At 35.6% G+C, this 144,179-nt stretch overlaps 2 protein-coding genes across 3 annotated transcripts; both read left to right on the forward strand.

Annotated features, from left to right (window-relative positions):
* Positions 1 to 13,853: 13,853 nt before the first annotated feature.
* On the forward strand, positions 13,854 to 42,711 carry LOC120419690 (chondroitin sulfate synthase 1). 2 transcript variants are annotated; one of them, XM_039582478.2, is made up of 9 exons: positions 13,854 to 14,655; positions 29,377 to 29,870; positions 38,779 to 38,967; positions 39,442 to 39,756; positions 39,817 to 39,929; positions 39,989 to 40,301; positions 40,372 to 40,517; positions 40,580 to 40,922; positions 41,624 to 42,711. In XM_039582478.2, the coding sequence occupies exons 2-9, from the start codon at positions 29,735 to 29,737 to the stop codon at positions 42,694 to 42,696; spliced, it is 2,628 nt and encodes an 875-aa protein (XP_039438412.1). In that variant the 5' UTR covers positions 13,854 to 14,655; positions 29,377 to 29,734; the 3' UTR covers positions 42,697 to 42,711. The 2 variants fall into 2 exon arrangements, with proteins under 2 accessions (XP_039438412.1, XP_039438411.1); XM_039582477.2 differs by having other exon boundaries at positions 13,856 to 14,655; positions 40,360 to 40,517.
* Positions 42,712 to 50,249: 7,538 nt separating this feature from the next.
* On the forward strand, positions 50,250 to 89,089 carry LOC120419684 (cathepsin B-like). Its single transcript, XM_039582471.2, has 3 exons — positions 50,250 to 50,265; positions 50,553 to 50,739; positions 88,120 to 89,089. Exons 1-3 carry the CDS (start codon positions 50,250 to 50,252, stop codon positions 89,087 to 89,089), a joined length of 1,173 nt encoding a protein of 390 aa, XP_039438405.2.
* The last annotated feature ends 55,090 nt before the right edge of the window (positions 89,090 to 144,179 follow it).

A 144,179-nucleotide genomic window follows, 5' to 3' on the forward strand; every position in this document is an offset into this window, starting at 1 on the left:
ACATAAGATCAAAATAAACTCGCTGCTTGCGCAGAACGTTGAAGCACGTGGTTCAACGAAGAAACGCGCAGAAGAAAGCGTTGAAAATTCAAATCTCATCCGCCTTAAGTTTCTGTTTTCTTTTCATTTCCGTTGGCACTCGCCACCAAGAATCGAAGTTTATCTGTTCCGTTTTAACTTATGTTTTGGGAAACAGAAAATCAGCTGATGAGAGTTTAAGATTTGACGTATCTTTTACAGTCTGATTCGTCATATGGTTACAGGAAGGATTGGATGAAAAATGTTGAAATAGGGGAGATTAAATATGCGTTTTTGTGGTTTATCAACATCCCGTGTGGTTTTGGTTTTGAGTTGATGTTGAGCTGACAGCGGTCGTTTGGTTTCAAATGTATTAGATTATGTTATGAAGATTGATGTATCTACCAAAATCAATTAATAATTTATTAGCACTTTTCAACAAATGACTAACTTTAAAGTATCAAAATCAAATCAAATCAAAATCAAATTATTCACTCTACAGCATTGCCTTGGCGTTCCCGATTGCGAGAATCCTACTCGAAACTAGGTGTTCGAAGGCTTGATTGTTGAGGCAATTACAAACCTCTTTTTACACCTAAGCTTCCATCCAACCCGGGATTCGAACTGACGACCTTTGAATTGTGAGTCCAACTGCCTACCAGCGACTCCACCGAGGCAGGACCCAGAGAGACGACTCATACTCCTGGACTGAGCTAACGACCTAATCTTTTGGTTAGATCGGGGCCAACATTTACTTCCCTGTCCGACGGAAGGCATGATCCACCACGGTTCCACGGTTAAAGTATATTGGCATCAATTTTTTCCGGATTTTCAATTTATCGAGAAACGGAAAAATATTTTTTAAATCCCGGGAATTCCCGAGATCCCGGAAATTTAAAAAAAGGTCAGAAATCTATGTTTTCATTATATTTGTTATGTTTTTCAAGCATAAAATCATTGAATAAACTCAATACTATTAGAACAATTCTCAACGAAATCGGTCCTTTTTAATTTTAATCTATGTATTTTTTAATCCGACTTAAACTTTTTTGTAGGTATGGATAGGACTACACTGAAAAATAAAGATGCATGGTATAATTTTTTTCAATGACTTTTAATTTCACTTTTTGTCACTAAAATTTAATTTGCCAAAAATCACTATTAATAGTTTTTAATTTATTTTTGATATATTTAAGGGGACATCAAATGTCAACTTTTCTGAAATTTCTAGAATGTAAAAAAAATCTTATCCCATTTTAAACGGTAAGGTTAAATTTTTTGAATATTTTTGCCTTTCTTACAAAAGAAAGGTTTAAGGTTTGCTTTTGGAAAAACGCTTTTTCAGAAATCTAAAAAAAATCGTGCACGGCGAGGATTCGTCCCAGGAAAAAATCCTATTACTAAATTGATGGTTTAGATGCGCTCTTTCGATTGAATTTTGGCCCGAAACCCGGAACTCAAAGTCTGATTTTTGAGAGCTCTTTTTCTGAAATACATGAGCGATGTCTGTATCCACTCTTAAAAATTTGTGTCTTCCATCACTGGAAAACCGCTCGTAAAACCCACAATTTTTATAAATCAGATCTGTAGCCGTGGGGTCGGAGACGAACATTTTATTTTTCGATTCACAATTTTCGACCAGTAAATGTGGTCAAAGCCATTTTTAGAGGTATTTTTTGGACTATTTTACAGATAACACTATCAAATTAAACGAATTCAGTTTCAAACAAAAAGCCTTTCGAAAATATGCGCCATAAACTGCTTGGGCCCAAAATTTGAAGCTTTTCCAAAATGTATTTCCAGAGGTATAGCCATTTAAGTGTTTTTCGTCTTATTTTTATCCTATTTTTTCCAATTAAATTTTTGGATTTATACAAAATCATATACTGAACATAAAATTCGAAGTCCCGGCTCGTTCTCGCTCGAAAGCTTCAACGCCAGCGCTTCAACGCCAGCGCTTCAACGCCAGCGCTTCAACGCCAGCGCTTCAACGCCAGCGCTTCAACGCCAGCGCTTCAACGCCAGCGCTTCAACGCCAGCGCTTCAACGCCAGCGCTTCAACGCCAGCGCTTCAACGCCAGCGCTTCAACGCCAGCGCTTCAACGCCAGCGCTTCAACGCCAGCGCTTCAACGCCAGCGCTTCAACGCCAGCGCTTCAACGCCAGCGCTTTTACGCTTGCGCGTTTTACGCTGCGCGTGAAAGTGTTCTTTCTGGCTTCTCATAATAGATCGACAAAGTGCAATAGCGATACATATTTTTTTAAGTTAATCATAGACTAACAATAAAGACTGAGTACCCTTTATTTTGTTTTCTAATAATTTCAATCCAATATGTTTTTCTTAATTAAATTTAAATATCTTGCGACAAATAATGTAACTCTGAAATTAAAAAAAACATTGCATTTGAGGTTTAGCCTCAAAAGATTCGAAGCTTTAGGTAAAATTCTCACTGAGTGGTATCATTATGTTTCTGAAAAATTAATTACACCAATATATTTCTCGGAGTTTCATCATTTTGTAAGAAAGGCTCTATTTCACCTCTGGTGATATTAAATCGGGTTTTATTTTCTAAAAGATCAGAAAATTTCACGAATGTTTCACTTTTTAAAGTTGGAAATCGGACCAACAGTTTGAGATATTGGTGATTAAAAAATGAGGGCTTATTGGCCAACACTGAGAAAATCTCATTTTCCTGTTTTTAAATCTTTGCATGGCTATATCTCAGCAGTTAAGGGTGGTACAGTCATCCCTCATATTCGGAACAGTTTACAGATCGGCCAATGTTCAACAAATCATATAAAATCGTTAATTGAACATAACGATTTGCTTTTACCTTCATGTGAAAGCTTTTCTTGCGATCTTTCGATTGATGTATAGACCGGCTGTACATTTTTATGTTTTATATCAAGTTTTCGAAGAAAAACATTGACCCTTGAAATCCACAAATTCGGAACACTTTTTTCTTACGATGTAAACAAACTTTTTTTTCTTTCCAGGAGTACATATTTCTTACAAAATAATGACTTTGCACTTTGAAACCAATAAAACTCATGCTTAGTAATGTTTTATGAATGGTCTGATAACTTTTGTGTGAAAATATCAGTTAAATTCAGGTGTTCCACAATTGTGGGAGGCACAATAACATCCCACAATCGTGGAACAGGCAATTTGGAGGCGGTGTTTTGGTGCTCTGGATAAAATAGTCTGGAAATGCAGTTTTTGTTTAAAACGTATTACTTTTACTGGTGAAATAGCAAAAGAGTGTCCAAATAAAGGCCCTTTAAATAGGGTATTTTAACCATTAGTGGACCCCCTAGTAGAGCCGAAGCACATTTTTCACAAATTTTCAGTATTTTAAGCACTTTTTCATAACCCTTTGTACAAAACAATGAAATCTGAAGTCTTTTGAACAATTTTGACTATTTGTTTCATCAGTTATTTGATTTTGAGCAGAAAAATAGCCATTTGAAAAAAAAGTTTTTTTGCCTTGTTATGGACCCCCTTTTCCTATAGTGGACCCGGGTCCATAATCCGATTGTGGACCCGGGTCCACTATAGGCAAACTGTTATTTTTATACCAAATTTAACCGATATTTGATTTTTTGATGCATGGTGTAGGTCTAATGATAGATATAATGAATAAAAGATGGATTTTGCTCACTTTTCATTATAAACAAATATGTTTTGTGAACAAATTTGGCTTTTAACAACAAAAAACCTAACAGACATTTAAACACATTTATTTCCGAAAAAGATCAGAGAATACGTTTCAAAACCCACTATAAACATAAAAATAATTTTAAAAAAGTAATCTTGATGCAAATTTTTCCATATTAATTAAAGAAATGGTTGACCGAAACTAAATAATAGATTTGTTTACAGTTGCTGGTAAAACCACGCATGTTTATTTAAAAAAATGTTTTGTTATTTAGTTATTATTATAAAATATCATTTTAAACTGCAATTATGATGCTTCAGTTAAGTACAATTAACTATAGTTTTGATTAATTTTAATTTTTTACGGCTTCAGCATTTTTGGTACTTTTAACATGAAAACAGCTATATTTATACTCATAATTGAAAAAAATATGCGTTTAGGTTGATAACAACAAGCATTTATTGCATGGTTTAGAGAAACTTTTGCTTAAGTACACAGTTTTCTTCATTTTTGAAGGTTAAATTAACAAGGGTCCACTTTTGGAAAAGTTTGGATTTCGTTGTCCTATATTGGACCCCCCCTAATTTTTGCTCGAAAATGGCAGTTCTTCGCTTTATTTTAGTAAAGATCCTTTAACTTACATTATTTCGACTTGCTGAAGTTAAATAATCAGTCAAAAATTGATTGGATGGTTAATTCAATCATAAAATATAAATGCAGTTTTGTTGTGAAAATGCTAGTGGCCATGGCTGATTTCAGATGTCGAACTCAAAACACTTATTTTGGTGAAAAGGACAATTCAATGTCAGTCAACATTGTTTTGAATGATGCTGAACATGCCAAATAAATGATTTGTAGACAACAACACGCTTGAAATTGTGATTTTATTGAATTTTTCATCAAAAACCCTTCAGAGGGTCCACTATAGGAAAGGGGTCCACTAATGGATAACGTACCCTAGCAGGGCTTGCAGAAAAGTTGCATTTTGCATTCTATTGACAAATTACGACAAAAGTGTTCCGAATTTGTGGGTGTTCCGAATATGTGGGATGACTGTATCAACAAAGTTCAGAAAAGCAAAATATAGAGAATTTGAGCTTTTCAAAAATATTTTTTTCAAAAGTGGGCAAACATGGGCACTTATTTGAAAAAAATTAATAACTGTGACTATTTTCAAAAAAATATGCATGCTGAACAGTTACAGTTGTGATTAACATTTCTTTAGTTGACATTATAGGGAAAGCAACTAATGTTGACATATCTGCACTATAAAGCTCGATTACAGCTTACAGCTGTAAATGATTTTCATTTACCTGTCAACAACTCAAAATAAAAAGGATGATTTAAAATTTACACAAAAACTATTCTAATTATTATTCAAATATCAAACAATGTTGGATTAATAATTACAAATAGAGTTTTATTTTAATACCATTGAATTTAAAATTCTGTGTGGCGTCAAAATTATGAAACTTTTTTTTACAAAATGCTATTTAAATTAAAAGAGTAATTAATAATGTAATAATAATAAAAAATGTATAGTAATTGTTCTATCAAGAAACATTGTATCTTTATGATGAAAAATCGTCAATCTTTTCTTCCCTGAGAGATGCATTTTTTCCAGGGTTATTAATGATCTTCCAGTCTTTTAATTACAAAAAAAATTCAACTCTGCCTCAATTTTAGTTTCTGGAACACTAGATAAAATGGTTGATTGGTAATTGAAAATTAGGTTTTGTTCATTTAAATTATTAGGATTTCTCTTCATTTCAAAATTTTATTATTATGTGTGTGATTGAGTACAGTCCAGACTCGATGATAATTTCGAATATTTTTTGTTTGATTTGTAAACAAACAGTCTTTTCTGCTCATTCTTTATTAAAACATGCGCAGGATAGACTGTGTGTTTACAAATCTTCATTGGCCTATTTACATTGTTTTGCTTGATTTTAATTGGCCTGAAAGGCTTATGGGTTTAGTTTCGAAATGTTATACACACTCAAAATCCGAAAGCCACTGGATTGTTTTTAATTCAGCAAATAGGTAAAAGATAATTCTTGAAATTGTTGATTAGGCCAAAACTATCAATAAAAAATTAAGCAAGATAAATGTATATAAAATAACAAACATGAATTGAAAAAATCATAAAGAGAGCAGCAAAAATTTAAACTATCGAAAAAAAAACATAGAAAATAAACAAAATGGAAAGAAAATAATCTTGTAAGAACGCCAAAACACGCGACTTCCGAAGGTGTTTAAAAAAAGTTTGTCCAAAGGGAACAAAATTAATTTACCACTAATATATAGAAATCATTTCAACAGCCCGAATACAAAAAAAAAATCCTTTCATCAGTAATACAATTTCACAACGCAAAAAATATTTATTAAAAAAGGTAGTAAACACAAATTTAAACAATGCATATTGCATATCACATTACCAATCTGCAACAAAAGTCCCTTCGAAGAAAAAAAACTCCTCGTTCCAAAAGGGACCAACCAGATTGTTGTCAAAGAGTCGTAAAAAAAATGTTTGTCCATGTAGGGCCAAGTTGGTTTATTATCATACACGGCTGCATTTCCGTGTTGTTTCGGTTTTGTTTGCTTTTTTTCCCTTCCTGCCAGAAAACCGGACCGAGTGGCAACAAAGTTTCAACTCCTTCGTAAAGTTTTTAACCGGCCAAAGGGAAGCGCACAAAACATGTGCAGTTTGGCACTTTTCTGCAAGGCTGGTAACAATCCTCATGAGATGAGATGCTACAAACATAGAGAGTGGCGCGCGCGAGATAAATATTGGTGTGACGTGCCGGGAAGTTCTAACGGTCAAGAGAGAAGCTGCTGGCAAACAGAGGAAATGTCAGAAACCGTGATCGTGACTGTCTAGTTAGTATTCTCGATTTCATTGGAAGGTTTTCAAACGAGCACTTACAATGAACTCACTTTCATGAGCGATGAACTCAAATGCATGTAAAATGACACAACCAGGAATCAGGGAGCAGGAAATAGGACGCGAATGTAAAGAAAATGAAGGAATTCGACGATAAATGGGAGAGAATTGAGCGAAAAGAGACCGGAAATGGAATATTTTCCTTCAATTCTCTCTTGTTTTGCACAAACGATGAACGTTCTGACCGAACGATGAACGTTTTGACCGAACGATGATCATTTTGCTTCGTGCGTGTTTGAAAAGATCTGAGTGAAAAAGATAATAAAGTGTGTCGGAAGTGTTGTTTGAAGCAAACCGCCATGTGCTCATTGGGATTGACTTTTTTAAAGTTTAAAATATTTGTAAAAATGGCATTCTAATATATTCCACTCAATTCATGTACCAAACAGCTGTCACTCTAATCGTACATCAATCAGTAATCGAACGTGACTAGACATAAGAAATAAACCATTAAAACTGATTGACCAAAATGGTGCGCGGCGCTAAAACTGTTCCCGAGGCCAAGAAACCGTACACCTAATGGCATTATTATTTCCTCAGCAGTGCTCACCTTTTGCGAATATGACGCGAGTGAAACAATAAAAAATCATCAAACAAAAAATAAGCTGAGAATCTAACTTTCTCACCAAGGTTTCTCTCTCGGAGAATCCATACAAGTTTAACCGGCTAATTCTCTCCACCGGATTTTGACTTAGAACGCTCAAACCTCAAAAGAACATGTGCTGCACATGGATGTTTCTAATCGGCATTTACATCAAATTCCTGTAACTTTACGGTTATCAGTAATCTCAGAGAGTTTTTCGAAGGATGAGCGAACCGGTTCGACTTAAATCCGTCGACTCGCTCTCTCTCTCATCAGTGAGTAGTCTCTCTCTCGCGAGTTGAATCGCGCGAGTCAAATCACGGTTTTCCAAGAGAGTTGGGGTTTTTGTTGATTGTAAATAAAGCACACTGAGAATGTTAAATAAACACAAACACACACACGGTACACGGTAGGAAACATGCTCGAAGAAAGCAGCAGACAGAACGCGCGACGACTTGAAAGCCATAATAATGAAAGCCAAGACCATGCGGCAAGTGTAATGGTCGAAGGTGTCGGGGGGTCCATGAATCTAAAAAATATTAATCTAAATTGATGGAAAACGCTTAAACATTTCAAATTCACAAAAGCGTAAAAAGCAAGGTTGTTAATCGATAAAATTATCGTCGATAATATTAGAGTCTAACGATGATCTATCAAATTGATGAATTCAACCATATCCTGTTAAATTTTCAATGCATTCAATGATAATATTTTTTTTTTGAAGATGTAGTAAAATTCAAAGTATAAATACTCAGATTTGTTCACAAAAGACCGTATTTTTTTCGAAAGTACCCAGTACTCGCTTTGTTCGATACCCATATTGCAAATAAAGATAATTTAAAAAAAAGCTAAAAATACGATATTCTGTTTAAATTTTAGTCAAGGGTTTCCAGAAGCGTTTATTACTTGCCAGTCTGCCAATTAATTACTCAAATTACTGGTCCAAAATGATTAATTACATAAATTACTTAATTACTTTTCACTACGATAAAAATCGTTTGATTCAAATTTAAGTATTCATTTCCACGGTTCTAAACTCAATTATTTATAAACAGCTCATTCGAAAGCTCTTCCAAAAATTATGCTGTTTTTTTATACCAATCTGGATATTGTGAATTTCGCGTATAATTTTTATTGAAAATAGCTATAGGCGATCAAACGTCAAAAATGTCCCACACTGGAGGGCGCTGAAACTTTGGGTGATGTTTACATAATATCCTACAGCGAGTTAATTGGTTTGAAATTTGGAATTGTTTTATTTTATTAAAAAAAATTACATTAGTATTTAATTATACAATTTACAGGTAAAAAATAAGTAGTTCAATTGATATGAACAATAATATTTGTTTTATGGCCAATTTAACCTGTTCATTATCTGATTCGAAATTCCATTATGTTCACGTTTCAATTCAACCGAACCCTTATCAATCTGTTGCAAAAGATGATTATTTAAGTTGACTTACGTTTTTTTTGGAGTCGTGTTTGTCATAAAAGCAAAAAAAAATACTGTGCTGTTTTACTTCAATATATTAATTTTAATATAATTAATAAATAATTTAAAATGGTTTTCACAAGGTAAAAAAATTCTGTGTAAAATCGTATGCAAAAGCATGCACATCACCTTTGTGAGCAAAAGCATGTAATATTGTATGAGAAAACATGTACACAAAAAGCATGTATAAATGAAAAATAAATAAATTTAGCCCAACCCAAAAATAACATCAATCTGGTGAGAGTCAAATCCAGATTACCAAGCCCGCGCCCCAACCATCTTTTTCATACAATATTACATGCTTTTGCTCACAAAGGTGATGTGCATGTTTTTTCATGCGATTTTACCATAGGATTTTTTTGCTGTGTTCATTGAAAAAAAGGCCCACTGATTTTTCGAGCCAAACATAAACTTTGACAAATATTTGCAGCGGCTCTTCATTCAAAATAACGTTTAGTTTTAAAATGTTTTTCAAACATTGGTTTGACATTACTTTGCATGTTTTTTTTCTCAGGCAAATTAAAAATCCGTTGCTGAAAATACAGATAATGTGAAATGTGACATTTACATTGGATTGAATTTCTGCATCTGAATATTAGTCGATTTTAATTTCACTGAGTTTGATTATTAACATTGAAACGTCTGCCTCAGAAATTTTTGGAAATTTTTCGGGAAAATAGCTTAGCTCTTTATAGAGATATATTACACGACTGTCAATTTCTGCAGATTATGAAAAAATATATAAATCATATTTTTATTTTCATTGATTTTTAAATGGCTATCACTTTGAAATTTTGTTTTTATCAATGATAACTAAGTACATTTTGGTTTTAAATATTTGATCCACATAAACTTTAAATAAATTTGACTGCCTATTAGAAGGAAAAGCATAAAAAATTAACAATTCTTATGTACTGCCCCTGATCGCATAAATGTCCCTTATGCATTTTTATCGATTTCGAGTTATTGATGCAGTTTGGTTCAAAATTGTGTGCTCTTTCAAAAGAAAAAAATCATTTTTTTTCGCGAAAACTTAACACGTAGCCTTATGTTTGGAACAAACTTCAAATGCGTTTTTCTCAGCTTGCTGTTTTTGCATATGGGACATTTATGCGAACATGAGCAGTGTAGTTGTTGCAAAAAAAAATATTTTTATAATTATTTAAACAAAAATGAATAGATTTCGGATACACAAAACATTTTTCACTGGGTAATATATCATGGTGTTGCCTTTTGTTGTTAATCAGCTTCGATAAACAACATGATAAAAATAAATTTTAGGAGAGTTTTAGCAGAGAACTATGATGAATAAGGCCTTCTACATACAGAACCAGTCTCTTTTAATCTTTGTGTTTCACTCTTATTTGAAATTAAAAAAATACTGTTATTATAGATTGTATATAAAAAGTAAATAGTTTCGTTGAAGAAGTACAATTTTAAAAAAATCAATTACTTTAATTACTCAAAAATTACTTTAATTACCAATTAATTACTTAAAATTACTCTAATTACCATGAATTAATAAGTAATTAAAGAATTACCTAATTACCAGCAAAAAATCAAAGTAATTTTTAATTACTTGCCAGTCTAAGGCCTTGCTGGAAACCCTTGATTTTAGTATTTAAAAAAAACCTAGTTAAGTGAAAACGCGTAACATATTTCGCTTCGTTTGATACCCTTATTGCAAATTATGACAATTTGAGTATTTTAATGAAAAATACTGTATTTTGTGAAAATTTTAGTATTGAAAAAAAAGGGTTCACAGCAACCAAAGTAGAAGTTGTCTTCTTTTTCCAAAAATGCCAAATTTACGAACCCAATCCTGCATCTGATTGTAAAAATAGTCAAACTTTGTTGTAAATAATGTTCTAGACAGTACTTAAGGGAATGAATCAAAAATCAAATCATTAGTTCTCATAGTTTTGAAAATATTAAAATGTCTGTAACAAAAATCTTGGTGTAAAAGCCCTGGTTTATGTGCACCGTTAAAGTGAAAAAGAATACACAATTTCGCTTCCTTTCACCCATAATGCAAATAATGAAAATTTTAGTACATTCGAAAAAATACGGAATTTTGTGAACTCGATTATCGGAATCCCTTTGGTAAATTTAACTTCGGATAATCGAAACTTTGGACAATCGAATCACGATCGTTGTCTAATTTTTAATTGTTGAGCTTAAAATTACCCCTAAACTCTAAACTACTCTTAAGTGATTTAGAATTTTTAAATCCTATGACTATTCTAAACAATTATTTTTAATAAATGTTGTCAATTCACAAAAAGTAAAAATTTAAAAATCATTTTCCTGTATTGATTAAAAATTTTCGTTTCGTTTCGTTTTTTTCTGGCAATTTTTTTTTTTCACCAAAACTTATTTTTTCGAAAACAAATTATTGCAAAACAACTGCACTAATGTTTTATGCATTTAAAAACTTGTTTGAAAGTTTAGATTCATGACTTTTAAGTTTGTTTTTGCATAAATGTCCCATCTGAAAAAAAGCAATCGGCCGATTGCTTGATTTTGCACATTTTAATATTTTGTAATTTTTTATTTGGCTTGAGCTTAGTGGGGGCCTTCTCTATGGGAGCGTTCTTTTATTACGTAACGCAGTTAGGGGGGGGAGTGTCGGCGTCTGTTACGAAATGTTAAAAAAAACTGGGAGAGGGGCATTATGATGAAAAATTATGTAACGAAACGCAAAATTTTTATATAGCACTCATAAAAATTTGCAAAAAGACTTTGTGTTACGCGTTATAGGGGGGGAGGGTAGGGGGGACCGCTCATCTGTTACGAATTGTTACGAAGGGTTGGGTTTGCGTTACGTAAGAACGCTCCCTATCCCGAGCAGGGGTAAATAACACGAGAATACCAAATTTAGGTATTTCTTGTGCAAATACCAGCGACCAAAATGTGCTCTTGGTTGCCCAGTAATAGATGGTAAAACACCATGAAATCATACCAAAGTCTAGTATGTGGAAGGGCACAACAATACCAAACCATGTTATTCCAAGGGTAAAATAATACCTCAAAATAAAACCATTTCAATACCAAGTTGAGGTCTTCTAGATTTTTGAACATTGCTTGAATACCAAAACTTGGTATTGCCATGGTTTTATTTTTAGGTATTCCCGCGCCCTTGGAAAATCAGATTTTGGTATTCCTGTGGTCTTCCAAATACATGATTTTGGTATGATTTCATGGTATTTTACCATTTATTACTGGGCAACCAAGAGCACATTTTGGTAGTTGGTATTTGCACAAGAAATACCAAAATTTGGTATTTTCATACCATTTTTAGTGCAACAGTTGCAGTTAGTGAAAAAACGGAAATGATCCATGTGCAACAGCCAAATCTACACACCTGATGATTCCATGTTGTTTTTAGTGATATTCTTCACCACATCCAATGCATTTGTCATTGATGAACGGCTTGTGCTTGAAGTTCTTGAAGATTCTGAAAAATATCAAGATTGAAAAATAAGTGTTATTAAAATGAAACTGGATTGAAATTCACCAAAATTCTATAATCTGTCGATTAACTCGTTTTTCAAAAGATTTGGTTATCCCAACTTAGAGAAATTTCAACGTTTAAAAAAAAATCTTTGTGGGTATATAAAAAAAAAATCAGCTTTAACAATTTTGGGTTTCAAGTCATTTTAGCGCAAAATTAATTATCTCATCAAAATTAATAAAAAAATTCTCATTGTTTCAGAGGAATTTGATGAAACCTTTCAATACCAAAATAATAACAAAGTGTGCCATCCTGACTTAGAAAATTTTCCACAATTTCAAGTAATTTCTTTAGGGGGTATATAAAAAATGTTTAAAATCAAGTTTAAAATTTCCGGTTTTCAATGAAAGCATTCGCTTTGAGACATCAATTAGCGCAAAATTAATTATTTTGTCAACATTGGTCAAAATTTTCCCATAGTTTTAGAGGAATTTGATAAAACACTGTAATACCAAAAGAATACCAATTTGTGGTGTTCGACCATTGACAAATTCTGCAATTATGCATTATCAAAACAATACCTTTAATTGGTATGATAGCACATTTTGCTCTTGCATAATCCTTAAGACAAATTTTAAAGGGTCCTGGAATACCAAAATTTGATATTGATACCAGAAAAAGGTATTATTACGCATTTTACTTGTTATTTACCCATGCTCGGGATATTCAATAAAGCCATTTTGTATCCCTGGTCACCCAAACAAGTTTCGATACCATTTTGGTACCAGTCCATATATAAATGGTACGTTAATATTCGAAAATCTGTAACTTTTCCAGGAATTTTCTGACCGATTTGGTGTATTTGGCGAAGTTGTAGATAATGATAAGGACTATTCAGAAAAAATAGACACACACAAAAAAATGCTGATTCAAAAAAAATCACAGGATTTAAATTTTGTAAAGTTTTTATTTTTTTAACTTTAATTTTTTTTGTGTTTTAAAATACAAATATCCACAACATTTAAGCCAAAGAGACTTTTTGAAAAAAGTAGAAATTTGCAATTGAAAAGTTCAAAACAGCAATTTTGATAAAGTGCATCGTTTTCGAGATATGTTTTTTTATTTTAACAAAAAATTGCAGTTTTCTAATATTTTTTGAAAATCGTTCGAAAATTTTCTAAAATATTGAGAATTCCCCTGAGAAGCATAGAAGATTGACCTTTTCGTGCCTGAGCTTAAGCAACTTAAAAAGAAAGAAAGAAACAAGTTTTGGATTCTCAAATTTGACCCAAATATTACTAAATTTAGAAATGCTGGTAGCTAAGAAACTAAAGGAATAATTTTCAACAGTTAAAAATCGTAATATACCTGATCTATTAAAAAAATATATGTTGAAAATTAACAAATCAAGGCTAATAATTGAAAATGGCCAAAAACTTTGGTTTTATAACTGATCTACGCCGCTTATCGTTGGACCCCTCGGCCCCACCAAAAACTCCAACGCGCCGAGCACATTACGTTCTGCTTACATCGCGCGCGTCGTCATACGCTCCGATACGTGTCGTCAGCAATCAAACGGCCTCTAGCAGGGACAGCCAGTAGGAACCTCCTCAATGAACTCTCTCGCACCTAAACCATTCCGTCGCCACCGCCGTATCATTTGAATCAGTTGAGCTCAAGAAACCGGTTTGGAAACACGCACATCGCGCGCGGAATTCCTCCACTCTCTCTCTCTCTTGGTCGACTTAAGTCGACTCTCTCTGGCTTAGTCGCTCTCTCGTCGTTTGACTTGGTTAAGCCGTTCGCGCGAAGATGCTGCAGTACTTGATCTTGAGCCGCCGTGGTCGGAACAGCCCGCGATAGTGTGTTGAGCTGAGCAAAGTCTGTCGGGGCTCATCTCTTCTTCGCTGATCTTCCCGTTGTTCCGTGGCGTCGTCGTCGGAAGGTTTCTAGCGCTGATGCGCTGAGGCTGGTTTCAAGTGAAAACTAAGTGAATAATTGAACGGAATTGAGAGGAAGTGATTGCGGGCAAAGTCGGCTGAGGATTGCTGAACGGCTGAGATTCAGGGGTTGGAATTTGGTGAAGAAGTGGTCGAATATCTCAAGAAAACCCTGAAGCAGGGGAAGAATCCGAATGTCTCTGTGCAATCGGGCGAAGAATCGCGACTAAATATACCGGTTTTTCGACGAGGAAGCAGCAACTAAGTACTGCGTACTGGTGTCGTCCCCCTTATCGAAAGTCGATAATAATCAAACCTCGGTCGGTACCGTGCTCCGAAAATAGTCGACGCGCAGTGATAAGAAGAGTCCGCGTATCAGGTGGAAGTTCGGCCGAAGCAAGGTTGTGGAAGTTAAGCCGGTTAACGCAACGAATCGAGAGCAAACGAGGAAACTAGAGGGAACTTGCGGCTGGACGTGAGTCATGGAAAGTCCGGCGAGTTTGGCCTCGAGTCGAGCGCTGGAGATTTGTAACAGCAGCAACAGCAGCAGCTAGACGATGTGGGAGGTGAGTGAGTGAGCATGGATTGATTGGGGGAGGAATTGATTATTGGGGGATTACCTGGAATTTTGGAGTCTTGATCTGATTATGACCATGGTGGCGCCATGAGGGAAAGTGAATTTTCATGAATCCACGGTAAGAAGTAAGAAGTAAGAAGTAAGAAGTAAGAAGTAAGAAGTAAGAAGTAAGAAGTAAGAAGTAAGAAGTAAGAAGTAAGAAGTAAGAAGTAAGAAGTAAGAAGTAAGAAGTAAGAAGTAAGAAGTAAGAAGTAAGAAGTAAGAAGTAAGAAGTAAGAAGTAAGAAGTAAGAAGTAAGAAGTAAGAAGTAAGAAGTAAGAAGTAAGAAGTAAGAAGTAAGAAGTAAGAAGTAAGAAGTAAGAAGTAAGAAGTAAGAAGTAAGAAGTAAGAAGTAAGAAGTAAGAAGTAAGAAGTAAGAAGTAAGAAGTAAGAAGTAAGAAGTAAGAAGTAAGAAGTAAGAAGTAAGAAGTAAGAAGTAAGAAGTAAGAAGTAAGAAGTAAGAAGTAAGAAGTAAGAAGTAAGAAGTAAGAAGTAAGAAGTAAGAAGTAGTCAGTAGTCAGTAGTCAGTAGTCAGTAGTCAGTAGTCAGTAGTCAGTAGTCAGTAGTCAGTAGTCAGTAGTCAGTAGTCAGTAGTCAGTAGTCAGTAGTCAGTAGTCAGTAGTCAGTAGTCAGTAGTCAGTATTCAGTAGTCAGTAGTCAGTAGTCAGTAGTCAGAAGTTAGAAAAAATAGAAAGGGAAATTAATTAATAAAAAGATAGAAGCAATAAAAATTTAGAAAAAAGTTATTGGAACTTCACATTTTCTCTTTCTTAAACCTCAAAGTCAGTCCAATTCGCGCTGCATCTTTCTCCAATTCGCAAACTTCCCAGTGTTTTGTTTTCTTCTCATTCTCACATGTGAGCATTATTTCACCTTTCCCCTCGCTCACCCAACCTTTTTCCACCAAGACCTAGTCTAAACCACGCTCACCTTGGGGGCTTCCTCTTCTTCGCGCGCTTTCTTCTGCTTAAGTTCGCGCACTTCCGCGCGCGGTGAGAGACGAAAGTGCCGGCAAAAGAAAAAGGGTGAGCAGTGAGAAACTGAGAGTGGGGAGCGCAATTCGCGAATAAAATTTAGTTCAAGCTCAGCAAAAAGAAGAAAAAAAAAAACAAATGAAAACACACACACAGCTTCACTGCGTCAGATGCGTGTTTGAATTTTTTTTCTTGCTCCACGGGAGTTTGCGAGAAGATTTAGCACCAGAAGGACAGTCTAAATTAGTGAAATGATCGTAAGGAAGGAATGGAAATTTATAAGAAAACAGTTTTATAGGCCCTCCATAAAATGGGAACGAGATGTTAGCTATAATGAGCTCATGATCTTGCTGGGAGAAGCGAGCTAAAAAAGTAACACCTGGATATTTGCGAGATTTGAAAGCGGTTCTTGCGTTTGACTAACGGTGCTAATCGATGCTACTAATAGTGAAATTGACTCAGAATTGTTTTATTGACCTAGTTTTGAATGATAAAACATCGTAAAATCATCATAAAATCATTATATGCTGTAAAATTATAACGCAATTTTATTATTTACTGATTAGATTTTTCTCGAGAATAATTCCTCTTCTTTGCCAATTAGCTAATTAGCTGTTAGGAAACAGTCTGTTCAAGGCGAAAATAAATAAAACAAAAACAAAAACAAAAACAAAAACAAAAACAAAAACAAAAACAAAAACAAAAACAAAAACAAAAACAAAAACAAAAACAAAAACAAAAACAAAAACAAAAACAAAAACAAAAACAAAAACAAAAACAAAAACAAAAACAAAAACAAAAACAAAAACAAAAACAAAAACAAAAACAAAAACAAAAACAAAAACAAAAACAAAAACAAAAACAAAAACAAAAACAAAAACAAAAACAAAAACAAAAACAAAAACAAAAACAAAAACAAAAACAAAAACAAAAACAAAAACAAAAACAAAAACAAAAACAAAAACAAAAACAAAAACAAAAACAAAAACAAAAACAAAAACAAAAACAAAAACAAAAACAAAAACAAAAACAAAAACAAAAACAAAAACAAAAACAAAAACAAAAACAAAAACAAAAACAAAAACAAAAACAAAAACAAAAACAAAAACAAAAACAAAAACAAAAACAAAAACAAAAACAAAAACAAAAACAAAAACAAAAACAAAAACAAAAACAAAAACAAAAACAAAAACAAAAACAAAAACAAAAACAAAAACAAAAACAAAAACAAAAACAAAAACAAAAACAAAAACAAAAACAAAAACAAAAACAAAAACAAAAACAAAAACAAAAACAAAAACAAAAACAAAAACAAAAACAAAACAAAAAACCAAAACAAAAACAAAAACAAAAACAAAAACAAAAACAAAAACAAAAACAAAAACAAAAACAAAAACAAAAACAAAAACAAAAACAAAAACAAAAACAAAAACAAAAACAAAAACAAAAACAAAAACAAAAACAAAAACAAAAACAAAAACAAAAACAAAAACAAAAACAAAAACAAAAACAAAAACAAAAACAAAAACAAAAACAAAAACAAAAACAAAAACAAAAACAAAAACAAAAACAAAAACAAAAACAAAAACAAAAACAAAAACAAAAACAAAAACAAAAACAAAAACCCAAATACCCAAATACCCAAATGCCCAAATACCCAAATACCCAAATACCCAAATACCCAAATACCCAAATACCCAAATACCCAAATACCCAAATACCCAAATACCCAAATACCCAAATACCCAAATACCCAAATACCCAAATACCCAAATACCCAAATACCCAAATACCCAAATACCCAAATACCCAAATACCCAAATACCCAAATACCCAAATACCCAAATACCCAAATACCCAAATACCCAAATACCCAAATACCCAAATACCCAAATACCCAAATACCCAAATACCCAAATACCCAAATACCCAAATACCCAAATACCCAAATACCCAAATACCCAAATACCCAAATACCCAAATACCCAAATACCCAAATACCCAAATACCCAAATACCCAAATACCCAAATACCCAAATACCCAAATACCCAAATACCCAAATACCCAAATACCCAAATACCCAAATACCCAAATACCCAAATACCCAAATACCCAAATACCCAAATACCCAAATACCCAAATACCCAAATACCCAAATACCCAAATACCCAAATACCCAAATACCCAAATACCCAAATACCCAAATACCCAAATACCCAAATACCTAAATACCTAAATACCCAAATACCCAAATACCCAAATACCCAAATACCCAAATACCCAAATACCCAAATACCCAAATACCCAAATACCCAAATACCCAAATACCCAAATACCCAAATACCCAAATACCCAAATACCCAAATACCCAAATACCCAAATACCCAAATACCCAAATACCCAAATACCCAAATACCCAAATACCCAAATACCCAAATACCCAAATACCCAAATACCCAAATACCCAAATACCCAAATACCCAAATACCCAAATACCTAAATACCTAAATACCCAAATACCCAAATACCCAAATACCCAAATACCCAAGTACCCAAATACCCAAATACCCAAATACCCAAATACCCAAATACCCAAATACCCAAACACCCAAATACCCAAATACCCAAATACCCAAATACCCAAATACCCAAATACCCAAATACCCAAATACCCAAATACCCAAATACCCAAATACCCAAATACCCAAATACCCAAATACCCAAATACCCAAATACCCAAATACCCAAATACCCAAATACCCAAATACCCAAATACCCAAATACCCAAATACCCAAATACCCAAATACCCAAATACCCAAATACCCAAATACCCAAATACCCAAATACCCAAATACCCAAATACCCAAATACCCAAATACCCAAATACCCAAATACCCAAATACCCAAATACCTAAATACCTAAATACCCAAATACCCAAATACCCAAATACCCAAATACCCAAGTACCCAAATACCCAAATACCCAAATACCCAAATACCCAAATACCCAAATACCCAAACACCCAAATACCCAAATACCCAAATACCCAAATACCCAAATACCCAAATACCCAAATACCCAAATACCCAAATACCCAAATACCCAAATACCCAAATACCCAAATACCCAAGTACCCAAATACCCAAATACCCAAATACCCAAATTCCCAAATACCCAAATACCCAAATACCCAAATACCCAAATACCCAAATACCCAAATACCCAAATACCCAAATACCCAAATACCCAAATACCCAAATACCCAAATACCTAAATACCCAAATACCCAAATACCCAAATACCCAAATACCCAAATACCCAAATACCCAAATACCCAAATACCCAAATACCCAAATACCCAAATACCCAAATACCCAAGTACCCAAGTACCCAAGTACCCAAGTACCCAAATACCCAAATACCCAAATACCCAAATACCCAAATACCCAAATACCCAAATACCCAAATACCCAAATACCCAAATACCCAAATACCCAAATACCCAAATACCCAAATACCCAAATACCCAAATACCCAAATACCCAAATACCCAAATACCCAAATACCCAAATACCCAAATACCCAAATACCCAAATACCCAAATACCCAAATACCCAAATACCTACTATTACAATTATCATGTCCGAAATCTGATCTCTTCGATTCAAAATTCCCAGCAAAAAGAATTATCTGGTTTTGTCTCGTGTTTACACAATCCCTTGAGACATTTTCTATTTCTCTCTCATTCGCTCATTCGCAATCATTCCCCCTCAACGAGGAAAAGAGAAGGCGTGATAGAAAGAGAATGCTCATGCCGAGATCACGAGATAACGGTCGCTATACTTTGTGATATTTCGAGCAGGAATCATCAAATGATAGTTATTTCTATCGCTCATTTACAACACTGGCAAACATTAGTTCTCTTAGCGGGATGACAGCATATTTAGAGCCGTCTTCTGTTTTATCTACGATTGCAGTTGTGATATCGACATTCCTCCCGAATATCATGAAACTCTCACCATTTTACCAATATTTCACGTAAGAGAGAAGAACAGCCCAGTCTCTTCCCGGTTTCTCTCTCAGTGAATGCTGCTTGTATGAGTTATGAAGTTGAAAGAGAGTGATTTAATGCTGACTCTTTTATGAGTTATCGAAACAAATAAATGGGTAATTCTCCGCCAACTCACACAGCAGTTGCCCCGACCCCTCTTCGATTTGCGTGAAACTTTGTCCTAAGGGGTAACTTTTGTCCCTGATCACGAATCCGAGGTCCGTTTTTTGATATCTCGTGACGGAGGGGCGGTACGACCCCTTCCATTTTTGAACATGCGAAAAAAGAGGTGTTTTTCAATAATTTGCAGCCTGAAACGGTGATTAGATAGAAATTTGGTGTCAAAGGGACTTTTATGTAAAATTAGACGCCCGATTTGATGGCGTACTCAGAATTCCGAAAAAACGTATTTTTCATCGAAAAAAACACTAAAAAAGTTTTAAAAATTCTCCCATTTTCCGTTACTCGACTGTAAAAAATTTTGGAACATGTCATTTGAGAAATTTAATGTACTTTTCGAATCTACATTGACCCAGAAGGGTTATTTTTTCATTTAGAACAACATTTTTCATTTTAAAATTTCGTGTTTTTTCTAACTTTTCAGGGTTATTTTTTAGAGTGTAACAATGTTCTACAAAGTTGTAGAGCAGATAATTACAAAAAATTTGATATATAGACATAAGGGGTTTGCTTGTAAACATCATGAGTTATCGCATTTTACGAAAAAAAGTTTTGAAAAAGTTGGTCGTCGTCGATCATGGCCGTTCATGGTCACCCGCGACAGACACGGACGACGAAACAAAGAGAAGCGCAAAAAGTAACTTTTTCAAAAGTTTTTTTTCGTAAAATCGCGATAACTCTTGATGTTTATAAGCAAACCCATTATGTCTATATATTAAAATTTTTGTAATTGTCTGCTCTACAATTTTGTAGAACATTGTAACACTCTAAAAAATAACCCTGCAGTTAGAAAAAACACGTTTTTTGAAAATGAAAAATTTTGTTCTAAATGAAAAAATGACCCTTCTGGGTCAATGTAGATTCGAAAAGTACATTAAATTTCCCATAAAATGACATGTTCCAAAATTTTTTACGGTCGAGTAACGGAAAATGGGAGAATTTTTAAAACTTTTTTAGTGTTTTTTTCGATGAAAAATACGTTTTTTCGGAATTCGGAGTACGCCATCAAATCGGGCGTCTAATTTTACGTAAAAATCCCTTTGACACCAAATTTCTATCTCACCACCGTTTCAGGCTGCAAATTATTGAAAAACACCTCTTTTTTCGCATGTTCAAAAATGGAAGGGGTCGTACCGCCCCTCCGTCACGAGATATCAAAAAACGGACCTCGGATTCGTGATCAGGGACAAAAGTTACCCCTTAGGACAAAGTTTCACGCAAATCGAAGAGGGGTCGGGGCAACTTTTTCCCGATTTCGTGTGAGTTGGTAGAGAATTACCCAAATATCATATTGTACTTTCTCTTTTTTGTAATTTGAGATTTATGATCTAATTTTTTTGTGGATTAAATGCATAATTTAAGATTGTTTTTTCCAAACCAAATTGCAAGCTTACTATTATCAAAGAAAAAACAAAAACTTAAAAACAAATCTTCGACAGTTAAAGACTGGTGCGTTATGGTTCAACTACAAACAGCAATAAAAGAGGTGAAAAAGTGACTCGAAAAAATAAAACAAATGAAAACACGCATTTCGCGAGCTTACATTGTTTGTGGGAGTGTGTGTGAGCATGTGAGAATGTCGGTGGGTTGGCAAAAACCAGTCAGCCGGGGCCCGACTTTCTGCGGCTGGTTTTTCTGCAAATATTTTATCGGTTCATTGAAAAGGAAATGTTTTTTTCGGTGGGTGGTTGTGGTGGAGGAGCTAAAATACGAGGTGCTGCGCGTGTGCGTAATGAGCTCGTCGGCGCTCTCCTCTTTTATTGCCGGCGCAAATGCCTTTTTAATGTCGGATATAGGCTAATAACCAGCAATTTTAAGTCGATTTTGGATTGTTGGGAGAAATTTATGCGTTTTTTTCGGGAGAAATTCCCTGGAATTTATTGTTGGCTTGTTCAGAATGTTTCAAGGTCAGTATAAACTAAACAGTATGTTTTCACAGGCAGGAAACATATTTATTTCACGAGACGAAGCGTAAATAAAATATCTTAAGAATTAGTAAACAAACGGTCGACGAATGACGGCAAGAGGCACAGATACCAAAAGGCTGTGGGTGACCACGTTTTTTTTCAGACATTTTTTGAGAATTATGAGGCCAAGTTTTCGTTTTTTCACTTCTTCACTTCTTCACTTCTTCACTTCTTCACTTCTTCACTTCTTCACTTCTTCACTTCTTCACTTCTTCACTTCTTCACTTCTTCACTTCTTCACTTCTTCACTTCTTCACTTCTTCACTTCTTCACTTCTTCACTTCTTCACTTCTTCACTTCTTCACTTCTTACTTTCACTTAGTTTTGTTCAATCCAATTTTGATGGTTGTTTTAAACTATTTTCCTTTTTTTCATTTCATTTCAATTTCGTATGCCATTCCAAAATGTAATGCCAATTAAATCTCTGCTCTGAAACAGTTTTCAGTTAGTTGCTCCACTGTTGCTTCACTGCTTTTACTTATTTTTTGCCACACTGAGAGTGCTCATCAGCGAAAATTCGCGCAAAAAAATCCTCTCGATTCTCCATCTTTACAGCAAATCTGTTTCTAATGGCCCCCGAGGGCAGCAAACCTCTTAAAAGGCGCTGCTCGATTATGTGGAAAAACTTAAAAATTTACAGCCGAGACATGAAATTGGATCTCGAGCAGCTCAAGAAACCTCATAAATCGTTGTCGTCGTCGTCGTGTAAGAGCCCTCACTTACGTTCCGACCTCCTGGACAGCTAATTGGTGGAAAAATAACCGCTGGATTGTGATACCTTGAGGGCGCTCTTTTATTAGCTTGAAAATGTTTTATAGAATTGTTATATGTTTTAATGGATTCATGACTGTGATTACCAAGCCAAACTATAAGGTGAAATGGACTGTGAATTCATTTGAAAAAATATTTGATACTCAATCAAACAAGTCGTTGTGATTGTTGAAACTGAAGACTAAAATAAAGCGTTTGTCGAAGACCACAAATCGATAAGAGATCATCCTGCAGAGTTACAATCTTTTGCGTTCGGGGTAAAACGGCCTTTCACACATTTTTTTGCCTGTGAAGGACATATTACACTATGACAAACAAACTAAAAAACTCGTACTTTTTGACAGTTTGATTGTGTGCCAGCATTTGTTTGCCGAAACAAGTATGCGAGTTTGACAAACTGTCAAACTCGAAAAAGTGCGAGTTTGTTTGTTTGTCATAGTCTAATACCTACTTAACATTGCTGGATGAAGTCTAATCGATCTACGATCTTCTGTAATATTGCTCTGTTGGTCTTGTAGAATCTGTTTTTCAACCAAAAAATAGGTGTTCAGTTTGTCTTATTTGGAATTAAACTCTTTTAAAATTTGATCTTCAATTTTATAAGAAACAACTGAGTTCTCAATCTCTTCAAAAAGTGTTTAGATTTCCGTGAATCAATGCGCTCCACCACTTCAGATCGTCAAGTGCTACTACACTTGTTGCCCTGCACTTATTGCCATTCATACTTTGTAATTTAGTCAGCACTTAAACACGGTGCAAAATCCACCACCCACGCTCCAAATACCGGAACTTCCTGTCATTAGCAACACTTTAGACCGGTCACGGGGGATTAACTACTCTCTACTCTACACTGCTCTTGAATGAAGATTAGACCGCAGAAACTGTGGCACGCGTTCAGTCGAGAGAGAGAGAGAGAGAGAGAGAGCAGTGTCGCATTTCTAATCTGTTTCCGCTGGCGACGATTCGCGAGCCGTGTTCTATTTTCATAAATTTCAATTAAGGATGGATGCGCGATGCTCAAAAAGTGTCGTCTGTGATGGCGTCGTCGCGACGACCTTTGAATGCGGAGTTAGCTGGCTTAACTCGTCTGGAAGGTGATGGCTGTGAAATGATACGAAACGGTTATCAATTGGGGATTCAAAAAAGGTGACCCCTTTTCAATGTTTAGGGTGCATTCGTTGATAACGCCAGCACGTGGTCATCAATCATTTTCTAAGGCGAATTCAAGGTAGTGCGTTTATTGATAAACAGGGCTTGTTGGTTGTGCGTATGAGGTGATTGTGTGCTGACCTTCGAACAAAAATACAAAAAATACAAAAATACAAAAATACAAAAATACAAAAAAACAAAAATACAAAAATACAAAAATACAAAAATACAAAAATACAAAAATACAAAAATACAAAAATACAAAAATACAAAAATACAAAAATACAAAAATACAAAAATACAAAAATACAAAAATACAAAAATACAAAAATACAAAAATACAAAAATACAAAAATACAAAAATACAAAAATACAAAAATACAAAAATACAAAAATACAAAAATACAAAAATACAAAAATACAAAAATACAAAAATACAAAAATACAAAAATACAAAAATACAAAAATACAAAAATACAAAAATACAAAAATACAAAAATACAAAAATACAAAAATACAAAAATACAAAAATACAAAAATACAAAAATACAAAAATACAAAAATACAAAAATACAAAAATACAAAAATACAAAAATACAAAAATACAAAAATACAAAAATACAAAAATACAAAAATACAAAAATACAAAAATACAAAAATACAAAAATACAAAAATACAAAAATACAAAAATACAAAAATACAAAAATACAAAAATACAAAAATACAAAAATACAAAAATACAAAAATACAAAAATACTAACGACAAACTTTTATTACCCAAGTATCCAAATAACCCCCAAACAGAACTCATGGTACCATCATTGGGTGTGGGGTGAGATTTGGGTTATACAAATTTCTTCAAATTGCCCTGCTGACAATACCAAAAATTAACAAATTTAAAACAAAACTTTTTTAATCAAAATTTCCGAGACAAATGGTAAACGCCAATGGCAAGACCTACATTACCAAAATCGTATGATACTCACTCGATTTCATCACCTTTACCAAAAATAATCATCGAAAAAAAAAACCTTCAAAACTGCCCACCTTCAGCAGTTTTAGTAGGTCGGTCGATAATTTTACTTTGAAAAGAGCAGCAAAAAAGCAGTATTGCAAAAATTACGTCGCTGCGTTTGGCTTCTTCTTCTTTCCTTATATTTCTTTTATTTTTCCTGCCATGTGTGACCGACCGTTCAATAATGACAATCAGTGCTGTTGGGGTTTGCACCACAGGCAACAGGGGCCTGGCCCGGTCTTCCCAGCCCCCCAAGCAACAGCCTGACATGGTCTGACCATGACGTCGCCGTCGTCTGAAATCTGAGCCAAAAGCCCAAGCAAAGTGGCAACAATTCTGCTGCAATGACAGGAAGAGAGACGAAATCGGGAACAGCACAAAAAAATGTGTGCAAAATTAGGTGAGGCCAGCAGAAAATAAAAGAAGCAAAGATAAGTTGTTACAATGTGTGTCTCTCTTTTTTTGGGATTGGCAAGACTTTGACAAACGTTGGAAGAAGGATGACTTCCAAGAATGTGACGGTTTTCTGCGTCATGCATTGTTGGTCACCACTTGGATGCATTGAGGCAAGGTTGGATCTTTGACGTGTTTTGCCTAACGATACTCTTGAATCTTTTGAAAATAATGACCATAACATCGCGAATGTCAAACGAGTTGAATTGTCGAAGATCACAAATCGGTAAAACTAAACCGACCAATGTTATTTACATTTGAAACTATTGAAGAGCAAATTTGTTCAATAGATTAACAATAAGTTGATTAATTAAGCAACCACAGCTTGATTCAATTTGTTACTACTTTCTTACACGGGTATGAATCTTCAAGCAATTTCAATATGGCGACTTGTATCAGAAGAAAGTGAGGCATTTTCGCTAGTTCTCACTGTTCTGTGTTCTGCGTGCACGTCCGCAAATATCGACCACACACATACTAACACAAAGCGCCACCAAGAGGCAAAAGTTAGTTACGAATATTTTTGGCACTTTTGTTAAAAAATATGCGGTTTTGCAAAAACAAATAACAAAACCAACTTTTAAGTGTAGTTCGACTATCAAACTTGTAATTTGTTGCAGATTTGTTGGGATTTTTTTTTAAATAAATTTTTTTTTGCAGCACCCCTTTTGGGCGAACATTTCTGTTGTCACCTTTTGGTTCCCTGGATTTTCCATGGATAGTTTCACAGTGTAATAAACAGGGCAGCTACCACCACGCGGCGCCACCGTTTTGATTGAGAAAATGATACAGGTTTTTCAGACGAGTTTCAATCCCGTGTTTCTTAGCAAGATCTGTTAACATCTGCTTGCAGCAAGTGGTCAAATATTGCAAATAGATAAAGTGTTCAACTTGTCAACACATAACTTCTCAATATCAGCATGACGTAACGACTCGACGGTACCCGCAGTCATACCAGGTGTGATTTGACACTTCCGGTAGCAACCAAAAATTTCATTCATAACCTCTTTTCCCTGTGTCGTACCACTTCTTTTAATTAGGGAGCCTATATTAAGGAACCGAAAACTAAGTTTCAGTGAATAAAAGTTTTGAAGTCGTACGGAGAAACATGAAAAACTTATCATGAAATTTGAACACTTTGTTTGTGGTTCCCAATTTCATGAACGCTTGTTTACGATTTTCGGAACACATTTTTCTTCGTGCGAGAATCTTTATCGACAATTCCGACTCCAGCTGCTGAAGATTTAGTGTCCTCCGATAAAAAAAGATTGAACTCCACAACAACTCCCAAACAAAGTGGTTAAAAATTAGTTGAGCTTTTAAATGATAAGCAACTTTGACCACTGATTCCGGGTCCACAAAAAGAGTTGATTTCAATGACTCTGACTCCTACTCCGAGGTCATGGAAAAAATCAAAAACGTTCTACCAAAGCTGCGGTCAACTTTTTCAGTGACTCCTTCACTTCAGCTATTCAAGCTTATGCTTTTTTAGCGTCTCCAACATCCACTTCGGCTTCTAGAGATTCAGCTATTCTGTCTCCGACTCAATGTCCAGATCAGACTCCACTGAGTGCTCAAATTTTGTCGACTTCGACTCCGGACCCTCAAAAAGTGCCGACTCAGCATCCCACGAGAAAGTCAATAACTTTTAACAGTGACTCCAACTCCAACTAAATTGTATGAAGATTTAGTTACTTCCTTTCATAGACTTTAACTCCAACTTCAACTCCATCTCTCCTCCGACTCTGACTTTGACACAAGCGTCTCAAAAAAAATCGACTTCGGCTCCGGTTTCTCAATATCAGGGCTGTGGAGTCTGGTAGCTTTCGAAGCGACTCCAACTTCGACTTCCGATTCGGTTCCAGCTCTCCAAAAGAACCGATTCCATCCACTTTGACTCGGACCAAGCTCAGACTCCAACAGCAAATTCCATACAAAGTTGTTGAAAATTGGCTGACTATGATTCCAATTCTGGATTCTGAAAATTAAGCGATTCTAACTCCGACTCCAACTCTGACTCCGGCTCCTGTGCCCTGTAGAAAATCAATAACTTTCTGCAAAGATTACAGAGTCGACTAACGGATCAAAGCATTACGCTTCTCTCTGCCAGATTCCCTAGCTCACAGCAATCGCCGCAGCAGGTCTCCCCAGGTCACCTACCTCGCTGGAATCACTGCCTTGAAGAGCTGTACAAATTGGGTTACCGAGTGATGCGATAATGTTTACGTTTTCAAAAGCGTGTGTACTCCTCATCGGCAAATACTGGGCCAACTCCGCGTGACGTGTGGGCTGACGAGAAGTTCAACCAATGCAACTCAATTAGCGAACCTTTCGGTGCGATTACGCGGCGACTTCTTCGGAGGTTCTTCGAAGCGCTGCTTTTTGGAGTATTTACACACTAGTCGGCAAACATATCAGAGTACACGCGGTCCGCTTGAGCGTTCTCAAGAGATTTACGACTCCTGTCAACACAGAACCACGTTTGCAGACCTTGACTTGATTTGGCGCTAAATTTCGCTGTGTACGTCTTTTTTCGACGGCTAATCTCCTTCGACATTGTCTAAAGCCACTTGTCTACGGCTCATCGCTAATCACACCCTAATTCAAGCAGCTAATCCGTGCCGCCGCTGCTGCATCGTAACGCAAACACTCGTGACTCTCACTAAGTGGACAGCACCGGCTTAATCAAATGCAGCCGAATCGATTTGTTTTTCAAAACACCGACTCGGGGTTCAATTTCCAATTGGTCGGCAACACTGATAGTGACAGTCGTCGCTGCTTATGGCGGCAAATATTCCCGCAAATTAATCAAATATGTAAACAGTAAATAACTTGCACTGCTGCACAGGCTAAGTTAAGGTCAATAGGTGCTGTTAAGGGGAAGCTTCACTTTGTACCTATTATTTGTTCGATGACGGAGCGCCATAAGTCGACTTACAATGTCGACTGTCAAATTCTGCGAATCTCGCGTTATCGACGTGACGTGTTGAGCAACCACAGCACAGTTTGGCGACGGAGATTAAGGAACAGATGGCCCCACCACCGTACTAATACACTCAACCCTCAGTGGTTGGTCACTTTTTCGTTTGACACTTTTTTAGTTTTTTACCCCGTTGGTTGGTCAAAGTCAAACTAAAAAGTGACGAACTGTCACTTTTTACACGACGCTCACGCACACTATCAAAACAAACGTTTGGTAGTTAGTGTGAACTACGTGTAAAAAGGGTGTCAAACTAAAAAGGGACCCCGTTCGTTAGACAACAGTTGGTGTCAAACCATCGGGGGTTGAGTGTAACACTGTTTACTAAGTATTGATGGACGGATGGGTTGAAGGTGGCGCCCCACCCCTGCTGATAAGAATTTGACGTGTACCAAAATGTGATGGTGAGATAACGGCAGTTCCGTTTCTATTGCCGATGTGGAACCATGTGTGCAATCAGAGGTTGCTGGCAACACTGCAGCACTGAAAGTAATGAACTCGTAGCCCTTATTTTTTCGCTACCAACAAATACATACGAATGATATGTAAACAACAATTCAGTTTCGATTAAATTTAAAAGATTTATAAACTATTCTAATTGAACAAAGTGTATAACAAATGGCAACATAATACAAAGCTTTGCGGCCTGTGGACTTTGTAGATTTTTTGAAATCAAGTTTTTAAGGTTTGTAAAGACCACGTGGAAAATTGTTTTTTAGTTTTTTTAGACGACCAACCATTTTTTTAAAGGAAATAGTTTAACCACGTGCCAACAAATTTTCCCTACTTACTTTGAATTTCAAATGACACTGATCAGCTTCAGCTCACGTCGCGGTAGCTCTACTGCTGGATTTTGAAGAGAGCCCGCAATTATACCTGCTGCTATTAGCTCGAAGCGTCGTCGTCGGCCTTAGGTCAGAGATCTAGCGCCCATCAACGTGGGTATATTAACTCAACCTGGCAGCCCGCGTCGCAAAACAAAACATAATTATGAAAAATACGTTCTTAATTATAGACAAACTCCCAACCTGTCGTGACGTTTGGCGATCGTACGATCACGTCAAGGTCGTCAATTTAACCCTTTACTGTTCAAATATCTAATCCAACTTCTATTTTCAACTCCTTAGATTTAACATGCCACAACGCATCGCAGCACTTGCTCAACGAAGACAACGCCGAACGTCCTCAGTGCTCCGCTCCTCAGCGACGGCCAACGGTCAGCCGAGCCCGGTGACGGAACTGGCCCGCAAATGGACCTCGCCGAGCGGTTGCTGCTATCGAAAGGAGATTATCAAGATCCGATCCGCACGGTCGGACCCACTCGAAGTGCTATTACTCAGCTTAGTTAGTAAGAAGAAGAAGTGTAACAAAACCAAGTGTTCGAAGAAATTGCCAGTGTGAATGAGCGAAAAGTGAGTGGTTTAGAGTTAGTTAGTTGTTTAAAATTTAAGGAAGAAAAGAGTATACGGGAAAAAACCGGAAAAAATGTCTCAACGAAAGAAGATTCTGTACGGACTGTTCGGGATCATAATCGGGCTGTGCGTGGGGGCGCTGTTCCGGAACTACCGGACGCTGGAGATTGTCAGCATGTGCAACTCGATCAACAGCATGAAGCAGAAGAGTGAGTATTTTATAAACTCATAATAAACTGTTTTTTTTTAAGTGTTTGCCAACTTCACTGAGGTAAGGCAAACGAGAGTCCTTCCAAACGAGTCCAATTGTTCGAAGATCTGGTAACTCTTCCCCTTGATACAGCCACTGAAGTGATGTTTAAATACTTTTTTGAAGCCACAACTTACCTTTCTATATGCAAACTTTGTCCGGATCAAGCATACGTACTTCCCAAAAAAATCTTGAAAATCTGGCAACCCTGATTCAAATTATGACCACTTCAGAGCTATTTTTGATTTTTTAAAGTTGAACTACGACGATTCCATATCAAAACCCAGGGGGATGGCAACCCTATTTCGACCAAAGCAAACTGACAACAGTTGACATTAACACTGGAACGCCCAACGCATGTCCAACTTACACGGACGCCCAAGCCTCCCAAAAAAGTTGGAACGGTAACTTCAACTCGCTGGTTCTCGGGCAGAACTCACCCAATCAAGACGATTCTTTTTTCCAGTGATTTGTTAGGATGTCTAGATGATCCTAGAACTTTGCAGAACTCAATTTGATCAAATCTGTAATTTTTGCGACCAAAAACATCGTTCCAACTTTTTCAAAAAGACTGCCTCCGCGGAATTTTTGGCGAATTTTTTTTTACACGCGAAAAAAAAAGTTGGAACGGTGTTTTTGATCGCAAAAATTACAGATTTGATCAAATTGAGTTCTGCAAAGTTCTAGGATCATCTAGACATCCTAACAAATCACTGGAAAAAAGAATCGTCTTGATTGGGTGAGTTATGCCCGAGAACCAGCGAGTTGAAGTTACCGTTCCAACTTTTTTGGAGCCTTGGGCGTTGGAATGTTAACACGGTTGTCAAATGAGAGCCCACAAAAAAGCACTAGCTTTCAAAGCCCATAACAAATCGATATTTTGATGTCTAATTTTAAAATTTTCGCAATTTAAACGGTAAATTCATGAAAAAATCACTTGAATTGTGATGCTGATGGCAATTTTTAATTATTATCATATTCGAATATTGGCTGAATATTGCTATCGAAAAAAATGTCAAAATTGTCAAAATTGTCAAAATTGTCAAAATTGTCAAAATTGTCAAAATTGTCAAAATTGTCAAAATTGTCAAAATTGTCAAAATTGTCAAAATTGTCAAAATTTTTAAAAATTGTCAAAATTGTCAAAATTGTCAAAATTGTCAAAATTGTCAAAATTGTCAAAATTGTCAAAATTGTCAAAATTGTCAAAATTGTCAAAATTGTCAAAATTGTCAAAATTGTCAAAATTGTCAAAATTGTCAAAATTGTCAAAATTGTCAAAATTGTCAAAATTGTCAAAATTGTCAAAATTGTCAAAATTGTCAAAATTGTCAAAATTGTCAAAATTGTCAAAATTGTCAAAATTGTCAAAATTGTCAAAATTGTCAAAATTGTCAAAATTGTCAAAATTGTCAAAATTGTCAAAATTGTCAAAATTGTCAAAATTGTCAAAATTGTCAAAATTGTCAAAATTGTCAAAATTTTCAAAATTTTCAAAATTTTCAAAATTGTCAAAATTGTCATAATTGTCAAAATTGTCAAAATTGTAAAAATTGTAAAAATTGTCAAAATTGTCAGAATTGTCAAAATTGTCAAAATTGGGTACTAAAGCCCTATGTCAATTTTTATGTACAACGGTAAAAAACACGATTAAAACCCATTTCTGATCACTTTTTTTCATTTTAATGCAAATTTTTTTTTTGACATGACAACATTTTTTCGATGGATCAACTATGGTCCCCTTGGAACGAGCTGTCAAGTAGGAGCTTTTCTGTCAAGAAGAACCGCGAGGTTAATTTTTCAAAATTGATTTAAAAATCCATTTTAAACTCTTTGTGGTCGTACAAATGGTCATTGTACTCAGAAAAATAAGCTTTATCGCTGTAAACAATAATATCACCAATCCAAGCTTCATTTTAGGACCCAATTGTCAAAATTGTCAAAATTGTCAAAATTGTCAAAATTGTCAAAATTGTCAAAATTGTCAAAATTGTCAAAATTGTCAAAATTGTCAAAATTGTCAAAATTGTCAAAATTGTCAAAATTGTCAAAATTGTCAAAATTGTCAAAATTGTCAAAATTGTCAAAATTGTCAAAATTGTCAAAATTGTCAAAATTGTTAAAATTGTCAAAATTGTCAAAATTGTCAAAATTGTCAAAATTGTCAAAATTGTCAAAATTGTCAAAATTGTCAAAATTGTCAAAATTGTCAAAATTTACAAAATTGTCAAAATTGACAAAATTGACAAAATTGACAAAATTGTCAAAATTGTCAAAATTGTCAAAATTGTCAAAATTGTCAAAATTGACAAAATTGTCAAAATTGACAAAATTGTCAAAATTGTCAAAATTGTCAAAATTGTCAAAATTGTCAAAATTGTCAAAATTGTCAAAATTGTCAAAATTGTCAAAATTGTCAAAATTGTCAAAATTGTCAAAATTGTCAAAATTGTCAAAATTGTCAAAATTGTCAAAATTGTCAAAATTGTCAAAATTGTCAAAATTGTCAAAATTGTCAAAATTGTCAAAATTGTCAAAATTGTCAAAATTGCCAAAATTGTCAAAATTGTCAAAATTGTCAAAATTGTAAAAATTGTCAAAATTGTCAAAATTGTCAAAATTGTCAAAATTGGGTACTAAAGCCCTATGTCAATTTTTATGTACAACGGTAAAAAACACGATTAAAAACCATTTCTGATCACTTTTTTTCATTTTAATGCAAATTTTTTTTTTGACATGACAACATTTTTTCGATGGATCAACTATGGTCCCCTTGGAACGAGCTGTCAAGTAGGAGCTTTTCTGTCAAGAAGAACCGCGAGGTTAATTTTTCAAAATTGATTTAAAAATCCATTTTAAACTCTTTGTGGTCGTACAAATGGTCATTGTACTCAGAAAAATAAGCTTTATCGCTGTAAACAATAATATCACCAATCCAAGCTTCATTTTAGGACCCAATTGTCAAAATTGTCAAAATTGTCAAAATTGTCAAAATTGTCAAAATTGTCAAAATTGTCAAAATTGTCAAAATTGTCAAAATTGTCAAAATTGTCAAAATTGTCAAAATTGTCAAAATTGTCAAAATTGTCAAAATTGTCAAAATTGTCAAAATTGTCAAAATTGTCAAAATTGTCAAAATTGTCAAAATTGTCAAAATTGTCAAAATTGTCAAAATTGTCAAAATTGTCAAAATTGTCAAAATTGTCAAAATTGTCAAAATTGTCAAAATTGTCAAAATTGTCAAAATTGTCAAAATTGTCAAAATTGTCAAAATTGTCAAAATTGTCAAAATTGTCAAAATTGTCAAAATTGTCAAAATTGTCAAAATTGTCAAAATTGTCAAAATTGTCAAAATTGTCAAAATTGTCAAAATTGTCAAAATTGTCAAAATTGTCAAAATTGTCAAAATTGTCAAAATTGTCAAAATTGTCAAAATTGTCAAAATTGTCAAAATTGTCAAAATTGACAAAATTGACAAAATTGACAAAATACGTCAACATCACTTCTTCTTTTGACAACAACGTAGGTATTCGATTCAAATTCGAGCCAGGCCTCCACCGCGCCAATTTTGGTCGGACGGGGATCAACCTCAAATGGCACATGAATCAGCGCTAACTAGTGTACACGACAAATTTACTGCTCTGGCCGTCGTCGCCGACGTCGCCGATTTGTGACTTTCGTCTGTTTACATTCCCGTCAATGTTTATCGGAAGTTGCAGTTTTTCCGACTGTGTTCGCTCTCTTCGAGATTATTTTGATTTCTTTGAAGAGCAATTCTTGCTCGTTCTCTGATGTTGCACGATTCTATAAATATTGCGCTTGTAGAATGTAACACATCTTCCGAGGTTAGCCCGTGAAGACCTCCCAGCGACTAGAAGCAGGGTAATTCGATCCCTTGAGAACCAACATGCTTCGAGTGGCTCCGGCGAGATCTTCTCGGAAGCCACAGCAACAACCACGCCACATGTGGCACTCAGAGATCAATCCCGCGCGCGGGGAAGTCAAGTCCCGTCAGTGCGATTGCTCGTAATTAGATCGTCAAACAGCAGAGTACAAACAGTACAACACACACGAAACGCGATTGAAACCTGCACGCCACTTGCACTTTCCGGATCAGTCTTCACAAGGGGGGGGATTAGGCTGGTTCAAAGTGTCCATTTGGTAATGGAAGCTAGGGCCCTGTTAAACTTATTTGCCGAAGATCGCAAATCGATACGGTGTTACCGGTAAATTCTTAAACACTTTTTTTTTCTCTTGCAGTAAAATCTTAAGAGCGAGTCCACAAACAGGGCATAAAAAAACGATTTGCGATCTTCGACAAAGTTGTACAGTAGAATTTCACCTTCAAATTTGAACCAGTCTACGCCGTAGACGTCACATCGTCGTACATCTGTACTGACTGATCTTCAGCGCAAAGCAGCGCAGTGTTATGCGTCGAGCCTGACTTGGTTGAGCCTGATTGGATAATGGAATGCACTTAATAGTGACTCAATCTCAGACTCACACACAATGTATTAGAGGCAAACTTCAGAATTAGTTCCATTCACAGACCCCCGGTCGGCGTCGTCATTTTTTCGAGGTTGCACCCTTTGAGACTTCTCCAGCAAACTTCAGAAGCTGGGTATTTTTAGCTGAAGTATCAACAACCGATGTTCTAGACTTCAAGGGGCTGCTTTGTACACTGGAGAAGAACTAGAGAAGCAACAAAAAGCAGGTCCAGGCCACATGTGCAGCCGGCTTCGGCTTAAATTGACTCCAGTCGATTAACTTATCTATTCCAGTAGTTGCATAATGAATACTGCAGGGGGTCTTCCCTTAAGTCGGCGATGTTGATGTAACTGTCGCTGGAACAGATTTTCTTCTTGGATATTGAGACATTCCCTGCTGAAGTTGTACCTATGCAACGGAACATAAATCAGCTCAAGAGATTTGTTTTAAGAAACAGACAGACAGTTTTTTGTTGTTGAGCAACTGGCGTCTAAGTTAAGTCGATGTGTGGGGTAATTCCTCTCATTAGCGTTACGGTAGACACGTGCCGAAATCAATTATTCCATTGTGCTCTACGCTAACGTAACCTATCCTACACCTGCTTTATTTATATCTGTGAACTGTTTACGTATACTTCCATGCGAGAAACCTCTGCAGTTTACCGGTGATCTTGGAGATATTCAACACTGGGTGGCAACGTTAGTGTGTTTATAAAAACAATCTAGATTTTCTTAAATCTGAGATCTTTGTAACGCAAAAAGCGTAAAAAGTATTCTAAACACTACTTCGACGCTGTCGTGCTATCTTGTCGCACCCGCCATATCGACGTTCCGAGAAAAAACGCGTTTTAATGTTTGACCTTGAATAAACAAAAACTAGAGCACGCAATGTAAACAATAACACACACGTTTTGTTTAGTTGACCATTCTGTGCATTGTCCCGAAGTTTGGTTGAATTTGGTTGCTGGAGTCCCGAGTAATAATTACAAATGTTTACGGTAGTCTAACTTGTACGTGCGTCAAACACGTTCTGACCTGAAATCCCTTTGGCCAGTTGTCGCACTTACATCAATTTTCAGGGAGTGACAAGATAGCACTACATGCTTGAAGCTTCCTTTTATATGTAGAGTGACAACAATGCACGGAGTTTTTTCGGTTTTTATTGAATTTCTCAGGATTGAAATCGAATTTTAGGGATCTGTGAAGGTCAAAAGGTGTGGCATTGTTAGCTGCACAAAATGGCGTTCTTAACTCAAAATGCACGTGCGACAAGTTAGCACGACGGCGAAGACTTGACAAGGTAGTTTTAAAAACTACAGTCTCTCAAATTTCAATCGAAACTCTTGATAATCTCAACTGGCAGGTTGGCAACTGGTAGTCGTCACCCAAACCACACGCAAACCTTCAATTACAATTCATTGCTCTTCCCGAAGGGGGCAAGACATTGAGCTCCCGAAAAAAATAAAATCAAGACTGTTTTACCGCGCGCAACTTGATGAGAAAATTGGCCCCATCAGTCTGACACTCCCGTCTGGCTTAGATATTCCGCCGCCAACTGACCGATCCGACGATGCCCTCCAGCAGTTAAGCTTATTGCCGAATAAATGAAACGTGTCCAAAGGCTCCGTCGGTTTCTTCTCCGCGCAGCTCGAAAATCAAACCAAAAAATATTTCGTCAACAAAAATCTGCATGAAAACCTTAGGGGTTTGCAAAACAGCAACGAAAAACTGCATGAAATCTGCCCAACTGCCTGAAAATCAGCAGTTTTTCCTCACAGCTACTCGAAATCCTTGATGTTTTGTTTCAAAAACATTAGTTTTTAGGCTGGCGCGGAGAAGAACAAGATGCCCCGTCGCCGGCGAGATGGCCATTTTTCTTTGAATCGACAATAGCTCCTTAGAATCGCTTCTCCTCGTGAAGTTGTGTGTTGCTGCTTCTCCCAATGTCTATAGATACGGTTTTACCCCACTTATGATTGCTTAAATTGTAGGTGATGAGAAAATTGCCGACTGTGTTGTTGGTCGCACAAGTATCCACTTCCACGAAGTCTGCTGATGTCTGCCGGGCCCCAAAACTTGAATCTGATCACTGCTCTTCCTGTCGTTTTTTTTCTGCTTCTCAAACATGTGTGTGCCTTAACCGTGAGCATAATTCGCCAAGTGTCTCGTTGGCTTTTGGCTCTCAACGTGAAATTTGCTGAAGATGGGATTCGCTGGAGCCTTTGCGGCAGTTGAATTGTTTAAACCCTAATGGATCGTTGCCAGCGTGGTCAAAATTGGCGGACATTCACAGTGGGTCATTGCTAAATAATTTGCGAACGATGAAAATTATAAAAAGAAAATATTTCAGTGCAATGCAAGAGAAATCAATGTTTTCAAAATAATCACCTTCGAGGTCCAAAGTATAGAACCCAAGTAGCAAGTAAAACATCGCTTTTTATTTTTTTTTTTTGAACAATTGCTGCACAAGCGTTTTTATGCGTTAATTATTGAAAAAGTGTCATAAAATTTGGTCAATTGTTCTCATTTTGATCAAAAAACCATTGTTCAACATGGTTGTGTAACACAAATGCCAAATCTAGCAACAGATTACGAATAGTTCATTTTGAAGTTTATTCTGACTCAAATGGAACATGCTTGTAGAACTCGAAAAGCAAAATGACATTTGCAGACATGATGTTCCATTTCAGTTTGCTAAACATGATAACATAGTAGAATTGACCTCTGGCTTTGGATGGGATTTCACGTAAACAAGTTGTTTATGTGTAGTTCGCGTTCGTGTTTTAAAAACCGAGCAAGAACATGTGGACGAAACAAGCACAGATAGTTCTAAAAATAGAAACAGCTTATGTTCAAGAGAAGTTTTGGCAAACTGTTAGTGAACTTGGTAAAACCTAGATGACCGCAGACTTCTTATTGACGTTTAGGCCTGCTCATCCAACATAACCCCTCGTGGAAAGAAGCAGAAGCGCGCCCGGACTTGACATTTGGAGTGATCTTGGGTTCGATACTTGCCCTGAGCATTCTTCATCGAAAAGGAAAACTGAAAATAAAGCACCGGGAACCAGCGCACTATGGTACATTGGGTGGCCAAGTTTCAAAAAAGTGACCTTCTCCAAATATTTTTTGGTATTTTTTTCTCGAAAGTAAACATTCTAACTAAGAAAAATCCAAATTTTCAAAGCTCTAAGTTTGTTCATTACGGAGATACGCAAGCTGAAAGTCAAAAAATGGAGTAAAAAACAAGCGTTTTTCGTAAAAAAGGCTGATTGTTTAATTTTAACATAGCTCAGCCATTTTAAATGTTTTATTAGGACAAATATACATCGTTGGAAAGGTAATGAGATAAGCTTTGAAACTATTAATAGATAAAATGTTGTTTCCAAACCAATGATGATTGGTATTAACATACACTTTAGACATTTTTTCAAGGGCTCGCGAAAACCAAAATTTGGTATTGATACCATTGAATGGTATTATTTTGCATTTCCCTTGTTATTTACCCATGCTCGGGTCTTGCACTTGTCACGCCGAGAGTCGGAGCCAAATTTCATGATTTATTTTTTTGATGATCGTGATGAACCTCGTTGAAATTTAATGAAACGAGAAGGGGTTTGTTTAAATCGATTGAGTTGGAAATCATGTTTACTAATGGTGTTGATGAAACATTTTTTCAATTGTTACAAGAATAACAAAGGTGTTGACTATTTTTAAGCAGTTTGTTCTTAGTTAAGAATATTCAAATTATGTGTTACTAATATATGTAGTGTTGAAAAGATCTTTAGACACCACATTATTCTTATCCAGTCCAGAATCGACAATATTAAGTTTCGATTATCCGAAGTTTGTATGGGACTTCGGATAATCGAATCATAATTTTTTTTTGTATTTTTTAATTTTCTTACTTTTAACATCAAATTAGAGTTCAATCGAATTTGTACTTGGTGTTCAATCGAGTTCAATCGAATTTATACTTGGTGCGATTAACCGAAGTCCCTTACAAACCTTCGGATAATCAAAACTTCAAATAATAGAGGCTTCGGATAATCGAGTCTGGGCTGTATAACGGTTGACTGTCTCTATTTTGATTTCTGGACCGGCCTCCACATGCGCAGCTGACGCAAATACCCACAAACGCACCCAATTCGATGCAAAGCAGCACGATTACCGCATTATTTGCGTACAGCCGGGCGTAGAAAACAGTTTCACACTCGGGGCTTTCCGCACTTTCCTGATTAACGGGCCAATGAGTAAAAGTTTCTGCAGAAAGCGAAACCCAAACAGAGCAGCAATTTCACCCGGCTGTTGTCTGCGGTTCTAGTTCTGAGGAAATTTTGTGTATTTTAAATACTCATTTGTTATTTTTCTTCTTTTTTCCAGCCGCCCTCGAAATAATCGGCCTGCATCCGTCCGAGATGCCGGACAACTCGCAGCGCAATCTGGTCTTTGTCGGGGTCATGACCGCGAAGGACTTTCTCCAGAGCCGGGCCAAGGCCGTGTACGACACGTGGGGCAAGAACATTCCCGGCCGGATCGCGTTCTTCAGCTCGGAGGAATCGGTCGCCGAGAGTGAGTGGAATTTCAAAGAATTTCATATAATCCCCTCACTTAGTGACTTGATTACTCACTGATTTGCTCATTCACTCACTTTTTTACTAACTTACCTAATCACTTACCGACTCTTTCATTCCACTAACCCGCGGAAATTCAAATTTTTACTCACTCACTCACTAAATCACGCACTTACTCACTCATTAGCTCACTCACTTACTCACTCACTTAATAACCCACTTACTCTCTCACGTATTCGCTCACTCAATCACTGATTCACTCGCTCACTCACACACTCATTTACTCAATCACTCTTTCGTTTAAACTGAAACATTTACTCACTTACTCACTTACTCACTAACTCACTTATTTAGTTACCCACTTCTTCACTCACTTACCTACCCACCAGCTCACTAACTCATTCGCTCACTCACTTGTTCACTCACTCATTTATTCACCTACCCTTTTACTCACTAACTCACTCCCTTGCAGACCTCCCACTGGTAGCGCTCCGCGGCGTTGACGATCGCTACCCGCCGCAGAAGAAGAGCTTCATGATGCTGCACTACATGTACGAGCACTACATCGACCGGTTCGAGTGGTTCGCCCGGGCCGACGACGACGTGTTTGTGCGGACGGACAAGCTGGAGCAGTTCCTGCGGTCCATTGACAGCTCGAAGCCGCAGTTTATCGGCCAAGCTGGCCGCGGCAACAGCGAAGAGTTCGGGCTGCTGTCGCTGGAGTTTGACGAGAACTTTTGCATGGGCGGTCCGGGGGTCATCATGAGCCGGGAAACGCTGCGAAGAGGTGGGAACGAGGGGAATGGGAAGGTTTTTGGGTGGTTACTAATTTTGGTTGTTGTTTTAGTGGCGCCCCACATTCCAACCTGCCTCAAGAATCTGTACAGCACCCACGAGGACGTCGAGGTGGGGCGGTGTGTGCAGAAGTTTGCCGGGATTCCCTGTACCTGGAATTACGAGGTAGGTCTTGAAGACAGTTCTTTGGATTTGGATCATTGACGATCTCTCTCCTCTTACAGATGCAATCCATCCTGCACCACAACTCCAGCGGCAACCGTGCCTTCTCCGGGAACCTCAAGAACAAGGAGGTCCACAGTGCCATCACGCTCCATCCGGTCAAGCGGCCCGCCCTCATGTACCGCCTGCACGCGTACACCCTCGGCCTCAAGGCCCAAGAGTTCCGCCAGCAGTCGCTGCTCCTCCACCGGGACATTGCCCAGATGACGACGCTGCTGCAAATTCCAAAGATCAACAAAAACCTCGCCCCGGGCGTCCCGATCTTCCCCCAGGACGAAACCAGCCCGGCCTACCTCGGCGATCACAACGTGCTAGGTTCGTAGGGTCAGGCTGGGGACGGCTCGAAAGGCAACATTGACTATTTTACTTGCAGGTTCAACGCCAGACCTGAACCGGCACCGACCGGCCCACCTGGGCGAGCTCATCGAGTGGGACTTTATCGCGAAGAGTTTGTACTCGGCGATGCACCCGAACCCGAAGCGGAAGATCGAGTCCTCGCTCAAGGAGGGACTCAACGATGTGGTGAGGGAGGTGAGTTATGTCTGACATTCAAAAAACATCTTCAAAAACTAACTCGCGTTTCTCCTTTCAAGATCATGGAGCACATCAACAACTTCTCGCGGCAGCGGGGTCGCGTCATCGAGTTCCGCGAGCTGCTGTACGGGTACATGCGGGTCAACAGCCTGTACGGGCAGGATCTGATACTGGACCTGCTGTTGGTGTACAAAAAGTACCGCGGGAAGAAGATGACGGTGCCGGTGCGGAGGCACCTGTACATTCAGCGCTCCTTTACGGACATTCGGGTGCGGGAGATTACCGGTGGGGTGGTGCCGGCCCACGCCGTGACGGCGTTAGATCGACGGAGGATAGCGGGAGGTGGTGGTAGCGCGGAGGTGTCCAGGATGATGGGCACGGGGGGGAACACAACGGGATTAGGTGAGTTTGAAAGGAATTAGAGATTTGAAGACTTAGACGGTATTGTTTCGATTCGCAAAACATTTTTTCGTGCACTTCTCTAACACGGACGTGTATTTTAAGAAGTTAGTAAACATATTTCCCAAGCATATACAGTAATTTTGGGTCGCCTTCCACGAAAATTGATAATGTTGGGAACTTCATGATTGCATGGAAACTGAATTCATCTTGAATGTTTTATCAATATCCTTCCATTGGTTATGGATTCCGATGAAAAGAAATTTGTCCTCTATATTTTTCATGAGAATCTCACAGAATGTCAGACTGCTAACCACAATAATTCTCCAGATAGCTTTGGTGAAAAACCCCTTGGAATTGAACATCTCCTTTTGCGATTCTGTTCTTTGGCTCAATGGAGTAACATAATTCAAGAATTAAAAGCGAAACATACTTAGCAAAATGTTACTTGATCCACTTGGTTGATGTCTTCCTCATAAGAGTCGACAGCTTCCTCATAAATAGATGACAGCTTCGGATTACAGAGGTTAATGTTTTGTGCTGCCATCTATTGTTAATTTTGAAAATCAGCTTTTTCGATTTTTAACCCAGAATGTTCCATCAAATTTGTCTAATCTAATCTAATGTCTAATGATTAGATTAGATTAGAATGTTCAAGTAAATTTGTCTAATTATTTGCTTTACTAATTTATCTCCATTTTCAGACCGCATGCGCTCCATCCTCAACAGCGGCTGGGAGCGCCTCTCGGACACGCTCGCCAGCCAGTTCCCCGTAGCCGCCGGATCCGAATTCCGCGGCCCATCGCTCGCCCCCGCCAAAGACCGCATAGTATTCGTGATTCCGCTCGCGGGCCGATCGGAAACGTTTATGCGCTTTTTGCGAAACTTTGAGGAAATCGCGCTGGGCCGAGACGGGCGGACCGACCTGCTGGTGTCGATGTACGTCGATCCGGCGGAATCGCCGCTCGTGACGGGACTGCTGGATCAGCTGCGGGCGCAGTATCCGAGGAATCGCATCAACTACCTGCAGCTGTACGGGAACTTTTCCCGCGGGGTCGCCCTCGATCGTGCCATCAAGAGTCCGTTCTGCAAGCCGGGGGACATTCTGTTCTTCATCGACGTCGACATGATCTTCACCCAGCGCACGCTGGACCGGATACGCACGAACGTGATCCGGAACCGGCAGGTGTACCTGCCGATCGTATTCAGCGAGTACGACCCGCAGCCGGAGGTGGGCGGTCGCGCCAAACTAATCACGACGGAGCACCATCGAAGTTCCTCCAGTTCCTTCCGGAACTTTTCCGCCCCCTATCGGGTGTCCAACTCGAATGGGTACTTCCGCCAGTTCGGGTACGGCCTGGCCGGAATCTACAAGGCGGACATCCTGCGGCCCGACATCGGTGGCTTCAACACCGACATCAACGGGTGGGGCCTCGAGGACGTCAAGTTTCTCGAGAACATTATCGCGGCCAACGTGAAGGGCAGTGCGCGCCTGCTGGACGTGGCCGACGGGAAGGTGGATCCGTTCCAGGATCCGCTGAGTCTGCAGCAGCACCAGCAACTGCCGCAGGAGTTGACGGTGTTCCGGGCGCCGGATCCGTCGCTGGTGCACATCTTCCACCCCATCAGCTGTGATAGAAACCTGGAGGAGGCGCAGTACCGGATGTGCCTCGGGACGAAGGCGAACACGTTGGGGAGCTTCCGGGTGCTGGAGGAACGGTTCGTGAGGGATCGGGAGCTGTTGCTGTACGGGAGGAGGGGGAGGGGTAGGAGGTGAGGGAGATTAAGTTGTGGTGATGAAGGGGTAGGTGATTAAGAAAAAGAAAACTAATAAAGATAAATTGTACAATTGTAGAAAATTTTGCATTTTTATATCACATGTCGAAGAAAAAAAATCCCGGGACAATAAACCATGATCATGCTGTCCAAAATTTGAAGTTGTTTCCAGGAACAATTCTTTTATTTAGATTTGATACCTAAATTCGACGCTGTCGTGCTATCTTGTCGTACGTCGCTTTTCGACGTTCGAGAAAAACACGTTTTAATGTGTGACCTTGAATAAATAAAAACTAAAGCTCGCAATGTAAACAATAACAAACAGGTTTTGTTTGGCTGACCATTCTGTGCATTGTCCCGAAGTTTGGTTGAATTTGGTTGCTGAAGTCCCGAGTTATAATTACACATTTTTACGGTGGTCTAACTTATACGTGCGTTAAACGCGTTCTAACCTGAAATCCCTTTGGCCAGTTGTCACACTTACATCAATTTTCAGGGATTGACAAGATAGCACAACATGATTGAAACTTCTTTTATATGTAGAGTGACAACAATGCACGGAGTTTTTTCGGTTTTTATTCAATATCTCAGGATTGAAATCGAATTTTGGGGATCTGTGAAGGTCAAAAGATGAGGCATTGTTAGCTTCCCCAAATGGCGTTCTCAACTCAATTTGGCCCCAAAATCCACGTGTGACAAGTTAGCACGACGGCGACGAATTGCTGATTGAAATTGAATTTGAGCTGTTCAAATTAGTTCAAAAAAGCTTAAAAATGAGTCCTCTATCTTCGACATATTCATACAATCTCGCCTTCACTCTTCAACGACTGCAGCGCTGCCTCGTGGCAAACACTTGGGCTAAGTCTTGTACTGCCGTCACACGGCAACCAGCATAACGCGCTCGTACCAGCTTAAATTAGCTCTTCTTTCTTGTTTAGTTGACTTTCAGTTTGGTGATTTTGGCTTTGGTAGAATTTCGAGCAGTTCAAAATTTTCTAACTCGAGGAAAACTTTTGAACGAGATATATTATCTATTTCTTCAAGGATTATATTTTGTTTTGCAAAGAACGATTCACGGTCCACTTGACCCATAATTTGAATTATCTGGAAAAAGAAACTCGTTAAAGGAGTTCTCTCTTGATCACACCTGGTCCCTTTCTTTGGAAATAAAAGAAGATTTTCCCGAAGGGGAGTTAAATTTAGTCGCAGCGATTAATTAACGCACAGGTGCGGTACGATGGTTCGCAATTAAACGCACTGGAAATGAGAACCAGCTGGTTCATTTGAACAATTACATTACTGCGGATTGAACAAAAGCGGCTCGATTTTTAATTGTAATGATAAAATCTTAATCTTTCCACACACTACACTTTTGCAAATAATAAACTAGTTGGGGAGAGGGAAGTTAGTAAAGGAATTTAAGCGGAAAAGTAAGGGAAATGTAAGTCATTACAGTGCATTGCACTGTAAATTTTCCATTGTAACATACACCCACAAACACACAGCGATATGCACTCGAGTGTTTGCGTAAATTCTTGATGCGTTTTTAATCCCCTCGCAGCAAAAAAGAGAGCAGATTTAAGGCTTTGGGATGCTGAGTTGCAGTGTGCGTGAGCGCTAGCGAGTGAAGACAAAGGAATCAATATGGCGGCCGGCCGATTGTGCGTAGGTTGACCCTTTTGGGACTGTTTTTCATATTTTTGATGGCTTAAATATGAAAAACAGTCCCAAAAGGGTCAACCTTGTTGAAATCTTTTGTTTGGGAAAATTTTATTTCTCTTTCTCTAAATAAGGCTGGTACAAATTTTAATTTAAGTTTTTGTCTTAAAGATTAAAAGAACTAGTTTAATCAAAACATTTTTTTTAAAATTGATTATTTTTAGAAAAATATAACAAGTTTTTTCAAATGATGTAAAAATTAATTTGCAATCTGGAATTATTCTAGTAAAATTAGAGTTATACCATTTGAACTTTTAAATAGATTAGATTTGATTATAACCCGTATACTTTTAATTTTGAAACTTTTTTTTTAATGACCATGATGAATTATAGCAAAAATTCATACTGCTTAAGTACTTTTAATTTTATGTAAAATGTCATGCATCAAAATGAATAAGATTTTTTTATGGATGCAATTCGAAAAACACTTGTTCATATCCATGATTCTGACAACAATGTGAAAAAATATCATTGGTTTCCCAAAAAAATGCATTTTTTAAGGTATTTGTGAATAAAATGCATCGATTGCACGGTAATGCTTGATGGATCAAAATCAGTTTCTGGAGTCTTTTTGTAAAGGTCATTTGAAAAAAAAAACCTTTTTTATCCGGGATTTCCTGTGCAAAATATCTTCCGGGGAGTTCCTAAAAAATCAATTAATATGAAGATTCCTAATGTTTGAAAAATTAGCAACTGTGAATATCCCAGTTGAACACACTCGAATAAAGCTTATTTATTGCTTATTTAATACTTACTTGTGCTTTGTATGACCAATTGCAATTACTTGACTGTACAGACAAATCCAAAATACAAATAGAAATAAAAATCTAAAGTTTGAAGTTACATTAATGTAATGTCACTTGACAACTTTTTGTGTTGGGAAAATACTTTTAAATGAAGTCATTTATTTATTTCAAAAAACAAATTGATATTTCAATTGAAGAATGATTTCATGAAATGTTCAATCACAAGAGTTTAATTTTTGAGCATTAAAAAGGGGCAAAAATAAAAAAAATATAAAAATTGAAATAACATACCATAGTCAAAAACTTTTTGCGGTACTACATCGAGAATTTACAAATATTCAAAAGATTTTTGAATAAACCCAAACATCCTTACAAAGATTCTAAACGCAGGGAAATGCATTTTTAATTGATTTCAGCTGATTGCACATGAAATTCCATTGAAATTTTTAAGCTTTTCGATTTTTTTGGCTCCTGGAGAGGGGGGTGACAAAAACCCCTCCTCGAACCCGACCAGAGCCGAGGGGCAACAACTTTTAAAAATATTTGCATCGGCCTAACAAAATACAAATAAAGTATGAAAACTGTCTTAAGACTTTGGAACTTTTCCCGAGGCGTTACTGTTATGGCAGCTCTTTTTTTCTTGAAAACAGAGCACTTTATCAAAAAATTATAAGTCATTTTCGATTGCAAACTTGGTTTCAAATTTGGATATCTTTGACTGTATTTTTGATATTTTCAAATTTAATTTCATGAAAAATCTTATTATTGTTATAAGTTGAACATTGTTACATCCAATTTAAAAAAAAATATGCGAAACAGTGAAAAATTAAGACAATTTTTCAATCCCCAGATTTGAACGGGTTATCCTTTTCCAGTAAGTAAGCCAAACATACCTTTAATCCTTGAAAGAAAATCCTTTGCAAATGCCGACTGCAAGCAGAACCGAGGTCGTTGCACTTTTCGATGCACATTGTGCTGCAGTGCAGGAGGGAGCCAGGATCAGGGCGGAAAGACACACACTCATTTATGTTTTTCCCACTTTTTATAAACATTTTTTTCTCGAACTCCCTCCTTGAGGCATACGAAGAGCAACAAATTCATTTGTCCCAAAGATTAAAAATCAGCCCTCCTTTCGCTGGACCCTTGCTTTTGTGCAAAAAATCCAAAGGGGTTTTTATCGGATGTTGGGGATGAGAGGGCTCTTCTAAGGAAAAGAAGGGGTTTTTTGCCAAGTGTTTTGTCAGGCACGGCAAATGAGGGTTACTGGGTAAATAGGGCACTGGGTGGCTTGAACACGTACTGGTTCTAGCCCAGCCAAGCAAACCAACAGCCATTAGTCGAAGCAGCTTTGTTGATATTTACATAAGGTGGAGGAGGGACGCCATCGGAATTCTCGATTTCTCGATCCCCTTGGAAAAAAGGAAACAACTCTGGGTGTTGGGGATTGAACATGCAAGAGTTGTCACACACATTTTTATTTTTCTTATTTTTTTTGATTAAACCGAAGGGAAAAAGCCTTTGGTTCTTTGTCTTTGAGACCAGATTGAGGAAAAGCGTCCAAGTGAAGAGCAGATATTAATTAGAGAAAGCTTGATGGCTTTTTCCATCCCCAATGGGGGAATTGTTTGTTGTTAAAGGTGATATTCTCAAATCCTTGGGAAATAAGAAACTCAAAGTTGTGTAAATACTCTACGATTAAAAATAATATTCTTCAACATGTCTTTTTGAGTTTTATTACATACGGTTGGAGTCTCATCTTTCAACATATTTAATATTTATCTCATTATCTATTTCCCTTCTCAACTCATAAATACAGCTCAGATTAATGATTAAAAGTAAGCTCGACTCCTCACAGCAAATCCTCGTAATACCGTTTAGTGCAAAGGATTTCTCCACCCCCAACATTGCTCACGTGTTCCTATTAACTAATCCCTGATGATGATTCTTTCTGCTCGATAAACAGCCCCAACGATGCAACGTAGAAGGAAGCAGAAAAAAACCTGAGCAAACATATTACTATCATCCCTTAGCCCCTTATTACTGCTCTCCATACATCAGAACATCAGCTCTCATCAGTTTCCTTCTCCCCCAACCCCCTTCGACTCATTAGTAAAGTCTCTTTCTGATGTGCAGATTCATACGATTTGCTGTGTTTAATTTTCCAAGCCACCCTCAACCCCACCCCACCAACTGACCTCTTTCGTGTAACCTACCCAGATTCATGAAGGCGATTCATGAAGAGGTTCTGAAACGAGCGATCAAATTTGTCTTTTTCTTTCCGGGAAGCTTTTTCATTAATTTTTCCCTTGTTGACTCCTGGTGGAACTGACTCAGTACATGGTGTTGAACTGAAAAAAGCCTCAAAATTTGCTTAGAAGGATTTTTAAGGAATGTATATTTTTATTTTAAATTAATAATTGCAGCAAAGGCTGTTGTTGTCTCCACCTTTCCCCCTTAAAAACGGTTTGAAAAATTAGGGGTAAACAAATATTTTTTTCGAAAAACTACCAAATTTCAATGTAACAATCAGCTAAAAACAATTTAAAATGCATTCCTCTGCGTTTAAATCCATTTTAAACATGTTTGATTTAATTTAAAAAAATGAAGTTTTAGTGAATTTTTGATGTACAGCACCGCAAAAAGTATTTTTTTTTCCGGAAAAAAAATCCGTTAAAATTGAGACTTTTTGAAAACTAATGATTTCAAACTGACTGTATTGTTGTACAATACATTTTCCTTCCCTTTTTGTAGAGAATCGCCCAAATGACTTTATATCAGAAATACTTGATTTTGCCAAATTTACCTTTTTTTAAAAGGACCTACTCAAAAAAAAACCTCTAGATATTTTATTTTTTAAATTTTGAACAGAACTACATATACATTAAACTAGAATTGTTACAGCATTTATTAAGAAATGTATGCTATTAATACCTTATTGAAGTTAAAACATGAATCAATTTCAAATGGATTTTTATATATATTTTTTTTTTCATCAACTTTCTTCTAAAATTTTGTCAGATTTCACTGAAATAGTCCGACTAAATTTAATTAATAAATGAAAATTGAATATATGAGATTAAGGGGTTACATACATGTAGAAAATCACAAAATTTCATATTACAGAAAATTGATTAAATCCACTTAAAAGATGATTTTCAATCTCTCCTGAAAGTTTCATGAAGATATTTCATGATTTAACTGAGTAAGAAACGATTTAAGCTCAGAATTTTGCCATGAGCAAAGCCAACTGTCTAACTTTCTGAGCATTTTTCTCTAAATACCAAGTTGATTTACGGGTGCCACGATATCTCGAGATGGGGCGGACCAAATTGGCTGAAATTTTGGGTGAAGACTCCCAAGACATGTCCCGCGTGCATGACGACGCCCGATTTTGAAATTTTGAATTTTCAAAAAATACAAAAATCAAAAACTCGCGATTTTTTTATATGAAAAACAGAAAAATATTTTTATCTTTTTTTTAAAATAAACTTTGCACACGGGACCGGTTTAACGAGTCTTCACCAAAATTTTGAGCCGATTTGGTCGAAGCAATGTTGAGATATCGTGGCACCCGTTTTTTGAAACTGCTAACTTCAAATAGCTATATCTCTGCAATGGTACAACCAAATGTCTTCAAATTTGTTTTGTTAAGAGAAGAAAATGTATACTTTAATGCCCTGAAAACAGATTTTGAAAAAAGTTTAAGTGTGTGCTCAAACCAACCTCTGACATTTTTGCCGATTTACATGTATGTAACCCCTTAAATGATTTGGGCTTTCAAATTTTATTTCAATCTTAAAAATGAGCTCTTTTCTAGTATGTTTCAGATTTTTCTTAGTCCCGTAAAATTCCCTTGAATTTAATTATTTGATTTGACTGTCGTGAAAACTGGAAATTTTTAGCTGAAATTTCCGTAAAATTTTGTGTTTTCGGGTAGTGGTCCCCGTGAAAATTGCATTTTTTTAGCGTGAAAAATCACTAAACCTAGTTATGAGTACTTAAGTAAACATTATTATTCTCTATGTCAAATGTAAACATTCACTGAAGTGAGCAGGATAGCCTGTTTGTATATAGTACGAGATTGTATAGTACGAGATCGATTATTATGAAATAACTAAAATAACACAACTAAAACTGATGTCACAATGAATTATCAGATTTGACGGTAAAAATAATTAAATAAAAAAATTAGATAAGAATATGCTCGAATGATGGTTCCATTTACGCCATGTGTCCCAATTCGCCCCAGAGAACATTACAATTTTGTAGATCAGTTAAATTAATTCTAAATGATTCCTTTAAAAAAAAATGCTAGTAATTTTAAACGTAAAATTTAGGTTTTTCACAGATTTTTGATTCATTTTCAGATTAACAGAAAGATTTTGTTGAGGTTCCGGTTTTTCTGCAAAAATTTGTAATTAACTAGTCAAGGGATAGCTTTAAAATCTCTCAATCTGTTTGAAGGAACATTCAACTATAAAGCTCACTAAGGATGAAAAATTAGGTTGGAGTGTTGTCTTAAATCCCAATTAAATCCTATTAGATAAACTTTCTAGTCCTGCTTAAGTCTACAATTATTTATATATTTATTCATTTAAAATAGTTAAACATATGTTAAATGCATTGGAGCTTAAAACATGCTTTGAGAGTCCACGAGTAAAGTATATCCAGTAGACTGGCTCGTCGTTATATGGTGTTACCGTTGTGGCATTTTACCCTATTACTCACCAAGAGCAACGAGAGATAGAGAGTGAGAGCAAACGGTCATAGTACTCTTCGGAGTGAACTCACTATGATGACCCGTGCCATAATATTCGTTTCTATAGTTTCGATGTTTTTAATAGTATTTTCTATATGTTTTGCGTAATATATGATAGGTTAGTCATTGTATGTTATTCGTTCGTCCTTTAATCAATGGCTAATTGAAGGAAATTGTTTAGGAGCACTAGTTTGAGTAAACTCCACAGTAGGATTAGCAACGGTCATTTTGAATACACCTAACACAATTTGTTAAACACTCCTCACCAATTATGTGTACTGCCGTGCGACTATCGAATGGTATGAATAAAAAGGGTCATAATGAACCTTGATGATCTTTGGGGGAGGTTAGCTACTGGGTCGGGTCGATTCCATCGGTCTTTTCCACCGTGACCGCGAAGCCAATTACACGCGAGTTGACTAACATTCGTCACTAGTTAGTTCATATAAGATCCGGTTGTGCAACTCTATTTAACCGACAAAGGATACGCAGTATCCCCCGTGAGTGGAAAAGACAAGAACCCGAGCAGTGATTAGATTGGAATCAGGTATCTCAAGTCCCGATAACCTCAAAACAGAACCCCAGTAGCGAACCCAACCTAACCCTCCCCCATTGTGCGAAACCCACGTGTAGGACCCAGCAGTTTTAAGCTGAAGAACCGCTATCGTCGGGGAACCGAGTTCTCCCCGGCCAGCCCGGGCTGTAGACACGCCAAACGTCTCAGCCAGAAGACGAGCACGCCCAAAAAGCTCGCCCAGAAGGTCCCGTTGACCACGTGTCCTGACGTGGCACCCGCAGACCGCCGTCCTCGGTCCGCGAGGTAAAGCACCCCCTTTGGTTCCCACCAAGCCCGTGGTGGTCGAACACCCGCCGACGTTCGGTAGCCTGGCTAGGCTCCGTCGGTCCATCCGCACCCGTCCAGAAGCACACCTGTGCACGACTCGGTGAGCCTGACGAGGCTTCGCCGAGATCATCGTCAGCAGCTCGAAGCAGACTGGAGAGCGCGAACCAGCAGCAGCACGCAGTACCGCCGGCCGGCCCAAACCCCCCCACACACACACACATGACACCGTCGTAAGTAATTAAAAAGCAAGTGAAAAATGCAAAGATCGTGTTTCTTTTGAGTCCCTGATCAGCTTCCCCCTGTTGCATCTCGACCCAGAGCCGAGGAGTCCTCTCCGAAAGCTCGCCGCGTTTGGTAAAAGAGGCCAGTGGAGAGCCCACCACCGATCCCCGTGGCTATTAGACCAGGGAGAGGTGGATTTGTCTGGAGGCGTTGACCTCCGAGTTAAAAAACTAACAATGGAAAAAATAAAAAATGATCAAATCAAACCAGAACAAAGTTTTTTTGATGCCTTTTGGGCCTCAAAACAACCTCCTAAAATTGGGTAGCCATTGGTTGCGTCCACACTTTGCGCATTGCATTTCAATTTTGTATGGGAATTAGTATGGGAAAACCATCTTTTTTACATTTTGATTTTTATCATTTTTATTTTCCACTAATATTTTCAAACCAACACAATTACGTTAAAATTCATAAAATTCTCTAAAACTTTCCTGAAGAATGTATTGTGCTATCTTGCTCCTGTCAAAAGATACAGCGTCCTTAAAACTGGTCTAAAACGTGTTTTTGGCTCGGAAATCACGTGTTAGACCAGTTTTGAGCTCGCTGTATCTTCTGTGTTGGTTTGAAAACTTTAGTGGAAAATAAAAATGATAAAAATCAAAATGTAAAAAAGAGAGTTTTCCCATACTAATTCCCATACAAAATTGAAATGCAATGCGCAAAGTGTGGAAGCAACCAATCGCTCCCAAATTTCGGGGAGTTGTTTAGGGGCCTAAAAGCAATCGAAAAAAACATGTTCTGAAAAATCAATCTTCTCGAGCCATCGATATTATCCAGCTCGCATCGACCTCACCAATCTGCCTGAAATTTTCAGGGGTTGTTTGCACATATAAAACTAGCATCTGGCCAAAATATGAGCACTTTAGGACAACGACAAGTGGGGCAAATCGGAACACAATGTTTGAAGGTTCAAAAACTTCAAAATCTTAAAAAGGTAGACACCCTGCTTCTCTGTCAATCTTCATTCCCTAGAAAACTGTTATCCATCTTTACATCACTCAACTATTACGCTGACCATCAAGAACCATACCCTTCCAACACACTGCGCAACAAACCTCCGACAAGTGTGCCCACCAGATGATACCCGGTCTGTTTATGACGAATCCTGCTGGCCTCCCTAATGATAATTGATCCCCTAGCCCTGCCCTTTTCGTTCCGTGTTGGAAGAAGGAAATGAAACCTTCGGTAGCGATATTAAGATTGACCACCCTGCCGCGCAGTGAGTACGAGTTTGTCCCTTCTGGACACTTGCCCAATTGTGGCCATCAAGGAGTGGACGCCGTAAAAGGTCACACAAGGACTCATTAGATTGCTCGGAGCGTTCAATAAACCAGAAGTGACGTGAGCGTTTTGCTTTATGGCACCACCTCCGTCGGTTTCAATCCTGGAAGTTTCTTTTGTGAGTGTCCACAGTCCACAGATGAGATTTATTGCCCACTTGCAAGTGGCCACCGTATACACTAGTTTCTAGTGTCCCAAGTGGCGTGTTCACCTTTCGGACATCGCCATCAAAGACGTGGTCGTTCTTCGAGGCCGTTAAAAAGGTTGGGATGAATGAAAATGAACATAATCATCCAAAATTTGAAAATAGTTGTAAAACGATGTCAGTCCACTCACGGCGTGTTTTCTAGAACAAACTTTTCAGGAAAAAAAAGTCATCGCTACTTTCAAATGTGTCTTATAGGAAATTAACTCAGCTTTCCAATGCTTCTAAAAATGAAATGCTTCATCGGGAAATTTCTGAGATATCTCTTTTTTAAGTTTTTTGGTTTTAAATTCCTTTATTATTTATTGGAAATTTTATACTACCAGTTCAGAAAACTTATCAAATGATGTGTTTCATAGAAACAAGAACCAACTTTGTACAAGGTTGCAAACCGCTAAACATTTTGAAAATGAAGTTTTAACCGAATTTTTGAATATGTGGGATATATTCAGAAATTAAAATCATAAAACAGCGCAAAATTATATTTTTTACAAGAATTATTAGATTATTACATATTTTTGTGTAAAATATCACGTTTCTGCTCTGATTAAGCTTGTTCAACCGAAATTTGGCAGGTTTGTGATTGTTAATGGTATTATTGAATTTTAATGAATAAATTTGATATTATCTTAAACAAACATTAACCAGGAACACAAATACAATTATGATTTAAAATCGAAACTGTACTACATATTACTGTTACAAGCTTCAAAAGTCATATTTTCATATTAAAACAAAAATCAATAAATTATTTTTTTTAAAGATGAGATTGAAGATGAGAGTCTTATAAACTTATAAAATATTGGTAAATCCTTGATCATTTAATACAAAAAACTAAAACAATCATTTCATACTAATGAAAAGTATTTCTCCTAAAGCTTGCAACAGTATGGTTTGCAGTTTAATTTCGAGTGTTAAACATGTTTTGTATCTATGCAACTGGTTAATGTTTGATTAAGGAAATATGATATTTATTCATAAAAATCTTGTAATATCCTATCAATCTCAACCCTGTAAAAAAAACTGTTGTAGCAGTTAATTCCAAGCTGTATCAGAGCAGACCGGTGTTATTTGTACACAACAATTATGTAATAATCTATTTGTTCTTGTGAAAATAATATTTTAATGCGGTTTCATGATTTTAATTTCTGAATAAATCCCACATATTCAAAAATTCGGTTAAAACTTTGCAACCTTCTTCAAAGTTGTTGTTTGTCTTATTTTGCACATTTTGATGAGTAAATGACAAATGAAACACATCATTTGACAATCATTTCCTGGACTGTTATTTAAAAGTTTCCAATAAATGATTAAGGATTTTAAAACAAAAAACTTAAAATATTGCCCAGAAAACACGCCGTGCACTACTAATTAAATTCAATTTTGGGAAAAGATCGAGATTTTACTGTACACACAATCGAGATGTCTCTAACCTTACAATTTCGTAGTCTTTGCCAATCTGACCAAGGAGGGGTTTTGGTTTATGACCGATTGGACCTAGATTTTATGACAAACACTCTCATATTACATTCAGGAAGTCGGCACCTGATGTCCACTAGTCCACACAGTTTGGTGATTGACGTGCAATTGAAAGTAAAACGTCGTCGTCGTCACTGGCTGTTGTTGTCCACGGACTTTTATGAGAACCTTACTATGGAGACGCCTTTCGGCAAGATTTTTGGGTGGTCACTTTTGCGATTGACGTCGTTTCGCAGCTAAATAGACCAACTGGGAGCAATGAAACAAAAAGGAAACAATCATGATGTAAATAAAAGTTGATTTCAATCAGGAAAGTTCTATTCAATTTGAAACAATAACCAAGTTTAATGTTTTATAGTTTTCAAAATAGTGCTTTGCAGCAATTCTCTAAGATTTCGGTCATTCGATTTTTTTTTGCATTTTTTAATTCGGCTGAAACTTTTTTGGTGCCTTCGGTATGCTCAAAGAAGCCATTTTGCATCATTATAATGAGTTCGTCCATATAATTTTCCATACAAATTTGGCAGCTGGGTTATTCCATCTCAACTGTGCACGAAAACCCTTCATTTTTGTACCTCCCCAAAAAATCGACTTTTTGGCGATTTTTGACCAAACCTTCTAGTTTCAAACGGCGATAGCTCAGGAACCACAAATTGTATTGCGCAATTGAAAACTTTAAACGGCCGTATCTCAAAACACCCCAACTTATTTTTTTTATTTGACCTCACCATCGTGTTCCCCGGCCAATTTTACATAAGAATCACTTATCGACAGAAATGAATATGTTTCGTTCCAGAGATATCGAATTTTAAAGTTTTGGGTTTTCGAGATTACCTACATCAGCTTCATTTGCCGCATCTGCTAGAAGCACACAGGCGGGCTGATCAATAACTGCTACCTGGTGTTCTGGGAGATGATTGATTTAATTTATTTTTTAAATTTTACGCAAATATTTATTCAAATGGCTCATAGGGGAAATTCTCGTATGTTTGGCAGCTTAAGTCCTCGCTCCTAGTTTCGTCCAATTTACTCATTTTCACTATTTAAACAACAAATTTTGCAAAACTCGATAGAAACTTGCTTGTTAACTTCTTATTGAGCTATTTATCACTCGATTTCAGTTGAAAACGCTTTTAATCAGCTGTAATTGAATGCCAAAGCGCTGATATGGCAACATTAGAGGAACGCTGGAATTAGATGCTGTTCCCCTACCTTGATCAATCTATTTTTGTGAAAGGAATATTTATTGGGTTATTTTGAATGCACCGTTTTTTACGTGTTGCTAACCGTTTTAGAGTACCTCCTAGGCCATGACTAGGGCCTTTATCATGGGCGGCAGCAAAATAGTGTCACTCAGCAAAAACCCCAAATCCTGCTTTATTATTATTATTATTATAGTTAATTATTGACACTTTACCATAATTTGGCAAATCTGATTTATGGTTCAAAAGATTGATCACATTAAATCAATTTTTATATTGTGAGCCAGCTCCATTTGATTAAAAGATGATTTTGGTCAAGTTACATTTAATCAAAAACAAACTTTATACGTGAGGACAGCAGTTGTAATGTGTTCGAAGGGTGTCGAAATCATCGCATCTAAATTTGGGGAATTAGCCGCTTTGCAGCAGATCAAACTTTGTGATTTTCTTACATTTTTCAGTTTTATACTTTCCAGAAATCCTTTTTCTACTCCTTGTGATCGTCCTTCATTAGAGTACAACGTATCAACAAATTTTATTCATTTTAATTCATATTTTTTACTTATCGTGCACTTATTGTTCAGTGTTACTAACAAGATTAATTGCATTTTCCTGCTCGCTCCGTCGGAATCCAATTCAGCCCTTTACTGTGTGTCGTTATTGCTCTGTCCTGTGGGTTAGCACAGAAATTCACTTCATTCATTTTTTTTTAGCAGATAAACATTCGTGAATCAACTCCAGTTTCCTACAGTGTTATACAGTTAATTTTTGCCCAATTTGGTAAAAATGATTTATGATGAAATATCATTTCAATAAATGGCCAGGTAGTAGTTATTGAGCAGCCCACCTGTGTGCTTCTAGCAGATGCAGCGAATGAAGCTCATGTAGGCAATCTCGAAAACATACAACTTTAAAATTCGATATCTCTGGAACGAAACATATTCATTTCTGTCGATAAGTCATTCTTATGTAAAATTGGCCAGGGAACACGATGGTGAGGTCAAATAAAAAAAAATAAGTTGGGGTGTTTTGAGATACGGCCGTTTAAAGTTTTCAATTGCGCAATACAGGTAGAAAAAATAAATTAATCAAAATGTTGATCACGGAAATGGATTCTACGTCCAATTTCCTTCAAAATTGAGTCTAAGACCGACCTTCTAAGATTTGTGGTTCCTGAGCTATCGCCGTTTGAAACTAGGAGGTTTGGTCAAAAATCGCCAAAAAGTCGATTTTTTGGGGAGGCACAAAAATGGAGGGGGTGGTCCGATTTGGATGAAATTTGGGATTCTTGCATGTTTTGATAGTATCAACAGCTCTGCCAAATTTGAGCAGGATCGGAGAGGGTAATTTTCAAATGCTGTTCCGCTTCAGATGGAATGACTCAGCTGCCAATACAAAAATGATTTATAAAAAAAACGAAAATCTGTATCTTTTGAAGGAATTTTTTGATCGATTTGGCAAAGTTAGATGGTATGGATAAGGACTACACTGAAAAAAAAATAATGCACGGTAATTTTTTTTTGCGATTTACAATTTCATTTTTTGTCACTAAAACTTGATTTGCAAAAAAAAAAACACTATTTTTAATTTTTTTTATTTTCTGATATGTTTTAGGGGACATTAAATACCAACTTTTCAAAAATTTCCAGAATGTGCAAAAAATCTTTGATCAAGTTATGAATATTTAAATCAATACTGGTTTAAAAAAATAGAAATATTGGTCTCAAAATTTGTTCAACTTTATTTTTCGATGTAAAATTGAATTTGCAATCAAAAAGTACGTTAGTAAAATTTTGATAAAGAGCACCGTTTTCAAGTTATAGCCAATTTAGGTAAGTTTTTTGAAAATAGTCGCAGTTATTCTTTTTTTTTAAATTAGTGCTCATATTTGCTCACTTTTGAAAAAAATATTTTTAAAAGCTGAGAAAACTATCTATATTTTTCTTTTTTGAACTTTGTTGATACGACCCTTAGTTGCTGAGATATTGCCATGCAAAGATTAGAAAACAGAAAAATTGATGTTTTCTAAGTCTCACCCAAATAACACATTACTTTCTAATGTCGATATCTCAGCAACGAATGGTCAGATTTTCAATGTTAAAAATTAAAAAATGTGTGAAATTTTTCGATTTTTTCTTAAACAGTATTTTCATTTTTTTAATCCTAATTTGGTGAGATCATTCCTTTTCATTAATCATCATTTACCAGATGATTTTTCCCTTATAAATACGATATTATATTCTATTAATCAAATGATATATCCCTATCACCCTTCCCTTCCTCCAAACCCAATTTTCTCCCCCCCCCCCCTCTCGCCCTCACCCCATAAAAATATTATTATGCCAAATTTACACTAACATACCCAACCACAACTGATCCGGAGCGTTTGGTACGGTATGTCCACGCATCCTTCCTCCCCTGTTGATTCTGTGAAATGTGCTCCGTTCACAGAATCTGTCTCTGCGGTTAATGCAACGCAGTAGGCCTGGCCGCTTTAATTTTTGCTATACATCTTCGGGGTTACTCAAGTGTACTGCAATAATTAATATTGACAAGAAAGAACTTGGGCGTAATCTAACCACAAGTTCTTCCAGGATGCTTTCTTCGGACTGGCTGCGCTTGTGTTCGATTAGATTAGATTAGATTAGATTAACATTGAAAATCGGACCATTAGTTTTGACATATCGTCATTAGAAAGTAGTGAGTTGTTTGGGTGAGATTTAAAAATCATCAATTTTCCTATTTTAAAATCTTTGCATGGCAATATCTCAGCAACTTAGGGTCGTATCAACAAAGTTCAAAAAAGCAAAATATAGAGAATTTTCTCAGCTCTTCAAAAATATTGTTTTCAAAAGTGAGCAAACATGGCCACTAATCTAAAAACATGAACAACTGCGACTATTTTCAAAAAAGTTACCTAAAATGTCCATAACTTGAAAACAGTGCACTTTATCAAAATTTTACTTATGTACTTTTTAATTGCAAATTCGATTATACATCGAAAAATGATGTTGACAAATTTTTGCGACCAATATTTCGATTTTTTCAAAAAATCAGTATTATTTTCAAAACTTCATAACTCGGTCAAAGTTTTGTTGCCCTTTCTGGAAATTTCTGTAAATTTGGCATTTGATGTCCCCTAAAATATAGAGCAATTCCATCTCAAATCAGGAATTTTGCTGGTACTTTTGTACCCGACCCTCTCCCACTTCAATGAAACTTTGTAGACATGTTATCCTAGGCCTATTTAAGCCATTTTTGTGTATACGGAGCCAATTGTACTCGAAAATAACATTTGAGAAGGGCGTAAGTTATTTAGATATTTTTGTATTCTGTAATTTAAAAATGACTGTAACTCAAAGGCGTTGCATCGTACCAAAAAGTGGTCAGAGACAAACTTGTAAGAAATTGGACGGGCTTTCTGAAAAAAATACACTGAAAGAAAAAAACACGCCACTTCTATGCTGCCCATGTTCGCATAAATGTCCCATATGCAAAAACAGCGAGCTGAGAAAAACGCATTTGAAGTTTGTCCCATACATAAGACTATGTGTTAAGTTCTCGCGAAAAAAAAAGGATTTCCTCCTGATTTCTAGAACAAAGTACTGGATGTTATATGCTCTTTTGAAAGAGCACACGATTTTGAACCAAACTGCATCAACAACTTAAAAGTGATGAAAATGCATATGGGACATTTATGCGATCAGGGGCAGTATGGGATTTTTAAATTTTTATGTTTAAAAGTTAAATTTTAAGGTGAAGTCACGATTTTTTTTTCGTTTAAAATTTTTTGAGGAAATAGCCTAAAATGTTACAAAAAGACTCACGAAAAATGCAGGATGGTATGTCTCTCCTAAAAAAATATAAAAATCATTTACTAAAACTGTTTTTTTGAAATGTGGTCTTAACGTCAAAATTTTCAAAAACCGATAGTGGGAATCGATTTTCCAGACAATTTCACATAAAAGTCTCCATATTGACCATTGTCCCAAGTCCAATCCTTGCGAAGTTACAGCGGTTTTAAAAATAAAAATGTTGAAAAAACAGCTTTTTTGGTGGTTTTTCTCATTTTCTATATGACAGACTTGATTTTTCAGTCTCGGAAATATTTTTACCGGAAAGCTCGTCCAATTTCCCATAAGTTTGCCTTTGACAGCTTTTCAATTTGACTCGTTTTAATATTTACGTAGGATGATTTACCTTCCAGATTTCTACCACACTGAAAAAAATATTCTGTGTTCAGTTATGTGCAATGTAATTAAGCTTGTATCTGTAAGCCCATGCATCCAATTGAAAAGCTGTCAAAGGCAAACTTATGGGAAATTGGACGAGCTTTCCGGTAAAAATATTTCCGAGACTGAAAAATCAAGTCTGTTATAAAGAAAATGCAAAAAACCACCAAAAAAGCTGTTTTTTCAACATTTTTATTTTAAAAACGCTGTAACTTCGCAAGGATTGGACTTGGGACAATGGTCAATATGGAGACTGTAATGAAAAATTGTCTGGAGAATCGATTCCCACTATCGGTTTTTGAAAATTTTGACGTTTAGACCACTTTTCAAAAAAACAATTTTAGTAAATGATTTTTGTATTTTTTTAGGAGAGACATACCATCCTGCATTTTTTGTGAGTCTTTTTGTCACATTTTAGGCTATTTCCTCAAAAATTTTGAACGAAAAAAAATCGTGACTTCACCTTAAAAATTAACTTTTAAACATAAAAATTTAAAAAAACCCATAGAAGTGCCGTGTATTTTTCTTTCAGTGTATTTTTTTCAGAAAGCCCGTCCAATTTCCTACAAGTTTGTCGCTGACCACTTTTTGGTACGATGCAACGCCTTCGAGTTACAGTCATTTTTAAATTACAGAATACAAAAATATCTAAATAGCTTACGCCCTTCTCAAATGTTATTTTCGAGTACAATTGGCTCCGTATACACAAAAATGGCTTATATAGGCCTAGGATAACATGTCTACAAAGTTTCATTGAAATCGGAGAGGGTCGGGTACAAAAGTCCCAGCAAAATTCCTGATTTGAGATGGAATTGCTCTATATCAGAAAATAAAAAAATAGTGTTTTTTTTTGCAAATCAAGTTTTAGTGACAAAAAGTGAAATAAAAAATCACAATTTTTTTACCGTGCATCATTTTTTTCAGTGTAGTCCTTATCCATACCTACAACTTTGCCGAAGACACCAAATCTGCCAAATTTGCACACACTAATGACGCAAAATAACTTCTTTGGGTATAACGAAGGCACCAAAAAAGTTTTAGCTGGATTAAAAAAAATTAGAATGACCGAAATCCGAGAGATTTGCTCAGTTGCATTTTTATTTTATTCCAAGGCTGTAATAAGTCAAAAACTTTTTATCAGTTAACAATGTAGTAGCAGACTAAAAAATATTCAATCACAAACCAAATCTAATTCGTTCCCTTCAGATAACATTGTTACTTTCCAAAATTGAAAAAAAACTTCACCGAATTTGAATTTGAACAGATTTTGCATAGCTAATAGACTCCACTTCCCGTCCTGATTCACAACAGTTGAAAAAGTCAGCCAAACTCCCGTCTGTGTCACCCCATGCTGGCATATGCAAAAATTGTGCGAAATCCCTTCGTTTTCGAACCGAAACCAATAAATCTAACCGAGCGACGATGGCAGAACGTTTGCACGGAAAAGTGGTTCTGCTCCAAATAGAGTTCACTCGCCGAAAATATGAATAGGCCGGGCTAGTAATTTATTTGCCAATTTGGTGGCCTCTTAGCACTTCATAAAGGGCTGATTTATGTCCTTTCTCGATTTTTTTTTCTACTGGGGACGAATTTTGAAACGGTTGCGCACGTATGTAACCTAATCCCTTAACCACAAATGTGAGGAGATGATTTCACAAAAAAAAAAAAAAAATCGAAAGAAGATAACGCAAGAAAGACCAATCGTCACCAGGGTGACCAGGACAAATGATGATTGATTAGAGGCTGAACCGTGTTCGGCAGGTTTAATGATGTAATATCACCTGTCAGATCGAAATCGAGAAACATCAACCGGGGTGGACCAATCAAATCTGAAGAGAGAGATAAAGAAACCAGAAAAATAAGGTATCCAATGATGGTCATTAGACGCGTGGAAGGTTGCTCTTCATCGTATTCTTCTTCAACCCAAGTCCTGTTTGATTATCCCTTCACCCCATGGTGATTGATCCTTTTAAATTGATACGCTTCTGTGATTTTCGTGTTTTCGTCGAAAAGTAGAACATGTCAGCAGCAACTCAAAACATGACCAATATGTTTACGTTTTTAAAAACTCCACATTTGAGCTCAAAAATTGGACAGCGGATTAGATTTCCCCTTAACGATAGCGTACCTTAATGTCATCTCATTTGATATCGTGTTGAAGTGATGCCTGGCTGGCCAGTTGGTTGATCAATCTCGGCAGGGGATTTTCACCATATCAGTAGTCGTCACGGGTGGTCCATTTGGTTGATTTGGGATTTTTGGTGTGTTGAAACAAATGAGAGTTAAGATGTGACCAGAAATGTGTGGCTACGCGCCTCTAATTGATTGATATGAATGAAGCAAATTGAGAGTTTTGTTGGAATTTGTTCTTGAACAAAACATAGATGATAGACAATAAAAGATTAAATAGATGTCGTTCGACAAATTTCGTAAACCTACATAACATCTCAAGCTGAAAGGATTTTTTTTCCGTTTGAAAGAAGTGCATCACATTATGTTTGATCTAATAAGATGAGAAAAACTTTATGATGTTTCTGAAATGGGCCGCCACCTCACGCCTCGACCCACCATCGACTTGCGTGGAACTTTGTCTTAAGCGGTAATTTTGGTCCCTGATTATTTTGGAAACTTCGAAAAGATACTTGATTTTTCATAATTTGCTGCCTGAAAAGGTGATAATTTGTAAATTTAGTGTCACCCGATTTGATGGCGTACTTTGGAATAAACGTATTTTTCATAGAAAAAAATACAAACATAGTTAAAAATCCTCTGCCGTTTTTACTCAAGTGTAAAAAATCGAGCAAATTGGATAGAGTGCTTAACCTGATAAACATACGAGAATTTTCCCTACAACCGTGAGCAACAATTCCAAGATCATTTTGAGCAACTCTCTACGAAATCGGCCGTTTTCGACCATTTTTATTATTTAAATTTTTTGATTTGGCTCAAACTTTGTGGGGGCCTTCCCTATGACCAAAGAAGCTATTTTGTGCCATTGGTTCACCCATACAAGTCTCCATACAATTTTGGCTGCTGTCCATACAAAAATGGTATGTAAATATTCAAACAGCTGTAACTTTTGAGTGAATTTTCTGATCAATTTGGTGTCTTCGGCAAAGTTGTAGGTATTGTTGAGGACAATTGAGAAAAAAATAGATACACGGAAAAAAATTTGCAGATTTTTTAAATCATTTTTTTCACTAAAACTCAATTTCCCGAAATATATATATTTTTTTTTTATTTTCGAGATTTTTTGATATGTTTTAGGGGACAAAAATCCGCAACTTTTGAGCCATAGAGAAACATGGTCAAAAAGTCTGCCACCAAGTTATGAATTTTTGAAAAAATAGAGATTTTTGGAAAAAAATTCCAATTTCATGCAAAAAAATTGATGTTATTTTTTAATGCAAAATTGAATTTGCAATCGAAAAGTACTTTACAGATTTTTTGATAAAAGACTCCGTTTTCAAGATATAGCCACCGAAAATTTGATTTTAGCTAAATATTTGCAGTTTTTCAATTTTTAAGAATAGTGACCATGAGCGACCATTTCTATTTTTTTTTTTTGAAAAGTTCAGAAAATTTGCTATAAAATTGTCTAAGAGACATTGAAGATCGGGTTGCTGAGATACAACCGCTTTAAGAAAAAGAAATACGAAAATTGAAGTTTTCTAAGTCTCACTAAAACAACCCACCTTTTTCTAATGTCGATATCTCAGCAACTAATGTTAAAACATGAAACATTCGTGAAATATTCCGATCTTTTCGAAAACAATATTTTGAAAAAAAAATAAATCAAGACTGGGCGTAATATTAAATATTTGGCCCTTTTAAAATTTTAGTCTTGATTTAAAAATTTTAAATACATTTTTTCCGAAAAGATCGGAAAATTTCACGAATGTTTCATATTTTAACATTAAAAATCGGACCATTAGTTGCTGAGATATCGACATTAGAAAATGGTGGGTTGTTTAAGTTGATTAGAAAATTCACTCAAAAGTTACAGTTATTTGAATATTTACATGCCATTTTTGTATCGACAGCAGCCAAAATTGTATGGAGACTTGTATGGGTGAACCAATGACACAAAATAGCTTCTTTGGTCATAGGCAAGGCCCCCACAAAGTTTGAGCCAAATCAAAAAAATACAAATAAAATCCATTTCTGGTTTTGGTAGAGAATTGCTCTTTTGTAGATTTGTTTGAGAGTTTATTCATTTGCTGAAAAAACTTTATTTTGTGTGAGAGTTATTTTCAAAACTGCTCGTCTGAAAAGAGTTCTTCTGATCGCATTTTGTAATACAACAATCGATCAATGATCGATCGATCATATCACAACTTCTGAAAATCGAAAGAAAGTCAAGTCATCAATTCGAAGCTCAAGCGTCAACTTTTATACCAAATTTGACAATCGAGCCCAACTTTTGGAAAAGTAAAAAATAAGTGTTTTTAGCCCTTTCAGAAGGTTAATTTAAAAATCAAACCAATAGTTTACGAGATGTCGCGAGTTGATAAATGTGGACTAATAAGATTACACTAAAAACAATGCACAAATGGTAAACCTGAGGAGGCTGTATCTCAGCAACCATTGCACAGTGGTCCAGATCGTAAAACTAAGTGGCAAATGGATTTTCCGAAAAAAAGGTGAAGCTTTGGAGCTTTGGTGTCTTCAGAAGAGTTGTTGCAAATGGAAAGGGATAACTTTAAGATTTTTTGGAAATTAGGGTGGATTATAAATGATTTTAAAACTCTATCTCTTCAACAATAATATTTTCTGGGTTCTTCTAGAAAATTGTTGGCCTTGCCAATCTAAGCAATTTGGTTGCAGACACCAACATTTAATCTCGCAATCTACGCCTTCAACGACCACATTTGGATTCTTCAAAAATCAGTTTTTGATCATAGCAATTCAGGGTTAAATTTGAGAGAAAAGTTATGTTCGAGACACTTTTAGAGCTGTATTAAACAAACATGAGCAAAAATCGATATTTTGACACTTTGGCTTAATTCAGACGGCAGATTCAGATTCAACGTTCAAAATTACATGGAAAAACAAATAGTTGTACAATTTAAGATTTTCGTTAGGGTTGTCCCATACACTTTCCCTTGAAAATTATACATTTTTATCTGTAGATACTCGAGCTTTTGAAAAATACCCTAAATAAAAATAATATAAAAAATGAAATTACAAGCCATAGTTTCAAAATGTGAAAAAAAATAGATCAATCCTTACATGCTAAAAGTGATTCTAAACACAGAAGAATGCATTTTAAATTGATTCCAGCTGATGGCACTTAAATTTCCATTAAAATTTTGTAGTTTTTTGAAAAAATATTTTTTTCGTTCCCCAGATTTTTCGGGCAAATTTTGAAGGAGGGGGAGACAAAAACATTAAATAAAATTTGAACCGGCCTAATAACTTTCATCGAAATACCAGAGATCCGGCGCTAAATAGTGTATAAATAACACTTAAGTGTTAATAATTTTTCATATTCTAGATTTTAGATGTTTTTTCAATCTTCCGAACTTTAGCCACAAACTTTTTTAGCATAACTTTTAAAGTACTTTTTTAAACTTCATAATATTAACTAGGGTCTTCAAAAAAAAAAAAATCAAACCATCCACATTAACGACCCCCGGGTCTTTTGTGGTCTCTATTGCAAGTTTCTGCTCGAACCTAGGAGTCCGAAGGCTTGAATGGGGAGAGCACCCAAACCTCTTTCTACTCCTAGGAACCTTCCACCCCAGTGTTTGAACAGACGACCTTTGGATTGCGAGTCCAACCGCCGCCAGCGATTCCACCGGAGTAGGCTTGGTTTGGTGTGTTGTTTGTACTTATGGCATGGAGACGACTCCTACACCTGGAATGACTTAACGGCCTAACAACCAAGGCCGGGACCGACATTTTACTTCCTCATCCGATGGAAGGTTGGAGCAGATGGGAATCGAACCCAGAATCATCCGCTTACAAAGCGGACAGCGTAACCATTCGGCCACGCACTGCCACACTAGGGTCTTATGGGACCCCAAGACGGATCGATTGAGACCAATACGGCTGAAATCGGCTCAGCCAGTTCTGAGATAATCAGGTGCAGTTTTTTTGGTGCACGGACTCACATCCAGACACAGGCATACACATTTGTTCTGAATTTGATTCTGAGTCGATAGGTATACGTGAAGGTGGGTCTACTAGGTCGAATTAAGAAGTTCATTTTTTGAGTGATTTCATAGTCTTTCCTCAGTAAGGCAAAAACAAGAACATTCTCAATCTCTATGAATTTTAAAAATATTTTTACCCTTCAAGCTTCAACTCATGATCCGAAACATCTTTTTTTAATATTCTCATTTTTTTCTTTTTTTCTTTTTTAAGCAGATGAAGCTGTTTAACAAATTTCCAGGCAACAGGCAATCATTCTAGTATGAGTCACTGTAATTCTAGCCAACAGCTACATAAATCATCCTTGTGGGCCTGTTGGTTATCGCATCAAATCAAATCAAAACAACAGGCAGGATATTTCTTTGCTATTCGAGTTATGTGAAATGTTGGCTAAAGGCTGAGAATTTTCAATATAGTTTCAGCAGTCAGAATGCTTAATCGCCCTTTTTTCATGTTGCTCTGGATTTTATTTTTTTAAATATACATATAAAAAAGTTTAATCTTGTTTTTTTATAATCCACATTTCAATAAAAAAAATTGTCACATTTTTGCCTGAAAAATATTTTAAACGTTATGTACAAACATATTTTGAATTGTATAAATTGAAAATATATTTTTTAATAAAAATTTTCATATCTAAAATCTTTTATCAACCTTTCCTCGCATTTATAGTAAAGGACTTCCATGCAAAAAAAAACTATTTGCTTGAATTGGTCGCCTACTTGAATAACAAAAGCCAAAAACCAATAAATTTATCCACATAAACACACATTTCAACACCCAAGTATCAAACACGAACAAAAAACTTACCCCCTATCAAAAGCCATCTAACCTTCCACTAAGAAAAAATTGAAAGAAAAACACACACATAATAACAGCACCCATAAATCGTCAAATTTAAATTTGCCACCATATTTGGCACACTGTTTTCTTAAGTGTTTTCCAGCCCCTGACCTCAACAACACATTTCGCCCTCTTCCAAATAACGCGTGATTTTTTTTCATCTTCCAGATATTTTTTTTCAATGGATTGCAATTTTATTGTTTGATTTGTGTATGTGCCGATCAGTACGCGTAAAGTGCCAAACGCTAAAATTAATTATTATTGTTACAAATGTCGCGCGATGCCGAAATCGGTCCTAAATTGATTCAGCGACTGAGGGGAAAAAAGCCGTGGCCATAAATCAAGGTGAACATTTTTAAAATTTGAGGGGGGAGAATAGATTTTAAAGTTTTTTGCTACTTTTGCACGCAAGTGCGTGCGGAGTAGCAAAAAAAGGCACTTTACAATGCGATTAGGCAAGGGGATAAATCGTTTATTGATGTCCTTAACGCAAGTTTTGGCGAGGAAAAGCGAACATATCGGTCGCAATATGGACCTTTTGGCGACGATAATTGGTGGTGGCTGAAGCATGTGTTTAGGAATTGTTAGGAGGGGCTGTTTCGAACTAAAAGGGTTAAAATTTTTGAACAAGCTGCGAACAATGGGTTAGACCATGCCAAATTACTGTTATTTTCTAATTTTAAGTTACTGAGTGTTGCACACTTTTCAAAAACGTTAAGAAAAAACATTTTTGGTATATTTAACCAACTCAAAATCAATTTAGCAAATGTCCTTCAATAAACCACGTTTAAGGTATCCCAACGCTCATCCTGTTGCTTTCCCAGACGTTCCTAATCCTTTTCGACAGTTGCATTAGTGCCAGCTCACTAGACGCAAAGATACTCCCTGTGGTGCACATCGCCTTAATCGCTTTCAATTTCCATTTCCAATTTCTCCCCCACCCCATTCCACCCCGCATCAATTCTGCAAGACGATTGCACCTTAATCGGTTCCTAAATTGCTGCACAGTCACCATGGCCATTGTGCGGATGCAAGTGAAATTCGAAGGCGCCTGCCTGCATCCCAAAATGACCAATCTCGTTAGATGTTCCGGAAAATGCTACTGGATTCCGGTTGCGGACAAAAGAGGCCCAAGTCTCGAGGCTTTTAGTGGTCAATTTTCACACCTCGAACCCTGCTGAAGGGGAGAGAGAGAGGGGGCGTACGAAATTGTGGTGTTGATACGCACCCAGCCGGAAAATATTATAAATGTGGAAAAGATTAGATGTGTTATCCTTCTCGGACCGAATGGATGAAGGAGGATTGGAGCCGATGGAGAAATGTTGGAGAACCGTTGCATGGGAGCAATTTGGACAGTAGCGTGGTTCATGGATTTACAAAAAAGACAAAAGTGTTTGATTTCGAACGCATCAACCGGAATTTTCAAGCATTTTCAGAAGCTATAGCCTTCAAAGTTGAGCTTATTTTGTTTAGGGATTACATACATGAGCAATTCTCTACCAAAACCGGAAATGGATTTTATTTGTATTTTATGATTGGGTTCAAACTTTGTGGGGGCCTTCCCTATGACCAAATAAGCTATTTTTTGTCCCATACAAGTCTCCATACAATTTTGGCAGCTGTCCATACAAAAATGGTACGTACATATTCAAACAGCTGTAACATTTGAGTGAATTTTCTGATCAATTAGGTGTCTTCGACAAAGTTGTAGGTATTGTTGAGGACTATTGAGAAAAAAAAGGTACTCGGAATTTTTTTTTTGCAGATTTTTTAAATCAACTTTTTTTTTCATAAAAACTCAATTTCCCAAAATATGTATTTTTTGATTTTCGAGATTTTTTTATATGTTTTAGGGGACAAAAACCCGCAACTTTTGAGCCATAGAGAAACATGGTCAAAAAATCTGCCGCTGAGTTATAATTTTTTGAAAAAATAGTGATTTTTTGAAAAAATCGAAATTTCATGCAAATACAAATTTGACGTAATTTTTAAATGTAAAATTGAATTTCCAATCGAAAAGTGCTTTACAGAATTTTTGATAAAGGGCTCCGTTTTCAAGATATAGCCTCTGAAAGTTTGATTTTAGCGAAATATTTGCAGTTTTTTGATTTTTAAAAATTGTGACCATGAGTGACCATTTCTAATTTTTTTTTTTGAAGAGTTCAAAAAATTTGCTTTAAATTGCCTAAGAGACATTGAAGATTGGACCTCGGGTTGCTGAGATATAGCCTCTTTAAGGAAAAGAAACACGAAAATTGAAGTTTTCTAAGTTTCACCAAACCAACCCACAATTTTCTAATGTCGATATCTCAGCAATCAATGGTCCGATTTTCAATGTTAAAACATGAAACATTTGTGAAATTTTCCGATCTTTTCGAAAACAATATTTTGAAACTTTTTGAATCAAGACTTATATTTTAAAAGGGCCAAACATTCAATATTTCGCCCTTTTGAAATGTTAGTCTTGATGTCACTAAATTAGCCTGTAATTTTAAATTGACAATATCTCGGAAACTTTGAATCAGATTTTCAATGTTTAAAAATAAAAAAAGCAAAGCAATCCACTTTAACGACCCCCGGGTCTTTTGTGGGCTCTGTTGCAAGTTTCTGCTCATTTCTAGGCGTCCGAAGGTTATGTGTGGTGAGTCACCCATAGCCTCTTTATGATTATTTTTAAAGTATAATTACTACAAAACAAAATTACAAAATATCGTTTTTTTACTGAAACTTTCAAATGAAGCTAAATTTTGTATGCATTTTGATTTTATCAGATTTTTTTAAATGCTCAAATTTTTACAAAATAGCATATTTTGAAAATACTACATTTTTCAGAATTTGCAATATGGGTTTTTGAGATTTTTTAATTCATCTTGTTTTCACAAAATACCGTATTTTAAAAAAGTACTCCGTACCGAATAGTAGCGAATAGTAAGGTGTAAAATAAATATTACATTATTTTATGCAATTTTATGTAATTTTACACCCTGAAATATGTAGCCCATCAGTATGGGAAACCTACTTGACCGAAATGTCATGCCCATATATGCGTTTATCCTTACAGCTTTACATCGGTCTGATGGCCGAGTGGGCTAAGGCGCCAGTCCTTACTGTTGATGCTGGGTTTGAATCCCGTCGGTTGCATTTTTTTTGTGTTTGCAAAAAATGTACATGCAGTGTGTAATATTAGGTGTTTATTTTGACGAAGGTGATGTGCATGCTTTTGCATGTGATTTTACCATCGGATTTTTTGCTGTGTGTATTGCACCAACAGCCTTTTTTTTGTGTTGCAATTGTCATCTTGTAAATATTTGTCGTGCAAGTTGCCAAGTGTTGATGATATTAATTTTTGCTGCTTAGAGGGCATGCGATTCACATGTCAATTTGTGTTGCACAAAAAGGCGAGTCATACATCATTCAACAAGATGTCATGTTTAGTCAAAATCTTTAAGGCCGTTGCAAATGGTTCGGTACGAGACGTCGTGCGGTGCGGTTCGCTCTGAAGCGAGTACTTTTATAGTCTCGAATATCGGTTGTATTAGGCGTGCGATTTACCTAAAAAGTATTCAGGATTGTCCAGAAAGTGTTGTGTGATGTGTGTTGCCTTTAAAATCTGGAAATTTTCTCGGTTTTATTAGAAAATTATCATTTTATTTGAGTTGTGTGATTGGTGTCGGCCATTGTTCGCATTGCGTCGGTTGCGCCGGAGAAAAAATCTTCAGCTTGGTGAAAAAATCACACGAATACAAGGCCAGGCAGTAGTGTATTGGTGTGATGTTGTCTTGTTGGCCACTGGAGGAAAAGAGAAGGATGGCCATGGCGAGTTTTCGCGTGTTAGTGTGTTAGCGAACGGAGAGGAAAAGAAATTCGTGAGTGCAGTCGGCTATCATCGGATGTCATCGCACCGAGCCTCTCATGCCGGCTTGGGGAGAGTTGATGACGCTAGCGATTCGTCATCGTCATCGCGGACCGCTGAGCCAGCTGAGCAAATGAATGAGCGGAGCAACAACATGAGTGTGAAAGAGATGGCCTTTCGAGTTGTGTGCTTTGAAGGAAAGTGGTGTAAACTTGAAGAGGTGGCAGTGTTGTTAGCTAAGCTTAGTTTCTTAAAATTTCTTCTGAATCGCTTTTTTCTGAAGTGGTGGTGAAATTGGTGAAAAAATTTTTCTATCGAGATTGGGATTACCGTTACGGCTGCCGCCCTCTAACTGCACTGGTATTGGTGACGACACCGATGACAGATGTAGATGAAATGAAAGAGAAGGAAAATGCCGCTGCTGTCAAGATGGATGCGTGTTTGGTCAAAGTGATCAGTGCTGCCATTTTTTCGAAAGAGACTAAGTGAGACAAACATAGGTGTCTCAAGTCGTTGCAGTGGACAAAACAATTCCAACGGATGCCTAAGATGATAAACTTGGTGAGGACTTTCCATTATTATAGTATTTATTTCAATAATATTGAATATGCCGATTAATCACATTACACATAAAAGTTTAAACATTAACTAAGTATGCTTTTTGAATCGGTCGTTAATATTAACTTCTAATTCTTACATTCAAATAAAACAAATGAATAAATAAATAATTGATGTTCATTCTGCATCGCTGTAAGAGTTTAAATTCAAGATTTTAATTATGCGTTAAATTACTTTTAACCTCGAATTCCGCTTAAACACATGATAAGTTATAGAAAAATATATAAACATCGCTTTACTCTTACAGTCGATAGCATGAGTTTAACAGCAGACATGTTAAAACTGTGTTTAATCGGCATTGTTTTTACCTGAGGAAATGGTTGTTTTAGTATTACTACAGACAATTTAATCATGCACGGCTTCGTCGCGTTGTATCTGCCGTGGCTTTAAATCGAATATATATAAATCATGCATCTTTTATACTGTACAATCATCTGTATAAGTTTAATAATCAAAAAACTAAATCTACTTGACTCGCCCGCAATACCTTTCGGGGTATATCCTAGGGTTCTACCTCTCCTACTAACATTGAGTCCAAAACCTCCCTACAAACATCTATACCACTAAGGTGACGTAGGGGTCCCTGCGCACTTTAGATAGGTGTTTACTAACATTCCGTCATTTCCCCGAGGATAGCTTGGACCCGGCGTGGACCCCCTTATGCCCTGGGCTGTATTACACACTCATCAAAAGATGAAAACATGGTATCTCCCGTGTTGGATTATTATTCCGGATGAGGGTCTAACACAACCACACCAAACAGTGGGATAAGCGTTGTGGAGCCTTCCGGTGGTGGGGCGTCCTCCAAATGCTAATGCTAATGCTAATCTTTAAGGCCGTTGCAAATATTTTTCAAAGTTTATGTCGCCCCCCCCTTCAAAATTGGTCCGAAAAATCAGGGGGCAAAAAAAATATTTTTTCAAAAAACATCAAAATTTTATAGGAAATAGAAGTCTACCCAACTGAAAACCATTAGAAATGCATTTTCCTGCGTTTAAAATCATATTTAGCATGTTTGTGATCGATCAAAAATATTTTTAATTTTTGTGAAATTCCTATATCCAGCACCGCAAAAAAAAATTTTTCGACGAAAAAAAAATCTCTTCAATACTTGGATATTTTGAAAACTAATTATTGCAAAACAACTGGGCAGGTGTGAAATGCATTTTAAAACATTTTTTTCATTCAAATGTTGAGACCATGGCTTGTTATTTGAATTTTATATATTTTTTATTTTTTTGCCCCCCCTCGACCCCGACCAGAGTCGAGGGACATAAACTTCAAAAAATATTTGCAACGGCCTAAGTGATACGAAATGTACCAGGTTTAGTAGTTATTAAACAGAATTGAACGATATCCAAGACATTCAAAACTAGACTCCTTTTGCATGTCTTGTATATCGTTTCGTGAGACGCCAATACTTACAAATCGTCGCTGTCGTGCTAACTTGTCGTACGTGCATTTTGGGCAAAATTGAGTTAGCAGCTCACAATGCCTCACTATTTGACCTTTACAGATCCCCAAAATTCGATTGTAATCCTGAGATATTCAATAAAAAACCGAAAAAAAAATCTGTGCATTTTGTCATTTTTCATATGAAAGAAGTTTCAATCTTGTCGTGCTATCTTGACAGGGCCTGAAAATTGATGTAAGTGCGACAATTGACCAAAGGGATTGCAGGTCAGAACGTGTTTGACACAGGAACGAGCTCGACTACCGTAAACATTTTCAGTTATAACTCGGTATTCCAGCAACCAAACTTCAGGACGACCACAGAATGATCAACCAAACAAAACGTGTTTGTTATTGTTTACATTGCGTGCTCTCGTTTTTGTTCATTCAAGGTCAAACATTAAAACGCGTTTTTCTCGGAATGTCTAAAAGCGACGTACGACAAGTAAGCACGTCGGCGTCGAATTGTAGGAAAAAATGTATTCACAATAATGAAGTCACGCCACCTCACGGTGCCGCTTCCCCAAGACCGAGATCGGCGTGTCCGATTGAGTGAAGGATCTCGTTCATTTTAATTTCCAAGCATCCGAGCATCCTATACCTAACTTGGTTCAGCGCACACAAAACCTGGCTTGACAATGATTATAGTTGAATTTGAGGCAAATCTCGGCGCACCATTCTGTGAGTGTGGGAGAGAGAAAGTGTTGCACAACAATGGCCGATCCAAGCTTGGCCACAACACACTCCGTCCCGGAAGATGAAATGAAGCGAAGCCCGGGGATTTGAATATTGGAACGAGGATTCCTCCAGGTTGGTCAACGTGTGCTGAGCACACATGTGCGGTTGACAGGTTTTAGATTATATTATGATGACGGTGTGGTGGAATTGGGAGATTTTTGAGCAGTTTTTTTTTTGTTGATTTGAAATTTAGCTGTAGATTGTTAATGGATTTCTCAACATATGATATTTTTTTTAAGGCATCAAAATTTCAGATTCCGTCACCGCAAAAACTAGAACTCCCACTCCAGCAACCCTAAAAGCCTGGACCGGTGACGATACGAGAGACAACGCTCTCCACGGGGATAAGTTTTATGATAATTAAGGCAAACAACGAGGTTCAACAGTGTCCGGCCTTAGACGGTGGAAAACGGGATGGGGAGCTCGAGTTTGACGCGAATGGACAGCCCGGACAGGACACTATCTCGGCAGGTTCGGACGGAACAGACGCACATGTCACGGTCAGTTTCGTGTGCCATTTTGAACGAGGAAAGAGGGACTTTGGAGAAGATCCCAGCACTGCTAGAAGTTCGTAATGACAGTGAAGTGTATAATCTTATGTTTGATTAAGTTTTGAAACAGATAGTAATCTGGATTACGACATGTTGCCGTAATGATGGTGAAGTTTTTGTCGGATGGAGTCCGTGCAGGGATATTGTGTGTTACGGAATTTGACAGTTTGGTACAACAGGTGCGCTTGACGGCTTCCTGTGGTGTTAATTAGATTCTTTTCATTTTCAAAAATATGGGAAAACTATTCCAAATTTGCAATAATTTCAACCAAGATGTTCGTTACGGTCTCGTCCCTTTTCTTGTCCAAATTAAAACATCTAAATCCGTTGACTCTTCACCACGAATCCACTGAACCAAAACTCGCCCGCCCTTATCGGGCTCCATATTTATGCCTTTCAGATAGACCAGACGGACGCACCAAGACGCGCCAGCACTTCCGCCGGAGCGTGACCAGGAATCTACCCCCGAAAAGAAGATCCCGATTGTTTCAAGGCACGAACAAAATTATGTGCACTTCCAAAGTGGACACACCAAGAGATAGCAACAGAGAAGTGAAAAAAACCCTATTAAACTATAAATCTCCGACGAGGGCGACTCTCTTGGCTTGAAGTGGTCCCAGATTATCAGGCGAGCGTAACGGAGTTGCCAGAAGTAGTCCTGCTTCGTTCATTAGCTCGGGCAAAAGGGGGACGGCCTCGTACTAATGTTGTTGTTTCTGACCACTCTTGAAATAGAAACGCAGAGAGAAATGGCAAAACTCCGGAAATGTGTCGTGTGTAAGTGAATAAATTGGAACCTGAAGAAAGTTAATGATCCTGATAAGGAAAAGGGGGTGATAATTTTGGCCCCGGATTCGTGTAATGAAAACAAAGCTTAGTGAAAGATATTGGATTTGGCTAAGCGTATTCTTGAGACAAGGGGGAAGATGAAGACGATACGGTTGTCTTGTGTTTGTGTTTTATGGGTTGATTGGCGCATTGGAATCCGATTAATTAAATTCATGCCGTTGTCTAAGAGTGTGTCGAGTTGGATTTTCTCGCAACATGTGTCGGCTGTGAATGTGCTTATCTGACTTTAAGATTGTTGCCTGGCGAAATCTTCACAGCAAAAAATCCGATGGTAAAATCGCATGCAAAAGCATGCACATCACCTTCGTCAAAATAAACACCTAATATTACACACTGCATGTACAATTTTTGCAAAAACAAAAAAAAAAGTTGCAACCGACGGAATTTAAACCCAGCACCAACAGTAAGGACTGGCGCCTTAGCCCACTCGGCCATCAGACCGAGATAAACGCATATATGAGCTTGACATTTCGGTCAAGTAGGTTTCCCATACTGATGCATGATGGGCTATATATTTCAGGGTGTAAAATCACATAAAATTGCATAAAATAATGCAATATTTATTTTACACCCGGACCTTTTACACGCAGCTGGATTACTACTTTTTTAGCTGTGTTGTGAAAACAGAAATTAATAGCAAAAAAAGCATAAATGAGTTTTTACAGGTTCAAAAAGTAGATAAAAGTTTTCATTCAAATTGGACATGGTTCCAACAAACGTCCCTCGTCCAATCCAGAACAACAAAAGACGCCAACAAGCATCTCAACAATTTCGCAAATACATATTTCCCACTTCAATGCTCACCGGGAATGTTTTCATCTCTTTGTCCAACTCGTCGACGATGACTTCCTGTTAGTCGAGGCGGAAAAAAAGCGTCCAGAAAACTCAAAATACCCATTATCATTATCACGAATTTCTCCACCTCCCAAAATTGCACTCCAAGTTGTGGCAGTCCTGTTTCCAGTCAACCAGCGGTGCAGGCCAAGTGGAAAACCCTCTTTCATCCGCTTCTCCAAGTTGGCGAGGAAAATCTGACCCCTTCTTGGCCACCTGCCAGGCTGGCCACCTCGTAATCATCAATCCGTCATCCATTACACTTGACAAATCCTGGACAACAATGGCCTTATGTCTACCAGCCACAAAGGAACCTTTTCAACCTGTGCGGCGCACATCAGCGAATTGCAAACGAGCCACGACCGCGCCCTTTTTTCCTGAAAAAAGTACTTGAAAATGTTTAAAATGCCCCATCGTCGAAAAAAAGTGCAGAATTTGCCATCCGGGAAAAAAGCGGAAGGTGAAATGACCAGCTTCTACAATCTGAACGAACAATTGGTACAGTCGATTCGAGCAAATTTGTCTAACTTCAGGCACACCCCAACAGTAAGTTATTCGCCTAAAGGTAGGCTACCGCACGCAAGAGTTGACTGTGGTGCCCACTTTTGAACCGTTTGAATGACTCTTCAAAGACGAAAACGCATCCCTCCGACAAAAATGAGTACGATTGCACGGAAAAATTTACATTTTCCTCACCCTTCCAACCATTTTTTCTTCCTCTCCATTGTTCACTTTCAAGATTTTCCTTCCCCGTGACCACTGTGAAAGACGCGAAAATCTCCCTCCCACTTGAAGTAATATCGCTTAAGTGACCAAAGACCGAAAACTTGAAAATTGAAAAGAAGATATTCAACAGCTTGGGAAACATTCGGCGCGAACCTGGCTGTGTGGCCCACAATTCAAATATTTGTTGATACTTGAGCACGATTTGGAGGGAAAAAAATGAGAAAGAGAAAAAAAAATCATTACCAAGATGGGTTTGATCCACTTTGCACTGACGCCGTCGTCACGCGGATAAACGGGGAACCTGTGCCAAAAAGTAGGGAAGGGTGGTGGTACCTTTGCTCGAAAAATGAGAATCTTGAGATGCGGCGTCAAAAGGGCTTGTAAACTTTTTTTTCCTTCTTAGAAAAATAAATTTAAAATGGGGTAAAATGATATACTTATATTTTTATTTTTGCTATCAAATAATATTTAACTTTTTCAGAATGCTCAGTTTAATGTTTTTCAGTTTTTTGTTGTTTGTGTTGTTTGTGTTTTTGTGTTTTTGTGTTTTTGCTTTTTTGCTTTTTGCTTTTTGCTTTTTGCTTTTTGCTTTTTGCTTTTTGCTTTTTGCTTTTTGCTTTTTGCTTTTTGCTTTTTGCTTTTTGCTTTTTGCTTTTTGCTTTTTGCTTTTTGCTTTTTGCTTTTTGCTTTTTGCTTTTTGCTTTTTGCTTTTTGCTTTTTGCTTTTTGCTTTTTGCTTTTTGCTTTTTGCTTTTTGCTTTTTGCTTTTTGCTTTTTGCTTTTTGCTTTTTGCTTTTTGCTTTTTGCTTTTTACTTTTTGCTTTTTGCTTTTTGCTTTTTGCTTTTTGCTTTTTGCTTTTTGCTTTTTGCTTTTTGCTTTTTGCTTTTTGCTTTTTGCTTTTTGCTTTTTGCTTTTTGCTTTTTTGCTTTTTGCTTTTTGCTTTTTGCTTTTTGCTTTTTGCTTTTTGCTTTTTGCTTTTTGCTTTTTGCTTTTTGCTTTTTGCTTTTTGCTTTTTGCTTTTTGCTTTTTGCTTTTTGCTTTTTGCTTTTTGCTTTTTGCTTTTTGCTTTTTGCTTTTTGCTTTTTGCTTTTTGCTTTTTGCTTTTTGCTTTTTGCTTTTTGCTTTTTGCTTTTTGCTTTTTGCTTTTTGCTTTTTGCTTTTTGCTTTTTGCTTTTTGCTTTTTGCTTTTTGCTTTTTGCTTTTTGCTTTTTGCTTTTTGCTTTTTGATTTTTGCTTTTTGCTTTTTGCTTTTTGCTTTTTGCTTTTTGCTTTTTGCTTTTTGCTTTTTGCTTTTTGCTTTTTGCTTTTTGCTTTTTGCTTTTTGCTTTTTGCTTTTTGCTTTTTGCTTTTTGCTTTTTGCTTTTTGCTTTTTGCTTTTTGCTTTTTGCTTTTTGCTTTTTGCTTTTTGCTTTTTTGCTTTTTGCTTTTTGCTTTTTGCTTTTTGCTTTTTGCTTTTTGCTTTTTGCTTTTTGCTTTTTGCTTTTTGCTTTTTGCTTTTTGCTTTTTGCTTTTTGCTTTTTGCTTTTTGCTTTTTGCTTTTTGCTTTTTGCTTTTTGCTTTTTGCTTTTTGCTTTTTGCTTTTTGCTTTTTGCTTTTTGCTTTTTGCTTTTTGCTTTTTGCTTTTTGCTTTTTGCTTTTTGCTTTTTGCTTTTTGCTTTTTGTTTTTTGCTTTTTGCTTTTCCTCTGTTTTTAATTTTTTGTTTATTTTTATCTTTATCAAAACAAAGTAATCTTATTTATTTTACCTCACAGCTCCATTTAAACCTTAATGGAACCAACGGCATTCTTAAGGCACAAACATCTTACATCAGCAGTGTAACCGAGCAAAATAAAGATGCACGTGTTTCAAGTGGATGGTGGCTCTTGAGATGATTTTCTTTCCGTTCTAGATTTCTTTTTTTGTTGCTCGCGTTCTTTGTTGCAATTTGCATACTCTGCTTCGATACTCTCGAAAAATATCACAAAATTACTTACACCTGGCTTGATGGCGATTGTCTCGCAGTGCCTTTGTCTGACATTTTTGTTTGCTGTTTTGAACTTTTTTTCTTTGATGTTTCAAAAATAATCATTTCATGTAATGGATATGACTTTTTTGCTTCTTCCTACCAATATTTCACAAAATAAATCTGCTACGTCTATTTAACAACTTCCCGATTTGTTTAAAAAACTGTTGCACCCCAAAATTCCATCAATCAAAATCCGTTCCCCACGACCTCACCAACAACCTTCCCAGTAAAGACGCCACAGCTATTCAATAATTCAAAGCTTCCCATTCAATTTAATCTACTCCGACACCCTCGCACTGGAAAAGAACTTTCTCAAAAGAACAACAAAATCACTTCACACATCCTATCGGCAGACCCATCTTTCCACCTCATGCTGCCAAGGACATGTTCTTAAATTTGCGTGGTTTATCCCTTGAAGTTCACTGTTTTAAATATTGGCATATTAAATAAATTTAAATTATTTTTTTTATGTGTGAAAAAGTCACTTTTTGATACAATTGAGGTAGAATTTTATTAAAATGATTTGATTCTCTAACGATACAACATTTTAAATTCAAAATATTGGAAAAAAAGTATTCGAAGTACAAAAACTGAACCTTTCAGGGTTAACCCCGTTCCACACTACTAACCAGGGTTAAATTTATTGCCCTTTTCACTCGATTTCCCTTTCCGTCAAGTCGCCTCAAGAAAACCGCGACCCCTAAATAGTTTTCTCCACCCCAACCTCCCGCAAAAAGGACCAACTTTTCACTCATCTACTCTATCAACTGCTGTATTACCATTCATGTGTTGGTTTTGCTTTTCGTCGGCCAAAGTGTCACCGGCACACGTCACTTAATCATCCATAATTAATGTGTCAATAGCGGGCTCGTTTTCTTCTTCTTAATCTTAGCAGCAACGTGGTGTGACATTTGGCCCACGTGTGTGTGGGAGGGCGCCTCGTGTCATACAAAACCACCCTTTTCTTTTGTTTCCGGCTTTCTTTGACGACGATGTCGGCACAAGGACATGATTTTTAATAAAACTAATTACTTGTATGTGTCGAAAGGTTTGAACCGAAGGTCGCCTTTGTTGGGACATTAAATTTAAACTGTTGCGGTGCGGTGATGAGGGAGTTATAAAGAGGGAGTGTCTTGCTGATATACTACTTTGGTGATTTTATGTTTGGATCAGAGGTTCTAAAAGCTAGAGAAAGAAATATTTACTACATTTCTGTCAAAGTTGTACTTTATCTCAATGAGCTTCTTACAAAGTTTTTTGTCATATTGGTCATGTCTATAACATAACCTCTTAGACATTTTTTGGAAGCTGTGTTCAGACAAAAAAAATGTGTTCTTCATTTTTAGTTGATTTTCAAACTTGTTACAAATTCGTTTACTTCCCTACAGCAATATCTAGATTTTTGGCATTTTAAACTTGAAAATATAAGTGGACTCGTTCTTAACTACCCCTGAAAACACAATTTTCTTAGTTTTCGCATCAGTCAAGAATCCAACGAAAAATCTCTTTGATGTCAGAAGAAACACAGTTTGCAACCCCGCATGTCATGCCACCAGCCAAAGGTCTCCAAGACCAAAAATTATAACCCTTTTCGTCGCTTCTAACGCTCACTGGTAAAAGGATTAGCCTTTGGGACGAATCCTGGTCTTTTTTCCGAGACTTCTAAGCAGTGATGAGTTTTAATTAAACTTTGCCACAAAGTGTGCCGAAAAAATCCCACCCATTTTTACCCGACGCATTCCAAGGAAATTGTCTAACAATTTAACTCCAAAAGCACCTTGTAATCATCGTCGTGTGAGTTCGTATGTGGAAGAGAAATTAGCATAATTGTGTAGTGTTACAGGACGGTCTTGTAACTGGGCCGGAAATTGGGTGGTGGTAATCATTACCTGTAATGATGACGCCATTACAACCATTTAAATTTCGCACTAACTTAAATTGGCCCCTAAATTGACTAGAAGTGCGTGCTGCCCACATACGACGTCGATTAACTGCCTTGTAGTTAATTGCTAATTATGGGGGGCCACATTACAACTCGGAAGGAAGGTTGGACTGCAGGCTGAATAGGGACAGCTTTTACGGGAAAGGATATGATTTCCGATTAAGGAGAGTTTAATAATAGAGTTTGAACTTCCACTTGATGAATTTCAAATATATGATTCATGTAATTGCGTAAAGTTACAACAAAATTATGCCTGCTTCAAATAACCAACATGCCACATTAGAACAGTACTTGTTCGGTAACTGAGCTTAGAAAGTAGAGGGGACTACCGATGCATAATACTTTCGTGATGAAAAAAAAAGTTACTCAAATTTTTAGGCAATGCTTGCTTTTAATGTTTCTTTAATTGTAATTTTACATTGAATAAAAGCTTAAAAAAGCTGTCGTATCCAATAAACCAGCAAATTACAAATTTATTGAACTTCATTTATGCATCTATAAACCCCTTGGTCATTTCAGCTTGTTTTGGTTTTTGACGTTTGTCTGCTTTTAACTGGGCTACGGCCCAGTTATCAAACACCCAGTTAAAAAGCTGCCCAGTTAAACAACTTAGGTTTTTTTATCGAATTTTTTATTTACAAAAATGGTGTATGAAAATTCGAAAATCTATATCTTTTGAAGGAATTTTTTGATCGATTTTATGTCTTCGGCAAAGTTGTAGGTTTGGATATGGACTACACTGAAAAAATATGATGCACGGTAAAACAAATTTTGGTGATTTTTTATTTAACTTTTTTCACTAAAACTTGATTTGCAAAAAAACACTTTTTTTTTATTTTTTGATTTGTTTTAGAGGACATAAAATGCCAACTTTTCAGAAATTTCCAGGTTGTGCAAAAAATCTTTGACCGAGTTATGAATTGTTTAAACAATACTGATTTTTTCAAAAAATCGAAATATTGGTCGCAAAAATTTTTCAACTTCATTTTTCGATGAAAAATCAAATTTGCAATTAAAAAGTCGATATGTGAAATTTTGATAAAGTTCACCGTTTTCAAGTTATATCCATTTTTAGGTAACTTTTTTGAAAATATTCGCAGTTTTTCATTTTTTTAAATTAGTGCACATTTTGCCCACTTTTGAAAAAAATATTTTTGAAAAGCTGAGAAAATTCTCTATATTTTGCTTATTTGAACTTTGTTGATACGATCCTTAGTTGCTGAGATATTGCCATGCAAGTGTTTAAAAACAGGAAATTGATGTTTTCTAAGTCTCACCCAAACAACCCACCGTTTTCTAATGTCGATATCTCAGCAACTAATGGTCCGATATTTTCAATAATAAAATATGAAACATTCGTGAAATTTTCCGATCTTTTCGAAAAAAATATTTTCAAATTTTTTTTAGACCAAGAATAACATTTTAAAAGGGCGTAATATTGAATATTGTCCCGCCCGTGTGGATCAATCGGACCGCGCACTGGACTCACAATCCAGAGGTCGCCGGTTCGAATCCCGCGGAGGGCGCTCTAAAATTCTTTGTGTAAATATGGGTATTCGGCGCCGTCGCTCCGTGCCAAACTTTCATACACTTAGGAGCCCAGGGCGGTGAAGTCCTTGTAAATAAAAAGGAAGACACTAGTGGTTGGTACTAGCAATGGTGGCCGACAGCTATAAAGTCAACTTCGTTTGAATATTGAATATTTAGCCCTTTTGAAATGTTAGTCTTGATTTAAAAAAAATGAAAATATTGTTTTCGAAAAGATCGGAAAATTTCACGAATGTTTCATATTTTAACATTGAAAATCGGACCATTAGTTGCTGAGATATCGACATTAGAAAATGGTGGGTTGTTTGGGTGAGACTTAGAAAACATCAATTTTCCTGTTTTTTAACCTTTGCATGGCAATATCTCAGCAACTATGGGTCGTATCAACAAAGTTCAATAAAGCAAATTTCACTAAAGTACATTTTAATTGCAAATTTGATTTTTCATCGAAAAATGAAGTTGAAATTTTTTTGCGACCAATATTTCGATGTTTTGAAAACAATCAGTATTGATTCAAAAATTCATAACTCGGTCGAAGATTTTTGCACAACCTGGAAATTTCTGTCTTCTAAAACAAATCAAAAAATTAAAAACGTGTTTTTTAGCAAATCAAGTTTTAGTGACAAAAAGTTAAATAAAAAACTAACTTAATCCACCTATGTGGTTGGTACCTTCCTCACTATTTTCCAACAGTGGGTGATATGTGATATGATGGGTTTGGACACAAATTTCGTCTGATTTCGTTAAGTTCCGGAATACAAAATACACACATATCACTCAAGGGCTCATAAGTGGCATCTTAAGTGGTCATAGCTTGAGACAGGGTTGCTAGATCTTCAATGTTTTAGACAAGTTGGAAAGGTCTTTCGATTACCTTACTAACGATGGGTCGGATGATGGATCCGGACGTTGTTTACATACATTTAAGTGAGATCCGGCTACAAAAAAAGTACATAAATATCACTTAAGTAGTCAGAACTCGAGACAGGTTTGCCAGATATTCAATGTTTTAGACTCGTTGGAAAGGTCTTTCGATTACCTAACCAACGATGGGTCGGATGATGGATCCGGACGTTGTCTACATACATTTAAGTGAGATCCGGCTACAAAAAAAGTACATAAATATCACTTAAGTGGTCAGAACACGAGACAGGGTTGCCAGATATTCAATGTTTTAGACTCGTTGGAAAGGTCTTTCGATTACCTAACCAACGATGGGTCGGATGATGGATCCGGACATAGTTTACACACATTTAAGAGAGATCCGGCTACAAAAAAGTACATAAATATCACTTAAGTGGTCAGAACTCGAGACAGGGTTGCCAGATTATCAATGTTTTGGACTCGTTGGAAAGGTCTTTCAATTACCTAACTAACGATGTATAACATGATAATGTTTGGTTCAGTTTACTGCCATTTATTCAACTTCCGAAAATATGCGAAAACACATTTTTGCCTTCCTCACCTTACTGAGGAAAGGCTATAAAATCACTCGAAAAATGAACTTCTTAATTCGACCTCGTAGACCCACCTTTACGTATACCTATCGACTCAGAATCATGTTCTGAGCAAATGTCTGTGTGGATGTGTGTAGGTGGGTGGACAAAAAAATTGTCACTCGATTATCTCCGGACTGGATGAACGGATTTTGACCGTATTAGTCTCATTCGATCCGTCTTGGGGTCCCATAGGTCTCTATTTAAAATCAGCAAGTTTAGTTAAGTACTTTAAAAGTTATGCTAAAAAAACGATTTTGGCGTATGTCCGGAAGATTGTAAAAAGGGTGGTTTTTGCAAGAAACCCTATCATGTTATACATTTTCAGAAAGGTATTAAAAAGACCTTTCCAATGAGCCCAAAACATTGGAGATCTGACAAACCTATCAAAAGTTATTACCACTTAAGTGTTATTTATATACTTTTTGGAGGCCGGATCTCAGATATTTCAATGAAAATGATGTCCGGGTCCATCATGCGACCCATCGTCAGTTAGATAATCGAAAGACCTTTCAAATGAGCCTAATACATCGAGGATCAGACAACCCTTTCAAAAGTTATTAGCACTTATGTGTAATTTATACACTTTTTGGAGGCCGGATTTCAGATATTTTAATGAAAATGATGTCCGGGTCCATCATGCGACCCATCGTTAGTTAGATAATCGAAAGACCTTTCAAATGAGCCTAATACATCGAGGATCTGACAACTCTTTCGAAAGTTATTAGCACTTAAGTGTAATTTATACACTTTTTGGAGGCCGGATCTCAGATATTTCAATGAAAATGATGTCCGGGTCCATCATGCGGCCCATCGTTTGTTAGATAATCGAAAGATCTTTTCAATGAGCCTAAAACATTGAAGATCTGACAACCCTATCAAAAGTTATTAGCACTTAAGTGTTATTTATACACTTTTTGGAGGCCGGATCTCAGATATTTCAATAACAATTATGTCCGGGTCCTTCATGCGACCTGTCGTTAGTTAGATAATCAAAAGACCTTTCAAATGAGCCTAAAACATCGAGGATCTGACAACCCTTTCAAAAGTTAATAGCACTTAAGTGTTATTTATACACTTTTTAGAGGTCGGATTTCAGATATTGTGATAAAAATATTGTCTGAATCTTCCATGCGAACTATCGTTGGATAGGTTTTTTTTGTCAGACCTTGCCGATGAGCTAGAAATATTGAAGGTCTGCGAACCCTATCAAAAGAAATGAGTAATAAAGTTGATTTGGTATCATGTTAAGGGGGAATGTTGCTATATTTATGAACTTATAAATGTGAGGAAGGCACCAACCACCTAAAGGTGGATTCAGTAACGTTTTATACATAACTTTTGAACTACTTATCGAAACTTCAAACAATTCAATAGCACCGTATGGGATCCTAAACCAAGTCGAATGCGACTGGTTTGGTCAAAATCTGTTCAGCCAGTGCTGAGAAAACTACGTGACATTATTGGTCACATACACACACACATACACACACACATATACACAGACATTTGTTCAGTTTTCGATTCTGAGTCGATATGTATACATCTAGGTGGGGTTTCGAGCTTTAAATAAAAAGTTCAATTTTAGAGCAGGATTATAGCCTTACCTCAGTGAGGAAGGCAAAATCACCAAACATTTTTTACCGTGTATAATTTTTTTCAGTGTAGTCCATATCCATACCTAAGACTTTGCCGAAGACACCAAATCGATCAAAAAATTCCTTCAAAAGATACAGATTTTTGAATTTTCATACATCGTTTTTGTATGGACAGCTTCCAAATTTTTATGGAAAATTATATGGACAAAATAATGATGCAAAATGGCTTCTTTGGGCACCAAAAAAGTTTCAGTAGGATTAAAAAATACAAAAATTAAAATTCTAAAAAAAACTAACTTAATCCACCTTCCTCACTTTTTACCAACAATGGGTAATATGAGCGGTTTGGACACATACTTCAACTATTTTTTTTAGATCCAGAAAAATAAGTACATAGATATAACTTAAGTGGTAATAACTCGAGACAGAGTTGCCAGATCTTCAATGTTGTGGACTCGTTGAAAAGGTCTTTCAATTGCCTAACCAACAATGGGTCGGATGATAGATCCGGACATCGTTTACATACATTTAAGTGAGATCCGGCATCAAAAAAGTACAAATATATCACTTAAATGGTCATAACTCGAGACAGGGTTGCCAGATCTTCAATGTTGTGAACTCGTTGGAAAGGTCTTTCAATTGCCTAACCAACGATGGGTCGGATGATAGATCCGGACATCGTTTACATACATTTAAGTGAGATCCGGCATCAAAAAAGTACAAATATATCACTTAAGTGGTCATAACTCGAGACAGAGTTGCCAGATCTTCAATGTTGTGGACTCGTTGAAAAGGTCTTTCAATTGCCTAACCAACAATGGGTCGGATGATAGATCCGGACATCGTTTACATACATTTAAGTGAGATCCGGCATCAAAAAAGTACAAATATATCACTTAAATGGTCATAACTCGAGACAGGGTTGCCAGATCTTCAATGTTGTGAACTCGTTGGAAAGGTCTTTCAATTGCCTAACCAACGATGGGTCGGATGATAGATCCGGACATCGTTTACATACATTTAAGTGAGATCCGGCATCAAAAAAGTACAAATATATCACTTAAGTGGTCATAACTCGAGACAGGGTTGCCAGATCTTCAATGTTGTGGACTCGTTGGAAAGGTCTTTCAATTACCTAACCAACGATGTATCGGATGATGGATCCGGACATCGTTTACATGCATATAAATGAGATCCGGATACATGTGAAAACACATTTTTATACATAACTTTTGAACTACTTATCGAAACTTCAAACAATTCAATAGCGATGTATGGGACCCTAAACCAAGTCGAATGCAACTGGTTTGGTCAAAATCGGTTCAGCCAGTGTCGAGAAAACTCAGTGAGAATTTTGGTCACATACATACATACACACACATACACACACACATACACACACACATACACACACACAGACATTTGTTCAGTTTTCGATTCTGAGTCGATATGTATACATGAAGGTGGGTTTTCGAGCTTTTAATAAAAAGTTCATGTTTAGAGCAGGATTATAGCCTTACCTCAGTGAGGAAGGCAAAAGACCGATTTCGTACACCCAAACGGCGGTCGCATGATTGTGATGAATGGCGGCATGAAAGTATATCAGAATCTGCATGAAAACTGTCCTCATGCATTTTTTTGCGATATAGGGGTATGACATTTTTGCCCGTTACCGACAATTTTGACTTTACCGTCCTCTTTTTGGTTGTATTTCACAAAAAAACCCTTATCAGAACGAGGATTGAACCACCAACTTCTTGGTTAGTGATCCGACACGCTACCACTGCGCCATGGACGCTTGATGAAATGTGAGTGAAAGAGCACCAACATAATCTTCTCTCTGGAGTGTTGCTCGGAGACGGGCCAGCATTATATGTGTTGGTGAGAACTGCAGATCGCTGACATGTTTACACGCGGGCAAAAAAGAACTACGGGCTTGCTGCAAAAAATGTTATAAAATGTGACATTTTCTGCAGCAAATCCACTGTTACAGATTTTGAGATATATTTTTCCTTTGGGTGTAGAGAAAAACTACAAGGAGAAAAAAGGTCGTGGTTTTCATGAAAGCATGTTCATGATTTTGGAAACTGTTTTTTCTCTGTTTATCATTAATCATTGTTTGTCGACCAAGATGACAATGATAGGATATATATATGATAAATAGTAATATAAATAATAGAAGACAAATTTGTTTAGATCGACATCCGGCAAATGATTTTGGAGTCAGAGCTCACAATCCCAAGTTGGAGTCTGCTCAAGAAGTCTGAGTCGGTAGTGTTGGGACGTCGTCGTCGTGCTAACTTGTCGTATGTGCATTTTGGGCCAAATTGAGTTAAGAACGCCATTTTGGGCAGCTCACAATGCCTCATCTGTTGACCTTCACAGATCCCCAAAATTCGATTTCAATCCTTAGATAATCAATGAAAACCAAAAGCTCCGAAATTTTTTGTCACTTTTCATATGAAAGTAGTTTCAATCTTGTCATGCTATCTTGTCGCTCCCTGAAAATTGATGTAAGTGCGACAACTGGCCAAAGGGATTTCAGGTCAGAACGCGTTTGACGCACGTACAAGTTAGACTACCGTAAACATTTGTAATTATAACTCGAGACTACAGCAACCAACTTCAACCAAACTTCGGGACAATGCACATAATGGTCAGCCAAACAAAACGTGTTTGTTATTGTTTACATTGCGTGCTTTGTTTTTTGTTTATTCAAGGTCAAACATTAAATAGCACGACGACGTCGAGGAGAGCTTAGAGCATACATGGAAACAAATAAATTCTCGAAATCGTGACTTTCCCTTACAAACTTCAAGGGCTTAGAGGGAGGGGTTCCCGTAGTCATAATGAGCTCAAATTTGGAATTTAGCCTAGTGATGGGTCAATCTTTGCTTTCAGGGGGGTAGATCTGAAAAAGCTCGGATTTGGACCACCCTACTACTCATGAATAAATTACTTCGTGGTTCTCATATTCATGAACACAATTCACGATTTTTCTGTATAATTTGATAAATGTTGAGATACTTGGATTGGAGCCGGAGTCTAGAGCCGTATTGCTAAACAGATTTCGGTAGATCCGTGGTAGATTTTCTTGAAATAATTCGTTAGCATTGAACTGTCAAAAATCCACTTAATCATATATCACATTGATCACACCAAAAACTGTGGTAGAAAATTATTTAGCGGTATTTATCGCAAATCAATTTTCACAGTGTGATGCCAACGAGAAATTTCAAGAAAATCATAGTGGTAAATGAAAATCGCTTCAACAATATAACTTAGATGTAGATCAATTCAGTACAAGCTGTGATTACTGATCATTCCCCCGATAAGGAATCGTTGACCTGGAAGTTAAGCGATAAGCTTCGATCGATTAAGTTATTTAATCATACAAAGTAAGAGCTCCTACTCAGTTGGCCTCTTCTATTGGTTGAGTAAACACATCAACCACTCTCGAAGTAGCATGTTTCGCTTACTTCTGACCCTAGCCATCGCCAGCCACCTTGCGTTGGCCCAACGCGACTCATTGGTCGAGAAGATCCGACCGCTGGCCCTAAGCTGGACTCCGGGAGCGAACCCGTTGCCACCCCACCAATACCTGTCCGGAACTAAGCGTAAAGAAAACGCTAAACGTGGCCTTCCGCTGGGCATCCTGATCGCGAAGCAGCAGATCGATCTGCCGGAACAGTTTGACGCCCGCGAGCGTTGGCCAGAGTGTCCCAGTTTGAGGAAGATTCGGAACCAGGGCTGCTGCGCAGGTTGTTGGGCTATTTCAGCAGCGGAGACTTTTACTGATCGTTGGTGTATTCACTCCGGAGGAAAGTTGCAATTCTCGTTTGGGGCGTTGGATCTGCTGTCGTGTTGTCCTAAGTGTGGTGAGGGTTGTAGTGGGGCCGGATATCTGGGAAACTCCTGGCTGCACTGGGTTCGACAAGGTGTGGCCAGCGGTGGTCCGTACAACTCCAACCAGGGTTGCCATCCGTACCCGTTCGATGTTTGCCACTTGCCCGACGAGCAGGACGACGCGCCCAAGTGTGACCTCAAGTGTCAAGCATCGTACAACGTGACCAACGTGGTCGACGATCGGCGCTTTGGTCGGATCGCCTATGCGGTGTACCCAGAGGAGACTGCCATCATGGAGGAGATCTTTGTGCAAGGTCCGGTGCAGGCTTCGATGGACGTATACTACGACTTCAAGGCGTACCGGACGGGAGTGTATCGGCACGTGTTTGGTCCGCAGGACTCGGAACATGCCATCAAGATCCTGGGCTGGGGCGTTGAAAACGGCGTCAAATATTGGCTGTGCAGCAACTCTTGGGGTCAGGATTGGGGTGCAGATGGTGGATTCTTCAAGATCGTTCGCGGTGAGGATCACTGCGGCATCGAGTCCAATGTGCACGCAGGTTTGCCAGATTACAACAAGCGGAGCTGAATTGAAGATTCGGTTAACCGAATTCAAAATGGTAATTTAATCAATTAAAAGTTCCTTTTAGTGTTTTATTGAATAAGAATACATTCGAGTAAAAATAATGAAACAATTGTTTCTTTCCACTTTTTTCAAAAAGCGGTTCTACACTTCTCTTTCACGTGACAAAAAACGTGCTCAAAATTAAACAAAAAAAAAAGTCCGCCAAGCAATTTCAATCTACCCTTCTCGTCCACTGGCAAACGTTCCGCGGGCAGTGATTAATTAATCACTGGCGACCATTTGTCTCTGGGCAACACTTTCGATCCTGTTCACTAGCTGTAGTCCGTCACCCCTGTTTGGCGAGATCCACTTTCAGAGCAGATTACATTTCTGACATTAGAATGGTTCGAAAAAAAGCAAAAAGCAAAAAGCAAAAAGCAAAAAGCAAAAAGCAAAAAGCAAAAAGCAAAAAGCAAAAAGCAAAAAGCAAAAAGCAAAAAGCAAAAAGCAAAAAGCAAAAAGCAAAAAGCAAAAAGCAAAAAGCAAAAAGCAAAAAGCAAAAAGCAAAAAGCAAAAAGCAAAAAGCAAAAAGCAAAAAGCAAAAAGCAAAAAGCAAAAAGCAAAAAGCAAAAAGAAAAAAGCAAAAAGCAAAAAGCAAAAAGCAAAAAGCAAAAAGCAAAAAGCAAAAAGCAAAAAGCAAAAAGCAAAAAGCAAAAAGCAAAAAGCAAAAAGCAAAAAGCAAAAAGCAAAAAGCAAAAAGCAAAAAGCAAAAAGCAAAAAGCAATAAGCAAAAAGCAATAAGCAAAAAGCAAAAAGCAAAAAGCAAAAAGCAAAAAGCAAAAAGCAAAAAGCAAAAAGCAAAAAGCAAAAAGCAAAAAGCAAAAAGCAAAAAGCAAAAAGCAAAAAGCAAAAAGCAAAAAGCAAAAAGCAAAAAGCAAAAAGCAAAAAGCAAAAAGCAAAAAGCAAAAAGCAAAAAGCAAAAAGCAAAAAGCAAAAAGCAAAAAGCAAAAAGCAAAAAGCAAAAAGCAAAAAGCAAAAAGCAAAAAGCAAAAAGCAAAAAGCAAAAAGCAAAAAGCAAAAAGCAAAAAGCAAAAAGCAAAAAGCAAAAAGCAAAAAGCAAAAAGCAAAAAGCAAATAGCAAAAAGCAAAAAGCAAAAAGCAAAAAGCAAAAAGCAAAAAGCAAAAAGCAAAAAGCAGAAAGCAAAAAGCAAAAAGCAAAAAGCAAAAAGCAAAAAGCAAAAAGCAAAAAGCAAAAAGCAAAAAGCAAAAAGCAAAAAGCAAAAAGCAAAAAGCAAAAAGCAAAAAGCAAAAAGCAAAAAGCAAAAAGCAAAAAGCAAAAAGCAAATAATATTTCTCATTTTATTCAAAATTAATTTTGTTAATTATTGAACCAACCTATTTCTCCAAATTTTTCCCGACACTTTCCTTCCCTTTCTGCCGAAAGCAGCCCCCAAATAGACGTTTCCACGTGTAACGAACATTGTGTAGGGCGCGCGACACGTGTGGAAAAGGGCCATAGATTCGTCAAATGAATGTCCTGTCGATGGTGATGTGAGCCCGGGTCGTGTTTCAATGAATATTTTGGCTGCTTTTGTTTTTTGTTGAGCTCAACTTTCATGTAACCAATTGGGTGATGGTTTTCACTGGCGATGGTTTTCTAAATTAATTAAGTCTTCGTAATATAATGGATCCATTAGCATGTAGATTGCAATTTTGCGTTTTTTTTCAATTTTAAATGTTTTTTTTTGTTTCATCAATTATTTTCTAGACTTCTTAAAACAAAATTCAACATTGTAGCAAAGATCAACTTTCTGCTGCGCAGATGACGCCACTCTGGCTGAATCACACTTTGCTAAATTTGGCCATAAATCAGCTGCGACGTGAAGTTATGATGACATATTGACACCGGTCGTAAATCATAAAATTATCTCCGACGAAATGCACTCGGCTGCAGCTGCTGCTTCTATAGTTCTGCCTGACCAACGATGCACTTTTGCAACACCCATGTCGTCAAAAATTAACTTTCATTTGGACAGTGCTTCCAGAAGTTTTGGAAAATTTCAAAAAAATGTTTTGTCTTTTTGTTAATATATTATAAGCAAATTGAGAAGTGATTTTTTGAAATTTTGAAAACATAAATAACCAGCAACAGTGCCCTCAAAATTTGATTCATTCCTGAAACTTATCACGACCGTTGCTGATGCAGAAGAAGCTCAAATCACTTTCATCGGAAATGCATTTCATTTACCAAGGTGTGGGGTTCCGTCCCCACCCAAAAGAAAAGGTTTGGAAAACTCCCCACCCAACCACCCACTAATTCACCATAAGTGAGCTCGGTGTGCACAAAACCAAACAAAGGAAGATAAATCACCTTGCTTTAGAACAGGCAACAACAGCAGCAGTTGGAAGCGGTTTTCCAGCACATTTGCAAAAACAAACTGTTAAACAAGTTTCTTTCCTTTCCCCCGGTCGACCTCACCGGAAGTCTTCCCTCTAACCTCACTTTTCCTGTGCGCCGTCCAATTTTCTAACCCTTGGTGAGGTTTGTCAATTTTAGCCTACCTTTAGGCGATTTCACCTTACAAATTTCCGCTTGCAAGTCTACATTCAGGCGCTTTGCGCCACCAACCCACCAAGCTAAAGGTCGCCCGTTCAACTCCACGCCATGTCATCATTAGTGCGGCGAGCAAGATTAAAGTGAAATTATGCGAGCAAAACTCCCCGTTTCGAGCTCTAAGAGGGTGCTGGTTGTGGAAACTTTAATATGCAAATTAACAAACATGTCGACAGCTAATCTTCGGTTGTCTTCCAGTGGAAAAAGGATTCCGCTGTGGTAGAACGTGCTGGGATTAGAGTCGGGAAGCCGTGATGTGTGACAACATCTCTTCGGCTAGAGGGAATTAGAAGAGTTGCGAGAGCAAAAAAAAGATCGTTCTATGCACGGAATTAATCCGTTAATTATTTTTCCGCTAGTTAGATTCTGAAACGACTATAGGTAGAATGGTGACGACATGCTGTGAAGGGGGTTTCAGGAGAGATAAGACGCGATTTATGGTCGATAAAGCGACGTGTGGTGGCAAATGGTGCGTTTTTGGCGAGATTTTGTATGAATTTTGCGCCTTGAAGTATGCAAAGTAACCTTATTTGGAAGAAAAAGCCAGAATATAGGTAATACGTAAAGCATCGTAAATTTGAAACTAGCTATTTAGCAATGTTGTTAACTATAAAATTATCGAGGTTCGATAACGATAACGATAGTTCTATCGTTATCGTCGGGACGATAACGATGATCTATTGTTACCGTAATCGTTATTCCGATAATATTAACGACGATAATGGACGAAAACTGATATATAATTGATTTCAAAAATTGACTAAAACCAATCAAATTATCTTGAATTTTCAAGCTTCCTGTTAGAAAATATTTTTTTGATAATATCGTAAGTTTCAAAGTACAAATACTTTTTAAAAAATCACAAAATACCGTATTTTTTTAAAGTACTCGAATTTTTACAATTTTCAATATGGGTATCAAACGATATCAAATCGATATTTTTCATACATTTTAACTGAGTTTTTTGAATGAATTACTAAAATTTTCAAAAAAATACCGTATTTTCTCGAAATTACTCAATTTTTTATAATTCGCAATATGGGTATCAAACGATTCGAAATTTCAAATGAATTTTAAAAATTTTAGAGATTTTTGAATGAAATACTCAAATTTTTACAAAATACCGTATTTTCTTGAAAATACTATTTTTTTATGATTCGCAATATGGTTATCAAAGATTCCAAATTTTGAAGGTATTTTAACTGTTTTAGAGTTTTTTGAATGAAAAAGCAAGTAAAATTTCGCTTCGTTTGATAACCATTTTGCAAATTATAAAAAAAATAGTATTTTCGAGAAAATACGGTATTCTGTGAAAATTTAAGTACCGTAAACTGGGGTGACTTTGATAGCCCGGGGTGACATTGATAGAAATTTGTTTTGGCCACTTATTTTGAAACATCCAATGTAACAGTCTCATTTATGCATATATGTTCGATAATAAGCTATCCCTTAATGCTTACATACTCAAAATTCTCAAAAATGTTTAGATATTAATTTGACGGGCATTTGAAAAACCTATCAAAGTCACCCCAGTTTACGGTATTACATTCTAAAAACTCTAAAATAGTTTAAAATCATGCAAAATTTCAAATCGTTTGTTATGAATATTGCGAATAATAAAAATTTTAGTATTTTCGAGAAAATACGGTATTTTGTGAAAATTTGAGTATTTCATTCAAAAAACAGATAAAATATACACAAAATTTTGAATCGGTTGATACCCATATTGCGAATTATAGAAATATGAGTATTTTCGAGAAAATACGGTACATTGTGAAAATTTAAGTTTTTCATTAAAAAAAAACTCGAAAACAGTGAAAATGCATGCAAAATTTCGGATCGTTTGATACCCATATTGCGAATTATAAAAAAAGAGTATTTTCGAGAAAATACGGTATTTTGTGAAAATTTGAGTAATTCATTCAAAAACTCTAAAACAAAGAAAATGCATGCAAAATTTCAAATCGTTTGAAACCTATATGGCAAATTATGAAAATTTGAGTACTTTTAAAAAAATACGGTATTTTGTTATTTTTCTAGTTTTTACTTTGAAACTTACCATATTATCAAAAAATATTTACTTAGAGATAGCTTGAAAATTTGAGATAATTTGGTTGGTTTTAGTCAATTTTAGAAATGTATTAAATATAAGTTATCGTCAATAAGATTATCGCCGATAGAATTATCGGAATAACGATAACGGTAGCGATAGATTATCGTTATCGTCACGACGATAACGATAACCATTATCGACGATAATTCTATCGATTAACAACCTTGATATTTAGATAGGTACTTCTCGCTCGATCTTCACATGTAAACCTATTCTCTTGAGAAGAATTCTTTCTATCATCTTCAATAGATATCACTATTTTTTTTCCTTAAACGAAATAGACTAGCTTGAAAAAATATTTTTTTATTTGTAAATGAGTAAGAAATTAATAAATACACAATTTTCTTCTTACATAGAGTCATTTTTTTTAAATAAAAGTTGCAATCATCTAACAACCATTAAATTTCTTGTACCTTTTTATGTGCATTCCCATCGGGACTCATCCTCGCCGAACCTTGAAGCGTCCAACACGAACTCAATTTTATGCGCACTTCGGGGCAAAATCATAAAAACCTAGGAAAAATACCTTTGTCTGCCCGATGTTCGCAGCTGCTCGAACTGCTCACGAAGGACCACTTCAATAACAAGTTTTACACCTTTGGAAGCTAATTTCCTCCAGCCCAGGTTCCGGCTCTGGCTCAATTAAACTGCTCCTCCTGGAAAGTAGTGCATTCCTGAGCACGTTTATTGCAGTTTAGCGTGTTATTATTTAATTAAAACTTGACTTGGGAAAGTTGCCTTTCACTTCCGGTTGAAATTTTGACCCTGGTTTAATTTTGCTCTGGGAGGAAATTGAAACCTGAGAGCGGCACTGGGATATGCAAATTTGCAAATTAGTTTCGAATTTTTATTTAAATAAGCCTTTCCAACTGAAAAAAACGTAAAATTGATATCGATTTCAGCGCTCCTCTCACATTTCAATAAGCAAATATTGGCGAGGGCACGTGACCCCTTTGCGATGGCCATTTGTCTACCCCCGTCGAACGATGCTCATTTGAATAAAAGGATTACATGGTGGGCATTTTGGAAACAACGAAAAAAAAAATCAACATCCCTTTCGATGAGCTAGAAATTGCAAACAAAGTGCCACGTGTGGCTACGCGAAATAACGACGGCGGTGAAATTTAATACGCGCCCGCGATATTACGCGGGAAAACCCCGGGCAGACGAGGGGGGTTTTTCCAACCTTGACGGGTGGAAATCGCGCCTTTTTCGGCGCGGAAAGGTTGCGAAAATGATATGCCAATTCAATTACGCGTGTTATTGTCTGGTACTGTAACGTGGAGTGATCTAGATGATTCTAGAATTTTGCAGAACTTAATTTGATCAAATCTGTAATTTCTGCGCATTACACAATTTAAATTGTAATTTTTCGTCAAAAAAAATGAAATTTGTCTGTTTTGTCTGGGTCGAGTTAAACATACCTGCAAATTCCTGTTTTGGGCTGGAATTTCTCTAAGGGTGCTCTATGAGACTAGATAAAGATTCTTTTAAGAATGATTCAGTGAAGAAGACAACAAGCTTATTTTTAAAGCAAACCTCACCCCATTGTACGGTTTCAGTTGGCCTGCAGGTTCATGAAATTCGGGGTTCGCAACGTGCCCCAACAACTTTGCCACGTGTATCAGTTGAAAAGCATATGTACGGATCGGTATTTGGTGTGTTATTTACATACATATTGCTTTGGTTAACGACAGATTGAATATGTTTCGTTATTATTTTTTTAATAATCATAAATTGTTTTCGCGGTAAAAATTGCGATATTCGTTTAAAAAACCCGTCACTGTCATTAAACAACCGCCAAATCTTTTAAAATTGTTCTTCTATTTGCTCTGTCAGAAATCGTACCGAAACCACTCAGCACCACTCATAATTCCGCAATTAGTTAATTATGCCCCGGGAGCAAATTAATCAAATTAAAACAGTTTATTACCCGAGCACGGGACCCGTGTTACTTATATTTTTTTCTCGCCACCAGGCAATGATACCCTTTTTTCCAGCAAAGATGCGATACCCCAAAAGCCAGCCAAAACTTATCTTCATACATCAAATTAACCCGAACAAATAGAACGAGTGATCCCTGCCGGATTCCATCCCTCTGACAAAGCAAGGCAGTCGAAATTTGTTGGTTGCTTTCTTCCCTCCAGCGAGGAGTCACGGCCGAAACTGATGACATGTGCTCGAGCACCGGGGAAAAACAAATATTTGCCCTCGATGTTAGGATATCTATCTCCTGGGTTCGGTTTTCAGGACACAGTTCGTACCTTGTGCAGGAATGGAAACGAAAACGGGTGATGATTTGCTTTTTCTTTGGGTTGGAAATGGAGGTTGGATTGGGGGAAATTGGGACGAAATTAAAAAAAAAAGAAAAAATATTAGAATTGTAAGAGATAAAATTAAATCAAAGTATCTTTATTTCAAGGCATCCATCAGCAAAAACACACAGAATCAGGGATGGAATAATCGCAAAAAAATCAATTTCACTAGCGAACTTTCTTCACCCGCGAAAGAGAGAGGAGGCAAATCACGCAAAAGAAAATCGCTCCCGAACTTCTCCAAAAAAATCAATCTGCTGATGATTTTTGTGAATTTCCTTGTAAGCACCACTTAAAAATATTTATTTCACTTTGTTTACACATATTGCCCATCAACAAAATGTGACAGGTCATTTTTCGACGTGTGACGTTACACTAGCAAGTGTAGTAGTGAAAAAGATGTTTCGCCGAATAATCAAGATGATGATTTTTTAGATTCTTTTTACCGATCTTTCGTGCGCGAGAGAGAAGACCCATTTTTCTCTTGATGATCGTCCAATGATTTTCTTTTGATGATGATTATTCCATCGCTGCACAGAATAAATTAATTATTAAAAATTATAAAATATTCTCAAAGGATTCAAAAACGATTTCAAACAGATTTAAATTAATTTCCATTGTTTGTCAAGATTTCAAATAGATTTTAAAGCTGTTTCTTAAAATTTGTAAGATATTTCCAACATAATTCATACGTTTCTCAGATGGGTCTTATGTAACAATTACTATGAGTTCTTTCACAGATACCCTGTTTCTTGAGAAACTTTTAAAATATTTAATAAAATTCTTGGAGTTTTCAAGGAATCTAATTACCTACCAAATTTGTGATTTATTTCCAAAAGTTTCCTATAGATTCCTTAAAGATTAAATTTAATTTAGTTAAATTTTTGGAGATTAAAATCCTAAAATAATCGTAAAATTTTTCTTGTTGCATAAAAAGAGATTCCAAGTCAATTTGCTCAGAGATTTACCATGGATTTTTGCAAAATTTTCGCTTTTAAGTTGAGAAAAATGTAAAAAAATATAATTTTCAAATAATTGGTGTTATTTTCTTATCAAATTTCTTTAAGAATCTGCTAAAATTCTCAAGATATTTAGAGATTCTTTATATTTTATTTCAGATGCCAGGTATTTTTCCAATGAGCAAGAAAAAATTCTAACAGACAGCATAAAAATTCATATTTAAAAAATGACTGGTTTTAAAAATATTCTTAAATTAATGTTTTAAATACAGATATAAAAGGAACTCCAGAAAATATTCCTTGGCGATTCTTTAATGTACCATACATACACTTAAAAATTCATAAAATATTCAGGTTGAATAAGATTTCTTAAAATAAAATAAAGTCTTGAGTAATTTTTATGCAATTTCTTTAAAATTCTTCATTTATTTTCATTAATTTCAATAACCCTGTTCAATCAGAGTACTGTCAACAATTAATTTGAAAAAAAATGAAGGATAAAATGAAAATATATTGCATAAAAATTGATCGCAAGCTGTTAAAATTGTGAAAATTTTAGAAAATTGATCTACCAAAATGTTTTTATCAAGGTTTGCAGTTTCTTGAAGAGATTTCCTAGATTTTTTATTGCAGATTCCTGAACATGTTATTTTTTACAACATATGAAAGGATTGGCTCAAATTCATAAACATTTGTTCGAAATTGCTAGTACTTCAAATGTTCATATTTTGGATCATGTTTTTGAGGAAAATACTTATTAAATCATTTAAAAACCATTTAGTTACAAAACAGTTGTTTGACATTTCCAGAGAAGTTATATACTTTTTTCAGGGAATTGTTTATAATGAAAGCTTAAAAAATTCATGATACATCTCTAAAAGTAATTTTCTGCTTTTCCAATAGTTGCCATTCTTCGAATTTTGTGATTTAAGTGAAACTCTGTATCTTTAAAAAATGTCTAATCGATTTGGTGTATCCGGGAAAACTGTAAGTTATAATTATAAGCTTTCATAAAAAAAATCACGAAGCCAAATTCCGTTTTTTTTTTAATTTCATTTCACACATTTTGTTCACATTTTCGTTTATTTTCAAAATTATGATATGAGATATGCATAAAAAAAAATTTATGAAAAAAAATCTAAAATATTGCCAAACAAAATAAACAAATTTCAAAATTCATTTTTTAGATGCAAAATCAAAATTGCAATCGAAAATAATTTTATACATTTTTTGATAAAGGCAATTGTTTTCAATTTATAGATAAAATTTCTATTACTTAAAAACTTGATATTTTTCGAAAAATTAAAAAAAAAATATTTCGTGAAGGAATAGCACCACAAAGAAAGAAAAATATCCTTCAACACATTTTGACCTTATTGATTTGACTGCTGGTTGCTCTTCTTGAAGCTAAATTTTGAGAAAAATATTTTTCCTCATTGTTTGCAATAATTTTTTAAGTCACGATTTCCCGAAAACATTTGGTTCGATTTTCAATGTTAAAAATGTTTTTTCTTGTGAAATTTTCGTCTATTTGCTAAAAAAAATATTTAAAAATTTTAGAATTAAGAGTAACATTTGAAAAGGGTTAAGACTATTATCTTGGACATTTTTAAATGTTGGGTTTGATTGTTAAATTTCGAAATTTTACTAAATGGACTTGAAAACGTTATTCAACGTCATTCACTTTATGTCCACGCCATAACCACTTTATTTTATTTTTTTTGAGAAATCCTCGTTCAAATTTTCTTCAGACCAATCTGTTCTCTCTATCAACCTGACTTTGCTTCCTGGAGATCCCAGAACTCCACCGTCATCCCCCGAGGGGCCTCGAACTACACACAAAACACACAAAAACTAGCCAGAAAAGAGGTGATGGTCACCGACGACGATGGGAGGTTCTGCGAAAGTCAATTTTCATCATTCCCTCAAACTGGAAACTGGAATATAAATAAATTAAAACTTTCACCAACCAAGCAATGACGATGACAACTCCACGTGATGTTCAAAAGACTAACCCGCTTTGGGTGGGGATGACTTTGTAGGAAAATCCCTTTTTGAAGGGGGTGATGGAAAATGGTGTAGTTTTAATTTCGTTATCTACGGTCCGGTTGGTATAGCCTTCGGGGTTTTGAGTGTAGTTTGAAGGCCAACGAGGGTGCTGCTACTGACGAGCATTACCTTGTATTTTGATTTGATTAGTTATGATGGCTAGCCAGGACAGTTGGATTACTGTACGGAAAGTGGTAAAACTAATTGGGATTTCGTGTTTCATGGGATTAGCCTGGGACAAGGATCACGATTTTGATGAAAATAAGCCCAATAATTTCAAATTGAACCAACTCAATCCAAAACGATCAAGTCTCCAAGTCATACGCGAACGCTTCAATGCATGTCTATGTTTTGAGTAATATTCACTTAAAATTCCATCAATCCATCGTCCACGTGCGTAGTTCATTGTTTTCCCATCAGATTTGAAGTCCCAAACCCCATTTGTCCACAAAACATCCTGGCGCTGGAATATGAACAATAGTAATTACAAATTTCAATATTCACCCCCTCTTTCTCTCAATGTAAATCTGGCATTTGTGGACCACCCCCAACCAAAAACGCTAAGCCGTAACCCCAGCCAGGAAATCCCCACATGGCCTGTAATGGACAATCGATTAAAAAGCCACCCCCTCCTGAAGGGAGTTCAATCCAATATGAGTGGATTTGCAAATGCCACCCCCTTTCGGGCCGGCCACTAAATCTGGCCGGCAAACAATAGTTTCGTGGCCAAGGTGTGCGTACGGCCCAGGGGACGGCAACGTCGATCGGTCACATATTGTTGTTCACAACCGTCACCGACGGAATAGACAGAGAGAGAGAGGCTATTGTGTGTAAAACATAAAATGCATTTGCATAAAAAGTTCATTTTGAAAATCAACACGTTAGGACGGTGCGGCGGTGGAATATGTTTGACTGGCCCTTTGGCCTGGGTCGCGAGGCAAAAATTAACCCTTGAGGTTCTATAATTCAAAATGTCTCCAAAAAATAGTTGAAGTTTTATTAAGACACTATAAAAAAAAAATAATTTTAGAAGGTTGAAACAATTATTGCTAAATATAAACTAATTTTAGATTTCAACCACAATTGATGTTGAATATGCATTAGACACTAGACTTGTTTTTTGTTTTTTGTTTTTTGTTTTTTGTTTTTTGTTTTTTGTTTTTTGTTTTTTGTTTTTTGTTTTTTTGTTTTTTGTTTTTTGTTTTTTGTTTTTTGTTTTTTGTTTTTTGTTTTTTGTTTTTTGTTTTTTGTTTTTTGTTTTTTGTTTTTTGTTTTTTGTTTTTTGTTTTTTGTTTTTTGTTTTTTGTTTTTTGTTTTTTGTTTTTTGTTTTTTGTTTTTTGTTTTTTGTTTTTTGTTTTTTGTTTTTTGTTTTTTGTTTTTTGTTTTTTGTTTTTTGTTTTTTGTTTTTTGTTTTTTGTTTTTTGTTTTTTGTTTTTTGTTTTTTGTTTTTATGTTTTTATGTTCTTATGTTTTTATGTTTTTATGTTTTTATGTTTTTATGTTTTTATGTTTTTATGTTTTTATGTTTTTATGTTTTTATGTTTTTATGTTTTTATGTTTTTATGTTTTTATGTTTTTATGTTTTTATGTTTTTATGTTTTTATGTTTTTATGTTTTTATGTTTTTATGTTTTTATGTTTTAATGTTTTAATGTTTTAATGTTTTTATGTTTTTATGTTTTTATGTTTTTATGTTTTAATGTTTTTATGTTTTTATGTTTTAATGTTTTAATGTTTTTATGTTTTTATGTTTTTATGTTTTTATGTTTTTATGTTTTTATGTTTTTATGTTTTTATGTTTTTATGTTTTTATGTTTTTATGTTTTTATGTTTTTATGTTTTTATGTTTTTATGTTTTTATGTTTTTATGTTTTTATGTTTTTATGTTTTTATGTTTTTATGTTTTTATGTTTTTATGTTTTTATGTTTTTATGTTTTTATGTTTTTATGTTTTTATGTTTTTATGTTTTTATGTTTTTATGTTTTTATGTTTTTATGTTTTTATGTTTTTATGTTTTTATGTTTTTATGTTTTTATGTTTTTATGTTTTTATGTTTTTATGTTTTTATGTTTTTATGTTTTTATGTTTTTATGTTTTTATGTTTTTATGTTTTTATGTTTTTATGTTTTTATGTTTTTATGTTTTTATGTTTTTATGTTTTTATGTTTTTATGTTTTTATGTTTTTATGTTTTTATGTTTTTATGTTTTTATGTTTTTATGTTTTTATGTTTTTATGTTTTTATGTTTTTATGTTTTTATGTTTTTATGTTTTTATGTTTTTATGTTTTTATGTTTTTATGTTTTTATGTTTTTATGTTTTTATGTTTTTATGTTTTTATGTTTTTATGTTTTTATGTTTTTATGTTTTTATGTTTTTATGTTTTTATGTTTTTATGTTTTTATGTTTTTATGTTTTTATGTTTTTATGTTTTTATGTTTTTATGTTTTTATGTTTTTATGTTTTTTATGTTTTCATGTTTTTATGTTTTTATGTTTTTCGTTATAATAACCTGAGGGTTAAAATTTCAAACCATTTCCATTTCACGACTGCCAACCACGCAGTGGTCGCCGGATTGACAAGTGGATGATGTTGAGATATGTGCTTATACGCCCCCAACCAACCCCCTTCCAGGATCCTTGTAACGGCCTATGCGGACATCCCCTCCACCTCTCTTTCAATATGTGGCGTGGCCCATCAATGGCACTCATAGCTTTTTATGGCCATTTTGCCACCTTTCTCCTCCAGGGTCCTTCCGGCCGTGCTGGGGGTGTCGTAAAAAGGCCAGAACCACATCGTGATGAGGATGGTCGTCGTCGGTCGGTATTGTTCATCAAACTCAACTCAACTCAACTCGGTGCGCTCCGCGGTTGTAATAATAATGCAAATGCATTAGCATGTTTATTATTTCGGTTTTAGTCCATTTAATTTTATCCACCCTGTTCGGGATGGCACAAATGGCGCAACACAACTCTAGTTTACAAATGTTGTTCTGGACGGTCTGAACTGTGAAGGGTAAAGCGTGCGTTCCTGATTATGAGGTGGAAATGCACATGTGCATCGTAACGATGTTTGCAGTTGAAATGAAAATTCTTCGTTTTGTTTACTTTTTGTTGGAAATTTAGCTTTCCTCAAAATGTGAATCAGCAAATTTTGTCAAAGACGGTTTAACTCAACTTCCAATAACCATACCATTTAGTTTCGCTTCACAGAAAAAAAAAATATGGTAATATTCATCAGGAAATGGTGACAGATTTTGTGGCGAAAAAAATGTGTAATATTACATCAGGAATTGGTGAATTTTCATCAGTTTCTAATGAATATTCATCAGGTTCACATTTTTACACATTTTTTGATTAATATTACTCAAAAAATTAGTAATATTCAACCAACCAAATTTTCAACATTCCAAAATTCAACTTTTTTTGCTGTGTTGAGTGGTGCTCATTTTAACAAATAATTGCTTGAAGCTGAGTGCATTTACCTCCCCCTCATCTGGAATTACATCGATAATTTAATTATCCAGTGCAATAAATGACCTAGATGTTCTGAACCTGCGACGCGCACCGCCAAAAACCGTTGTCAACCGATTACTTCCAATTAACATAACCATAAATAAAGGTGAATCAACCGACGGTGTCCATCAGTTTTGAAATGCAGCGATTCTTTATGAAATCTATAAAATTGGCATATTCGAGAAGTTAATTTTTCAAGTAATTTTAGAGAATTTCCTCAGTAAGAATTTTTTACTAGAAAATAAGATTTGAACAAAAAATGAAATCAAAATAAATCATTCTTAGAGAATCACACTCGTTGAAATCGTCCTCATTGCCACATGTCCATATCAGAGTGAGTGATTCATTGAAGGGAAGAATTTACGATTACGATAACGCAATGCAACACCCCTTTCACCCCCTTCCCCTGAACCGACCTTCATGCTGCAGTTTAAATTTAAATCATTAAAATTAATGCACCCGCCATTGCATAATGCACACCCATCGCGGCGTGAATCCACGTGGCTCGCTTTTTCATCAACTGGACATGGGCTATCAATTTCAGATGGACGAGGTCTGGACTTCAATTAAAAAAGAGTGCATTCGTCGTCGGTCCTCGGAATTGCAACGCCCCCCTCGAGGTCGATTCCGGAATTTATTAGACAATTGACGTGGTAAGCCAGGCGTGTAAAGTCCCCTTCGACGGAGGATTTTTTGAACGCTACGTGCGAAATTAAATCCTTACATTGATGGCAGAGTGTGGAAACGCTCTCTAATCCATTTTTCATCGAAAGGTCACTTGGTGGTGGACATTTTAATTAATTTACACTCAGTGTCTTGCGAACCTTCGAGGTGAACGGACACTAGAGCTGCGGTATTTTTTACTACCTAAGCTCAGAGTTATTTCAAACAAAATTCACAGTCTTTTTAAAGACTACCTGAGTTACTTTCCAAAATTCTAAACAGTCTTTTCAAGACTAACCCCACCTGACATTTTGTTGTATTTTACAAACGAAGCCATCTTTTTAAGAGAACTTTGCTTGCAAAATGCGTCAAAACAAAGGTAAACGCAAATCTTCTGAAGATTTGATCGTTACGTCGGTGAAGCGTTTGAACGCTAAACCGGCTAACGGAAACAGAAAAAGAAAACAGCCTCATCCGAGGTCTGATTCTGATTCTGAAAGTGAGGTCAATCCTCCAATTCCATTGACAAACAGTTTCGGTGTTTTATCCGAAACTGTTGACAAGGATCCTTCTCCTCGTACTGAGCCTTCTGCCGTCGAGAAACGAGTAAAGGCTCCGCCAATTGTAGTGACTTCCGTCTCCGATTTGGCCAGCTTTCGAACGCAACTGAAGAATTGCAAGGAAACTTGCAATTTGAAGGTTTCGTTCCAGCTTGGTCGAAGAGGAGAATGTCGCTTGTTGACGGAATCTTTACAAGATCACCAAACTTTTGTTGGTTATTTGAAAAACCACAAACACAATTTCTACACGTATGAGACCAAGAATGCTCGTCCATTCAAGGCGGTCCTGAAAGGTCTCTCCAACGACTTGTCGGTGGATGAGATCAAAAACGAACTTAAGGTGTTGCTTGGCTTTGTCCCATCCCAAGTAATACCAATGAAGAAAAAATCAAACGGGAATATTTCTCGCTTTGGTTTGACTTCACAATTTTATCTGATTCATTTCAATAGAAATGAAATCAACAATTTGAAACTTTTGGACAAAGTACAGTTTTTGTTCCATGTACGGGTAAAGTGGGAGCATTTTAAGAAACATGGCGGTAATGGCCAGATTCTGACCCAGTGCCGGCGTTGCCAGGCATTCGGGCACGGTACTGATCATTGCGCCATGGTTCCAAAATGCATGGTTTGCGGGGATTCTTCTCACAACAAGGACAATTGTCCCGTGAAAGAAGTCACCCAATTTAAATGTTTAAATGGGATTGCCCCATCAGAAAAAAGGTTTTGGATTCTCGTGCTAAGCATCAGCTGAAATCCAAACCGAAATTTTCTCAAAGTCAGGTTGTACCTGCATCTTTAAATCAAACGTTCGTGCTGTCTCACTCGAACAATGCTAGAAATACCCCTACCGTGGAAAAGTTAGGTAACACTAATGGTATTTCTTATGCCAACGTCGTTTCGGGTTCGGGTTCATCCACGAATTTTAAATCCTCTACCAATCTTCAAATTGGGCAGGTACCTCAAATTTCATTTGAAATTTTTTCTTCTGGCAACGCTTTGGGATCTTCTGATCTCGGCGATGTTACGTTTGAAAAAATGACTTTTTTGCAAAACTCACTGTTTGGTTTGATTCAAACAATGAGTAATGCTACATCCATGATGGAAGCAATCCAGATTGGATTAAAATTTGCGAATGATGTTGTTCTTACCCTGAAGTTTAATCATGGATCTAAGTAATTCCATCAATATTATGAATTTTAATGCTCGCTCTTTAAAAGCGAAAGAAAATGAATTTTTCAACTTTTTACGAGTTCATAACGTGCATGTTGCTGTTATAACCGAAACATTTTTAAAAACTGGCACTTATTTGAAAAGTGATCCAGATTATAAAGTTATAACCAATAACAGAATGAATCGAAATGGCGGTGGAGTTGCAATAGTTATCCACCGTAGTATGACTTATAGCACGTTACGTGACTTTAAGTTAAAAGTTATTGAAAGTTTGGGCATTAATTGTGGTCCTTTAGTGACTCATGCTGATTTTGATTCTGATCATCTTCCAGTAACTTTTTCACTTTCTCATGAAGCAGTTACCAGACCCAATAGTTCTGTGTTTAATTACCACAAAGCTAATTGGGACAGGTATCAGCATCATATTGAGAATAATTTAAATCATGATTTTGTTTTAGAAACCAAAGCTGATATTGATTCAGCCTTGGAATCTTTAACTAATGCAATTTTGGATGCAAGGAATATTGCTATTCCTAAAGTCCAAGTCAAATTTGATTCTCCCATTATTGATGACGATCTTCAGCTTCTGATTCGTCTGAAAAATGTTCGCCGAAGACAGTATCAACGTTCTCGTGATCCTGCACTGAAGCGAATTCAAAAAGATTTGCAAAAGGTTATTGACCACAGATTCACTCTCCTGCGAAATGAAAAGTTCGCAAGAGATGTCGAACAAATTAAACCTTATTCCAAACCTTTTTGGAAACTTTCAAAGGTTCTTAAGAAACCCCAAAAACCAATCCCTTCTTTAAAAGATGGTGATAATATTCTATTAACTAATGGGGAAAAAGCTCAAAAACTTGCTCAGCAGTTTGAGAGTGCTCATAATTTCAACTTAAATGTTTTGAGTCCTATTGAAGATCAAATTTCAATAGAATTTCAGAATATTGTTGAACAAGAATTTTCATCAGATGAAGTTTTTAATACGGATCTGAATGAAATAAAATCTATTATCAAAAAATTTAAAAATATGAAAGCCCCTGGTGAGGATGGCATTTTTTACATTTTAATTAAAAAATTACCTGAAGCAACTTTAAGTAGCTTGGTCAAAATTTGCAACAAATGTTTTGATTTGGCATATTTTCCCAGTAGTTGGAAAAATGCCAAAGTAGTTCCGATTTTGAAACCGGATAAAAATCCTGCTGAAGCCTCAAGCTATCGGCCCATTAGTTTGCTTTCATCTATTAGTAAATTATTCGAAAGAATAATTCTTAATAGAATGATGACACACGTTAATGAAAATTCAATTTTCGCTGATGAGCAGTTTGGATTTCGCCTTGGGCATTCAACTACTCATCAGTTGTTGAGAGTTTCAAATTTAATTCGCAGCAACAAATCTGAGGGCTATTCTACTGGCGCTGCTCTTCTAGACATAGAAAAAGCATTTGACAGTGTTTGGCATAAAGGTTTGATTGCGAAATTAAAAAGGTTTAATTTTCCGATTTATATCGTGAAAATTATCCAAAATTATTTGACGGATCGTACTCTGCAGGTATGTTATCAGAATAGCAAATCTGATCAACTACCTGTACGTGCCGGCGTCCCTCAAGGAAGCATTTTGGGTCCAATTTTATACAATATTTTTACTTCTGACTTGCCTGATTTGCCCCCAGGATGTCAGAAATCACTTTTTGCTGATGATACAAGCATCTCCGCCAAAGGTAGAAGCCTTCGTGTCATCACAAGAAGATTACAAAAAAGCTTGGATATTTTCAATTCTTATTTGAAAGAATGGAAAATTACTCCAAATGCTGCAAAAACTCAACTTATTATTTTCCCTCACAAACCAAGGGCTGATTTTCTTAAACCAAAAAGTCATCACATTATAAAGATGAATGAGGTAATTTTAAAGTGGGAGGAAAAAGTGAAATATCTTGTACTTGCTTTTGACAAAAACCTTACTTACAAGGATCACATTGAAAGTATCCAGGTTAAATGTAACAAATATATTAAATGTTTGTATCCACTTATAAACAGGAATTCTAGACTTTGTCTCAAGAATAAACTGTTAATTTATAAACAAATTTTCAGACCTGCCATGCTTTATGCTGTGCCGATCTGGACAAGCTGTTGCTTAACCAGGAAGAAAAAACTTCAGAGGATTCAGAACAAAATTCTGAAAATGATTCTGAAACTTCCTCCCTGGTTCAGCACCAGTGAACTTCATCAATTAGCAGAAGTTGACACTTTGGATGTTATGTCCAATAAGATAATTGATGCATTTCGACAAAAATCATTGCAGTCTTCAGCTGCATTGATCCGCTCTTTATATAGTTTATAAGTTAGTTTTAAGTCATCCCTTTTCCCTTTTGTACATGTAGGACCTCCTACATTTGAAATCACTGAATAGCGAAAGCTACAATATTTCATGAATAAATGAAAGTTGCTAGTATTTAAAATTGAGGTGAAAAGTCATCGATTGTGATTGGACACTCAATAATATTTTAACTGAATGAATGTACATGGAAGAAAAAATCAAAATAAATATAAATTAAAATTAAAAAAAAAAAAAATAATAATAATAATTTACACTGCTTGGGTTATTTTTGCATTATAGCTCAAGTCGGTAAATAACAAAAAAAAAAGTTGCATAAAAGTTCAACATGTTCAGTCATATTCCTTTCCATGAAAATCTAAGGAAATAACTTATCTTAAAATTGTATAACAATTATCGTGTACGAAATTTTGAAAATCTCTTGTTTCAAACTGCACGCTCTCTTTATTTTTGGTGACAATCACATCAAACACCATTAATTTTGCGCCTTTTTTACGACATAAACAGCTCGCAAACAACAAAGTGCCGGGACATGCCCTTCGGGGTTGGGGCGCGGAAAACCCTGGACACCGGCCATCCGGTCGTCGTCATAACTCGCGGGAGTTCAAACAGAAAATCCTAATGAAATTTACACCACACGAGTCACACCCCAAGAGTCTGACACGTGGCCCCCACCCGACGGCTGTGGTATGTTCTGACATTTATGCCAGGAGGAATGCATTTTAATATCACCATGCAGCGACAGAATACGGAAAAAAGTGAATAGAATGTGCATTACTAACCCGGGCTCTGGGTTGGGTTCACAGGGCGTTTGACATGTTGACTGACGTGCTCAGCGGACGGACGACGGAGAAAAATGAGCCAAAGCCAAATGGAAATGAGGAACATTTTGGGGGTGGGTTGGGTTGGTCGACGGTGGAAACAAGTGTAATTGCATAAATCCTCGGAAAACCGGTTCCACTAACTCAAAGGAGGGCGTTGCAGTGTGGACACGTGCAGTTTTGGTGCATTCTTTGGTGACGCGAGTGATTAAATTAATGATTAAAAGTTTTGCACTTGCAATTGAACTAAAGATGGATTTAAAGGCGTGGAATTCTATGACATGACATTGAGTAATGATTTGAGGTTATTTGCATTCTGCCATTTTTCGTTTCTTAACTGTAAAAATTATGTTGACATGTCATTTTATGGGAAATTTAATGATCTTTTCAGATCGGTAATAGCTCATTTTTTATTTAGAAATAAAATTTTCATTTTAAAATGTCGTGTCGTGACAATTGGGTAATTCTCCACCAACTAACACGAAATCTGAAAAAAGTCGTCCCACCCTCTTTTGATTGGTGTGAAACATTGTACGAGCTCCATTTTTTTTATTTCTCGTGACATTTTTGAACATTAAAAAAATACGTGGTTTTTAATAATGTTAAGCCTGAAAAGGTGATTATTTGGAAATATGGTGTCCAAAGAACTTTTTTTTTTTAAATTTGATGCCCGATATCATTCGTCGAAAAAAAAAACAAAAATAGTTCCATAAATTCGCTATTGAAAATTATAAAGTTTGGTTAAGTACTTCAAAAGTTATGCTAAAAAAACGATTTTAACAAAAGTCCGGAAGATTGTAAAAAGGGTGATTTTTGTAAGAAATCCCGTCATGTTATACATTTTTAGAAATGTATTCAAAAGATCTTTCCAACGAGTTCAACAGATTACAGATCTGACAACCCTATCAAAAGTTATACGCACTTAAGTGTTATTTATGAACTTTTTAGAGGCCGGATCTCAGCTAATTTGACAAAAACGTTGTCCGGATCTACCATGCGACTTGTCATTGGATAGGTAATCAAAAGACCTTTCCAATGAGTTCAATAGATTGCAGATCTGACAACTCTATCAAAAGTTATAAGCACTTAAGTGTTATTTATGAACTTTTTAGAGGCCGGGTCTCAGATAATTTGACAAAAACGCTGTCCGGATCTATCATGCAACCTGTTTTTGGATAGATATCGTAGACCTTTCCAACGAGTTCAATAGATTGCAGATCTGAAAACCCTATCAAAAGTTATAAGCACATAAGTGCCCAGAATTTTGAAGATCTGACTACCCAATCTGATGGTATGAATAATGAATCAAGTTTATAGAACACTAAAAGGTCCGCCCTTTTGTATCTATTTTGGATAGCATTAATTCTTAATGTGAGGAAGGCATCAACCACCGAAGGGTGGATTAAGTAACGTTTTTATTTTAGAACGAAATGTTTAATTTAAAAATTTAGTGATTTTTGTTACTTTGCAGGTTTATTTTTTAGAGTGTAACAATGATCTACAAAGTTCTAGTTGTTTCTTTTTGTATTGTCGTTCGTGTTTCTCGTGGGTTAATTTTATTGAGAATTTAAAAAGAGAGATGTGAGCCGGTAACATGGAGTTCAACTTTCGTGTGAGATGTGGAGTTAAACTTTCGCAACTGTCATGGTAAACTTTACAGAAGCTTGACAGAAAGTTTAGCTCCATGTTTTAATTTCTTGATATAAAAGTCCCTCTTACACCAAATTCCAAACCATCGCCATTTCAGGCTGAAATTTTTTTAAAAACACGTCTTTTTCACCCAACTGGGGATCGTCAGAATTTACTGCAAATCGGTGTGAAAATATATCAGAAAATGCATGATATCTGTCCTAATTCATTTTCTGCAGCAAGGTGGTTTGACGTTTCTGCCTGCTTTTGGTGGCAAGCAGATTCGAGCAGTTTTGTTTGAAATGGTGACACTTTTTTTGACAGCTGGTGATACGCATACAACGAAAGATTTTTGCATGTGTTAGTGAGATGCAAAATTCCAAATCCAAATCCTCGAGGTCGAACAAGATCAGCCAGACGGTCCCGGTCGAAGTCATCATTCGGCGCAAGTTCGCGTGATTCTGGTCTCGTGTGAAGAACCTGGAACGAAGGGGGAGCAGGTTTCACTCTTCCGGAAGGAATTGGCCTGTTATTGCACGGATTCGTCAGCGGGTGCTCGTTCGGCAGGATCAGCACGCGTTGCTTACGCTTTCCCACGTCCGGAGGGATCTGCTCCTTGGCCTAAATCAGATAGAAAAATGTGTAAACAAACACTGCTTTTTAGTTGCAACTTGCAAGAGCGTAAACAAACCCGGTTCTAGAGTATTGAGAGGCCAGCGGATTTTCAGCAGATAAACTTGAATACGGCCGCCGGAGCAGCTCACGATGCTCAAGGTTTCACACTTTTTGAAAGACGCGGCCAGAAGTTGCACGGGTTCGGTTGGATAGTGGGGGCTCTTTCCGCCAGAGCAGGTTTCCCACGTCCACAAGGAGTTGGCCAGCGTGCAAGGATTCGTCAGCGGGAGTTTGATTGGCCAGAGACTGGACTGGAAGAAAACGACTGGTACGACGAAGCCGAATAAATTACAACTATTAAAACACACAAAATTTAACTTTTACTGATTAAACAAAATTAAACGAGAGCGATTTTTCGGAACGCTTTTTCGCCAACGCGGTTTGACAAAGAATGAAAAAATGGTGGACAATTTCCTTAATTTGACGATCTCACGCACACTAGCGCAGAAGCTTCGAATCCCGTAACTATATATGAAATTGTTCCAATCATGATCATGATTGCCAGAAAATATAACATTTTTTTAAACAAATCGGGTAGGGCAGAAATTGAGCAAGATTCCGACTATCCATCACAAGATATCGAAAAATGAAGCTCAGATTCGTGATCAGGGGCAAAAGTTAGAACAAAGTCAAATAGAAGAGAATATGTTTTAGAGGAGAAATTGTCAGCTATGACAGCAACCAGAGGGCCAATGTTCAAAGCTTTTTTTAGAGAAATTGGTAGGAAATTTTCTAAACTTTTTGAAAAATATGTATTTTTCAATAGAAAATCATGAATAAGTTTGCTCTTATAAAAAAAATTAAATGTTTCTTTTCATGGGAACTATCGTTCAATTTTAACACCTACAATTTTTATTAGAATTTGACAAGTTTTAAATAAGCGTTATTTAGTTTTCTTAAAGCGTTTATGAAACATTTAAGGTTTTAAAAGTCATTTGAATGATAAATGATAGAAAGCTTTATTTATTAAAACGAAGACTCGTATTATACTCAAAACACCAGGATTGATTCTGTGGACCACTTTGGATCTTTTTGCAATATTTGAAAATAAAATTTAAATCAAATCATCAAAACATATATTTTGTACCACAGAAAGTCGAAACCTATTTTTAAATCAGTTTAATTTAATACGGTTGAATTTTAATCTAAAATTAATCAAAAAATCATGTTTAAAAAAAATACTATTTAACAATTCGTCCCCGTCGTGCTAACTTGTCGTACGTGCATTTTGGGCCAAATTGAGTTAAGAACGCCATTTTGTGCAGCTCACAATGCCCCACCTTTTGACCTTTTCAGATCCCCAAAATTCGATTTCAATCCTGAGATATTCAATAAAAACCGAAAAAACTCCGTGCATTTTTGTCACTTTACATATGAAAGAAGTTTCAATCTCGTCGTGCTATCTTGTCACTCCCTGAAAATTGATGTAAGTGCGACAACTGGCCAAAGGGATTTCAGGTCAAAACGCGTTTGACGCACGTACAAGTTAGACTAATGTAAACATATGTAATTATAACTCGGGACTCCAGCAACCAACTTCAACCAAACTTCGGGACAATGCACAGAATGGTCAGCCAAACAAAACGTGTTTTTTATTGTTTACATTAAGTGCTTTCGTTTTTGTTTATTCAAGGTCAAACATTAAAACGCGTTTTTCTCGGAACGTCAAAATGGCGGGTGCGACAAGATAGCATGACGACGTCGAATTAAACATTCATTTGAGCAGTTGCTTAACTGTAAAAATTATGTTGACATGTCATTTTATGGGAAATTTAATGATCTTTTCAGATCGGTAATAGCTCATTTTTTATTTAGAAATAAAATTTTCATTTTAAAATGTCGTGTCGTGACAATTGGGTAATTCTCCACCAACTAACACGAAATCTGAAAAAAGTCGTCCCACCCTCTTTTGATTGGTGTGAAACATTGTACGAGCTCCATTTTTTTTATTTCTCGTGACATTTTTGAACATTAAAAAAATACGTGGTTTTTAATAATGTTAAGCCTGAAAAGGTGATTATTTGGAAATATGGTGTCCAAAGAACTTTTTTTTTTAAATTTGATGCCCGATATCATTCGTCGAAAAAAAAAACAAAAATAGTTCCATAAATTCGCTATTGAAAATTATAAAGTTTGGTTAAGTACTTCAAAAGTTATGCTAAAAAAACGATTTTAACAAAAGTCCGGAAGATTGTAAAAAGGGTGATTTTTGTAAGAAATCCCGTCATGTTATACATTTTTAGAAATGTATTCAAAAGATCTTTCCAACGAGTTCAACAGATTACAGATCTGACAACCCTATCAAAAGTTATACGCACTTAAGTGTTATTTATGAACTTTTTAGAGGCCGGATCTCAGCTAATTTGACAAAAACGTTGTCCGGATCTACCATGCGACTTGTCATTGGATAGGTAATCAAAAGACCTTTCCAATGAGTTCAATAGATTGCAGATCTGACAACTCTATCAAAAGTTATAAGCACTTAAGTGTTATTTATGAACTTTTTAGAGGCCGGGTCTCAGATAATTTGACAAAAACGCTGTCCGGATCTATCATGCAACCTGTTTTTGGATAGATATCGTAGACCTTTCCAACGAGTTCAATAGATTGCAGATCTGAAAACCCTATCAAAAGTTATAAGCACATAAGTGCCCAGAATTTTGAAGATCTGACTACCCAATCTGATGGTATGAATAATGAATCAAGTTTATAGAACACTAAAAGGTCCGCCCTTTTGTATCTATTTTGGATAGCATTAATTCTTAATGTGAGGAAGGCATCAACCACCGAAGGGTGGATTAAGTAACGTTTTTATTTTAGAACGAAATGTTTAATTTAAAAATTTAGTGATTTTTGTTACTTTGCAGGTTTATTTTTTAGAGTGTAACAATGATCTACAAAGTTCTAGTTGTTTCTTTTTGTATTGTCGTTCGTGTTTCTCGTGGGTTAATTTTATTGAGAATTTAAAAAGAGAGATGTGAGCCGGTAACATGGAGTTCAACTTTCGTGTGAGATGTGGAGTTAAACTTTCGCAACTGTCATGGTAAACTTTACAGAAGCTTGACAGAAAGTTTAGCTCCATGTTTTAATTTCTTGATATAAAAGTCCCTCTTACACCAAATTCCAAACCATCGCCATTTCAGGCTGAAATTTTTTTAAAAACACGTCTTTTTCACCCAACTGGGGATCGTCAGAATTTACTGCAAATCGGTGTGAAAATATATCAGAAAATGCATGATATCTGTCCTAATTCATTTTCTGCAGCAAGGTGGTTTGACGTTTCTGCCTGCTTTTGGTGGCAAGCAGATTCGAGCAGTTTTGTTTGAAATGGTGACACTTTTTTTGACAGCTGGTGATACGCATACAACGAAAGATTTTTGCATGTGTTAGTGAGATGCAAAATTCCAAATCCAAATCCTCGAGGTCGAACAAGATCAGCCAGACGGTCCCGGTCGAAGTCATCATTCGGCGCAAGTTCGCGTGATTCTGGTCTCGTGTGAAGAACCTGGAACGAAGGGGGAGCAGGTTTCACTCTTCCGGAAGGAATTGGCCTGTTATTGCACGGATTCGTCAGCGGGTGCTCGTTCGGCAGGATCAGCACGCGTTGCTTACGCTTTCCCACGTCCGGAGGGATCTGCTCCTTGGCCTAAATCAGATAGAAAAATGTGTAAACAAACACTGCTTTTTAGTTGCAACTTGCAAGAGCGTAAACAAACCCGGTTCTAGAGTATTGAGAGGCCAGCGGATTTTCAGCAGATAAACTTGAATACGGCCGCCGGAGCAGCTCACGATGCTCAAGGTTTCACACTTTTTGAAAGACGCGGCCAGAAGTTGCACGGGTTCGGTTGGATAGTGGGGGCTCTTTCCGCCAGAGCAGGTTTCCCACGTCCACAAGGAGTTGGCCAGCGTGCAAGGATTCGTCAGCGGGAGTTTGATTGGCCAGAGACTGGACTGGAAGAAAACGACTGGTACGACGAAGCCGAATAAATTACAACTATTAAAACACACAAAATTTAACTTTTACTGATTAAACAAAATTAAACGAGAGCGATTTTTCGGAACGCTTTTTCGCCAACGCGGTTTGACAAAGAATGAAAAAATGGTGGACAATTTCCTTAATTTGACGATCTCACGCACACTAGCGCAGAAGCTTCGAATCCCGTAACTATATATGAAATTGTTCCAATCATGATCATGATTGCCAGAAAATATAACATTTTTTTAAACAAATCGGGTAGGGCAGAAATTGAGCAAGATTCCGACTATCCATCACAAGATATCGAAAAATGAAGCTCAGATTCGTGATCAGGGGCAAAAGTTAGAACAAAGTCAAATAGAAGAGAATATGTTTTAGAGGAGAAATTGTCAGCTATGACAGCAACCAGAGGGCCAATGTTCAAAGCTTTTTTTAGAGAAATTGGTAGGAAATTTTCTAAACTTTTTGAAAAATATGTATTTTTCAATAGAAAATCATGAATAAGTTTGCTCTTATAAAAAAAATTAAATGTTTCTTTTCATGGGAACTATCGTTCAATTTTAACACCTACAATTTTTATTAGAATTTGACAAGTTTTAAATAAGCGTTATTTAGTTTTCTTAAAGCGTTTATGAAACATTTAAGGTTTTAAAAGTCATTTGAATGATAAATGATAGAAAGCTTTATTTATTAAAACGAAGACTCGTATTATACTCAAAACACCAGGATTGATTCTGTGGACCACTTTGGATCTTTTTGCAATATTTGAAAATAAAATTTAAATCAAATCATCAAAACATATATTTTGTACCACAGAAAGTCGAAACCTATTTTTAAATCAGTTTAATTTAATACGGTTGAATTTTAATCTAAAATTAATCAAAAAATCATGTTTAAAAAAAATACTATTTAACAATTCGTCCCCGTCGTGCTAACTTGTCGTACGTGCATTTTGGGCCAAATTGAGTTAAGAACGCCATTTTGTGCAGCTCACAATGCCCCACCTTTTGACCTTTTCAGATCCCCAAAATTCGATTTCAATCCTGAGATATTCAATAAAAACCGAAAAAACTCCGTGCATTTTTGTCACTTTACATATGAAAGAAGTTTCAATCTCGTCGTGCTATCTTGTCACTCCCTGAAAATTGATGTAAGTGCGACAACTGGCCAAAGGGATTTCAGGTCAGAACGCGTTTGACGCACGTACAAGTTAGACTAATGTAAACATATGTAATTATAACTCGGGACTCCAGCAACCAACTTCAACCAAACTTCGGGACAATGCACAGAATGGTCAGCCAAACAAAACGTGTTTTTTATTGTTTACATTAAGTGCTTTCGTTTTTGTTTATTCAAGGTCAAACATTAAAACGCGTTTTTCTCGGAACGTCAAAATGGCGGGTGCGACAAGATAGCATGACGACGTCGAATTAAACATTCATTTGAGCAGTTGCAAATGTTTTTTTTTAAATTTCATGCCCTCGACCCTTACTGATTACAAGGGATGGGTTAAAAAATGAAACTGCAAGCCATGCAATCAATATTTCAATCAATAAAAACCTAATAAAATAATATATATATATCGAAATACAACATAATCTTAACACAGAATGCGAGAGACTTTACACTGTCTGTGTTCTTTATAATTTAGCATAAACTTTATTTCTAAAGGGGTTACATACATGTAGAAAATCACAAAATTTCATATTACAGAAAATTTATTGAATCCACTAGAAAGATGATTTTCAATCACTCCTGAAAGTTTCATGAAGATATTTAATGATTAAACTGAGTTAGAGACGATTTTAAGCTTAACATTTTGCCGCAAAGCGGACTATCAAACTTTCTTAGCGTTTTTCTCGAAACACCGAGTTTTTTGCGGGTGCCACGATATCTCGAGATGGGATAGACCAAATTGGCTGAAATTCGGGGTGAAGACTCTCAAGCAGGGCCGTAGCCAGGATTTTTGTTCGGGGGGGGCTTGGGTGCAAAAATTCAAGGAGTATAAAAATCAGCAAATCATTTATACCATCACTTGGTTTGTGGTATAATTATTGAGATGAATTGTAGAATTGTAATGTAATGTATGCAAAAAAGTTTTCAAAGATTTTCATATTAAGTTTTCAATGTCTTTATTGAAGAAACTCCTTCGTCATTTTTTTTTCTTTATTTTAACAGCTAGTTTGTATTAAAGGAGTAGAGAAAGTGTTTTTTTTTTACATTTTCTTGAATTGTTTAGTTGTAATCCAATTTCGTGATAAACGTCGCTAAATTAAAAAAAAAATTAAAGAAATATCGATTTATCTAACCATAAGTATTATGTTTTCTGTATTTTATACTGAGAGAAAAACCCACGAACAAACTGGTAAATTTGACCTATTAAATTTTAAACCGTCTGGATTTTCATTTTGAGCTGTGTGATAATTGTGATGGTTTATCTGACATTTTTCATTTTTTCTAGCACAACATAAAACTCATAACTGGAATATTTGTTTTTCTTAAAATTGTATAAACAAACATAAACAATGTTTTATTTTAATTGTAATTTTAATGAAATACAAAAAAATTAAATCGTTGAAATTTCAGCTTCTGAAGTGTCTCCATGGTAATTGGACGACCCTATAGGCCTATAATGGATATCTGTTAATAAATAGATTTGAAGAAAAAAAATCAGTGCCTGTGTTTAATTTTAATGTGTTCAAAAATTTAGATAAAATGTATTAAATTAAATTTTAACGCCAAAATATTCACTGGAAGAGTTGTTAATAATTCATATGTAAACATTTTTAAAATGCATATGTAACCGTTAGAATTTTCCTCGATTGCATCAAACATTAAAACGATTCATGTTTAACTTTAATATTCCGACTAAAAGCCATTTTCAAATTGATTCCTCATTGTACTCTGAAAAATTGGTCCAGAATTTGAGCAAAAATAAAATTTGAAAACATGACAAAAAAATTTAATCAGATCTTAATTCTAAAGATAATTTTTAATAAAATTTCAATCTATCGTTGCAGTGCTGCTTATCTTCGAAATTAAAAAAATATATTAAATTTAAATAAAATTTTCTGATCGAATAAACGGTTAAATTTAAACCAAAGAGTATCAAAAAGACATTATTAAAGATATCCAGAGTCAAAATATTTAAAAGTCTATGAATTCATAGAAATCATTCATTTTTTATCGATAATATGCATATTTCGTTAAAACACAAAAATTAACATTATCCAATTTATTGAAAATAGTGTACAAACTGTTTAACAAGTATTTCAATGAAAATAATATAACAGCAACATCAAGCAAAACTTGTATTGTTCTAATCGTGTAAAGACTCAGAACCATTGGAGATTGATCTATTAGTTCCTGAGACACATCTTCTTGAAATAAAATAAAATGTACGATAAAAATTGTAAATTGTAACACGATTAACAAATTTTAATCTTCAATTCACGTATTTATTTATTTTGAAATAACTGTCAAAACTATATTAATTTTTAAAATAAGTTTTGATAACCAATATGATTTTTCAAGATAAAGGGGAAAAATAATGTAAATTGGCTGTGGTGCTTCTAAAACAAAAACACACAAATGAAATCCTTTTTTTTGTGTTTCTGGGATCTAATCATGTTGAATAATTTAGGATTGTAACCATTTATTAAAATCGATGTTTGTTCAAGCAATATCTTGACTCTGGGAATAAAATCCTGCACATTTTATGGTTTAGAAATTTTATATTTACGAAACCCTGCTAAATTAAAAATAAAGGAAACTTTATGTTAGAATTCATAAATCGATTAGTTTTATCCTGTAAATCTAATCTTAGTCTGCACTAGAATTCAAACATACCATTATTCGAAGCATCAAAAAATTAAGATTATTAAAACATAATTTATTGAAATGATTGAAAATTATTTTTTGAATATCTTTATTTAAAAATGATAAAAAATGTTTTTTTTTTATAATTTAAGGATTTTTTTAGTTGTAATTATTTTATAATTTTTTAAGTTTTTGATTTCTTTTTCATTTTTGGAATTTCAGATTTTTTTGAAATTATCATGTGTAATTATTATCTAAAATTTTTGTTTTAAAAGTGAAGAATACTTTATGTAAGAATTCTTAAATCAATTAGATTTTTCCTGTAAATCAAATCTTAGTCTGAATTTTGCTACAAGAACTATATTTTACATTCAAACGAAATTTTTAAAAAATGTCCTGTAGTACGGAGACTCTTAAAACTCCATAAAAAAAAATCTCAAGAAACGGTCAAGAAAAGGTTTACGAAAAGACTTCTCTTAAGCGGTACGCAGCTGAAAAGGAACAGAAACAAAAAGCGTCGTTTGATATTTCTTCGGGTGCAATATGTGTTGATGAGATTTTGATTTGTTTATTTGAATGCGACTGAAAATATAGTTTGAAAATAATGTATTCGCTTAAATAATATTGAAGAATTGCCTCATGAAGCTGACTGTCAAAACGCTTAATCTTAAAATGCTGAAATAAGGGAAAAGCCATTACAATAATCACTTAATTTTTTGGTAAAAATAAATAAATTTAGGAATACTAGAATTTAAACATAAAAATATTTAAAGCATCCAAAAATTAAGATTGAAAAAACATAATTTATTGGATTTTGAATAACTTAATTTTAAAATGATATTTTTTTTTAGATTAGGATTTCTTAAGTATTAATTATTTTATTATTTTTTCAGTTTTAGATTTTTTAATTTTTGGAATTTCAGATTTTTTGATATTATTCTGTTGAATTGTTATCTTAAATTTTTTTATGTTTTTATTATTTTTGTCTTATACCAAAAAATTTGAAATAAAAAATTATGAAAATTTAGTAATTTGAAAGTGTAAAATTTTTAAATCTTTAATTAGCCGTTGCGAATATTATTCTGAAGTTTATGTCACTAAACTCTGACCAAAGTCGAGAGGGTTAAAAATCAAAACTATAAGCTATGGTTTTATTATTTTAAAAGTGTTTCAAAACACACTTTAAATCAGTACAGTTGTTTTGCATCATTGGTTTTCAAAATACCTAGCTGATGGCGAAATGCTTTTTTCGTGAAAAAAAAACTTTCCACGGTTCCGCGACATGTTACAAAAATTATAAACATTTTTAAACGAGCCCAAACATGTCGTATATGATTATCAAAGCAGGAAAAACATTTCATATTTGTTTTCCGAACCGACCTGGTCGCTGGTCCTAAAAAGACTTAATCGAAATAAGTCATTTCCATTAAAATTGTGAAGCTATTTATTTTAAAAATATTGTATTTGCTCTCTGTTTTTTGGTCCATTTTAAAAATGTGGCAACATAAACTTTGGAAAATATTTACAATTGATATTCAGAAATAAAAAATAAAAAAAAATAATAAAGAAATTTTTAAATTTTCAAAATGCAAATTCTAATCCGAAAAATCCAAAAAATAGAAATTAAATAGTTCAAAATGAATTATTGATCAGAAATTATACAATTTGAAAATGACGTTTAATTAATTTAATTTCAGAGTTTTTGAATCCAAGCTTAAATTTTTTTAACGTTTTGAATATTATTATCATTTTATTTCTTCTTTTAAAAATCGCAAGCTCATGCACAAAGTTAAAAATTAGTTGATAATAAGGATTCACTTAGTTGATATTCCGATTTTTGATATATTTAATAAAAATTGGAGATTGGCCACGGTGGAAACTAAAAAATGTGACCAAAAGAAAGCATTTCACGGGTCCCCCACAGACCGTTATTATGAAAAAAAAATTTCCACCCAAACCAATGATTGGACATGGTTTCTGGGACCATTCCGCACCTCTGGGCCAAGTTTGAAAATATTTGCCGGCAGAAATTCCGAATACGGTCAGTTTTAGTATTTTTAGTTCAAATTAAGGGGAAATCGCATGTAAAAGGCATAAGAAAACTCAAAAGTTTCAATGTTTTAACTCTAAAACGTTACTGGTCATGGTTTTAAATTGTACTTACATGTAGCAGAATGATATAAAAACGATTTACGGAACTGACTTAGCCGGATTAAGCCTTAGTTAAGTGACTTAAGTACATTATTTTCAAGTTTATAACTAAATATTTTTTTAAAACTCCTACATTAGGCAATTTTAAGTCTAGGAAGACTAGATTGCATGAAAATAATTGAAATGGGGTAACTTTGAGCCAAGGGGTGACATTGTACCAAATTTTAAGTTTGTTTAATAACTAAACAGCTTAACAACAAGCTCGATAAACTTGAATTGTAAGGATTAATCGTTGCAAATATCGTTGTCCTCTCCCATAATTAAAAAAAAATATATAAAAAGTGAAATAAGTACGATTTTTAACCTTATTTTTGGACCCTGACAAGAGTTTTAGGACACAAACTACATTGAAAACTTATATCGTCCTTCATATGTAAGTATTTATAAGTTCAATAACCTATACATATTAGACTATACTATTTTCACATTTTCATAAGATATGCCAGGCTTGTTAAAATAGTGGATGAGTGGTTGTGTTTTCACGTAAGACAGGAGTAGGTTTTTTTTACTGAATATATTATCAGTAAAAGTACATGCTGATCAATATGTTTTTATTAATTTCAACGATGATCAAACTGTATCAACAATACATTATTCAATTATAAAATACAATTTTTATGATGATTAACTGCAATTTTGAAAAATTATAATTGGTTTGAAATATTAATCCTGTGGGAAGTTGTGTCATTAAACTTTTGCTAATTATAATCATTACACAGGACAACAAAAATGTATGAGCTAAATGATAGCTGAAATACTCACTACATTTCATTCGTATGGTTCAAATTTCTAATGCAATGCAATAATAATGCAGTGCTACAAACTTGCCACGTCACATAATTGTTTTTTTCTTTTATTTGTATTCAGAAGGAATCGATTCAGAACCGGAACACGTGAGCATTATTTTTAAATGTGTCGCTTGCTTCTAGATGATTTAAAAACCAATAGGCCTTTTTACACATATTAATTTGCGATCTGCGAAGCAATATCATCAAATTATTTTTGGGGTTGGGAACATAAATAGACCAAATTAAGCAGTCTACAAACAAATATTGACATAAACTTAATGCTTATCAAACAATCTTTTGAACATTGTTGGAACAATGTCACCCCTTGGCTCAAAGTCACCCCATTTTAATTATTTTTTGTGCAATGTAGTCTTCCTAGACTTAAAAATGCCTAATGGAGGAGTTTTAAAAAAATATTTAGATATAAACTTGTAAATAATGTACTTAACTAAGTCACTTAACTAAGGCTTAATTCGGCTAAGTCAGTTCCGTAAATCGTTTTATATCATTCTGCTACATGTAAGTACAATTTAAAACCATGACCAGTAACGTTTTAGAGTTAAAACATTGAAACTTTTGAGTTTTCTTATGCATTTTACATGCGATTTCCCCTTAATTTGAACTAAAAATACTAAAACTGACCGTATTCGAAATTCCTGCCGGCAAATATTTTGAAACTTGGCCCAGAGGTGCAGAATGGTCCCAGAAACCATGTCCAATCATTGGTTTGGGTGGAAATTTTTTTTTTCATAATAACGGTATGTGGGGGACCCGTGCATTTTGGACGAGTGGTTTCGGAAAAAAGGTTTACGAAAAAGTAATAAAAAAATACACACAGATATTTCTCAAACATTTTTCTCTAAGGTCTCAGATATGTAACTAACCATATTCTTAAAACCAAAACGATAAAATTAGAATTATATTTCTGATAATAGTCGAAATTCACTCAAATGTTTTTCATATTCAATGCTTTCGTTTTTGAAAACAAAATCTAAATATTTTTGAGAAATTATGATAAATTTTGAAAAATGTAGAAAAAAACATTTGTTAACAGTTTAAAGGTTTTAATGCAAATAAAGGAGGGCTATTAATTTTACAGTCCAAATTCGACTAGCCGAAGCCTCGATTATCCAAAGTTTCGATTATCCGAAGTTCGAAGGACTTCGGATAATCGAATCAGGAACAAATGAAGTCGGCATGTTTTATTTGCTTGTTTTTAACATCAAATTCGGCATCTGCAACCACATTTTAGTTAAATATGAACAAATCTGGTGTTTTTTTAAAGGTCCAATACACCAAATTTTCAGTTTTTGCTTTTTGGGTGTTTTTTAATACCCCTGACGGTTTCAAAAGCACCCAAAAAGCAAACACTGGAAATTTGGTTTATTGGACCTTTAAAAAAAACACCAGAAATATTTCTTGACCTCCATTTCGGCCGTCACATTGAATCCAAAAATTCTAAATTATTTTATGGTTCTTCAGGGGTCATACTTAAGCTTTACAATCAAAAATAAGACAACAAGATCTAAGGATTTTTGCTGTCCCTATTCAGACTGTAGTCCCGATTCGCCCCAGATGACGGTAATTATTTCTATGTAGCCCCTTAGAGCAGTCCGCTCGGAAATTGCTATTTTCGAAGGTACTTTTTAGCAAAAAACCCAAAAAAATAAGGTGTCTTCGGGAAAGTTTTTCCAAATTTAAAGAAGATATTAGTTCTAAAAATTGGTAAGAACTGGATAGTTTTCGCGCCTTCCATTGGTCAAAAACTGAAACAGTTGCTTTTCTCCATACAATTTGACGATTTTGCCCAAACTTGGTGGTCAGTGGTCAGAAAAAGCTCAAACTTTGGACCTTAGGCTAGTGATGCGTAAATCTTTGATTTCAGGGGATAGCCCCAAGTAAGCCCAGATTTGGACCATCCTAACCAATGTAATGCTAAAAGTACAAGATAAATGAGATGTTACTGAATGGAACAATGTTAAAATCTGCAGCTCAATTTTTAAATATTGGATCCATAATCTACAAAAACTGAGCCCGGCAATGGACAGGCAAATTACTTAGTTTGATCAATCAATTCTTGATTCTCTATCTTACAAATTATTTCTGGGAAGAGAATACACAATCATTGATTTGAGATTTTTTAAGGTAGAACAATTTAAAAAAAAAATTGGAAAAATTTCGGGGGGGGCTGCAGCCCGGTAGCCCCCCCCCTGGCTACGGGCCTGCTCTCAAGACATATCCCATGTGCATGACGAAGCCTGATTTTGAAATTTAGCTTTAAGAAAAAAATACAAATTAAAGTACTGAATTTTTTATATGAAAGGCAGAAAAGTATTTTTATCTTTTTTTAATTTTTTTGAAAATCGGCCTTCGTCATGCACACAGGACCGTTTTAACGAATCTTCACCAAAATTTTGAGCTGATTTGGTCAAGGCAGCGATAAGATATCGTGGCACCCGTTTTTCGAAACTGCTAACTTCAAATAGCTATATCTTGGCAATGATACAACCGAGTGTCTTCAAATTTGTTTTGATAATAGATAAAAATGTATATTTTAATGCCCCAAAAATCAGATTTTAAATAAAATTAAGCGTGTGCTCACACCAACCTCTGACTTTTTTTGTCGATTTACATGTACACAGAAAAAAAAAAATCATGGTACATCTGGGAAGGGGTACATTTTTTATGTCAGAAAAAATGTGTAATTTTACCTCTGAAAATGTGTAATTTTACCACTATTCTGGTGTAATGTCGCTTTTTCAGTCTAAATAGAGGTAAAAGTTCATCATAAAAGAGGTAATATTCAATCTTCTAAAATTACACCTTCCAAATTTACACATTTTTTTGCTGTGTATGTAACCCTTAAACTTTAAATAGTTCTTGAAAAATATCATATTTTGATATTTTTTTTGTTTCAAAATTCATCCAAATTATTTAAAAAAAATCATTGGTAGCGAATAGAACGAAAAGAATAAAAGGAAAAAAAACTGGTTTATATGAACTTTTATTTCTAAACTCAGTTCCTACAAAGTTATAAGGGGAGTTTGGTTCTTAAAACTTAATATTGAAAATGTAAAAAGTTTTCGAAAATTCAACTCAACACCTTTAATAATTAAAGAATATCTGATATTTTGAAAAGTATATATTTTTTAAATTTATGGAAAATCATAAGTCTTAAATATAAGCGTTTCTGAATAAGATGTATTCAAAAATTCAAGTGACTAATTATGATGTTCATCGTTAATTTTTCCACGTTTTTGTTTTCTTTATCTGAAATCTAATCAATTTTTCTCCTAAACTAGCATTAGTCCCTGCCACTTTTCCTGCGTTAACACTTGTCAATTAGTCAGTCAGTTTTCCATTATTAAAACAACTCGTTTACAGTCAATATCCATCTTAATTCCCCACCAATTTCACCGCCACCGCTGTCACCGACTCTATTCATCTAGTCACCTCAAATCCAACCTCCTTCGCGTGTCAACTCAAACTCTCAAATACCACAAACGCCCCCCTCCTCCTCACCCTCTTTAAAACACTAACTTGACACTGACAAATTAAGCCACTTGCAAACGATGCCCCGGGAAGCCAAAGGCAGCTGCAATAACTATCACCGCATTCTTGGACGAAAGTTTTCCATGTCTTACTCAAATCAAACTCCCCTCCCTTTTGAACTTGGAAGCCGAAATTTTGACAGATTTTGGATTTTCAAAAATGTCACTCACTAAGATTGGGAAAGAGAAAAGAAATCCCCAAAAGCCACGCGTCAATCGTCCAATTTTCGAGCAATTAAGCAGTTGGGAAGATAAATATTGTCATTTCTCGCACTCGAGCTGAACTTGTAGGGGGTTGAGTTGAGCCTCGAGAAGTGTGGTTAAGGTGGTGGCGTTGAAGAGTTGGAAAAATCGCTGTTTATTTTTCTCCGGCGAAATGTTGGCGCCTAATTTATTTGAACACAAACCGCCGCTGGAGGTGGTGGTGTTTGTCTTAATTTTTAAGAGTACTGTTGAGTTGGGTTAGTTTGAGTTAATTTTCAATTTAAGACTTTTTCAAAAAAGTGTTTTTTTACAAACTTGAAGTCGAATCAAAATCGAAAAGACTTAAAATTTGTTTACCGAAATATTTTACAGAGTTCGAGCTTACGTTAGAGATGAAAAAGTTTATGTTATTTAAAAAAATGGTTTGAACGTATTTTGAGATACTAAACTTTTAAACTATCCTAGAATTGGAATGCATTTCAAAAATATTTTACAGCAAATATACATGACATTAAATACCAATTTTACGGTATCCAACTTCTCCAGAGCTCATTTGTTTTCATATGTTAATCAATTCCAACTTTTCCGGGGACCAGAATTGGGTTTTCCTCTGTGTGGTTTCTGCGGTAGCAGAGAAGGGGGTGTAGAAAGCATACATTTGAGAAAAAGAGTTTTATTGGAAGTGTTTTTACATTTGAGTTTTTTCCTGGACGACTTATAAGCAGAAATATCCAACCCTGAGGGGGCGCGTCGAATTTTAATCAGCAAACCGTCTAATTAAAGCGACCTTCGCATAAAATTTTATTCGAAAAAGTTTCCTGATACAAAAATTTCCGAAAACCAGAGGCAGGCACAATTAATGAAAACAATTCCGGGCCCGATTTTTTCCCTCCACGGGAAAAACGTTTTCAACCAGTTGAAATTATGCTCTAAATTTCTCCCTCGTAGCATCATTAAATTTTGCACAGAAAGGACATTGGAATCCCTTTTTTTTTGTCTGTGACAGGTCCTGGTATTCATGAGGGCCATGGATATTTACACCTTCATTGGCATGTCCTGCGCTGCGGGGGAGGGAAATCCCGGAATGGCACTTTTTTCGGCGGTGACGATTAGGAATTTTGGTTAAATGATTTTTTTTTAAATTAAAACCGTGGGCGCATCCCGATCGTAAAGTTAAGCGATTCTGATGTCGCTTTGTGATATTAAAATCGAGTAGGTTACACAAAATCCATGATGAAACTTGTTGGGCTTAAAAAATAAGGACTTTGAAGATTATTTTTTGGTGGACGTGTGAAGAATTATCTAAATTGGATACTAAGAGTGGTTGAAATATTGTACTTTTGACCTCATTTGATTATGTAAAATCGAATTTGCTATCGAAAATACTCTTTAAAATTTTCGATTAGGTCAAAACATAATTTTCGCCCGAAAAATTCCGGTTTTTTGATTTTATTAAATAGTGTGTTAACGATTGTCCATTCCTAAAACTATTTTTAAGAAAAGTTTAGAAAAATTGCTGTAAAATTGTAAAAGAGAAAATGAAGATTGGACCTCTGGTTGCTGAGATAGAGTGGCTTAAAGAAAAAGAAACAGGAAAATTGAACTACTCTCAGTCTTACCCAAACAACCCTCCAATTTCTGATGTCGATAACTCAGCAACTAATGGTCCGATTTACAATGTTGAAACATGAAACATTCGTAATTTTTTTCGATCTATTCAAAAATAATATTTTTTTGATAAATAAAAAAATACAAAAAATAGTTGAAATCGGCTGTTTTCATAGAGAATTGCTATATATTAAAACCTCGGCATCTGTGGCAAATCAGGATATATGTAACGAATTAACCCTCTACTGCCCAAATTTTTTTTCGAAAATTTTTAATTTTCCCATGTTCAGGAGGTCATTTTGAGCAACTTTTGTTCTACGAAAATCTGCATTTCTCTTGATTTATGTTTTTCTTGTTTCATTTTTAGTTTTTTTAATTTGCATTTATCATGTTTAGTTTATGTTTGTTATTGGTAGTTTTTAGCCTATTCTACTACCTCTTATCATTACATTTTGCCTATTTAATTTTTTCATGTTTTTACAGTCACTTTTTCAATTTTTTGCTTGTATTTCACATTTTCTGCTATAAAATGGCACCATTATCATTTAAATTTAAAAAAATGCGTAGAGGCATAGTATGGGACACAAGAAAAATTACTACAAACTTCTTTTTACTTCAAATAAAGGAAATGTTAGTAAAAAACACAGCCAAAGTTGACCCCTAAAAAAGTACATTTTTAAAAACATTGGCAAAGTCACATAAAACAATTAAAACTTCCAACCCACAAATTTTCTAAAATTTTAAGAGTTCTTCTTTCTAATGCTTTTTAAAGATCAAAAATTGGTTGAAAAATGGATTTTTGGCGATTTTTTAAATCGAAGCCCGAAGCGAGGTTGGGTTGTAGAGGGTTAAGACAGCTGGTTTAACCAATTTCCACAACCGAATCTGAATTTCCAAATCATTTTTTTTTTAATTTCGGGAATTCCCGGCACAAAATATAAAAATTCCCGGGATTTGGGAGTTACCGGATTTGGAAAAATCCCGGGATTTATGTCCCGGGAATTTTCGGGATGGATGCACTAAACCAGACTACATACTAGAACAGTGTTTCTCAACCGGTGAGGAATTCTCTCCTGAGGGGTATTTGGTCATTTTTGAGGGGGTATGAAATTCTCTGTTTTTGAACGTTTTTGTTAAAAAACTTAATTTTTTTACAATGTTTTTTTTATATCTCGTAAAATAAATGAATTTAATTTTTTTTCTTCGTTTTCTTCTTTGAAGATGTCTACGATATATTTGGCACAAAATAAAAATTTATAAATGTTTATTGAAGAAATCGATTTCTCTGAATTTCCTTATTATTAAAAACATGAACAGATCATCAATGTTTTGGTCTAGTTTTCAAAAGTTAGCTGTATTAAATGATTGCGATACAGAATTCATTGACAATCTTTCAAACATGAGTAGGGCTTTAATTTTTTAAATAATATCCTCGTGTTCTCCGATTTTTTTCGACTATGAGCTGCTCTTATTTTTTTTTTGTAAGAGATCTTTCTTTAAGACTTTTTTTATATTTTTAATCAGCATCACCAAATTATGAAATTTTTTTAAAACAAATCGCTAGAAATTTGTCCTTTTATTTCAAGAGTTTTCTCTTTTGTAGTGAAAAATTCAATCATTGTACATAAATTATCATGACTTTTGTGAATTGATACTAAATTAAAAATTGAAGTGGGGAATCAAGGTCTTGACAATATTCTAAGGAGGGAATTGGTCGAAAAAGGTTGAGAAACACTGTACTAGAATCTGGATATTTGAATAATATCCTGAAATTTGAGGGTATCTTTCGATCTCTTATCTATTTTTACCAAAACGTTGTTTCTTAACGTTGGTTTTCTAGTTTCAAAAATTGAAAATGGATCATGACTATTCTTTTCTATTTTGTTAGAATTGATACTATTTTTTCCATGATTCCCATCTCAAATTCACACATAAATTTATGTTCGATAAAACATGACAAACTTTCTATCCGCCCCCAAATTTGGTAAAAATCTTCATCGCGAGAATTGCTCGTCACCGCAAAAGAACCCCACCCTCTTCGATTGTGCTCAAACCCATCTCTGCCGACGCTACCAGGAACCAATATTTGCTTTTAGCATTAATTTCGATTAATTCAACGCGCTGCGATTGATCCTTCGCGATGACAAAGCCAGGATAACACGCAGCAGATAATGGCATGTTCCGTCACAATTCATTCCATTAAGAACGGATTTTTCCCACTTTTTACCACCACTTTAAGACACGGAGGAGGACATCACAGGGATTTCGCCTTAAATAGTACAAATAATTCTTGGCGTTTCTTTTTTTTTATTCTTTGGCTCCGTAATCCACGACCGTAATTGACGGTGCCGGGAAGCATCTCGTTAATGGTGACTTTATGGATTGCTCCCATCTTTTGAGGAAAAAAATCTGAAGAGCGAGGGTTCGCTCGAAATAAATTAATAACTTGGCTCTTGTTCTTCTTACTTATTTTAAAATCTTTCAGACGTCCTGCCGAGAATCCTCCTCTCGTTTAGCGCTACTCAATGAATCCCTTCTTCGATCCACACCGCGAGCTGTGGTGAGTTTGTTTAAAATGCATAACTTAAGGCAATCTGCATAGCTTCAGGCGCAGAGTCAGTACAAATCGTCTTCTCGCAACGGTGATTTTTCTCGTTATGAATTCCTCTCGCGTGCATCCACGCTTTTGTGGTCATTATCGTAAAATTTTATCAACTTTTCAATAAATTAATTAGCCACTGTAGATGTCGCAGCGAGATTTCCGCGTTTCGTGGGGTTCCGCCTAGCGGTAGGCAACCAAATCACGCCCTCTAGGGGCCATCCCATTAGGTGGTCATTACGGTGCATTATATTGTCACTTAGGGCTGAGAAGTTTGAAGAAATATTTTGTTTTGTTTGTAGAAGAATTAACTTAAATTTGAAATGAAATAAATTTCACAAAAAAAAAATCATAGAACTCGACAACTTCGGACGATGACAGGCTAAAATTCAAAAGCCAAACATTTCGAGCCAGACAGAGGAAAGACCGTTGGCACGACCACGTGTGCGATGATTAATCACTGTCAGCAAGTCACAGTGTGTTCGGCGAGATGTTTATCAGTGAGCGCACTTTTGTGTTCATTTTTCGGAGATATCCTTTAAAGCGGTGACTTGTCATCGGTTGGGGAAGGATTTGGTACTGTTTCACCCCCACCACCACAACCGAGACAAGGGACGCAGCAAAGGAGAGTGACCTCCTGTTGAGTTTTTGTCTGCTGAATAGTGAATAGATCAGTTGGAACTTTTGTTAGATTCATTGACTTCAGTCTGTTGATGGTTGAACCTGACGGGGGGTGAGCGAATTTTATCAAGTCTAGTTGACTTATATCATGCAAAAATTGAAAAAAAAACTGAATTTTACATACAATTTTGACAATTTTGACAATTTTGACAATTTTGAAAATTTTGACAATTTTGACAATTTTGACAATTTTGACAATTTTGACAATTCTGACAATTCTGACAATTTTGACAATTTTGTCAATTTTGACAATTTTGACAATTTTGTCAATTTTGACAATTTTGTCAATTTTGACAATTTTGACAATTTTGACAATTTTGACAATTTTGTCAATTTTGACAATTTTGACAATTTTGACAATTTTGACAATTTTGACAATTTTGTCAATTTTGTCAATTTTGTCAATTTTGTCAATTTTGACAATTTTGTCAATTTTGACAATTTTGACAATTTTGACAATTTTTACAATTTTGACAATTTTGACAATTTTGACAATTTTGACAATTTTGACAATTTTGACAATTTTGACAATTTTGACAATTTTGACAATTTTGACAATTTTGACAATTTTGAAAATTTTGAAAATTTTGAAAATTTTGACAATTTTGACAATTTTGACAATTTTGACAATTTTGACAATTTTGACAATTTTGACAATTTTGACAATTTTGACAATTTTGACAATTTTGACAATTTTGACAATTTTGACAATTTTGACAATTTTGACAATTTTGACAATTTTGACAATTTTGACAATTTTGACAATTTTGACAATTTTGACAATTTTGACAATTTTGACAATTTTGACAATTTTGACAATTTTGTCAATTTTGACAATTTTGACAATTTTGACAATTTTGACAATTTTGACAATTTTGACAATTTTGACAATTTTGACAATTTTGACAATTTTGACAATTTTGACAATTTTGACAATTTTGACAATTTTGACAATTTTGACAATTTTGACAATTTTGACAATTTTGACAATTTTGACAATTTTGACAATTTTGACAATTTTGACAATTTTGACAATTTTGACAATTTTGACAATTTTGACAATTTTGACAATTTTGACAATTTTGACAATTTTGTTGTAATGCAATCGAATTTATAAAACAATCCGCATTCCCCTCGTTCAAGTTATGAAAAAAATGTAGTCATCGACACCACAACTGCCCACAACCAACCTCTCTTCCAGTGTTTTAGCCCTTCAAACCGTGCTCAAACAACCCGGAACTGAAACCAAATAGGACACCCCCGTGAAAAGCGACGATGATGATGCATTATTATTGAGTTTTCTGTTTGATTGGAATGCCTCTTAAAAGAGAGCTTGTTGGCGAGCCCATTGTTTGTAGCTTGTCCCAGAATCCCGGTGGGTGATGAGTGATTTATTTCGCCCAATCCAAACATGTGGACAGATAAAAGTCGACACATGTTGGACCACAGTTCAGCCCGTGAGGGCGCACTCGAAAAATCTAGGCCGGAAATGGGGCAAAATGTGCCCCGTCATACTCGTCCCGAGATGAAACCATTCTTCTAATCCAATTCTTTTCGCCAGTTTTGGCAGCTTGGAGGGGGAGTAAGGGAGGGTTGTTTATCTCATTTCCGGGAACACCGACCGACCGGACCAAGAGTCCGGCCGAGGACAAATGACTTTCTCGGTTCGGCGAACAAATAGTGCTGGCCATTTCCTGACTTTTGCCGCTCTCAGTGTCCTCCAGTCCTGACAGCATTGCAAACATACACATGTGAACGTCATCAGGATCCAATTCAATTCACTGCTGGCTGACTTAAATAGATTAGAATCTAATGTACGAAAGGAGCATTTATCCTGGAAGAATGCACAGTGGGATTGTATTGGTCAAAATTATATCCTTGTTCTTGAATAGTTGAATAGTATTTTTTCAAATCCCCAAAGTAATCAAATATTAAAGGCTCTAAACTATAACACTTATCAATAACTTATCATTATCACAAACGTCAAAAACGGCACATTTATCAAAGTGGCCAGGTCTACCACGTTAAATTTACCGTACCGTCTTGATTCGTTGAATAAGATTGATTCTGAAAAGGGATGTCTATGAACTCTCACTTTCGTTCTACAAAATCTCACTGTTCACTCAGAAAACAACAAAAAATAAGCACATTGCAAATTTATCTCCAGTTGTCCAATTGTACCGATTTAACCGTCGCCAGTGTGTCCTGCGGAGGAAAAACGACAAAAAAAGAAAGCAAGTCACGGGCTTTTAGCCAAAGGATATTCTGAAATGTGTACCTTGTCGGTGGTTCATGAGAGGAAAAAAAAGAAGGCAAGATTTATTGGCCTCCATCCCTATCAGGTTCGGGGATGTGTGCAAAGTGTACTAATGGGTGCCCGAAAAGACGATAACAAAAGATGACACACTGCTTTTTTTCGATCTCTGAATGTTCAATGCAAAGGTCGTAGATCTAATTTGGTCAATTTGCCTCAACGGATTAGTGGATGAGTTAAGGAATTGCTACTTGATTGGGCATAAATCTCATCGAACAATTGAGCAATTCTCTGAGTGCATTGAACTTTTCAGAAAAAATATCTTCTTCTAATTTTGCTTATACAGTCCAGATTCTATTATCCGAAATTCTGACAAAAATCAAAATTTAAAGTTCCCAGACCTTCTTTTGTAGTCATTTAAAAATGAAATAAAATTTTATTTTCCAAGCAAAAAAAAACCTGCAATGATCCGGAAAATGTGCACCATCAACGCTGAACGTCTGTCAATAATGTCACCGCTCATTCACTCTGCCTGTCGTGCGGGTTGCCTCCGTACGTCACTTTAGTTTGCTCCATTTCCGCGATCTCCCGCAGCGCCACACCGCGAAATGACACGTGCCCCATCGGCGGTGATATTTTGCGGTTTTTTTCCCCATTTCATTTTTTCCACCTTATATTAGCGTCATTTCGCGCGGTCGTAGGTGTAAATTTCACTCCATTTAAGGCACGACCACGTGTGTGTGCGGGTGAGTATTAAATTTCACACCAGGGTGCCCAAACCGTGGATTTGAAAAGAAAAAAAAAAAACGCCCGCGAGAAACGTCACAAGATTGAGGTTAGGAAGTAATGACAGTGGCATGATTGCAGGCGGTAAAAATAAATTGCACAAATGAAAGGAAAAGAAAAAAATGGTGCAAGTAAAGAAGAACGAAATAAAGAAGCTGTGAATGTGGCGAATGTCACATTCATGTTCACAAAGAAGTTACGGGAAGGAAAAAGAGGGAAAAAGATGTCGTGTTCTGGTGCAGAAGCTTTCCTGTCACATAATTAACACGTTGCCACCGTTTGTTACTTTGCAGAAGGATCAAAGATGTGGCACAGATAAACAGACGAAAAAATTACAACTCTTTGTAAATTGGTCACGCTATGAGGGTGAAGACTTCTAAAACTCTGGAGACTTGGAAAACTTTTAAGGCACTGAAAATTTTTGAGATATTCGAAAAAACTTGAACCTTTAAGACTTTGGAGCCTTTGACAACTGTGTAGACTTTTTCGTTAAAGGCATTGGAGATATTGAAGACGTTGGAGACTTTGAATTCATTGGAAACTTTGATGACCTTGGAGACATTGTAGATCTTAGTAACTTTAGGAATTAGTTGAAGATTTTGGGACTATGAGACTTTGAAGGTATTGGAGACTTTGAAAACATGAAAAGTCTCTTATATTAAAGACTGTGGAGTTATGAAGAGACTTTGAATAGGTAATTAGAACATTTATGTCTTTGAAAACCTTGGATACTTTGAGTGCCTTGGAGATTTTAAAGATTTTGAAGATATTGGAGACTTTGATAGGTTTGGAGACTTTGACGACCTTAAAGACATTGAAGACTTAGGAGTCTAATCAAGTCTTTGAAGATCTTGGAAAATTCAAGTGCCTTGGAGACTTTGAAGACTTGGAAGACTTTGGAGACTTTAAAACATGAAAAAAAACATTGACGACCTTGGAGACTTGGAAGACATAGCAGTTTAATAATGTTTTTAAATATCTTGGGAACTTTGAGTGCCTTGGAGACTTCGAAGACTTTGAAGATATTGGAGACTTTGAAGATATGTAAATTCTCTAACTTTGAAGACTTTGGTTACTTTTTATTTTTTAAAGACTGAGGAGTTTATGGAGAGACTTTGACGAATTAGAAGATTTAGAAGTTTAAATATGTCTTCAAAAACCTTGGATACTTTGAGTGCCTTGGAGGTTTTGAAGATTTTGAACATATTGGAGACTTTGAAAACTTTAGAGACTTTGACGATATTGGAGACTTTGACGTCACTGGAGACTTTGACGAACTTGGAGTTTTTGAAGTCATAGGGGTCCAATTAGGACTTTGAGACTTTGAAGACTGAAAAAAGAGACTTTTCAAACATGTAAAGTCTCTTACTTTGAAGAATTTGGAGACTTTTTATTATTCAAAGACTTTGAAGTTTATGAAGAGACTTTGACAAATTAGAAAATTTATGTCTTTGAAATCTTGGCCTTGGAGATTTTAAAGACAATGAAGATATTGGAGAATTTGAAAACTATAGAGACTTTGACCACATTGGAGACTTTGACGACCTTGGAGACTTTGAAGACAAGGCAGTTTAATTAAGTTTTCAAATTTTTACTAATTTTTGAGTGCCTTTGAAAATATCTGAGACTTTGAAAACAAATAAAATCTTTAACTTTGAAGACTTTTGAGACTTTTTATTGATTGTGGAGTTTATGAAAAGAATTTGATGAATTAGAAGATTTATGAGTTAAACTATGTGTTTGAAACTTTTAGATATTTTGAATGCCTTGGAGATGTTTAAGACTTCGATGATATGGGAGACTTTGAAGACAATGGAGACTTTGACGGTTTTGAGACTTTGACGACACTGAATACTTAACAAATTAGAAGATTTATGAGTTTAATTATGTCTTTGAAAACCTTGGATACATCGAGTGCCTTGGAGATTTTGAAGACTTTCAATATATTGGAGTTTTTGAAAACTTAAGAGACTTTGACGACACTGAAGACTTTGACGACCTTGAAGATTCGAAGACTTAGCTGCTTAATCAACTTTCTATATTTATATCTAGGAAATTTGAGTGCCCTGGAGACTTTTAAGATATTGGAGATTTTGAAAAAAAAAGTCTCCAACTTTGAAGACATTAAAGACATTTTATTTTGCAACGACTGGGGTGTTTACTACAAGACTTTGACGAATAACAATATTTATGAGTTTAATTATGTCTTTGAAAACCTAGAATACTTTGAGTGCCTTGAAGATATTGGAGACATTGACAACTTTAGAGACTTTGAAGACCTCGGAGACTTTGTTTGCATTGGAGACTTTGAAGAATTTGAAGGTATTGGAGACTTTGAAAACAGGAAAATTCTTTAACTTTAAAGACTTTGTAGACTTTGTAGACTTTTTACTCTTCAAAATTTGTGGAGTTTATGAATTCTTCGAAGATTTTGGGAACTTAAAATGCCTTGGAGACTTTGAAGACTTTGGTGACTTTGTAGCCATTATAGATTATGAACAATTTGAATATCTTGGATACATTGCATGCATTGGAGACCTTGAATACTCAGTGAACTTTGGAGACTTTGATGACTTTGAACTGCGATTTTTGAAGACCTTAACACTTAGAAGTTTAATTGAGTCTTTGAAGATATTGGAAACTATGAATGCGTTGTAGGTTGTGAAAACATTTGAGTAATTGAAAATGTGAAGACATTCAATACTTTGGAGATTATGATTTCTTTCAAGTTCTTCAACTTTTACACCTGTTTGTCTATGTCGCACCCTGAAACCATCTCACGTTTACATTTAAAGTAGCGGCAAAAAGTATCTATTTAAGAAAATGACTTTGAGGTGATACCGCTTTCTTTATTCCTTTTCTCGTTTTTTTGTGTTGTGTAGAGTTTGTGAAAGAAGCACACAAAAAGTATGAGTAATGTTTTCATTTCCCCAGTTGATGTAAGGAGAAATATTTGCTTTTGCGAGCTGCCAGAAACCTTATCTGTGTGGGGGGTGAGTTTGCCTTTCTTCCGAGGATGTGGCCAATGCATTTTCCACATGGACAAGATATGCTTCTTTTCAGGACAAAACAGAGAGGTGAGAAGTGCAATATTGTGTATTTCGTTACCAGCTAGGAAGATGTTACCCCGACCCAAAGGGAGTCCTTTTTGCCCTCTGCAAACCCAGGTTGAAATTGTGTACATTTGAGGACTTCTTCTTCATCTGTTTTATTGGCTCTTGTTTTTGCCTAAGATGATGTTTGCTGTTGCAGTGGGTAGTGTCACTTTGGGTAACCTTTGTTTGAGGTGAGGTTTTTTGTGTGGAAGTGTAAATTTGAGCAGATTGTGGTTCTTCAGCCCGAAAGACTTGGTTATGTTTTGCAATGGTTTCCAGAAGCGTTTATTACTTGCCAGTCTGCCAATTAATTACTCAAATTACTGGTCCAAAATGATTAATTACATAAATTACTTAATTACTTTTCACTACGATAAAAACATTCAATTTAAATTTAAGTATTCATTTCTACGGTTCTAAACTAAATTATTTATAAATTGCTCATTCGATAGCTCTTTCAAAAATTATGCTGATTAATTTTTTGTACCAATCTGGATATTGTGAATTTCGCGTAAAATTTTTATTGAAAATAACTATAGGTGATCAAACGATAAATATACCCCCACTAGAGGGCGCTGAAACTTTGGGTGATGTTTACATAATATCCTACAGCGAGTTAATTGGTTTGAAATTTGGAATTGTTTAATTTTATTATAAAATTGACTTTAGTATTTAATTATACCATTTTCATATGAAAAATAAGTAGCTCAATTGATATGAACAGTAATATTTGTTTTATGGCCAATTCAACCTTTGCCGAGCTCCTGTGGTCTAATGGTTACAGGTTTCGCTTTATGAGTGGAAGGTCGTGGTTTCAAACCCACATGGCTTGGCAAGTCCTTTCCCCTGTACTCTTCACATGTAGAAGGACCATACTGTTCTCTGTATTTGCGTCTGCAGAGTTCCACGGCCCGATCGCAAAAATGTGCTTTGAAAGGGACGAGTTTTCAGAAACCAGAGTTTAAAGTGGGGGACTGGGTATAAGTAAAACGTAAATGTGCACTTCGGTTCTAGCGATACATTTGGACAGTACAGAGTGGAAAAGGCTGAGCCAAAGAGGAAGGAAAAAACATTCAAACCTCTTCGGCGGCAAAGTTACGGCTTTGGATCGCTCGACACACTCGCTCAACAATAGCGTGTGTGCGTGTCCCATTTGCCTAATAACAGATGAAGCCTTTGTGATTCTATAAATAGAATCGCAAGTCCGCAATAGATCAAATTACTGGTCGCAGTGGATAGTGGCATCGAACAAAAAAAAAATTCAACCTTTTCATTATCTGATTCGAAATTCCATTATATTTCACGTTTCAGTCAACCGAACCCTAATCAATCAATTGCAGAAGAAGATTATTTAAGTTGACTTAAGTTTTTTGAAGTTGTGTTTGTCATAAAAGCTCAATAACTACTGTATTATTTTGCTTCAATATATGAATTTTAATATAATTAATTAATAATTTAAAATTGCTTTCAGTTTATTGCAAGTCGAATGCCATTAAAATATAGAAGTTGTTTAAAAAAAGGCCCCCTGATTTTTCGAGCCAAACATAAACTTTGACAAATATTTGCAGCGGCTCTTCATGAAAATTGTGAAATTCATCAAAATAACGTTAAGCGGTTACATACATGTAGAAAATCACAAAATTTCATATTACAGAAAATTTATTAAATCCACTTAAAAGATGAATTTCAATAACTCCTGAAAGTTTAATGAATATATTTTATGATTTAACTGAGTCAGAGACGATATAAGCTCAGAATTTTGCCATGCGCATAGCAAACTGTTAAACTTTGTAAGCGTTTTTCTCGAAACACTCCCAAGACATATCCCGTGTGCATGACGAAGCCCGATTTTGAAATTTTGAATTAAAAAAAAATACAAAAATCAAAACTCGTGATTTTTTATATGAAAATCAGAAAGATATTTTTATCGCTTTTTAACATTCCAACGCCCAAGGCTCCAAAAAAGTTAGACTTCAACTCGCTGGTTCTCGGGCATAACTCAACCAATCAAGATGATAATTCTTTCCAGTGATTTGTTAGGATGTCTAGATGGTTCTAGAACTTTGCAGAACTTAATTTGATCAAATCTGTATTTTTTGCGATCAAAAACATCGTTCCAACTTTTTTTTCGCGTGTAAAAAAAAAATTCGCCAAAAATTCCGCGGAGGCAGTCGTTTTAAAAAAATGTGGAACGATGTTTTTGGTCGCAAAAATCACAGATTTGTTCAAATCAAGTTCTGCAAAATTTTAGGATCAACTAGAAATTCTTACAAATCACTGGAAACAAGAATCGTCCCGATTGGTTGAATAATGCCCGAGAACCAGCGAGTTGAAGTTACCGTTCCACCTTTTTTGGGAGGCTTGGGCGTCCGTGTAAGTTGGACATGCGTTGGGCGTTCCAGTGTTAAAATAAACTATTTAAAAATCGGCCTTCGTCATGCACACGGGACCGGTTGAACGAATCTTCACAAAAAATTTGAGACGATTTGGTCGAAGTAATGTTGAGATATCGTGGCACCCGTTTTTTGAAACTTCTAACTTCAAATAGGTATAACTCGACAATGACACAACCAAATGTCTTAAAATGTGTTTTGTTAATAGATGAAAATATATATTTTAATGGCCTGAAAACAGATTTTGAAAAAAGTTTAAGTGTGTACTCAAACTAACCTCTGATATTTTTACCGATTTACATGTATGTAACCCCTTAAGTTTTAAAATGTTTTTCAAACATTGGTTTGACATTACTTTGCATGTATTTTTTCTCAAGCAAATTAAAATAATCCGTTAATGTGAAATGTGACATTTACATTGGATTTAATTTCTGCATCTGAATATTAGTCGATTTTAATTTCACTGAGTTTTATTTTTAACATTTGTCTCAGAAATATTTGGAAATTTTTCGGGAAAATAGCTGAGCTCTTAATAGAGAGATATTATAGGACTATCAATTTCTGCAGAATATGAAAAAATATATAAATTTTTTTTGATTGGTTTTCAAATGGCTATCACATGAAAACTTTGTTTTTATCAATGATAATTAAGTACATTTTGGTTTTAAATATTTGATCCATATAAGCTTCAAATAATTTTGAATGCCTATTAGAAGGAAAAGCATAAAAAATTATTCAATTCTAATGTAGTTCTTGCAAATGAAAACATATTTTTATAAATATTTAATAAAAATGAATAGATTTCGGATTCACAAAACATTTTTCACTGGGTAATATATAATGGCGTTGCCTTTTGTTGTTAATCAGCTTCGATAAACAACATGATAAAAATAATTTTTGGGAGAGTTTTAGGAGAGAACTATGATGAATAAGGCCTTCTACATACAGAACCAGTATTTTTTAATCTTTTTGTTTCACTCTTATTTGAAATTAATAAAATAATTTTTAATAAATTTTGTTAAATAAAAATCAATTGCTTTAATTACTCAAAAATTACTTTAATTACCAAATAATTACCTTTAATTACTCTAATTACCATGAATTACTAAGTAATTAAAGAATTACCTAATTACCAGCTAAAAATCAAAGTAATTATTAATTACTTGCCAGTCACAGGCCTTGCTGGAAACCCTTGATGTTTTGCAGAAGTCTTGGAGTTTTTTGGATGAAGTTAGGTTGAAAGAATTTTGCCAATTGTAATTGATTTAGTGAATTTTTAGTTATCAAAAAATCAAGTAATAATCAAAAAAATATGTTTATAAATGGTACTTACAATCAATTTTGAATAATTATATTTAAAATTAGTAAAAAATATTACTTAGTGGTTTAGTTATTCGCTAAATATTTGTTTACAGAAGTTGAATTGAAAGTATGAAATTTTGGCTTGAATTTTAATTTCATATTCGTAAGCCTAAAATCCATCATATTAAAATTGATTCCATAAATCTAAATCAACATATCCGCAACAGGCTGCCATTTCCTCCAGCTTATTATCGAACCAAATCAATCCAATTTCGGTAATCACAACTTTCACCCAACGCAATTACCCGGAGGCAGCTTTCCACCGGGAAATCTTCAAACAAATCCTGTGACCCCCTCTTTTGGTCGTCCAACCCTTCCACGTTCAAATGGTCAAAAGGAAATCAATTCCCCTTTTTCCACTCTCACTCGCTTAATCTGTTTATGATTGCCATAAATTATGCCCAATTCCTTGGTCCACTTTCGGGCCTGGCCACCAAAGTAAGATGTACTGTAAACAAAAAAACGTCCGAAAATTGAATTGCCTTTGACCAGATGCAGCTTGGATACAAACCCTTTGCATCATTTTTTCCTATATTTGTGCAAATATATTTAACCCTAAGCGAAAATAGAAATATCAAACGCAGTAAAAAAGTTGGGATGAACTTTTGGGAAAGGGGACAGTTGTTTGCAGAAAAAAAGGAGGAAAGAAGAATTTAACAACAGTTTCCTACCGAAAACCAAAAAAGGGTGACCACCAAGTGGCTCAAAAATGCGTGACCAACTAACAAACAGAAGGGAAGATTAAATCACCTTGCAGTTTGATGATACCTCACTTACTACTCAATTTTGATGATATTATTTCCCAATTCAAAGCGGGCTGGCCGGCAGCGAAATTATGGAAAAGTATAATTTTTATTTCTGTCAATTTGTATGACCCAATCTTACCCCCAGAATTAATGTCATACCTGCGAAACAATTTAATCTTTTTAACTTTTATAAACTGATAGAATTGTAAAGTATTCTTTCTCATAATTTCACTGCCGAACCACCTTAAATTTTTTTTTTAATCCATTTTTGAAAATATTTCACAAAAAAATATGTTATAAAATGAGTTACTACAATAACTTTTTCAAACATACAAAGGTTATCAAATGAGTCCAAAATTAGATCCAATGAAGCAAAAAAAAAAGTCCAGCCTTTACGGTTCGCATTAACTTCCATCAGAAACGCAAAAGCAGAAAAAATCCAACCCAACCGAGAAAGGTAATAAATCTCAAGCTCCTGCTGGGCCTGGCCCTGCCAGACCCAAACAGGACTCATCTAATGAGGGATTATGACAACACAGAGATCCCGGAGGATATCGATGTCACACACCACGGCGGTGACTTGGTTCCAAAAATTGAGGGGGTCGTGTCTTGTTGCAATCATGCTCGAAAAAAATGTGGGCACCCCTAATGAAAGTACACTTTTTTTCAAAATTTTGAAGGAGACAAAAAAATGCCCTCCTGATTTTTTTTCGGGTTATTTTCGCCAAGGGGTCACGATAGTAAATCAAATTATCGGAAGCTAGTTAGGAATCCGAACTCGACATGACTTCCAGCTGGGTGTATTTTTGGAAAAATATTTTGAAAATGGGTGGAGATAATCTTTTTCCGGTTAATGGGGTAATTAAATTACAATCATTGCAGGACTTTTTTTTTGGAAAAAGAGGGATCGCCGCTAAACGCTGAGTGATTTCGATTTTTTTTTGCAGTTCCTCCCTATTTTTTTCGAAAAAAAGGATTATTGTTTTATTGAGTTGTGAGTTATCTCTTTTAACGCTACTTTAGGCCGAACGAGATGGAACTAATTTATTATGACAGTAAGTGCCTCGGCAGGGTCATTCAGTGCATCTGGTGAACTTTCCATGGCGTTATGTGGTTTTTAAAAGATCTCAATAGGTATGAAGTACTTTTTTATACATGCAAGGAGTAATCACTGCGAAGAGTTTTAATGAAAAGAAAAGCCACCGTTAATTGCTCGGTGAATGCCAATTAGCACGTGCAGATTGCGGTTGGTTGAAGTTTTTTCCTGATATCTTTTACTATTTTACCATCAGAACCAGTTTATGAATCTTTAAATAGAAAAGTTGTGTGTTAAGTTGGTTTTTGTCACTCTTTAAAAGAGTTTCTCAAGTACCTTTTCAAAGTTTATAATTTTTGGTTGAAACCTAACCTAACATAACATAACCTAACCTAACCTAACCTAACCTCTTTACCGAATTCATAGTCTATAGTTATCGTTATCCTTATTTCGATAATTCTATAGGCGATAATCTTATCGCCTAAAATGGACGATAAATTAATGCAACCACGTTAAATTTTCAATGCTTTCACACTGAATATATTTTTTGAAATTTTTTGTAAGTTTTATGTATAAATATGTTCTTAAAAATTGTTCACAAAATACCTTATTTTTTCGAAAGAACTAAAAGTTTACAAATATGCAATATGGGTATCAAACGAATTGAAATTTAGTATGCCTTTTAAATTTATTAGAGTTTTTTTTTAAATACTAAAATTTTCAAAAATTATCGTAGTTTTTCGAAAATATTCAAGCTTTTAAAATATGTAATATGGGTATCGAACGAAGCGAATTAAAAAAAAAACTAAAATTTTCACAAAATAGCGTTTTTTTTGACAATACTCAAATTTTAAAAATTTGCAATATGGGATCAAAGAAATTGAAATTTTGCATACTTTTTCAATTTATTAAAGTTTTTTTATGGTAACACTTAAACTTTCACAAATTACCAAATTTTTCAAAAATACTAAAATTTTCAAACGGTGCTTTTTCCATTTTATTAGAGTTTTTTAAATGAAAATACTAAAATTTTCACAAATTACCGTATTTTTCAAAAATACTCAAGCTTTAAAAATATGTTATATGAGTATCAAAAGAATTGAAATTCCGTATGCTTTTTCATTGAATTAGAGTTTTTTTTGAAAAAACTAAAATTTTCACAAATTACCGTATGGGTATCAAACGAAGCGAATTTATTATGCTTTTTCCACTTTATTAGATTTTTTAATAATTTTTTTTAAAAAGATGCCGTTTTTTTGAAAATACTTAATTTTTTTTAAGTTTTCCAATAAATTAGAGTTTTTTTAAAAATACAAAAAAATCACAAATTTTCATATTTTTTTCAAAAATACTGAAATTTTCAAAATATACAATCTCAGTATCAAACGAAGCGAAATCTTGCATGCTTCACACATACATTTAAATTGTGTATGCTTCATACAAAATTTTGCGTCGTGTGATACCCATTTTAAAATTTATTTTTGTTAGTATTTAAAAAAAACGGTATTTTGGAAAATCTTAGTTTTTTACAAAAAAAAAACTCTGATAAAGTGAAAAAGCAAACAATATTTCGCTTCGTTTAGTACCCACATTGCAAATTATTAAAATTTGAGTATTTTCGAAAAAATATAATAATTTGTGATGATTTTAGTATTTAAAAAAAACTATAATAAAGGGAAAATTTTAGTATTTTCGTTAAAATACGATAGTTTAATGTGAAAAAGTAAACCAAATTTCGCTTCGTTTGATACCCATATAGCACTAAATAGCGGCATTAAATCAGCATTATATTGGCATTTAATACCAGCAAATAATGCTTCAAAACATTAAACCAGCACTTTTCCCTTGAGAAATATTTCAAGTGGCGCACAGTGATGCCGATTTAATGCCTCACCGAAAGCTCGAACAAAAAAACTGCTTTATCGACGTCAACGCTGGGGGAAAAAAAGGACAGCTAGCTGCTCCACACACTTGGTGGTGGGCCTCCTTTGTTTTTTTTTCTCCTGTTGCGTGTCATGTGTGAGTGTGACACTTTGATGTTATTCTTGCATTTTTCTCGTCGATCTCCAGGATGCGCGCCAGCCAACTGATGTATTCTGAAATGAGTGTTTGTTTTGAAAGTTTTAATCGATGTGGTTGATGCATCGAACATTAAGGAAGACTTTCTTTCTGCTGTTTCGAGTTTCTGGTTCATGAGAAAAACCCGTTGTCATTTCGTTGGACGGAAATTATTTACGAGTCACAAAGCAAATTGCGGCCAGCCAGTAAGTGCAGTGCAATCAATTACGGAAAGCTTGAGGTTATTAGGGACAAGTACTGGCTAACGGCTAACGGGAACTGAAACTTGGATTTGCTTGGTCCACGGTTGGCAAAATTTCACAAAGTGTATCAGACTTCCGGAAAGCAGCTTATTGCTTGTAAGAGAAGTAACTAAATTTACCAGAGAACTTTTGATAATGTCCTTTGTCCTTTGGACATATGTTTTGAAAAATTTGGCTTAATTACAAGCTGCAGTTTTCCACAAAAAAAAAACAAAAAAACACTTCAATCGGTGGGAATTGAACCCAGTTCATGCAAAATTATAACTTAT

This window comes from Culex pipiens, chromosome 1, assembly GCF_016801865.2.
Source record: "Culex pipiens pallens isolate TS chromosome 1, TS_CPP_V2, whole genome shotgun sequence".
Lineage (NCBI taxonomy): Eukaryota > Metazoa > Arthropoda > Insecta > Diptera > Culicidae > Culex > Culex pipiens.

Bases quoted from the DNA above. Each gene is read 5' to 3' on its own strand.
- LOC120419690 (XM_039582477.2), top strand. From the start codon at position 29,735: ATGTCTCAACGAAAGAAGATTCTGTACGGACTGTTCGGGATCATAATC. The intron at 29,871-38,778 runs GTGAGTATTTTA...TCTTTTTTCCAG, and splicing joins CAACAGCATGAAGCAGAAGA to CCGCCCTCGAAATAATCGGC. The intron at 39,930-39,988 runs GTAGGTCTTGAA...CTCCTCTTACAG, and splicing joins CCTGTACCTGGAATTACGAG to ATGCAATCCATCCTGCACCA.
- LOC120419684 (XM_039582471.2), top strand. The intron at 50,740-88,119 runs GTAAAGCACCCC...CTCTCGAAGTAG, and splicing joins CGCCGTCCTCGGTCCGCGAG to CATGTTTCGCTTACTTCTGA.